The sequence below is a fragment of the Bemisia tabaci genome, chromosome 4, assembly GCF_918797505.1.
Source record: "Bemisia tabaci chromosome 4, PGI_BMITA_v3".
NCBI classification, from domain to species: Eukaryota; Metazoa; Arthropoda; class Insecta; order Hemiptera; family Aleyrodidae; genus Bemisia; species Bemisia tabaci.
The window spans coordinates 32,199,362-32,305,703 of record NC_092796.1 but is presented as its reverse complement, the minus strand read 5'-3'; the positions used below and the strand labels follow the sequence as shown (position 1 = coordinate 32,305,703).

At 36.5% G+C, this 106,342-nt stretch overlaps 5 protein-coding genes and 1 long non-coding RNA gene across 7 annotated transcripts; 2 read left to right on the top strand and 4 right to left on the bottom strand.

Moving 5' to 3' along the window:
* Nucleotides 1-602: 602 nt before the first annotated feature.
* Nucleotides 603-16,938, bottom strand: LOC109036336 (uncharacterized). Its single transcript, XM_019050507.2, has 4 exons — nt 16,433-16,938; nt 14,817-15,330; nt 6,400-6,788; nt 603-5,366 (listed from the first exon to the last, which is right to left on the bottom strand). The coding sequence occupies exons 2-4, from the start codon at nt 15,280-15,282 to the stop codon at nt 2,931-2,933; spliced, it is 3,291 nt and encodes a 1,096-aa protein (XP_018906052.2). The 5' UTR covers nt 15,283-15,330; nt 16,433-16,938; the 3' UTR covers nt 603-2,930.
* Nucleotides 16,939-19,507: 2,569 nt separating this feature from the next.
* On the bottom strand, nt 19,508-46,426 carry l(2)k05819 (transmembrane protein 94-like protein l(2)k05819). The gene is made up of 27 exons (XM_072299088.1): nt 46,257-46,426; nt 44,644-44,757; nt 43,615-43,752; nt 43,171-43,304; nt 42,033-42,226; nt 40,795-41,079; nt 39,596-39,796; nt 38,545-38,614; nt 37,945-38,027; nt 36,690-36,781; nt 35,567-35,931; nt 34,311-34,614; nt 33,961-34,057; nt 33,441-33,664; nt 32,388-32,596; nt 31,857-31,987; nt 31,199-31,353; nt 29,801-29,920; nt 29,023-29,187; nt 28,553-28,682; nt 27,574-27,757; nt 26,279-26,472; nt 25,265-25,510; nt 24,325-24,559; nt 23,636-23,729; nt 22,587-22,748; nt 19,508-21,824 (listed from the first exon to the last, which is right to left on the bottom strand). Exons 2-27 carry the CDS (start codon nt 44,751-44,753, stop codon nt 21,752-21,754), a joined length of 4,395 nt encoding a protein of 1,464 aa, XP_072155189.1. The 5' UTR covers nt 44,754-44,757; nt 46,257-46,426; the 3' UTR covers nt 19,508-21,751.
* Nucleotides 46,427-48,188: 1,762 nt separating this feature from the next.
* On the bottom strand, nt 48,189-64,570 carry LOC109035534 (uncharacterized). Of its 2 annotated transcripts, XM_072299702.1 has the most exons (12): nt 64,411-64,570; nt 60,673-60,713; nt 59,847-59,905; nt 57,858-59,390; nt 56,943-57,117; nt 55,395-55,491; nt 55,017-55,115; nt 53,473-53,576; nt 52,755-52,904; nt 52,057-52,096; nt 51,947-52,026; nt 48,189-50,356 (listed from the first exon to the last, which is right to left on the bottom strand). In XM_072299702.1, the coding sequence occupies exons 1-12, from the start codon at nt 64,411-64,413 to the stop codon at nt 50,170-50,172; spliced, it is 2,568 nt and encodes an 855-aa protein (XP_072155803.1). In that variant the 5' UTR covers nt 64,414-64,570; the 3' UTR covers nt 48,189-50,169. The 2 variants fall into 2 exon arrangements, with proteins under 2 accessions (XP_072155803.1, XP_072155802.1); XM_072299701.1 differs by having other exon boundaries at nt 51,947-52,096; nt 64,411-64,569.
* Nucleotides 61,583-64,396, top strand: LOC140224492 (uncharacterized). Its single transcript, XR_011899759.1, has 3 exons — nt 61,583-61,824; nt 63,000-63,177; nt 64,056-64,396. It is a non-coding gene; the product is annotated as an uncharacterized lncRNA (long non-coding RNA).
* A 1,117-nt stretch (nt 64,571-65,687) lies between the features above and the next one.
* LOC109036860 (mitochondrial import inner membrane translocase subunit TIM14) lies at nt 65,688-69,344 on the bottom strand. The gene is made up of 4 exons (XM_019051269.2): nt 69,186-69,344; nt 68,352-68,486; nt 67,356-67,463; nt 65,688-65,950 (listed from the first exon to the last, which is right to left on the bottom strand). Exons 1-4 carry the CDS (start codon nt 69,186-69,188, stop codon nt 65,843-65,845), a joined length of 354 nt encoding a protein of 117 aa, XP_018906814.1. The 5' UTR covers nt 69,189-69,344; the 3' UTR covers nt 65,688-65,842.
* Nucleotides 69,345-69,407: 63 nt separating this feature from the next.
* DNAlig4 (DNA ligase 4) lies at nt 69,408-86,926 on the top strand. Its single transcript, XM_019051258.2, has 17 exons — nt 69,408-69,537; nt 70,646-70,869; nt 71,977-72,134; nt 73,055-73,209; nt 74,085-74,260; nt 75,117-75,328; nt 76,005-76,162; nt 76,342-76,537; nt 77,549-77,675; nt 78,539-78,665; nt 79,729-79,922; nt 81,552-81,689; nt 82,538-82,787; nt 83,424-83,698; nt 84,295-84,417; nt 85,271-85,386; nt 86,539-86,926. The coding sequence occupies exons 2-17, from the start codon at nt 70,693-70,695 to the stop codon at nt 86,657-86,659; spliced, it is 2,703 nt and encodes a 900-aa protein (XP_018906803.2). The 5' UTR covers nt 69,408-69,537; nt 70,646-70,692; the 3' UTR covers nt 86,660-86,926.
* Nucleotides 86,927-106,342: the final 19,416 nt, after the last annotated feature.

Below are 106,342 nucleotides of genomic sequence, written 5' to 3'. Positions count from 1 at the left end.
ACAATAAAAAATTATTTAAAACAAATTTTAATAAAAACATAGTCAACCCGAATCATGTAATTGAGAAGCAAAACATAGCACAAACCTCAAAATTGAATAAAACAATGCCAATTGAAGTAAATAATATGAAATGAAGTAGCTACTTTTGACAAAAGCCGGATAGATACGCACACATCATTTCTTTCTACCAGTCAAAATAACTGTGTTACTCACAGAATGTAAAAAATTCAGCAATTGCAAACACAATGCATAAGGGAGTAATTTTTTCATACTAAATGTCTCTGATTAATAGCGGTAACTCCTTCAAAACACCAAAAAAAAAAAATAAATAAATAAATAAAAAAAATTCAACTTAAAACCTTCAACTCACCGATTCATTTCAATTTCTTGACACAACAAAACGTTATGACCCATAATTGGGCAAAATTACCGACCAAAAGAAGCAGTCGATAGATAAAAATAAATGATTTACAACAAAAAGAAAACAATAATGCAATCTACATAAACTTTAAACGTACATAAAAGTCAAAATAGGGGAGGCTGCAATATTGCAGAGAACTTAAATAAAACTTTAGCGACATCAAAAACTACCCATTTATTGAAATTGGGTCGAAAAATCAGATATTGAGATTTTAACTGAAAACTCTTTCTAGAGCCCGAAAGAGTAAGTTGCAAGAGGTCTAGTTAATTTTTGCACCCCTGGCAGGCATATGTTGCATCATGATCCGGTGATTTAGTAACCTGAACGGGGCAGATTAGCGTTTAATACAGCTTTTCCGTGACTTTATTTATTTCTACTGCTACCTTCAAATCGCCTTAACTCTAGATGAGTTTGATAGGGGTCAAAAGCAGTAAAATATTTGTATAAAACTCCTCTGTGCTCTTGTGTTGATAACTTATTCTTCTTTTTTCAAAGTGACAATGACTTGATTCAGAGTTTCTGTGAACTAATGTCTCTTTCCTGTGTACTGTTACGAATCGACAAAATGACTAATATATACTAACATAGAAAAAAACCTACATACAAATTATGCTGAGAAGACATTGCTGAGAAAATTATTACTGAGAATATGTTGTAGTGGATATTTCATGAGGTTTTGAGTCTATAATGATTACACAGAACATTCACATGAGAGGTGAAATAATAAATGCATCACTTGGTTAAGATTACTATCATTACAACACTGGCTAAAACATGTTCTGTGTAAAAACAAGATAGTAATTGAGTCGACGTACACAAAAACGTCCGTTGTCTAATACAGGGTTTCATAATTGCAGTGAGTTTCTTTTGTCACACGACACTGATGAAGAGGATTGATCTCTTTTGTAACCGTTTAATTACACTTAGGGGATTTTTTATAATATTGTTCTTCATTCCTAAAGTCTTAAACCATCTTGTGTCATTAAGTTACAACGAAATTATCCCTTCAAATTCTAAAACACTGTCTTGGACATCGGACGTTTTCGCATACGTTGATTCAATTGCAACGCATTTGGAAAATAAAACAAATTACACAATTGTCATTTTACATGCCAGAGCTCTGCAAAAGAGTGCTGTGATGGCAATGGTTTTATTTCAAACGCAGAATGACAAAGAAACGATATTTTTACCACTCGATTCTTCATGAACCTTTTAAAATACACTTGGAGGGGCATTGTTTCTCGGGCAACCATGTTCTGAGGACAGAACTTCAGATTAACAAGAAGTTAAGCATGGTACATACAATAAATTATAACACAAACATAACATACATTTGATTACTATACAATGCAGTTATCACAGAAGTTATCAGTCAAATATGTGATTTTTCTAACAGTAGTATTTATACTAATGGCAACCCTAAAGAATAAAAAAAAATGAGTGCTAGTAGGTCAAGATTTATGAAATAAGATAAATTTTAACTTTCTTCGTTTCAGACTGAAATAATGACTTTTAAACAAACCTTCAGAGAGCAGCAATTTTTCGTATTTCATGTGAACCAAATTATGCTACATAGAACCACAATTTAACTGTGCTACGGAAAACCGCCATACAAACTTACAGGTGTTCCCAAATTTTCTATTATAAAATACAAATTTATTTGGAGGAACGTAAACATTTTTCTTCCAATTTTTCAGTCCACCTTGTTCGCAATTTTAAATCTAAAAAAAATATGCATGACTCTCTTCTCAAATAAAGTTTTATCAAGGGAAATTTGGTATCTTTCGAAAGTTCATACAGCGTTTTTCCTCAGCACGGTAGAATTCCTACCTCATTTTAGAAACAACATTGGTGCCATTGGTTCCCTATAAACTTTTGTGCTGTTACAAAAAAGTAAAAAATGGTGGCTTCCTGTTGTAAAATGATGATCTTGTAAGTGGGTAAGAGTAGTTTTTAAATGGCTATTGAACTTTATTCTTGCATTTTTTTCGGAAAAAGGATTTTTTGTGTGTTCTGATTCAGGAATAAACAAAGATCTTTTGAAACGTTTCCACTGTGAGATATACTTGAAGAAGTTCATTCTGTGCACGTTGCAAGAGAGAAATAATCTCCTATGGTTGCTCATACTTAATACCCTTTTGAGTGACGAGGTAAAATATTGAGGTGAATTAACTAAGGCATAGCATGTATTAGCCGGATAAAACAAGTAAAGAAAAAATTCATCTACAGCTAGAAAAATAAAATGGTCCATATCTCGGGAAAAATAGGAGAAAAGAAAAAAAGAATAGTTCGAAAGGTGGTTGTTACATGTATTCAATGATCATCATGAGTGAATCACCTGAGGGCCAGTCTGAGAAAGGTTGAACTAAAGCAAAACTCGAAGGGGGGAAAAATTAGTTACATCTTCATAAAAAATTGTTCTTTCATAAAATTAGAGATTTCTTCACAAGTATCATTTCCATACACATTTCTTAAAAGGATGAACTACTTCAGATTTTAATGAACTTGTTTACGTGATCAGTAGCTTTTTATTAATCTTCCTCTTCCTCTTCTTCTCTTCCTCAAGTATGCTTCCCACTTTCACAATTCTGAACTCTGGTGGATAATTATGGACCTTGGCCAAATGTTCTCTGAAAGTGCTTTCCACTGTGAACTGAGAATCACACGCACAACAGAAAAGTCCACTGTCACTTATTTCATGCCTCCTCAGGTGTCGTTGCAACTTGTGATTGGAAACAACAGCTAAACGACAAAAGAAGCACTTAAAAGGTTTCCCACTGTGGAGCATGGTATGGGTTAGAAGACTCGATTTCTGCGAGAACGTCTTATTACAAAAAGAGCAAGCGAACGGCCTTTCACCGCTGTGTAGCCTTTCATGCTGTTTCAAGATGGCTTTGGTAGTGAATTTTTTATGACAGGTATCACATTCGAAAGGTCTTTCATCAAAGTGTGAGCGATGATGGCGAATTAGATGACTTTTCCGCGAAAACTCTTTGAGGCAATGACTACACATGTAATATTTTTCCGATGGGGCGACACAGCTTCTATTCGCAGAACAACATGAATTTTGATGACTTAAATGGCACGTATCACTGATGGCACGTACTCCAATTGGTCCTTCAGGATTCGAGTTCATGCACTGTTTTCTCATTTCACAAGTTTTAGTATCTGAGACAGATGCAATGGAGCTATTCCGTTCTATTCCTTTACTCTTGAGACAAGTGCAACGAGAGTTATCTGTTTCCTCGTCAGAGACTGGGTCAGTTTCTTCAGTTGTGATCATCGAGGAAGGAACTAAATCAGTGCAACTTGATTCAATAAGACTTTTTCCTTTGAAGGCAATTTTGGAGCGGGGCTCATTTGATTTGCAATGAGAATCTCCATTTCTGAAAGGAACGCTGGATGTTTGGTTGCTGATTTCGGAACGATCACTCAACTGCTCGTCTAGTTTGTTGTTATCCATTCTGGTAGACTCCATTTCGATACAGGAGTTTCCATCATTTCTGAAAGCAGGATTTTTCATTTTCATCTTCTGCTCTAGAGCCACTGGTTTCAAAGGCGGTTTATTTTTTCTCGGGGTTTTGCTTTTCCGTTTCATGGAACCAGCCTTGTGAGTTGTGATATTTTCTTGAGCCGAACTGTCGGTTTTCCCGTTGTCCGGAATTTTGATAGGTTTCAAAACTTTAAGAGGATAAGTACCAGTGTCAATTTCCACAATCCCCCACACGACACCATTTGAATCAACAAACTGAGGAGAACGTGATGTCGTTGAAGGTTTTCCAATACTGAGTTCGCGATTAGTTTTCAAAGCTGCACCTTCAGCAACATCAAATTTTTCAGCACATTTTTCACTCGTTTTGAGCAGACTGATTCCAGTCGTGGAGCTTTGAGAATCGGAACATGGTTTATTTTCATCAGGCGCTTTTATTTCATCATGGTTGTTGGAAGGGATCTCTGCTGCTTCATGAGCCTCATCGCCTGGTGATATCTCATTAATTTTGTTGGTTGAAGATGGCGGATCAGTTTTTAAGTTTCGCAGCAGCTCATGTTTACTATTTAAACGCACGTACTTATTGACAACTCGGAGTGCGTTGTCCTTTTGTGGGGTTTTGGAGACACTGTCCGATAAAGACCCATTACTTATTGCTTTGGTAAGATTGATTGGATCTCCGCCCTGAGGACTTTTAACTAAAGTTTGATTCTTATGAATTTTTTCAATTGGACTGGGCATTTCACTGGCATATTCAACTGACTGAATGCCATCACAACAACTTGCCATTTTTGAACTTTCTTCTCTCTGCGTGGAGAGATTCTTTCCAATCCTTATCACTTCTACTTCAGTGGAGACCTGAGACAGTAGTCTGTTGTCCTCAATATCATCAGCTGCACCTGGCAGCTGTGGATCTGAACCACTCCTGGACTTCGATCCCTTTCCTGAGCTGTCTGAAAGACAATGCTCAAAATCATCCCCCGATCTGCTGTTACAATAAATATGATCCGACTGCAGAGAGTTAATCCAAGCACCCTCTGATGTCTGAAGGTCACGGTGTGAAGCATGAGGCTGGCTGCAAAGATTCAAGGTGCCACACTGTTCACGAACAGAGTTGTGATTACTTGCTTCAACTAAGCTGCTAGAAATTCCACTGGATGATTCCGACACACTAGTTGCAACGGAATTAGGAGTTGAATCACATCTTGGAGACACTTTGAAAGTCATTTTGGTTTTGACTGGAATTGACTTTGGTTTCTTTTTTATTCTTTCAAAAACCCTTGAGTATAACTTACTTACGGAGGTTGAGAGTCTTGATCCACCTTCATCTGAAAACTTTCTCTTCGAGCTCGGCACAGTGGTTCCCTCAGGGCTCCTAGCTTTTGCCTCAGCCCATGCGGAGGTTTTCAAGAGATTGGACAGGTTTAGTTCTGTAGCAACTTCTGGCAATGCATCCTAGGTAATAATTGGAAACGATTAAATTTAAAAAAAAAAAAAAAATGAGAAACAGTCAGTTGTAAAAGTCAATTTTAAAATATTAAAAAAAAGTAAGACCAGACCAATCAAAACATCTGATGATAAACTGGGTATGTCGTATGTCCATGATGAAATGGTTAATCCTGAAACAATTCACCTGGCTCATTGACACGTCATTCCACTTATAAACCAACACTCGATTCCACTGTTGGATTGACAGTTAATTTCACTGGCCCATTGGCTGACAATACATAAAGCTGGATAATTGACAGACGATTTGACTAGTTAATCGATAGAAAAATCGACCCGTCGATCGACAGGCAACTCGACCGGTTGATCGACAGGCAACTTAACCGGTTGATCGACAGACAATTTGATAGAAAATTGGACTGGTTAATCGACAATAATTTGACTGGTCACTTGACCAGCGTAAATTTCTGCTGATGGACAAGTTGAAGCTACTATCGATCAAACAATCATAAAGTATTTGATGAAATATTTTTAGATTCAGAATTCTGCTTAATTTCTTCAATAAATTATTACTGGAAATTCTTCGAGTAAGTGAAAATTCTGTGTAAGCCTAGAAATATTGATGCGTAAACAAATTTTTCTTGGAGAAGGAGCATTCGCCTTCAACCTTCATTTCAACTCCATTGTTCCTAGGGAAACCGGTGTACTTGTAAGGAAATGAGGGTTAATTTTTTACCTTTCAAACAGAAAATATGTCTTGTAGTGTACTGATTGTTTTCTGATGGTCAATTCTCTTCAATTAAGAAGAAAGAGCAGAGATTTTGAAAAGCTGCAAAAGAGATACAATACTGCCCTTGAAATGAAAAAAGTAACATTTTCTAATGGTTTCAAAGGAATTCTAAAGTTTATCCTTTCAGAACCAATATTGAGAGAAAGAGGCTTGAACTGAAGAAAGGGGGTAAAAGAAAAGATCCGGTGGGGGGGAGGGGGGGGGGAGAAAAAAACTTGGGGCAAAGAATTAAAAAGAGGAAAAAATACTTGCCTTTGCTGAAATAGGCCCAGAGCTTATAAGTTTTTCTATGAGTGGTGACAACATGGGCTCGAAAATACAATCATCTTTCGTTACAGGTTCTTCTGCAGAAAACTTGTCAGGTACGATAAAATTGGTTGATAGCTTAGAATCATATGTATCTTTCTTTGTAGAATCGCCATCTTTTCGTCCAGGATCGGCAGGCTGATGGGTGGAACTGTTAGGCTCATCGGACACTTTGAGTCGTCCCAATCCCAAATTGCTACAAAACGAAATTTGTTCCTCATTGGCAGATTTTGGCTCACACGAATTTGTGGCAGAAATTTCTGAGCCATTTTCTTTTGGAATACTGCTGAGTTCTTTCAGACTTGTAGAACTTTGAGCTGAATTTTTCTTACTGCCTGATAACAAAAAAATAATAGAAAAAACTTATGATTGGAACATAAACAAGTAGCAAAAGCTACCTGCTGAGGGGGCGCCGCCCCCCAGGACCCCCCTTTCAAATTATATATGTGAGACTTTGAGTATCATAGAAGTCGTGCGGCGACATGCCGAATGAAATGCCACAATTAAAATTATTGGATCAGATGATGAGCTGATAAAAGCCTTACCTAGTAATTTGGGAACATTTCTGACACAGTTTGGTTGCTTTAACTATCACTTTGATTTGCGAAATTCAAATCGTTTTCACTTCGTATGTAGTTAAATTTGATTTTGACTGACTTAGTTTCTGATGGATTCAAACTCATAATATACATTTAGGTTCCAGGGAAAGAAAAATGCAGATGAGCTACACTTCACATGAATATAGATTGATTAAAAATAAATAATCCGAAGAAGTGATGGAATAAATGATAATTGTTTACTAAAGTAAATACTATACCTAGGATTCATAGGAATTTTAAATAAAATCCCACCCATCACTAAAATAACCCATATGTATATACTCGTGGTGCCTGCTCTCGGCTCGATTTCGCCGAATGGAATTCTTTATCATCGCGGTTGTCCTTGTTGCGTGCAGGAGGAAATGAAGGCGCGCTCGCAGTAGCAAGAAGCAGACGCGCCAGGTTGCTTGCGACGCGTGAATGTAGCTTACCTCCACAGATTAACAAACCGTCGAGCAGCCACGCGAAAAGTCCTATACCTACATAGAGAAAAAAAGGAGGTATTTGCATCTTGAGGTTTGTTTACCCTGTGACGTAGGTCTGTACAACCTGGCCAGCGAAATCCGAAATTCGAACTATGAAAAATTGACCATAATTTCCGATTTTCCGAGGTGTAACATACACAACTCAGCAGGAGAAAGAAAGAAAAATCGATTCGATATTTCTGGAGATAAATGTATGGATACGGACGATATATCAACGTTGAAATATCGATACAATATTTTGGTCTAAAATATCGATAGTCTGGTGGCGCGGAGCGTCTTTGGGAGGGGAGGGGGGGGGGGGGGGGGGTTGGGCGCGTAGACGATAGAATATCGCACCCGAACTGAGCCTTAAGGCTCGAAACGCTGATCAATGTTCCCACAAAAATGACGCGGCGCAACGGCTGCAGCCACGCCGGAGCGTGACTGTAAGAGGAGGAAGGGGGGAGGGAGGGCCCCCTTCGGCCCTGAGCAGACCGACGAAAGTAATAAAAAGCGAGAGTAATAAAAACAAAAAACTCAAGTTTACACGTGCAGAGCTCGAGGCATTGGAGCCAAATTGGTCTGTTTGTTATTTAGGGATAGTGTCCTAGCCTAAGTTTATTTAAAAAAACAATTAAATAAGAGGAAGGATTTCAACCCTGAAAAATGTCTCCGGGACCACGACAGACTGTGACCCCTCAACGGCTGTCGTCGTCGTCGTGTCGTGAGATCGTCAGTTTGGTGAGCACGGTTACAGAGATGGACCATTTTTTTTAGGGAGCAAACAAATCAAAATTTTGAGCCTTAAGTTGGTCGCAACCATATCGGAAGTCGTTACAGTGACATTTTTGTGCAACATGCTTCTGTGGAAAGTGCAATACTTAATGAATACTTTTGACAAATCGTGTTTTTTCCGGTTTGCGCTTCAAACGTGATTTATTTGTGGAGTGTAATACGTTCCTTTTTGAATTGAAAAACTCGTCAGATGCATTAGATAATCGAGTACAGCATCTCTCTCTCATTTCTTAACGCAGGGGGCGGCAAATTTTGCATTTTTTTAAAATGTAGGTTTAAAAAAAATCGGATTCAGAAAAAAAAAATTACAAACGAGAAAGCGTCTTTCGGTGACACAAGAGACAGCACCTTTAATTAGTCGAGTTAAGAGAGAAACTAAACACGCAATTTGGCATGGAGCGGTGCAGCAGTGATGATGAGGACTTGAGATAGAAGAGAGAAGCCCTCAGCGCGGCGCACGGTGAATCGAGTCAATGAGAGAGGTCGGAAAAAATTTGGGAACTAAAAACGCTCATAACTCCGTTTATACAAGAATCTAATGTTCTGCAAGCTGTTCACTGGTTTTCTCGTGATATTTTCTTCCGTATCACCCCTTGAACTTTAAAATGTAACGAAATAAACATCACATTTGCAGTTCTTGTCAAAATTTCATGTCCGACCCCTCTAATTGACTCAAATCCACTGTGCGGCGGTCGGCGTTAAACGCATAGCGCTACAAGACTGTAGGAATACTTCACGCATTGCGCCAAACACAGTGCGGTCAGCGCGGCGCGGCGGCGGAAGTTAAAATTATTAAACCACATTTATGTTTGTTCTTGCATAATTTTTACCTTCATTTCTTACAAATGGAAGGCCTTGTTCACACATATGTAGATAGGTTTACGGAACTTAACTTTCACGCAAAGTTCCGTGCGAACTTTTGCTAGTAGTGAGGGGCATAGTGTCCTTTCTTTTTATTTTTCTTGTTTTGCCGGTTGAAAATGCGGGTGTGATCCCTGCGAAACGTCCCGGGTGGTTCTTATTATATTTTATGTGTTTCTTTTATTATTTGCGTCCTTAGTCCCGTTTTAAGTTGTTTCTCTGTTACTGTTTGGGCCGATTAAGTTGTTTTTTATTGATGTTTCGAAACGAATGAGAAGGGGGCGGCAAAATACAGGTGGCCCATAGGCAGCAAGTAGGTAAATCCCGTAAATCCGGCCCATGGGCGGCAAGTAGGTGAATCCGGCCCTGTTTTTTTAAATGAATTTTGAGTCAAATTTACGTGAGAAATTGATTTACCAAGATTATTTTTCTTAATTAAAATTAACTTTCTTTTTAATACAGTTTTTACGTAAATACATTTGTTCGTAATTTCCAATACTTTTTACGAAATTTTTATGTTAATTTAATTGTTATGTAAATTTGACTTCCTTTTCCGACTTTTTTCTTTTTTCGCGTTTTTCTGTGACTTTTAACAATTTTAGACTTTCTTTCCTTACTCTAGTAAGGATCTAGTCGTCAGAATCTATCCTGAACGACAACTTACATTCATGGAAAATAAAGCTTTAAATGTTTCTGACCATTTTTTACCATCCAAACTCACTAGAACACATTGTACAGGTATATGAAAAATTTGAAGAGCATCGCTGTCAAAAGCTAAGTTCTCCTTCAATTTAGCTCTTTTTGTATGGTCTACAGGTAAGGACAAAACTAACTGTTTTTGCTAAATGCGTACTGTTTTTATTCATAAAATTTGAAAGTCTCAATGAAAGCAAAGCTATGTCCAATCACAGCTAGGTATTTTTATTTTGAGACTGCACATCCCAACTTCTCCCACTTTTTCAGCCGAACTATTTTTTTTTTTGGGCTAGATTTTGGTTGGTGCAGTAATGCTGATGGTTATTTTTACGAGGGCTGTCCCAAAAGAAACCGGACTTTTGTCATAGAAGGCGAACCGAGCGTCGTAATGAAGTTTTCTTGGGCTTGTTTGAAAGCTGATAAGCTACTGAAGATGCTTGTTTTTACAGAATGCAAACATTGGTCTTGGTAAGGAAACTACACGCTTTGGAATAAAGGAAAGTCAAACTCGAGTTGCGATTTTTGTCTTTATTTCAAGAAAAAATTAGATACAACTTTAAAAAAAACCCAGGTTTTAAGTTAAAAACTTCGTTGCAATCTTATTCAAATGCTTAAAAATAAGGAAATCAACATTTTAAGCAGCTTACCAAGTCATCACCTATCCCCTTCAAAATACTCGCCAGCTTTGTCGATGCATTTTTGCCACCGTTTCTTCAATTGGGAGAAACACTGTTGGAAATCCTCAGGTTTGAATGATCGCAATTCCTTCAAGGTGTTCTCTTGAATTTCCGGAATGGTTTGAAAACGTCGACCTTTCAAGGTAGATTTAAGTCGTGAAGAAAAAATCACACGGAGCCAGGTCAGGTGAATAGAGGGGATGAGGGAGGACACTCATGGCATTCTTTGCACAAAATTCGCGAATTTGGAGGGATGCTTGGGCAGGTGCGTTATCGTGATGCAGAAACCAGGAATTCTCTCTCCAAAGCTCGGGCCTTTTTCTGCGGACATATTCGCGTAATCGTCTCAGAACACCATTGTAATATTCTCGGTTGACGGTTTCACCTTGAAGGAATTGCGATCATTCAAACCTGCGGATTTTCAACAGTGTTTCTCCCGATTGAAGAAACGGTGGCAAAAATGCATCGACAAAGCTGGCGAATATTTTGAAGGGGATAGGTGATGACTTGGTAAGCTGCTTAAAATGTTGATTTCCTTATTTTTAAGCACTTGAATAAGAGAGCAACGAAGTTTTTAACTTAAAACCTGGTTTTTTTTTTTTAAGTTGTATCTAAATTTTCTTGAAATAAAGACAAAAATCCAAACTCGCGTTTGACTTTCCTTTATTCCAAAGCGTGTAGTTTCCTTACCAAGACCAATGTTTGCATTCTGTAAAAACAAGCATCTTCAGTAGCTTATCAGCTGTCAAACAAGCCCAAGAAAACTTCATTACGACGCTCTGTTCGCCTTCTATGACAAAAGTCCGGTTTTTTTGGGACAGCCCTCGTAGAAGACTATGATGGTGAAACCTAAATTTTCCAATGATATTTATCAGCATAGTAAACTCAACCACGACTTCAATCATAAATAATTCCATTTAGCGAAAATCAAGCTGAAAGGCACAAGTAAGGGTTCATGAAAGTTGAAGTCATAGCTCAACATTATAGGGTAGGTTCAAGTAACTTTTAACGTGTTTTAGACTTTTTTTCTTACCGTAGACCCTGAAAAACCACTTAAATTCAAGGAAAATAAAGCCTTAAATGTTCATACCCATTTTTAAATGTCAGAACTCACTAGACCACATTATATTCATGATAAATTTGAAGAATATCGCTGTGAAAAGTTGAGTTTTCCGTAGATTTAGCACTTTCCGTATGGTCTGTAAGGTATGACAAAAGGCTAATTAAATTGAAGGAGAACTCAACTTTTGACAGCGATATTCTTTAAATTCATCATGAATATAATGTGGTCAAGTGAGTTCCGACAGTTAAAAGATGGTTTAAAAATTGAAAACTTTCAGTTCGATGAATTGAAGTTGTCCCTTAGGGTCCATTAGCGCTAAGGAAAAAAATTTTTTTGAACCAACCCTATAATATTCTCCCACAGGATTCACTTTCAGACAGTAATAATTAATCAACATAAACATCAACCATTACTGATAAATCATCAAAGATCCTATTGGGCGAAATTCAGCAAAAAAGCACCAGTTTGGAGTCTTGACATTTTGGCCACCATTGGTTGCTTATTTACGCTATTAAACTGTGACTCGATGATAAAGAATGCCATAGGGCGACATTCAGCCGAAAGGCACCTGTGTGGGTTCTTTACATTATGGTCACAGTTGATTGCTAAAGCTACCAAACCATGGCTAAATGATCAGAAATTCCATTTGGCGACACATGTTAACACTCTTTGAACATCTGAGGTATGAGTTCTGGAAATTTTGGCTATACTTGGTTGCTAAACGCTACTTAACAGTAAATGTTCAACAGTGACTTGATGATAAAGAATGCCATAGGGCGACATTCCGCCGAAAGGCACCTGTGTGGGTTCTTTACATTATGGTCACAGTTGATTGCTAAAAGCTACCAAACCATGGCTAAATGATCAGAAATTCCATTTGGCGACACATGTTAACACTCTTTGAACATCTGAGGTATGAGTTCTGGAAATTTTGGCTATACTTGGTTGCTAAACGCTACTTAACAGTAAATGTTCAACAGTGACTTGATGATAAAGAATGCCATAGGGCGACATTCCGCCGAAAGGCACCTGTGTGGGTTCTTTACATTATAGTCACAGTTGATTGCTAAAAGCTACCAAACCATGGCTAAATGATCAGAAATTCCATTTGGCGACACATGTTAACACTCTTTGAACATCTGAGGTATGAGTTCTGGAAATTTTGGCTATACTTGGTTGCTAAACGCTACTTAACAGTAAATGTTCAACAGTGACTTGATGATAAAGAATGCCATAGGGCGACATTCCGCCGAAAGGCACCTGTGTGGGTTCTTTACATTATGTCACAGTTGATTGCTAAACGCTACCAAACCATGGCTAAATGATCAGAAATTCCATTTGGCGACACATGTTAACACTCTTTGAACATCTGAGGTATGAGTTCTGGAAATTTTGGCTATACTTGGTTGCTGAACGCCATTGAACAGCGAATGTTCAACGGTGACTTGATGATAAGAATGCCATAGGGCGACATTCCGCCGAAAGGCACCTGTGTGGGTTCTTTACATTATGGTCACAGTTGATTGCTAAACGCTACCAAACCATAGCTAAATGATCAGAAATTCCATTTGGCGACACAAGTTAACACTCTTTGAACATCTGAGGTATGAGTTCTGAAAATTTTGGCTATACTTGGTTGCTGAACGCCATTGAACAGCGAATGTTCAACGGTGACTTGATGATAAAGAATGCCATAGGGCGACATTCCGCCGAAAGGCACCTGTGTGGGTTCTTTACATTATGGTCACAGTTGATTGCTAAACGCTACCAAACCATGGCTAAATGATCAGAAATTCTATTTGGCATAATGGAGATGTTGCATGTGTGAGGAATTTGCGATTTGACTGTTGAATCTTGTGTAAAAAGTCACGAGAAACACGATGGTGCCACTGGTTTTCTCTGAAATCATCTCCCAAGCTCAAAAAAAAGCACTCAAGTTGAGGCCAAAATGGAGGGAATATCCCACCCTACCCTGAGAGTCAAAGCTAGATCAAGACCTATTCTCCATGCAAATATAGGGAGCTAATACTTTGACAGGGCTACCAATTTATCTGGGGACTCCAAAACTGAATACACGGCAACCCTGCTAATGTATTTGCTCCCTATCTTTGCATGGAGAGTTTGTCTTCATGTAGACGTGGACTCTCAGGGTAGGGTGGGATATCCCCTCCATTTTGGCCTCAACTTGAGAGGTTTTTTTGAGCATGGAAGATGATTTCAGAGAAAACCAGTGGCACCATTGTGTTCCTCCGCGAACTTTTATACAAGAATCAACAGTCAAATTGCAAATTCCTCGCACATGTAACATCTCCATTGGGCCAAAATGCACCGATATCACAATACCTCATATGTTACTGGGTTCCTCGAAAATTCTCCTCTTGGACTTAGCCTAAAAGTGTGGACACTTTTTAGCCTCCGGCGAAACTAGAGTCTATACGGCTTCGCCGCACGACTAAAAAAGCAAGAAAACAACCTATTCATAAGAGAAACAACAGAATTGCTGTTGTGAATCAAAACTTATATCAAAAAGTCAAAAATTGGTGTTAAAGAGGTCCAAATTTTCAGGTATAGGGAGGCAGGGTCATAATTGAAATATAGTCCTCGATCATTTTGTTATTGACTATTGCATATGGAAACTCAAGTTCTGCCCACCAATGAGGATGAATAGGAGTTTTTTAAGCTGGGAACTAAAATTATACAGCTCAAGTTAAGAGAGACACATTAAGTTAAGAATATGGTGGAATCTGGATTTGCAGTGAGGAGGGGGCTTGTGGAGTTTTTGATATAATGCCCCCTCTTCCTGCACATAATCTTGTTCTCGCTTGTGACACCAAAATAATGGATGAATTACATGTGAGAGATTAAAAAAAAAAAGTGATTCCCAGTCAAACATATAGACTTCCAGTTTATAATGCTAAATATGATTCTCCTTAGAACATAGAGTTGAAATAACATTTGCAGAACTATTTATGATGTGACGAGCATTTGATCTGAATTGTTATTGAAGCTGACACAGAACTTATCTGTGTTTTCCTCAAAGTCAGGATTGATTTTAAAATGCCCTAAAAGGGTCTATTAACAGTGTTGATGGGAGTTCTTTCCGCATAATGCTGTCAAACGATGTGAAGTGAACACCTCTAATTTGAGGTATATTTATCTTATTATTTTCTTTTCCGCCTTAGGTTAAAAGAAAAAAAAACTTAATTACCTTCAAGCTCAATGCGATTTTCAGTCAGCAAATTCAACTGACTTGAGGAATGGTGAACCTTGCATGAACTAGATGAAGTCAGGTTTAAGTTTGAGCTGATACTTTCTGAGTCATTCTTTCCATCTGAAGATGACAATTCAGTGGGCTGTGTTTGACTATCGATAATGATTTTATCATCAACTTCAGGAGTGTTGTTACAGACAAAAGTACCTCCGTCACTTTCTAAGGAGCCACTAGAAGTGGTTGAGATGCTTGCTTTTGGGGCCAATAATTTTGATAGTTCCAAGATACATAGCGACAGATCAGCCTTGGTATGATGTCTGGAGAGATGGTTGTAATAACTGGCAACATAAGTGAGATCCTTTTGGCAGATATGACAGGTAAGCTTTCGATTCCTTGATATTACTTCATAATTGTTCAACCGTGGGGTTGTGAACGGTCTTATCATCTTGGTATCTACTTCCATGTTGATAATGTCTTGCTTGAGGGCTGAATTTTCAGGAGTAAATCATATCTGAAATGAAATGAAAAAAAAAACAAAAATATATAAAAAATAAAAAGCAGTAGAAAAGAGAAAAATTACCACATAGTTTCAAAAACTTGAAGACAATTATTAGACTGGTGAATGAAAATGGAGGCCATGAACACTTGAATCAGTGAGTTCGAAAACACACCAACTCGGAAAAAAAATTGTTCAAGAAACACCTAAAACTGCGCAGCAGGCAAAGAAGTTACTTTAAGAAAAACCTTTTTGGTGCCAAAGGACAAGTACTTAGAGACTTTGTAAAGCACCAAGTTGAAATCGATACACCATGTTTGATGACAGAGAATTAAGTAAGCGTTCAAAAATTTCTGAGTTGGTGTGTTTTCGTACTCACCGGCTTTCAGATACTGATTTTTCATGGTCTGCCCTGAAAAATTTATATTTTTCGACCTGAATAACGCTTGCAACGTCGCAAACTTCTTGTCATGCTTGATGTTTTAAACGGAAAACTACTCAACGGCAATTCTTTAAAACTGCCATGATTTTTCTTCTCTGCGCAAAGAAATTTCTGCCTAAATTTCAAGGAATGATGTTAATTTAGTCTCCTAGAAAACAAATAACATAGAGGCGGAGATTTTCAGACACCGCAGATGAGTTACGTGATTGGCGACTTACACTGTTGACATGCTCTGGCACTGTGATAAGACTATAAAGGATCAGAGCAATAGAGACAGACTCTGTTACCATTAACACTTCATGCCAGCCTATGGCTTTGGTTGACACATGTCTTCGTTTGCTTAACAAAAGTGTGTTAGCCATTTTATTTCCCTTTCCCAAAACTAAATGCAAACAGAAACATATTGGATCTTCTATCTTACTCTGGAAGCTATATTCTTATGAATAACAATTGTCTTCGCTCAAGTGAAGAAGTTCCGTTTGCATTCTTGTAGATTAAGTACACTAATCCTTAGTAAGAATATTTCATGAGACTAATTACGATGGTACAACTGCAGAGTGATACAATCCAAAGCATGTTGGATAAAATACTTAGCAAGGGTCTCATGATTGAAGCTTTGAGAACATGTGGGGATCAGCACAGCCACAAAATGGAACAAAATGATTGTGTACTGACCTGTAGGGATTTCATGAGGTGTGTATAACAAACGTAACGTCTTTAACTACAGCTTGGTGAGCTTGGTCTGCATTAGAATAGTCAAATGGGACCAACGAGGCGTGAGTCCATCGGAGAACTGATTCATGGGTGACCGCTGGCACATTGATCATGCATATAGATGACGCTACGATACTTGGGAATTTGAATGAAATTCAATTACATATCGAAAAAAGTTCTCCAAGTTGAAATGAAAACTGAGAGCACTAAAGCTGTAAACAGGAGTCAACTACAGATTACCATAACAAACACAACTTGTTAGGTTAGGATCTTTCAACCGAGGGCTCAAGGAGAGCTGCAGGAGGCTTTGATAGGAATTCTTGCTGAATGCTTACACTTTTTCGTACTAAAATTACTTAAAAATGTCATTGTTTTTAGGTAGAAATAAAAGATCTGATGATACTAACTTCAGTTCATAGTTGACAGTGTCACTGCACTCACTATCTATCATGATAAACATGAATGTAGTGTTGCCAAATTTTATAGAAAAATTATTTTCTTTAAAATTATTCTTTCTTAAAATTAATTCTTGTTTAAAATTATTTAATTTCAAGAGCAAAAACTGTGCCGCGAAGAAACATGCTGAATTAAAAAAGAGGTTACATTTTTCAACTAAAATATACGCATGACGGCATAAAACAAATTTTAAACCTTCAATTTTCTTCTGATGTGACAACAATGTTGTGGTCCAAACAGTCAAATGGCGCTGCGCTGAACGGAGGTCAAAATGGTCAAATCACACTTCCTGCGTTCAGGGCCGGATTTAGGGGGTGACAAATGTTGTAATTTTTTTCAAATGTAGGTATCAAGAAAAAAATCTGATTCAGAAAAAAACTACTAATGAGAAGAGGCGAAAAATCTCTCATTTCCGGAGAGTTTCAGTATAGTAATTTCTAATTTGTTCGTCTTTTGGTGATACAAGAGACGGCGCCTTTCATTAGTCTCGTTGAGATAGAAACCTAACACGCAATTTGGCCTGGAGCGGCGCCAGCGCGGCGCAGAGGAGCAATGATGACGAGGACTTGACATGGAAAGGAGAAGCCCTCGGCGCGCCGCGCCGGTCAGCATGAAACACATATTAGCGCCTACAAGACTCCATGAATACTTCACGCATTGCGTCAAACGTAGTGCGGTCAGCAGCGGTATGGCGTGAAACGCAAGGCGCCTACAAGACTGTAGGGATACTTCCCACATTGCGCCGAACACAGTGCGGTTGGCGCGGTGGCGGAAATTAAAATCATTAAACCACATTCATGTTTATTCTTAATGTTTTCGTTCTTTTCCTATAAATGAAAGGCCTCTGCCACACAGGGATAGGTTTACGGAACCTACCTTTTTTTACTTAACGGATTTATACATGATTGGAATAGGGGCCTGTGGCCGCTTAGCGGCCGCCAACCACTGAAAAAAACTACACATAAAAAATCGTAGAACAATCCATGTTCGAATTATTTCCATGGATAAATTGACTCAAAAGCCGATGGGTGCAAGGGGAAGAAAGCGTATTTATCTTTGATTGCGACATTATGCACCACTTCTAACGTCTAACTTTTGAACACCGTTTTTAAAAAGCTACACATTCAGTTTTTCTGAAGAGTTTCCAAGTTTTTTTTTTTTTTTTTTTTTTTTTTTAAAAAAAAAAAGAAAGGCCCACATACAGTTTTTTTTAGAGGTATCGAAATTTCCGGTATGATTTAAAGTAGAATCACAACAAATTTCGACGCGATATTTTCGCTTGGTCTGTTTTCTTTTTATTAAACCAAAATTAATTTTATGCGATTTAAATTTCAGAATAGCCGCATCGGTTGAACATCGTCCGAGTTTCTGAATCAGGGAAATTAAGATACATAATATTATCTGGAAGAAAAGACGGGTATAACTACGCACTGCATATACATCACGCCATTAAAAAACCTCAACTTCAAATGATATCCTGTAGAGACTATTGAAATATGCTGGTCAAAAAAGGCCCTATACTATTTTAAATATTAGGTTACATGAAAACATAGCAAAATCCTGTTTCAGTTGAAAGAGCTGCACAACTTTTTGTAGGATATATGCTGCAGAGAGTCATTTACCTTACAGGATAGACTATGGCACCATGCATTGCGCTTTCATTTTTGCAGATGCAACACCGACATCCATTGAACACGAATATTGTATCTCTGCACCGTTGTCAACCAGCGTTGAGGTTGAGGAGTCTTTTAATTTTGAAATTTGCTATATTTTGAATATGCTATGATGTGTCCGAATCTATAGTCATTTTGAAGAGGAGGAAGAAAATAAAACATCTTTAGTGATCTCTTAGGTGCCCTTAAAGGCGGACTTCTGAAAATCGGTATTTTGACTAGAGTTGTGTTGTGTCAGGGAATTTTTTTTTTTTATGGCTACCCCTAAAAATTCCAAACCAAATCAAATTGACCCGACTAACTCATATGGAGGTGTTACATAGGGCGGATGAGGAGGGGGGGGGGGTGAGAGAGCAGAAGTATGTTACCAAAAAGGTGAAAATTTCGAAAAGGTATTTCGTATCTTCAATAAAGTAGATACTACTTCAAAAACTAACAAAATCACTTATTTAAATGCGGATCGATTTGATCCAAGACTTCGAAAAGTTTTAGGTATCTAAGGGTATGAAAAAATAAAAAAGGAACAGAGATTTTTTAATGTCGCCAAGGGATATCGACGGTGAAACTACCAAACCACGTATCTCGGTTTGCGACGTCGCAGACTTCCTGTCATACTTTATTTTTTAAATGAAAAACTACTTAACGTCCAGTCTTAAAAATTTCTGTGATTTTTCCTCTTCGTGCGGAGAAAATTCTGTGAAAATTTCAAGGAATGATATTGATTTTGTCTACTTCAAAAAAATAAAATGCGAGCGTAGATTTTTAAACACCGCAAACGAGATACGTGGTTTGGTAGTTTCACCGTCGATATACGGTTTAGGAGTTCCACCGTGGAATGTGGATACACCTCCCACAAAAACATGGTCTTGGAAAGGTGAACATAGGACATGAAAATACAGGCTGCATGTAAAGTCAAATATTTTTATTTTTAATTCAACAAGGAAGTCCTGACAGCAACAAATAAAAAGTAACACATACTTACACAACGATAAAGCTTGCCATCCTTTCCAGAATTTTACATCTTTGCTAATAAATTCTTGGATAAGCAGAAGAGGAAAGAGGATTTGTAATGAAATTTGATAATTAATCTATTATCAATTTCACAGGGAAGTAATCATTACTGAAGGAATTTTTGATGAGTTCAGTAACTAAGATTTTCGCTTAAAAATAGAAATTGCGGATTTCCGATTGAAATTTCACTGACTAGCAATTTCAATTTTTTTTTCCTTCCAAATTTTTATCCTGCTCACTAGGCTTGTTTTAATTTTACAAAATACTTCATTCTGAAAAATGAATGGAGTCAGAGCAATGTTGGAACAAATATAATTTTCAAATTAATACATAAAAAAATGCAGCTAATAAACTTGTTCAAAAAAAGGGGACAGGAGAGTAAAAAATTTCATAGAGAATATTTAAGGAGAGATTCTTTATACCAAATTAAAATCCATTAACATTCTTGTGCAAAAGCAAAGACATGCAGAAATGCAACATTTTTGGAGAGAAAGAACCCCAGTTTGAGTGACAAAAAGAGACTAAAACTTAGCAAGAGGTAATAGTAAATACTCAAGATTGGTAAATTGACAAATGCGTGCTTTCCCATTTAAAAAGTGTGAAAACCACTTATTTATCCAGGTACAAGTAACATTAAATTGGTAAGACTAAATTAAGGACAACAGAAACATGATGAATGGATGAGGTATCAGCCGGAAGATTATGAGTACTCCCATGTTTCTAGATATGTGATACAAATGCCGAACCTACTTGTTCAATTTGACTCATCTACACAATCTATCGAACATAAAATTCATCAATGGAACTGAAATGCTGAAATGTGTACGATGCACCGAGAAATATATTTTTGTTCTATACCTAAGTATCATCAAGTTACAATTTTCATTTTTGTGGTGAAATTTGTTCAAAAAATATCAGAGTGCACAAACATTTTTACTCCCTAGAATTGGGTTCATAGGATTTTAGCAGAGGTAATCAAGGGAAAGGTAATTATGTATTCCCTAATGTGCCCTCAATATCCCCTTAATATACTCCCTCTTGACCGATGCTTTTTCTCCAAATTTGACTCGAGTTACTATTAACACTAGGTACTTACAAACTAAACATTCAAAATTTCTATCCTGTTGTGATTCGTGATCCTCACTCTTGCATTTTAAACTGCTCTAGTGAAAGCACAGGAGGACCTCAATAATATTAAAGTTTACTGATCAGCGGGCTGAGAATTGAAATCAGTAGACAAAGGTATAGACAAAAAAGACAAAGGAAAAATGGAGCAATCCTATTGGTTTAAAAGGGTGGTTACTATAGACTAGGAGGGAAAACGATAGACGCTGATGAATTATAAGGTCTCTTATGGGTTGCCGTTAATCAGTCTTTTATTTGGCTCCTTTGTCCATTGCAACCACCCGGTTCTATCAATAAGATCCCTACTTGTTTTATTTGTCTTTTATGTCCTTCCCTTTGTCCATCAATATCAATGATTAGCCCAGAGTAAATTGAGAAAATAACTATTAGTCTTAAATTGATTGTGTATTTGTATCTCAGTCGGACCCCAAGGGGTCTAATCGCAAAGAAAATTCTCACATAAAGAGATAATTACATAATTATTTTAAATATGAAGTAAGTAAAAACAGTCTATGTTAGGCAGAATTACACAAATAAACAGCGAATATACCAAACAAATACCTACTTTGTAAAATTTCACTAATTATTGACTAAAATACTTAATGAGATTCACTAACAAAAGAATAAACACATGAGTTTATTCACACATAAAAGAAAAAATTCAAACAAGAATACCAAATACTTAATTTTTTCATTCAGAAATATTTGAGAAAGTCTTTGTTTGAGTGGATTGCTTTCCACGTCCACACTGCTGTTTCGGAGGACATTTGTTCATTAACACCATATGATAATTTAACATTGCGCGTAGCTCAATCCTCGCTGAAAAGCCTTCTCAATAAGGTTAAATTTAGCTAAGGTTCCCACTTTGAAATCAAAATTGAAGCCGTTGATTAGGGCATCAGTCTATCAGGAGGTTTGCTTTCAATTAACTGTTTGATCGGATGAAAATTATTTTTATGACCCACGGATTGGTTAACAACTATGCTACAAACTGTTACAAGTGAACAAATTCCGATTAGAAAGGCGAGTTCATTCCCAGCTTTGTGTTGAATTCCAATTTGATTTTCCGTCTGATTCTTGTGTTCTCGCTTCAGAAAGAGAAAATGAAAATTAGCATCACAAAAAGTATTGAATATTAAAGCAAGAGCTTTTAAATAATAATATAGGCAGATTAAATTACACAGGAAGCAGGTTTTAACTTTGGGGTGGGAAAGTTTAACAGTGCAGGTGATGGCCTCCTTTAGCCCCTGCACAACCACCCATAGCGCAACTTTTTTTGCCCCTAAACCCTCCAAGTCTAATTTAAACATATGTAACTGGAATCAATCTAACAGTATTTCACATAACCTAATTTTCTCTCAGCTTCATTCTCTTAACAGAAAAGTAAACTAATTATCAACTCAAACTTTTTGAGAATTTACTGTATATTATGAAGAATATACTCAGAAAATTTCAAATTTCAAAGTAGCAAAGTTTTCTGTTAGGAACATGAAAAAATCAGAGAAAACTAGGCAATAACTGATGTAGATTGGCTAATCCGTTCATACATAATGGGAAAAATATATGAATTTCCTTTGTGTTGGCATTTTTTACATCCATAACTGATGCCAACAACAGGGTTTGTTTTTCCTCCTTAAATAGAATAAAATTGTTGTTATAACTGCAAGGCATTTGAACGAGTTCTAAATATTATTTCTGACTGAAACTTTTCTTGATAAAACGTTTAATGAAAAAAAACCAATTTGAGAGAAATAGGAGAGTCTGCAATGATCTGATTTGATATGGAATCTACCTATGATATTATTTTTAAGATAAAAAATAAGAGAGAAATTTAAGAAATCAATACTTACTTAATTTCAATATATTTACTGATCAGTTCATTGAACAACAAGCTGACTAGAGGTGACAGATAAGCAAGATAAAGGATGTTCATCGGTAAATCCAAAAAGGTTATGTACTGAGCATCTACTAAAAGATCTAGGAGAACAGTGAAAGTAACTTGCACCAAAATTCTGAAAAAAGCCAATCACAATCTTTTAGCTATCTCATTCATCATGCTTTAAGTCCCAAAACAAAAGGTACCAAGATTATAGTAAGTCAAGCATGCACGCACAAGAACACACAAGAATTGCAAACAGGTTCGATACTTGCAGCCAGGGTTGAGTTCATGTTTGCCAATAATGACAGAGATTAAATTACTGGTACTCAATTGTCATCATGAAATTTTTTTCATTTTTACAACAATTTCAATTATTTGATCGTCGGCTTTTTTCCTTAAGGATTTGGTTGAGAACCACGGGCATCCATAGTGAAAAGAGGAAGGCCTTGTCACAATAATAAGGTTTTTCAGATGTTAAAGGTGTTCGGAAATACAGTTGTATCTTGTCATAAAGCTTCTCAAAATAACGTTTCTCAGGAGTAGTATTCATTTTCTCAAGTTCCAGCCTTTTTTATCTCATTATGGCCTTTTCAGAAAAAACATTATCCCGAGCCAATAATCTGCTTTTAGTTCCTGTTCAAATACATTATAACAAGATACGCCAACTAGGGGTTTTAATTGTTGAGGAATTTAAAACAGCAGATATTTGGGATGGAGGTAAAAATGCTTCATGCTCTTGACCTTTTGAGGCGACAAAGAGACTCAGAATGGTAGGAATGTAGATGATTATAATGGTAGGGGCAGGGTTTTGAAGTACTATGTAAGGATGGAGTGGGAAGTTGGATTAATTTTTTAATTTGATTAATTATTTTATACTTCATTATTTGAAGTGAGATGGGGCGTTACAAATTGACATCATGTTGCCTTAAAAATATTGCAATTTACATCAAAATTTGATTACAGAGACCTTACAAAGCACTGGGATGAACTAAATAGTAAATATAAACAAACGCTACTTACATAAAAAATGCAACTAAAAACCAGGTGATATTTATTTGCGGTAACTTTTGCCATATCAAATACTCTCGGTCAATAAAACTCACAGATGTGATAACTGGAAAAAATAAAATAAATACAAAGTCTGAGCATTAAATTCAATGATTAATGACTCAATTACTTACATTGATGAGAAAGAATCCTGTGATAATTTTTTAGCATACTATTTTCCAAGAGGAAATAAATAATAATAATAAAAAAAAAAAAAACGATATAATCTATTATTGGTAAGTTTAGAACTACTGAAACAGCTATCTGCTTGATAGACAACTTTACCAAGCTTGCAATTTTTCATTTGTGTGACAACTGATATAATATTTTGTATTTTAACACTAACAGCATTCTAGTCATTAATCTTGTGATTTTATGTTTGTTTACGTTGTTACCAACGGTGATTCTTTCAAGCCGGCAAAACTGGATTTTTCTGTTGAAGTCTGTATCGAACAATCGATATTTATCAAGGTAGACTGCCTCACTGCAAATCGATCATTTATAACAGTTTGAATAAAGGAAAAACCAAGCTGCCAACTCGATAAAATTGCCACTGTCTGTTTCTTCATTTTACTATTACATACAGCCAGTTCCTCAGTATGATAAACTCCAAATATTAACATAAGTGTTTAAAAAACCACCTAAGAGGCAGGAATCCTTACCAAAATGAATGACTAGTAACAAGAAAGTAGCGCGTTGAAGGCTACAGAATGATTCACCTAACTCACTCCACCTTGGTTTGGTGTCAGAGGAACATTGTACCGTTGTGCTATTGCTTAAGCATTGCTGAATAATGAGTGACTGCATTGAATCCAAACACAGAGCGTAGATCAAGGGTATGACTATGATGAGCGGGACCAGTTTTGTCCCATAACATTTCAATATGTATAGACCTCCCTGGAAAAAGAGTTTGGAACAAAGCATTATAGCAATTGAAGAGCCCATCTTGATGAGACATCACAAAACCCTTTTAAAGAATGAAATTTAGAATTGAAAAACATTTGGATCTCAAGACGTAAACTTGGAAGTAACTAGATGAGTCAATTTTGAATATGAGCTCAATAAGACATTCTTAGAAGGAAAGTAGTACTATACCATTTTAAAAGAGGAGATAAACAGTGTAGAATGCCTGCTAATGCTCCTCCAAAAAATGAGAGCCCTTCAATTCCTTTGTGTCGAAAATTTTCTAGATACGGATAAACAAGCCTTTACGGGGTCCACCTAAGATGTACATTCAAAGTAGATGGCTGATTTGCTTAAATACACTATTTTTTTCTCTCTTCTATGCATTCTGTTCTTTGGTGAGTATTAACATTCTGTCCTTATGGATATCGTAAGCATCATGATCTTCGTATTTTAGATTTACATTTCCATAAAATATAAGAGTATACTTCAGCAGATACAGTGTCAACTTATTTAGTCTTGCTTCTTAAGATCCCACAATTCATGATGATGCAAAAACATGCTGAAATATTAGAGTCTTAATATGTTTTATTTCATTCTCGTTCTCGCCTATTCTTATGCATTTATTTGTATTTTGTTCTGAATTACCAGAGCATCTCATCTTTGCAGTTGCTAAATATGAGGTGGAACACTACATACCTCAAAATTATAGAAGAATTTATTTTTTCCTATGGATCGTTGCATGACTTCTGGGTTTGCTGCACCAATTATTAAAGAAACAGAGAGAAAAGGCAGAAGGATGCATGAAAGATATAGCATCTGTCCGATACCGAACGGATTAGGTAAGTTGAAAACGGCAGTGATGATTTGAATTAGACTTGATGCTACACTACAAACCATCCAAAACTGGAAGACACCTAGACAGCGAGACATGAAATTTCTTGCCTGGAACCACGATAAAACAAATAAATACTTAGAAATGAAAAAAAAATACTTATAAAACTTCAGATTCATTGGTGAAAATTTGGAATATCTTACTTCAGGTTTCCACTAAAAATTTGGGTTAGAACTCACTTTGCAAAAGGGATGACTAAATTTACTGATGGGCTAATCAGTGCAAACAGAATGGGTCTGTTGCACAAAACAAGCACAGACAATAACCGCAGTATCATTAATGAAATCGACAGACGAAGTGATAGACGTATAAGGGAGCGATCTCATGGGTGGAAGCGAGTGGATGAAATGAAGAAAGGAGCTGAGAATAGACTAACTAACAGAAACTTACAAGAGACCCTAAATTTAGTCTACCATTTTCTCCTTCAGCCTATATCAACCAACCATTTCAACCAATAGAATAGCTTTATTTTTCCTTTGTCTATTTCTTTGTTTATCGATTTCAATAATTAGCCTGCTGAGTAGAATAAGCAGAGGTAAAATAGCTCAAAAAACATATAAAACATTTCTACAGTTTACTCCAAATGCAAAGTTTGCATTCTCTATTTAGAAAAATTTCTTGGTCGCACTTTTATCTTAACCACAAGCTATCAAGTTTGTCTACAGAAAGAAGTTGGAAAATCTAATTTAAATAGACAATAAATCCTTCATTATTGTATATTTAGCATTCTGAAATACTAAATCTGCAAAATGCCCTTACTGCACCCAACACAACAATAACATTGATACGTATGTTTGTTCTTTATCAGATCGTCTTACCTCCATTATAAAACTGTACATGAGAGCAATATCCTCTGTTCTTAAGTAGAGAGCACAAGGAAGGGAATTCATCAAAGACGATAAGGCACAAGGGGAGTATCCATCTGGCAGATCCATCATTAGCGGGATTTTCTGGCACAGCTGCGGATACATGGGTTCCACTGCAACACTCACATTTGCTTGAACAAAGACACCTGCGAACAAATAACTTGAGTAAAATATTCGCTGTCATTGAAAAACAAATTTATGGAACTAATAAAACCTCTGATATTGGAATTGCATCTCTGTGAATTTTTAAATGAAGATTCCAAAAATGATCTCCGTATCTCTGAAGCAGTTGTTTCCTCAATAATCAAAATTTTCCCCTGAAATTGAGCTTTCCCTGGCAAATTTCAATTTTCCATTAGTTTTCGCAAGATGAGAAAAGAATAAAAGTGTTTCTGGATTCAGTGGCAAATCAATTAATATGTACGTTCCGATGGCATGCCTGGAAGATTGTTTTGTTCTTTTTAACATTGAACTGCCTGCAGACAATGACTCAATTCGACTCTATAATCTTACATACAGGGTGAGCCAAAAATCCCGCACCACCTCTATAACCCCTTTTTCAGAGTGATCTCATTGAAGTAAAAAAAAAAGTAATTGAAAATTGGGAGTTCCCAGAAGTCAGATCCTTCAACAGGGTGTCTAGTTTTTTTTCGTTCTACGAAATCCTGATTTTCCCTGATTTTTGACTGCTAAATCCTGATTTTGTAATTTTTCCAAATTCTGATCAAATCCTGATTTTTTGCAGGGAAAAATTTAAATGTCTTCATAAGCGTATGCAAAAACAGAACTCAAGAATTAAGTTCTGAGGACTTCTCTCAAATCCTGATTTTACGACCGATTTTTCCTCAAATCCTGATGGAATCGGGTTTAAATCCTGATAGAATCAGGAAAATCCTGATAGAATCAGGAAAATCCTGATACTGGACACCCTGTGCAACCTGAGAGCACCTACAAAATGTTAAGTCCCAATCTCAATTCATTCAAAAGTTACAGGAGTGATGCCTAGTGCTGGACTTTTGGACCACTCTTAATGACTCTTCAAGTTAAGGGTGTTTCGCATAGAAAAAGGGATAAAAATTATAATCAGACTGTTTGATGGTGATAATCCCACTTATATTTTGGTGCTGACGCCAAGGATGACTTCAATCTTCATTCCCGCACCTACCACTTTTTTTTTTTTTTGAACTGAATTTAGAAGAAAATGAGTTATCCCAGTAAATTTTCAAAACTGAATGCATTTAACTTACCAGCATTTTTTGCGTTGGCAGAGGAACCAAGAACGCAGTCGACTTCATTGTTCTCTTGTCGAATAAGTAACATTTCCCTTGTGTTCTCTGGGGTACAGTCGACAAACAAGGATATCAAAAGTGGAACATTGTCAACTCTTTCTAGATGATCTCGCACGTTTTCAATCCCCACTGGTAACTTGCTCTAAACATAAAACAGAGATGGATCGTGATAAACTAGGAAAATGGATGGATTAGCTCAAACCAAAACATTAAGAGTTTATTTTTTCTTATTTAGATTTTTGCTGCCCTATTTACGAGAAAAATCATCTTCAATGATGGTAATCAGTATTATCTTCAGGTTTTAGGGCCCTTTCGAGGAGACAGCATCAAAACAATCCATCCAGAAGTTATGCTGAGACATTCCATGCCCTTGACTATTAGCTCATACTTTTCGAGCTTAACTCGTTCCTTACCCACTTTTTTTCACAATTTTTCCTGTCAGGCCAAAAACATGCGCAAAAAATGACAAATTTAATTGCTTCAAACCATAGTTTCCACTGATCAGGGCAGAGCTAACGCCTCTCATTTGTTACCTGCGTAACTGGTGCTCTACAATTAGTTCTGTGAAAGACTGCTAGACGCGAAGCGCGATGAAAAATTGCTGTTCAACCCGCCGATCACTTCGATCTTTTAGGGCAGGCGTAGCCAACAAAAAAACGGTCACTGCCATCAGGTTGGCAGTGAACATATTAAAAATTAAACCAATTACTGACGGTTTTATTCATTCCTTCAATGTCATAATAGTCGCACAATTTTCTTTTTCTTTCGTTGAAAATGATGATTAAGTTTCCTATAAAAATACAAGAGTATTAAGTTAATCATTTCCAGCCTCAATCTAAGATTGCAATGTTTGGAAACATCAAGTTTTTAATGTGTTAGGTAATTTATTAGGTCTGCATCTTTGTAGAGGAAGCATTTAAGATTATCAAAATCTTACAATGTTTGGAAGGGCATAATCTGGTGGTGCCGGCTCGCCACTATCATCACTTGCACAGCTCAGGCTTCGATTGCTTGTTAGGCACTTTTCAACATCAGAAAATAACAATGCTTCCGAGGTGTCAACAGTCCTAAAAAAGGCAAGAATTAATGAAAAAAATTGCAATGGCACATAAATTTTTGAATTATTAGATTGGTACAACTCCAAAAACTATGTATGTACATATTTTACAATCTGGGTGATATTTTTCTTTCAAATATCATCAGACCTTTTGAAATAACAACAGTAGAATCGTCTATATTATTTGATTAAAAATTTATGAGATTTTCATGATTGTTGCTAATGGCAAAAAAAATTAAGAATTTTAAAATTTCTGAAGGCTACTGAGAAAAATTGGTTCATCAGTTTCATCATTTTAAAAACTTTGTGTATTAAAAAATGGAAGGAAATCAGAAGAGAGGCTTACTTACTCGCATGACACAGGGTTCAACTGAAAATTCAGTTTGGTGTCGTCAGAGGTATGAGATCCAAAAGGAGAGACATCGTATGAATTTTTTCTTGAGTCAGGGGTTTGAATTTTTGAGAAACACGATTCAGGAAAAGTAGCAGATGCTGACAGAGACCGACTTAGTTTCCTGCATTAAATAGAAATAATATGAAATGTCATCGAATTTTGAAAAAAAGAACACATTACTAGGCTTTGTTTGTTCATAATATCTGGCGGAATGACTAATGCCACAACGGAGAAGAAGGATAGGCAGATTATTATCAAGAAATTAGAATGATCTGCAAAACTTATTTGAATGAGAGATTAGAAATTGGATGAGGAGAAAACGAACAGAGGGTAACCAGGGCTAGAAGCTCATAAGTTCAAAGGGACAGTGGGTATGTATCCTGGCAATCCCTTATTATTTTTAGTCACATGCTTTCAGCTATTTTTCCATGTTAGTCCGAACTATGATGAGTATTCAAATATTACTGACGAAAATTTAATGAATGCTGTTGACTCCTAATTTTCCAAATATACTTCGTAAATGAAGGGTCAAGATTCAATGAAATTCTGCATAACATAATAGACCCAACTTAGTTGAACCCTATGAACTAATTTATTCCTTTCCAATTGGTAAGTTTATTCAGAACATTTCTGACACAACTTTACACAGCAATCAATGTAAAATTGCAAAAACAACAAGAGGTAATTGTCTTAAAAGAAATTCAACGAGAAAATAACAAAAGAATAAAACCAACCGAATATGCCGCAGAGATTTGGAGGTGCGAAAGCAGGATGAGAGTCTGCAACGATCTTCAGATGCTTCAGTTTTATATCCATCCCTTCCACATTTCTTCAAAATGTCTGTTGTTTTGTTACTTCAATGTTAATTCACAACAGTTAGTAATCAAACATTGATAATTAACACATCAAAATCATTTAGTAGCACATAAAAATCACACAAACAGAGAAATGAGCTTGATGAAAGAGAACTTTAAACGAGTGGATGCACTTACACTAGGTGCAAAAAATACCATGATGAAATCATAAAAACACATTTTTCAATTGCGGTACATTTCAAAATGCCCTATCTGAGTTCGTAATTTATTTAAAAAATAAAATACGGCAAAAAACTTACTATATTGTCAAACATGATACATGGTTCTACGATTTCATCGATGATAAACATTTTACGATATTTACCATGTTTATGGCACTTTACAATAAAAGAAAAAAAATTCTTAGTTTTGTTCATTAAAAAGAAAGTCATGTTCTTCCATGGTCAGTTTTTGTTCTCATTTTTTAACCTAATTTCAAACCTCAAAAACAAACTTATTTCATGATTGATGGCACGCCACTCTTCCTTCAGTTTGACATGACTTTGAGGTCTCATTTCATTTCAAGAAAAAAGAAAAATATAAAGAATAATACAAAGAGCAATACGTTTGAACATGCATGATATACTGATGTGGAAAATACAAGATCTTGATAAATTGGAGTAATGATAGTATAAATCCCTCTACAGAGAGGAAATCGTAATGCTTTCGAATCATGAGAATGGCTCAAAAATGGAAATGCATGGAATTTTACTGTACTAAAGGAAACTTCCAATATAAAATACAAGAAGCAAATATTTTCCAGCAACTGAGGGCTGCTATTCAAAAGAGTCTGACCTTAGTTAGCTAAAAACTAGCCCAGCAAACTCGAAAAAGTCTATTCCACAAAGTAATTTTTGCTGAGTAAAAAGTGGTTTGGTAAAATTAAAAAGAGGTTATCTTTCGACTGTTATACAATTGTAGAAACCGTTGTAGAAACTCTTGCAGTTCACCAAACAACTCAATGAAAATTTCCATGTGTGAGCGAGGTGCTAGTTTTTTTATTTTACTTTAGTATAAAGCAAAAACAATGTTAAGGAATGCATTAGTAATGATTAAAAAAATAAAAACCTATTTTGTACCTGGGCATTTTCATGAAAAGAGTACACACATCTAAGAATTAGGACAGGGAGAATAATTCTTAGAATTTCTTGCTCTTAAATTCTTCATCGGTGTGCCAAATTAGACACTCTGGTATAATAAAATAAAAGCAAATTCCTTAATGTCTTAAGTCATTCGCACAAGCAATGGGATGGAGAAAATAATTATTAAAGTCATTACCTATCTTTCTTCTCATTTTCCAGTGAAATATGACAGTTCCAGCCCGCTGCTTCCTTTCCTAATTTTTCGTGAAACGGACCAGCTCTTTGGGCATTTTCCACACTAAAAAAAATAAACCGGATGCAGGCTCTTTCAATGCCTTCGATCAATTGCACCTTGAAACAAAACAAGCAAACAGTATGACTCAACTCTTCAAAACAAACTACAATCACTCTATGATGCTGTAGAAAAAAGTTGAACGAGAGTTAAGTGTTACGAATATTTAAGAAATGCTACCAAAAAAGTACAGTTGGTTTTTGTAAACACAAGCCAAGAGCCTAGAATTATTTAAAAAACACAAGATTTTTCTTATAAAAAAGATGACTATTTCAAGACTAGATTTATCATAATTATGCTGTTTAAAATTACTGTAAGAGATAGATCTGCAGACGCTAGTTGTCTATTTACATTGGATCCATGAAAACTTTGGGCTCCTGGAATGAATCTAAGATAGGCTCTAACTAGACTAGACTAGGATGCTGGGGCATAGAATCTAAATTGAAAATTCCTTATAGGCAGTTAACATGTAAGCTTAAAAGTATGTTGCTTTCATACTTGAAAGGCAGGTTGACAATTTGAAGTTTGGCAAAGATTATTCATGACTTCAATCATTACTTACAACATCAATCAGAGCTTGATACTGCATTGACACCATCCCAAGAAAAATCTGATTACAGTTTTGCTGAAAACATCTTTTTGCGTCACTTGGATGAACTGCTTTCAGTCTTTTTGTTCCTTCATTTATGTTATCTGAAATGAAAAAGATGCAAACAACTAGAAACCTTTAATTAAGGCTGTGACAGATTTTCATTTGCAAGATGAAAAAAGATCAAGAAAAACTACTGCCATAATTTGAGCGATATTGTTTTCATAAGGTTCAAAAGGTTTGGATTATGACTGTTTTGAGCAAGGCTGATAAAATGTTTAATTTATTTCCCATTTATTTGGGAATCAAAATTAACAATTAATTTAAAATAGTTCTTAGGCTATTACAAGGCATTTTTTGTATGTATAAGAGTTTTAAGCCACCTATGTAATTGAGAGAGGAAATTCATTACTTTCGAAGAATTTTCCTTGAATCAAATGATGAAATACGTCCAAACAACTCCGGTGCTAAACATTGCAAAAGGAAACATGAATGGTGTCTTACCGGAGGAACAATAATGTTCGATGAGGCTGCAGTTGTTGAAGGAGGACACATAGTGATATGGCTGTTCATAGAGGTTCTGGGCGATGCATGGGATCTCCAGGTAAACTTGAGTGAATTCTTTTGGGATCGGTGCCGATAAAGCACGGAAAGAAAACACAGTGCAATACCCAGTTGCAACAGCATGTTTGTAAAAAGATTCCAATGATTTTCTGAGAGAAAGTAAATTATTAATCAGAGACCAAAGAGAGAGAGAAAGAGAATATTTTTACCGAAACTATTCTGCCAACGTGAGCTTTTTCTTTTTGGGTATTCTAGTTCTTCAAAAAGAAGTTCACTATTTGCAATAAATAATCATTTGTCGGTCATTATGAAAAATTCTTCAAATTTAAGTTAAAAACTCGAATTAATTAAAACGTACATTTCACAGAAAAAATGTAACCGGTGCATCAATAGGACACCATGTTGATATTATCCTCATCAGATTTCTTTTAGAGACTACTAAAATTCTCATTGTCCCGATGAGATTTTACTCATTATGAAAAAAAAATTCATGGGAGCAACGGTAGGCTGATTATTGAAATGGATGGACAAAAGGATTGACAAAGAAGCCAATGGGAAAACTGAGCGATCCAATTGGTTGAAATGAGCGGCTGTTACGGACCAAGTGGAACATGGAGGACTAAATGCAGGGTCTCTCGTGAGTTGCCGTTAGATAGTCTATTACTGACCTCCTTCATCCACTACAATCATCCACTTCCACCAATAGAACCTCTTCATTTTCCCTTTGTTCTCTTTGTTAATTTCAATAATCAACCTGTAGGAATATCAGTTGTTTCAAAAATAAATCCATGGTGCGAAATATAAATAGGACGATGCTCTGAGGAATTCCTCCTTGTGTTCTTTTGATTACAGCTTCATCGTATTGCTTGCTGCAATACATGTAAAGAACTACACTTGAAAATTACTTTGCGTTGTCATACAATTAACAACTAACAACCTGACTTTCATCAATTCAAAATTTTTTTAACAAAAATGTATAAACTTCAAAATTACCGTTCAACTTTGGTGAGCGGATGGACAGTCTTGCCATCGAAATATTCAATGCAGGCATCCATAACAACATCAAAAGTACCTTGAGTCAACATGTGAACTTCATCCGTTCCAAATTTTTCATAGACAGTGCTTACAAGATGAGGAAACGGTACTACTCGCATCTCACCGCTCAGCTTTGATTTCACTTTCGTAGACTTATAGGTGCGGAATAAAAACCGTTCCCGCTGTAAGCAGATGAAAACACCAAGAATAAACATAGATAGAGAAAAAAATCATGGACAATCCTAACTTTGATAGTGATATTTGCAGTCATCTACAGGAAAAGGGACTGGTCCACCTAAACTTAAAATCGAGTTACGAATAGTTGAGTGTAAAAGAGTGTTCAAAGAAAGTTTTGGGACAAAAAACACCAAAAAATGTCAAATTAAACCAAAGCTTCATAACTCATTGATAGGTGTTGATGCTTTTGAGGAAAAGTATTTACTGTGAAATTTGGCAATTTAAATTAAAGCAGACTTACCACATGCTTGTAGATAAAAACTTGAGACTTAATTTTGAACTGGGCTAAAACTTTATCCTCAACAAAACCAATCTGCTTTGCAATCTCACAGAGACACCTGCAAATGGAAGATCCAAAACAATAATGAACTTACAAGAAATGATAATTAAGGAAAGGGTAAAGCTCTTGAAAAAGAGCGGAAATATGATTTACATTCCTTCTTTAGAACAAGAATGGATAAAAAAGCAAGGATATACGCAGACAGTTAAAATGGCAGGGTCTAAGTTGAACCAGAATGTGTATTAACTAGAGTAACACACTTTTTTTGGAAGAAGTAGATCTTGAAATGTGGCAACCAAGAAATGTCTCACCTTCGATCATAAAAAGTGAGTTTATTTTGATTGTAATGATGAGCTTGACAGGATACATGGGAGGAAAATTTGGCATAGTTTTCGATTGTCCCAGGATTACAAGTATTGAGTAGAATAGCCAATCCAATCGGCTTGAGTGAATTCATGTAACGAGACCATGTGGCATCATCAAACTGTAGACTGAAGTCGTTGGTCTTGTCATGACTGATATCCAAAATCTCTCGTACGAACTTAGGAGACTTTTCACCTCCGTCTGTTTTCGCTCTTTCGTTGCCCGCCAGTTCCGATGAGGTCTCAGCATCATCTGACAAAATACGGAAGAAATTCGTGAATGATTTCTATCAAAATTGGATGAAAAGGAAAACATAAATTTCAGGCATTGAAAGTTTCCACAAAAATAGCAGAAAGTATTTGCTTCACTTATTCACTAAACCTAAAATATCCGCTGGTGACAAATAAATACCAAAATAGATAAAAGGCAGTCCTCTTGTTCTTAACATGAGGTTTTTTTTTAAAGTACTATCCTCCTTCATATGGGATTGATATTTTGCATGGATTCTTAAAAAGTTGACAAGTTAAACTAATTTATATTTTTCAACATATTAGTTGATTTTGAAGAAAAAAAGTTGGAAATATGTACCACTTATTAGAATATTTTTGTATGTGTAAGCTTAGAAATTGGACTCATATCAATGAGATGGTGCAAGGAAAAAAAAATAAAAAAAAATTTGAATATTTCACTACTTCCTGAGACAGGGTATAAAGCTGTTTTTCTTCACCTTCGTAACTCGCAGAAATAAAACATCACATAGAGAACAAAATCGAAGTCCACAATTTCTCATCAAATTTTCTCAACTCTTCTTGACACGTTTTCAAGTTTGCTAGAATTTAAAGAAGGAGAAACATGATGTCAAACCAAACACTAATTTTTTGCCAAGCAAAGGAAATTGCTTTCGAAGATCAATTTGACAAAAATCGATTTTTATTTAATCGAGAAACGAAAGTTTGCATTAACTGAGTCTGATGTGAAATACAAACGTTAATATCTCACTTCAAAATTAATTTTGGAAATTTTCAATACGATAAACATGTTCTGTGTGAAATTTTGGGTAGGCAACAGATACCGTGGAGGTTTGGTTTTCACCCTATCTCAAGAAATTTAATTTAAAACGTTAATAGAAGAGAGCTTACCACCACATAAAAGCGCATTGTCTAAACTTTGAGCCGCTGCTCCGATTCCGGTGAAGGTGAGCTCTATGGATTCATTTGCAGCCCCAAATCATTCCCAAACACTACGCCTTCAAAAGATGCATTATTCAAGGACGCCTTGTCTATTTGGTTTAATTGGTTTCCTAATGTCAAACCATTGGACAGCTCGTCTTTTTTGGATGACTCAACATTTATCTTTTCCGTATACATGTGGACGCTATTTACACTATTGGATCCAAAAGAGATATTGTCCATATAGGGAATTTCTGACGAAAGCTCTTTCCTCAAAAAAGGTGTACTTTCTGTTGTTTCGGGTTCAATTACTTTGTTTTCATTTAGATCATCCTCATTCGTTTTGTCCGCATCCATGGCATTGTTCCTTTGATCCAGGTCGTTTTCTTTGGATTCATCGCTGAAATTTTTTAAAAAAAAAACTCTTAGGGTTAATCAGCTCTCTTTTTGAGAATCTTTGTGAATGTTTTTTTAGGAAATTTGTTTGTACTGAGCAACAGGCAACTATATTAAACTACAGAAACAAAGGGAAAGTGTAGATCATGAAAAAATTGGAATAATAGTATGAATGTTTGAAGGGGATAATGCAGAGAATTTTAAACTAAAGAACATCAAAAACTGTTGAAATTGACAGTGGTTTCAGAGAGAAAAAATATCATGGAGTGGTTTTAAGGAGAAAAAAATATTTGAACAAACTGTGCGTGACTAGGTCTGTGTCAACATTGCGGCGCACGCTGTTATCATTCGGAGGAATTTTATTATTTTTGTCTGTCTTATCTTCTTGACCTGCAAGGAAACTAAAGATCTCGATCGCTAATAAGATGTTGCAATATTTCTACCAAATATCACACGCAAAATACCGACAAATTCAGTTTTCAGCTCTGTCTTCCTAAGAATTGGCACACAGAAGGTTCAATTTTAAAACGTTAGTGAGCTCAGGACCACATAAGGAACATCATATAAAATAATATCGAAATTTAGCTGGTGTCGAATTTTTTGGTATTGTGTTCATGGTAATTCAGGTGGGACATTCACTCGATTTCCAATTTGCCAAAGTGGACAGCCCTTGCATGCAAAGCACTCGAAGCACTCGAGCACTCAAGTGTACTTTGAAAAGTTAAAGGCAAAGAATAACAGTAATGAATAAAATGAACTCACCCATACTTATCTGGTTTTTTTAAGAAACAAATTGCATCAGCGCTTGGATTAGGCCATGACAACACGCCTTCTTTATCAACGAAACATAAGCCCTGAAAAGCAAATTAGTTTTTCAAAATTCAAGAGCGTAGTGAGTGAATTATGAGAAATTGAGAGAGAAAGAAAAACCATTTAGGTGATTCTTAAAATCTGAGAAATGGGATTTATGTTGGGCATTTTAAGTACATCAATTGCTGAATTCACAGACCAAGTGGTTTTTTTTTTTTTTTTTTTTTTATATATATATATATTTTTATTATTATTAACACTTAAATTTTATACAATTTTTGTCACAACTACTGGATTTGACCTTTCGTATCTATTGACTCTGTTTAAGGTTGTTTACATGATACACAGACCAAGCATGTACATATTTCCATTTGCAACAATGCAGACTTCCCATCAGAATTTCTTTTGTAATAGGAGAAGTACTTCACGAAATTCCTTGACAATAACTATAATTTTGTTCTTCTCTATTTTACAAATATTCTATCATTCAATAAGATTGGCTGGATTCCTATAAGAAAAAATAGAATTGGAGCAGAAATTTGGAAACACCAGAAGAATGCGTACGGTTTCCTGGCAAAGAAACTTTTCTTTTTACTTAATTAATCCTTAAAGGTAAGAGGACACATTTACTTTTCTTATTTAGAGTATAAAATCCGTGGAGACATTTTTTTAAAAATAAAAAACAATATAACTAATGTGTAAGAATATCGTAAACTGAAATATGAGCCGTGGTTTGATTTAAATTCCCAAAACTTAAATCGAAAGGCCTTCAATCGCCATAGTAAAAATAATAGTTATTGGCCTCAAATAGCTTTATTTTTGAATTCCACTTTCAACTATTTGAAGGAGTTCACGGAAAACCTGGAGTGCGAATTTTCGAGTACTAATACTACTTTTTTGTAGTGTATGACTTTTGTAAAATGTTAATTGTAAAAATTGGCTTTAATACAGAAAAATATCTATTATTTATTGAAAAGCTAATGACAGATGCAAGACTTGATTGACCTTGATGTATTCAGTTTCTTTCTTCTCCATTCCTCCACTATTCTTCAGCAAAGTTTGGTTTGATGAGATTCCGATAAATATATGATATTGCAAAGAGTAAATTATACTTGAACTACAAATGCAGAAAAAATTCTGCTTCATCCGATATATTATTTAGCACGCTATATTAACAGAAATAGTGTATACATGCTTTTGTTTTTACCGTTAAGGATCCTAAAACATGCAGCAAATTAGACGAACGGACCAAATGATGACTTTGCCCAGTTACATTTTTGAGGGTGTCTCCTAGAATCAAAAGGTGAAGAGGAAGTTAGATCATGGTAAAAAACGAGAAATGAAATGTAAATTTTTGCTCCTCTGCTGTAAGAGCGTATCTTGATTTCCGCATGTGCCTCAGAAAGCATGGCTTTGTATGTTAGATGGGGTTAAGATAAAAATTGAGTTAGACCCTTTCGTCAAAGGGGTAACGAAATATCATGAAGACCTTCTACAGTAATGATAGCTATGTTCTAATGAAAACAGAGATCAAAATCAAGAGCGTAAAAATAAAAGAGAGGGAGCATAAAATCAAAAAATTCATACATGATTATACACTTTCAAATGTGTCTAAGAATCACAAACTGATCTTAAAATTTTTAAACAATATGATACTAGAGTGATAAATGGCTGCTTTTTTTTTTTTTTTAATAGAATATTTACTTTTTCTAGTAGGATGGGATGTAAAAAAAAGAAAGATCTGTCTTTCTATTAGATAAACCTTTAAAAAACATTAAAACTGAAAATCTTAACTGAGATAACTTACTTCCAACTGATGCCCAATTTAATAAAAACTTCTCCTCAGAGCCGGCAGAGAATTTCGATTTTTTTTTCACCTATGGAAACCAGGAAGGCAAGGGTTTTATTAAGAGTCTGCTGCGTGAGTTTGTCAATGGTGAAACTGCAAAAGTGCATATCTTGACTGTGGTAACTCAAAATCTTCACTCCTATTTTATCCTTTGAAAGGAGACCAAAGCAACATCATGGCTTGAAATTTTCACACGACATTCTTCACATGGAGAAGAAAAATCACCGAAGTTTTAAAAAAATGACATTCGGTGGTTTTCCATGTAAATAAAAAATTAAGTATGACAGGAAGTCTGCAAAACCGGAAACTGATATGTGCATTTGTGCAGTTTCAGCATCGTTATGCACTTATTGCAATGAATATCAACAATGTTTTTCATTGCTAACTTTTATTGACAAAATTATTAAAAAATAGGAGGTAGGACAGAAAATTATATTCAAGTGCTAGCACTGAAAAACCTATTTTCATATCAGTGGGTAAATTTTACTTCACAACAGTTTTAGATATATTTTAAATAGATGTAAAACTAACATCCACTGGCACACAAATTGTTACGGTTAAAATTAAGTTAAAATTACACCTACTCCTTCCGTAAAACTTTGTAAAAAGGAAGAGTTCATTTTCATAAAATAATTCAACTCTAACAATTTTACTGTTTCTTCACATGACATTGTGAAAATAAATTCTCATTTTTCACAAGGTTTGAAGATACTGGGTGTAGTTTACTTCTTTTTCCTAAAACCTTAGGGCAAGCAGTGCTTGTCTTGCTCCTTCCTTGGGCATGTCACTGGGAATAAGAGACATATTTGGATCATTCTCTCTATTTTAATTCGATTTGACTTTGTTCCTTTCTGCTAAGACCAGTCAAATTAAGTCTTGTTTATTCAGGGATAATTTTTGCGAACGGGCACTGGTGGCAGCAATAATTTGAGTACAGCAAAAGGACTATAACTATCTAACTATACTAGAAAACAATCAAAGATACTTCTGAAACATTAGCATTGCGTACCTCTGTTTTTGGTGTGGAGAGGAGCAAAGAATTTCCGAGACAATTTAAAAAGAGCCAACAGATTGGATGAGCGAGTGGCAGGAGAGGTAGAACAGTTATCACAGGCTGTATCAAAAGTAACATTCTCCAGTCTGTGTCTGAGAACTCATCCACAAAATCTGATTTGAACCACCTTGCCAAGTTGATGATAAATATAACTATCTGCTCAATTGGGGGAAAAAATACAATTATTCATGACAAATGTTCTATATGATTTCATTTCTAGAATGGAACGGCAGGAAACAATACTGCCGTGTTAAGGAAAAACGCCATATGAACCTTCAGGCGTTGCCAAATTTCCTTTGATAAAACGCGAATTTCTTGGTAATCTTATAAATATTTTCCTCCCAATTTTTCAGATAATTTCGTCCTCAATCTCACTTAAAGGTTCTGAAAATTTGAAGGAAAAATATTCATAACTCTCCTCAAAAATAAACACTTTATTGAAGGAAATATGGCAACTCTCGAATGTTCATACGGCGTTCTTCCTTAGCACGGCAGAATAGACAAGTAAAAAATTTAAACGATGCATGGTATAAACCCTCGGCAAAAGTCACACATGAACTTGTTACACACATCAAACAATTACCTTAAATTAACTGATAAATAAACAATTTTTCTTTATATTTTACATTAGAATCAGAGAAGCCAAACTTCCTAGACACAAATGAACTACATTTTGTAATTAGGGACACATTTTTGGCTCAGCATCAGAAAGAGCATTCAGTAATTTGGATACTAATATAACTTGAGAATGGAGGATGGTGATTTTAAAGCAGCAAATTGCAACTGAAGTGATAATTTCATTGTCAGTCCAAAGATTTTAATTATGCGCCACTTTAACCACATCGATTTTAATTTGTCTACCTGTGTTTCATAAATAAATCAATGATTAAGTATGAATTGCACTTGCTGATGGATGTTCAAAGGTTTAAGCAGGGATATAAAGAAACACTTCTTTCTTGCAAATGCAAACAATTTTATAATGGTTAAATAAAGTTAGGTTAGCAGTAATAGTTGTCACTAGAGGTCCAAACGATTTATACTGCAGTAAACTGCCACAGACGATGCAGAAAATAGGTAAGTTAGTATACAAATATATAATCTGAAAAGAAAGTGTGAAAAAAAACCTCTGAGAGGTAATACAGTTGAGAACTTACAAGAATTGATGGAAGGATTAGTAGTTGAACAAAGATGGTGAGAAACTGGTAGCGCTTGCGTTCGAAAACTGTGATTGGTCTGTTTGGATGATCACTAAGGCACGTTCTTAAGTTACGCAGGTACGGAGTTTCAGTGAGGGTATAGGCTATATTGTTGACAGGTTTACATGCATTTGGTTTACGACAGATCAACTGGCCGATTGTGGATGAGGTTGGTATTGGAGCATACGTTTCTCCAAATTTGAGCTCTGATGGTTCTTGGTCCTCCGTATCTGCTTTATCATTCTTTCAAAAAACAGTTCAAACACTCATTCTTTAAATTCAAACAAAAGATGAAACTGATCATACTTGTACATCACTAAGTATGGCAGATTTATAAATGTGGAAGAAAAGTTTTAAAAACAAAAATAGCTTAGAGCTTAATGTAGTATTTCGTAGGATAGAAAATTCTCATAGTCATGTAATGATTAATGGCATCTGAGAGGGTAATTAAATAAAGCACCTTTTCCGGGATCAACTTATCATGATGGAAATTTTTTGAGTACGAAATGAGCACTTTTTTTTAATACATTACAGCGTCATTGCAGCGCTCTCTTGCAGCATTAGAAAATACTAAAAACATCAGCTTTCATATTTTACACTGTAAAATGAGACCAAGTTGCTAACTCATTTTCGCCAAAATTGTCTGTTGGGCAGTATTGTTCTTTAGCCTTCGTTATTCTCATACAAAAGTTGGAGTGGTACTAAATAGAAGTTAAAATGCAGAAAAGTACAACTTGGTTTGCAGAATTGCAAACTTCCTGTCTTACTTCATTTTCTATGCAAAAAACTACTAGATGTCATTTTTGACACTTGGGTGATTTTTATTCTCTGAGTGAACAAGATTCTGTAAAAATGTTAAGCCATGATCTCTTCGATCTCATGATTCGATCTCTTTTTAAAAAATTAACTGGGAGTAGAGATTCTGAAACATTACAACCGAAAAATGCATTTTTAAAATTTCGTCGTGAAAATGCTCTAATCCCAAGATTTTTAAAGGAAAACACAGCTTGAGACTGATTCAGCGTGTGAGCAAGCAGGCATTGAGGTCATCTAACAACTTATTCTTCTCCAAGGAAAAATCAAAATCTCTTTTTACTCAACTCGATGAAAATTTCTCCGCTGAAACTTTGACCTTTATCAACTGGGGCCCCCTGGCTCTCAATAGTCACAAATAATTATCGAACATTGTCACTTACCAAATATTTGATGCAGTTCCCTGGTACGACTTGACCTGGACGGATCAAAACTGTGTCTCCGGCGACTAGGAGAGCCCATGGTAATGTGACGAGGCGACCGTCTCTATAGACCCATTGAAGAGTGATGCAGGGAGAAACAGGAGTATACAGTGGTGGATAATTTTCAGCTTTCCATTCTGTTTTATCATGGGTTTCTATTTGCAAAAAAAGGAGTAAAAGAGAAAGCAAGGCTTCATTAAAGCTGACTAAAGTCGTTAACCCATTACACCTATATATAATGTTATAGGTCGTATCTCTACATGATTGAATCTGTCGTTCACATATAGGTTCAATTGGCAGAGATTAAAATGCAAGGACAACAGTACAATCTGTTTAAATTGACTGATTTTCAACCTCAGAGCTTAAAAAGTTGACGTCTAAGGAGAAAAACATTTAAATAGGATTTTAATGTTATCAATAATTGTCCTGAAATTTCAACCAAAAAAGAAGAAAAATAATTGGGACTTGAGCCCTTTTAAGACTGAACAGACAATTTTCAACATTTTCCCCCATTCGATCATCAATTTTTGACCTTTCGGCAATTGAGCTTTCTTGGGAATGATCAATTCAATTGGTCGACATGCGATACTGCATGTGATTAAAGATCTCTTGTCAAAATTTTGAATGCATCATATGCTTGCTCAAAATTTCCTATAATTTTATTTTATTTTGAAAAAGTACAGAGCCTTCTTTATACTGGTTGATGAATACAAAATTTTAAATTTGAAGTGGCAATAAGCCTTATTGAATGAAATACATGGGGTGTCCCAAAAGTACCCGGACTGGTTCTGTAACTTCGAAACTAAGATAGATACAGACATGATCTTGGTCTCATTTTAAAGATCAACTCAATACCTATTGATTAAGACCAAGATCAGCTCAATAGGATAAAAGTTGACCGAGTTTGACCGAGAAAAGGGCTATAAGGACATTTAAAAGGCTTCTACAGTTTTTTGCAATTTTCTCAAAATTAGAGGAAATGGACATTAGCGGTTTTCCCACGAAATGATTCAATTCAAGTTTAGTGGGTGTTCAGATACATTCTTAAAGAATAAAATTTGTGCAAGTGATATTAATTGATGGGGTCAAGAGATATTACCTTTGATTTCGGAGAGAATGAATTCAGTACGTTTGTAAATTTCATCAGACTTAAGTTTGATATCCCACATATTATACAATAAATTTACAGCGGCTAAAGTAATTATCAGAGAGGCATCAGCGATAACAAAAAACCTGGAAAAATAAAAAAAAGCACTAAGTTCATGAGCAATTTCATCACAAAAATGATTTGCTAAAGATAAAATTGGAAAGTTGTTTACATGCTGTTTTACTTATATGATATTAGGTAAGACAGTTGAAAAAAAGAGAAAAAACTACACTTCTATTTCAGTACTACCAACAATTTTCTTTCGAAGTACGTTTGTCTTATGACCTGAACTATGAAAACACTTCCCTATTGTTTTGTTGAAGCTTACTTAAACTTTTTTCATTCAAGTCTGACGGAGCAATGTATCAATAAATATATGTACTATGATATTCATACCTGGGTGTAGGGTTGGTGACCCAAGTTGAAAGAATTAGAGAAATAAAACAGTAACAAATTATTAACAAGGAAGTCCATGGCACAGAACAGGAGACACTTCTGGGATTAGCAGCTTCCCAAAGTAGAGAATAGAAGCTTCTGAAATAATGAAAACAAAACAAATTCGATGATGGGATAAGGCAATAAATATAGTTATGCAACAGGGAGCTGAACAGTTTTATTGCAAAATAATACCTATGTTAGAGGAGCTAGTAGATCAGTCTCACTTGACCTCTATGCAAAAAATCTCGGGAAGCAATTTGCAGGTGTACCTCAATACAACATTTTCAAACGAGAATTGAAAGTAGAACATTGTCTTTTGGAAAAAATTATTTTAGGAAAGACTGTAATGAGGTACAACTGGCCACATATGCAACACAGTGGACACATGACAAATTTCCTATCTTAACTTATTAATAAGTGAGAGATAAATGTTTTCCAATAAGTCCATTCAAACTTTACACTTCCTGGGGAAAACTTGCTTATTGGAATCAAACTGGAGGCTTTGACTCATTTTGCTAACTTTTGTAACAAAATAAGTTTTTTCTAGGTGCTAGATACCATTTGGCAAGTTTACATCTACGGTGTATCATAGAAGAACAGACAATTTTGTGAGGCAAAAATTTGATTATTTGTTGAAGGATAAGTTCAGTGTCAATGATTAATTAGGCTAACATAATTTACTTTTCCCTGCGAGTTTGAATTCCCTTATTCTAATATACACAATAAATCTAAAAGTCTCTTTTACATGTTGATCATAAATATTTTTAGTATTTTAACATGTTTTACATAAGATTTCATGAGGAAACATGCTATGTGATGCTCAAATTTGCACCCTATTTAGTTTTCATTAAGTTATCATGATCAATAAAGTATCACCATTCTTCCAATAAACAACACTTACTCTTTCACTTGATTCAAGACAAGACATATGTTCGATGGTAATTTATTTAAGAAAAAATATAAAAAATTATGATACTCATACTTAACCTTTTCTTTCTTTCTTTAGTTTTTAAGATGAGGAAATCCGCTATATCGTCATGAAGACGTTTAAGGCTCTCTTTAGTCGGTAAACCTTGAATTACTGGAAAGTCTCCCATCTTTCTGAAAATATAAAAATTAAGCTCATCAATATTAAATTCATGCAATTGGGTTTTAGTGCACTTGCAATTCGTGCATACTATCCCATATGGATAAATTGAAAACTTCATTAACTAGCAAGAGAACGTTTCTTTTGCATGAGGGTTTTTCAGAGCTCATAGAGCTCCATTTGGTTTACCTCTTGATAAGGCCGCTGTTGGTTGTAAAAATGGAGTTTGCTAGGCTGTTCGTGTGATTATAAACTTGACAAAAGTAGGATTCCCGTTTGTTTCATCATATGTTGAACTATCCTTTGAGCCACAAGAAAAATTGAATTCAATCTATGAATTGGCATATAATGTGAAAAGTGCCAAAAAGATTAATCACTTCAGATCTTCATACTCCATTCCATTCTTAAGGAAAATACACACTGATAAATTTTTTTAAAAATGATGGTGTTCGCCAACTAAAATTCCTAAATTCTTCCTAATGATGCCATTATTAATAACCTGTGACACGAAAAATGTGATGGGGTGAATCTTCAGCACCTCCGCAATTCGATAAGTTGATCAATCAATAATTGATAATTTATGGATTTTAGGAAATTTCCCCAGAATTTCCATGCACCAAATAACGATGCAGGACATCAGATATAAGTACACAAAATTTGACCAAGAAATAATTAGAAATAACCTCAAAAGTATATCGTGAATGAATATAGCAAATCATTTTACGTCTTTCAATCAGCAATATTCACTCAAGACAAAAATTCAAAGCTATTTCAAAGTGTTTCATGGTCAAATTTTGTGTAAAAATATCTGACATCCTTCAGCATGATGTGGTGCTAGAAAATTCTCAAAAAATGTTTCAAAATCCCAGTAATATTAATTGATTGAAGAACGATCAAATCATTCTCGAAAAAGCTGCGGAACCACCTTGAATTAACTGCCTGTAACAGCTTTCAATTCCTTAGACCACTTAAACAAGCAATAAAGGCAGGTGACAATGGAAAATAATAAAGAAATTATCCTTTGTAATGACTATTACATATTTGAAAGACAGTACTTACTCTGTACATCGGATTTCATTTGGCAAGAACTGAGAGTTGAAAAATGTGGCTGCCAAGCAGTCAATGTGACACATTCCCATCTTTCAACATCTACTCATCAATGATTTAAGATGGGGGCACTGAATTTGAAATTCAATGTACAGCACATTTAAGTCTCCACAGACAAATAATGTTTTATAATGACCGTCAGTTATCAGTTCGTTGGACTGTTACAAGCACAGTTGAATCCGATTTTGAATCATCGATCATTTACCAATTATCCTCTGGATGATTTCAGGGAATGAAAGAAAGTGGCTTGGTCCCTCTAACTTCGAGGGAAAGAGAACATTTTTTAATGTGATCCAGCCGAAATGCAGAAAATTAGTGAGCTCATGGGCTCAATAAAGTTTATCCAGTCCCTGCTGTTATCAGTCCCAACATTGTACATGCGTGGAAAAATGTGAATTTTACTTACATTGACTATCCGAGGCAATATCTAGAGCATCATGATTTACAAATTTGTGATGAAATGTGTTCTGGAAAAAATTTGAGTCCCGCAAAATGAGAGCATCGCAAGTTTTCACAACTATACGTTTCACTGTTACTGATACGGGAAATTAGGTTATGTATTTTTTCTATAGTTCTTTCTGTTTGTTTTGAATTTGATTTTTGTCTAGTGTTGTCAAGTTGAACATACTTCTCCACTTTATGTTTTCACGTTGCCGCTTTGTAGAAGTTAATAGCGGGAAAATCAATTTAGGGGGGGGGGGATAAAATGCGGGGTTTTTTTGCGTTCTGGCATTTTGTATGTGAAAACTAATATGGATCTCAAGCAGACTTCCCTGAAAAATGAAGCATTTACATCTGCATAAAGTCAAGGGCTTTTCAGCGTCAGAGCCCTTCCCCTAACTCTCAATTTTTTTTTTTTTTTTTTTTGTTTTTTTTTTTTTTTTTGTGGGAGAGCAGAGAAAGTTTTGATTAGGTACACAGACTTTCCCTTTAATATTTTTGTCTCTCATTTTATTTAATGGGAATAGAGACTGCTGTAAAGCAGGTACTATATCATTGATGATGCAGTCGTACATGGCAAATGGATTATTCTTACGAATATTTTCCTTCAAAATCTGCAATCCTGCTTTTTTGCTTGGACTTATCAACAATCGCCTTTCTGAAAAGTTTGTTTCCATACATCATGATCCTCTGAGGTCACTTTTATTGCCAAAATCAATTGGGAAACTCCCTCAGAGCATAGATTGTTAAATTTGAACTTAGAAAAAACGTACCTAAACAAATTGTTATAATGTACTAGCGAGGTGATCCTTGGAGTTCTAGTGCAGTAAAGTTTAATATGTCATCAAATTTTGTTAAATTTTAAAAATCACTCATAGTGATACTCAACGCAAAGTAAGCTACCTTTGCAACTTATGAACTAAGCTTTAAAGAAAAATTTTTGTTGAAATTTACTAAAATAAAGCGATGAAAGACTTCTTAAAGGGAAAGGTGGCATTTTCAAGTGATGAAGAACAAAAAGAGTTCCTAACTCGGATATATTACTTTGCAGTTGTGTTTAAATGTTTTCTCTTTGAAACTGTCAGGATTTTTCACTGCTTTCAGCGGCGAATTCTAATAGAGAAGAATTAGTTCCAGTTCAGTTCATTTCCATGGCATTAGGTGTAGAGTTGTCATTAGATCTAACAATTCTGAGCATCAAAGATGACAGGATTAAAGGTTTCGAAGGCATTCTCTTATGATTACATTTTCGGTCTTCCGAACTTCACAGTATCATAACCGAATCACTATATGTTAGAGCCTTCATAAGAATGTCTAAAAGGGCTCTAAATATTCTTCAATAAGGAACTACTATATTGATGGCCGAAGTGCAAAACCACACATCTCTGTCTGCCAAGTTGCAGGCTCCCCATCATGATTTATTTTTCTTTGGAAAATAATCAACCTGCTTCCTAAAAACTTCCCTAATATTTTTCTCTGTTAGTAAAATAGTCTCTTAGTTTTTTGAGCCAATTGGTTGGCTCGGTTCTCTCTGAAAAATAAAGTGGGAGCAGAAATTTTGAACACCGCAACAGAGATACGTTGTTTAGCACTTTGGCCATCCCCATATACCTCAACAATGTATGTGCCAATAGTTTCCTTATGCAGATAAGTGCTTTAAATGGAAAAGCCAGAGATAGTGGTTTCTTGTTTCAAAATTTAAGACACTCTTCCATCGAGTCTCCTCAATTTGGCGTTTACCATCTCTTTCCCTACAGACAGTTACTAATTAATAAGAAAGATGGTTAAAGTTTTCCATTGAGATGGTCATTTCATCCGGCGAACTTTTGAATACCATTGGCACAATTAAGAGAAAAGGGAAACGCTGAAAAGAAAAAAAAGAGAGAAACACTAAAAATAACGGAGTTAAAATCGGATTTTATTAAAAAAGTAATTTGTTTTGTTCCTCATTCACACGAAGATAAGTTCCTTCACTAAACTCAGAAACCTTGTTTTTTCTTCTTCAAAATCGGAGGGCCGATGTATACATCATTTTTTCAATTATAAATTGCTATTTACTTTTGAGCCAAGGATAATCAGTGAAAATTCTCGGCAATACGGTACGATCAATTTCTTTCATAGAAACATAAAATAGACAAAGAAATGTTTGAAGACAGTAATTAAAACAGGGTTTCCAATTTTAGCCAACAAAAACTAGTTTAAGAAGAACAAATTTTCTAAAATAAAATACTATTGATTACATAACATTGATGGTTTCAAATCCCTCTGATTTTCCTGCACAAGGAAAAAAACCCACTTTCAAGTAAAATAAAAAAGATTAAATGCATGAAACAAACAATAAAGTTGAGAAAAAGACAAAACATAAGACCAATGTTTGGAGGAAAGTATCACAAAAGCGGATTTTGACGACCACAAACCATCACCTTCCGGCCAAAGTATCACGAGCGTCACTTTGCCAACTTTTCAGGAGACACAAAGGCGACCGCCTCAGACGGAGTTTCGGCTTGAAACTTGAAATACCACTCCAGCAAAACTTCCTGGCTTGAATTTTAATAAAGGTTCTTTTGAAAAACATTTCTTTCTTTGAAAATTGGCACTTGTGGTGCCCTGTTCTTGGGGCATTCTGAGAAATCATGGCGCTTGTGATACAGGTGCCCATAAAATTTAACAGAGATTTTTTCCATATTTATTCATTTTTAGTTTGAAAAAAAAAATTATTATATTCATAAGTAAATACATCTTATTAATTCAAAACCATCCATAACTAAATTTCGATACAAATAGCGCTTGTGATACTCCGGCCAGAAACTCGAAAAGTGACGAATTGCTCCAGGTCATTACAGGTGTAACTTATACTGAAACTTCAAAAACAATTCTAAAGATGAGTAATTACCCAACTTGGTGCGCCATGTGAGAATATGGCGCTTGTGATACAAAAGTTCATCAGCTTCTACGGAGTATTTTCCATATTTATTTATTTTTATTGTAAAAACGAATCTTAGGTTCGAAAAAACGAGATGCATTTACATACGAAAATAATTTAGATACAAGTCATTCCAAGGGTCGCTGTAACAAAAATTGCAAACAATCAGAAAGGTGGGCGGTTGCCGAACCTGGCGCTTGTGATACTTATCTCCCAAATAGCGCTTGTAAAACGAAAGTACGTTAACCTTGATCGATTTTTACTCGTATTTCTACATTTTTGTTTTAAAAAAAGTATTATTTTCAAATGTAAATGCATCTTGTAAAATCGAAACTATTCATAACTCAATTTCGGTAAAAATGCCGCTTGTGATACTTTGGCCAGAAGGTGACAAAACAACGATGGTATCAATTTTTACTGCAAAAATTATTCTTTTTTTGAATTTTAAAGCATGAAAATTCATGCGAGTATTTTGCACCTGCGTGCGAACGAACAAATTTAGTACTTCATATAAAAGAAAAATTTTAGCAGGAATGAATAACTGCCTGAAAGGACACAAAATCTATGACCGAGAGACGTTAAACAAGCTATTAGGTGAGGTTTCTGGTGCTCGGAAGTAACAATTTACCTTCGCAGCAAATACTACTGCAAAAATAATACTTTTTTTAAGCATTGAACCATTATGATTAAATCTTAAAATGATGATGATGACATCAAATGCACTCAACTAAAAAAGATAAAATAACATAAAAAAATTAGAGGTCAGTTCAACATAAATTATCACTATGTACAGGAATCTTTTCAAATGTTTAAGTAACTCTGATTAGCAAAAAAGACGATGACTGGCGATATCAAAATAAAATCATCAACTGAGGAGTTGTAAAACGTACAAGTCCCTAGGTATTTAATAATTTTACATAGACACTTCCTGCCGCACCACTACCAAACAGGGAGCTCAACTTGATCCAACTTTGTTGATAAGTTCATCACAGATTTTCATGAGCTCTTGGTTCTCTTTGGTTTTTTGTTCTAAGGTTATTTCTAACGACGATACTCTTAATTCCGCTTTCTTCAGGAGGGCACGCAATTTTGCTGACTCCGCTTCTTGGGATTTCGTTCGCACATCCAACTCTTGGTTAGCTCTGAAATAATGTAATAATAACATAATTAAATAAATGTTGAAAACAAGGAATAAGTTATTACAGGGTGTCTAAGAAAATTTTCTTTCCCTCCTCCCCAGACTTGTCAAATTTTCTGTCACCAGTAGATTTCACCCTTGGATCCTTTGGAACACGTAAGTTTCAGGGTCATAATGTTCTTTGTACTAGTGTAAGAAAAAAAGGGCTAGAAAGTAAATTTTTTGGCTTTTTCAGGCACAGTTTTGTAGGTAAAACTATTGCAGCATCAGTGACTACAAGGACCAGAGTAGTACTGGTGCTCTGTCATTAAAATTCCTTACATTTTCAGTACCTTTTCCTTGCTTTTTCCTTACTTTTCCAAAAATTCCTTTTCCCAAAATTCTTAATATTCCTTGCTTTTTCCTTGCCTTTTCTTTACAAACTCCTTATGTCCCACGCATTTTTGGTGAGGTTTTAGTAAGGCACCGTTTGAACAAAAAAGAGGAATTAGGCCGGTTTCCGAAAAACCATAACCATTGCATTACAGGGCTCTGGCATAATTCAGCAATCTTCTTGAGGTGAATTTTCCCCCGCAATTGTTAGAACATAAAGGAATAGATGGGTACACAGTTCATGATTTCCTGATTTGGACCGCATTAAGCAGAGAGGAACCAGGCCACAATAGTTATTGCCAAGTTTAACTGGACTATTTAATTTTGAAGAAGAGAACATTTGTGCGGATTCTTTCGAGCGGTTTAAGGAATTTATTTCGTACCATGCAGAAAATTCACTGGAATTTGCGCAAAGTTTTCGTGTAAAAAATTAAATTGCCCAGTTAAACTTGGCAATAACTGATGTGGGCTAGTTCCTTTCTGCTTAATGTGCTCCATTTACTTAGGGTGGCAAATCCCTTAATGATACCTGGGGATTAAAGCCACTTTCTTCTGGATTGCTTTGCAGGAGCTGAATTGAGATTTTCAGCTCTATGCTGATTTTTAACGCATGTTGGCTACAAAATTCCAACTTACTGTCTATGCAACTCGGGCGTCTACCGCAATCAGTTTGTGAAAACTAAATTTTCTCTGGAATTTAAATTAAACCCTTGATTATTTTTTGCGTTTATCAGTTCAGTTTTAGGCTTTGCTTGGGTGCAAAATGCCGCACTCAAAAACAAACTTTAGCTGTGCATGGAAAAAGGGACTAACTTCCAAAAACCAACAAATCTTGTTCGTTTTAATTCCGAGGTCATTAGTTAATTTTTCCTGCTTTAGTGGCCCTGTTCTTTCGTTAGTAGTCAAAATTTTAAAAGCTTCAGGGACGACTACTTGAAGTCCTTGAAGCTACATCGGAGGATAAGACGAGACAAAGCTCTTTATCTACAAAGCAATGTATAAATGGTTGATGTTTTGTTGATTAAACATAAAACTCAATAATCAGACTGTTTTAACCTACTCAGAGCACTCCATATGCTCCTCAAAATTCACCTGACATTAGATTCTAAGTTCTGGGATCAGATGCAATTGCATCATCCTCATGCCAAATTTATACTCAAATAATTTTACAGGCCAGGTTATTTGATCAAATTGAAAATGTAAATATAATAAATTTCCTTACTTTTCTAATTGGCTTTTGGCGTGCTGTTTCAACATTTCATACTTATTTTCTTGTTTCTTGATGGCAGCATCATACTCCTGAACACTGGCTTTGAGAACGTCTTCATTCTGTTTCAAACTTTCTATAACAGCTTTGCATCGCTCATATTTTCTGCAATAAGAACAGGGGAAATCATAAAAATTCTGAGACTTCAGCAGATTTTTAAACGATGTACATCCTTCCTAGTGCATGCCAAGAGAAGTGGCGAGTGAGCGTAAAACTGTCAAGCTCAGGAAACACGCAATATGATCCTTCACACCTTTTAGAATTTGCAAAATGGAATAGGAAAATTTGGTTGCCACTTGTACAGAACCGAAATTAAGATGCAAACTTAAACACATTTTAATGACACTTCCTTTTTTCAATCTTAATAGTTTACATATATGTTCATTATACATCATGCCATTAAATCGGTGAGAACACAAATACACCAACTCAGAAAAGTGATAATGTCCAATGAACAAAACAAGTTGCGCAGAGACTGAAAAAGTTGGTGCAGGAAAAATCGTTTTGGCCTCAAAGGACAAGTACTTAATGAAGTACTCAATAAGTGCTTAAACTTAATGTTTATTGCAACTGCGTTACGTTGTGTAAAAAATTGTTTCCTTACACTCCGTGACAATCAAACGAAATAGGGATATTCAGCACTGTCTTGAGACAGGTAAGACTCTATGCTAAATCAAATACAGCTCCTGTTGTCATGTTCTCCTAAGGATAATACCTTTTAACATACTGTAATCATACGCTAAAGAGTTTAGAATTAACTTACTGATGCACATCGTTGAACGCTATTTCTAAATTATTCAAATGCTGTGCAGCGGTGTCCCTCTCATTTTCCACTGCTTTCAATCTGCTGTCAAACCCTTCTTTATGACTGACCATTTGTGTGATTGTTTTCTCATATTCAACCACGATTGCACTGAAAAAAAAAGAAACACAAACTCGAACATGATTATCTTTTCCTGGAATTTTCAAACTCAAGACTTGAAGTACAAGGCATTACCAGCTTAACTTGCTGTGTAATTTGATGCACTTTTACAAAGGATCAACTTTGACATCTGCGATGAAGCATATAGGGAAGATTTCTGCAAAATTAGGCTCAAGGAAAATTCAAAAATTGATTCTATGGCAGCAATTCAGTGTAGAAGGATGAGAAAGGGGGGATTTGAGATATATGTTGATGAAGTTTGCTATCGTTGCTGCCACTCTATGAAAAAATTCAGTTCAGATAGTAAATTCAGAAAATTTTGATCTTTGAGACTTGGCTGAAAAAGAATGGGTTTGATGAAAGTACTTTTGAGATAAAGAATGGTAAAATAATAAGAATGAAAAAAATAAGATCATGACAAAGACTATTGTGCACATTCATTTACTGAGTGAGAAGATGTCAAGTCTCACCAACAGTATTCAATTTAACTTTGATCTCAAGGAAAATCACTTTCGTTACAGTTTGAAAGGACAGAAATTTACGATTTAAGACAACTTACTTCATCTGTTCTTTACTCCTTGTCATTCCTTGCATTTCTTTATTTTTTTCGCTAATTTCTTTCTCGAGTTTTGCTTCATTTTTTTCCAATTTCTTTATTTTTTCCTGAAAAAAAAAAAAAAAGAAATAAACATGGAATGTTGAAACCAAATCTAGAAACTTCTGACAAAATATTATCATTTCCTTCAAAATGCTGTCCTTAATGTTCTATTACTTTTTAAGAACGGTATATGTAACAATCCACCATTGGCAGATACTTTTCCTTAATTAAACCTATGTAAAATGTCCATATTTTATTTCACAGCCTGGCAAACTGGGACGATCCACAAGAAAAGAGAGCTTTTGATCTACCAAACTCTGAAATGAATTATTAATACCAGAGAGTAGAGAGTATGCATCAAACATTTTGAGACTAGATAAGTTATGTCAATCCACAGTAACAGCAATTTGAAGTTAGCAGTTCAAAAAACATCATTTCCAGAAAAAGCCACTTGAAATTCTCATCGAAAATTTAAAAATTATTCACTTGAACAGAGGTATTTTATTATTATTACATTATTACACGCAAGTGAGTAATCTTTAAATCATGTAATTTCTTGTGCGACCTCCACATGATAATTAACTTTCATTGTTATTCGTATTTAAAATTCTAGTCTATCATGGTGAAGGTGCCATATTGCCAGATTAGAGTGCAATTCTACCAGGATTTTCGAAGTTCCTTCATTTTCTGATTCTCTGACTTTCCTTGACATTCAAGCAACACTCCCACTTATATTTATTTGTGTTTTTCCTGAAGGCAAATACACTTTTGTTCCTATTTTAAGTACACTGACTTTTACTAGACTATGAACAAAATCTCCACTTTTACAGGTTAAAGTTAAGATGAAAGACACTTAAAGATTGTTGGCTCTTTCTAGAATGGCACCGGCTGAGATTGCCATGCTGACACTTCTCATGAAATTCTCTAACTTTCCAGGTTTTCTGGGCCCATGAAAAAAAGAGGGAAGTTCTTAAACTCCTCCGATATTGATTTGCAGTCGCCCGCCCCTGAGATTATCAACAATTGGACGATCAGACCGCTCCAAACTTGCAGAGAGAAGTCACAATTTCACTAGGGCTAATGCACACATTCTAATGGGATATCTTGCGAAATATTTTATATCTTACAAAAATACTCAAAATTTCGAACATTGGTTTATATAGTACATACGAGAACTTCAGTTTAAGGTGTAAGTTTGAATCTAAAATCTGAAAAATATTAAACATCTAATATTCAAGATTTTCAAATATTTACCCTGACTTGTCCCAAACCAATTGTACTGTTGGCATGGCAAATCTGATTAGATCTGAGAGAAAACGCAAGTCGGCTGAATTTCTAACTAGTTGGCAATATATCTCATCAAGAAACCTCTGAATTGTAAAAATATCATAATTGAAAACTATCCATTAGAAATATTTTTAAAATGTTAATAGATTTTAGCAAGCACTTATTGGATAAATTAAAGTTCCAAAGTTTCTGTTCAATTTTTTTTAAAACAAGCTTACTTTGTATTCCTTTTCTTGTTGAACTAAAAGTTCACGCAGTTTAGCCAAATCCGCTTCTAACGCTGAGGAATCAACTCCGGGTACACTTGGCGAGGCTTCCTGCAAATAGAAAAGTAAAAGAGTTCATTAGATACTTCCCAATAAGGCAGCAAGAAACAGGAATTGCACAGCAAAATGGGTGAATCATTCCATACAAAGATTGTAATGTAGTGTTTGAATCCAAGACAAACCAGTATTTTAGCTGAGTTTGCTACTGTGCCAATATTTATTTACCTTCAAGGAGAAATAGTAGTGGTTTAAATGATTTAATATAAGAAGAAAAATAATTATATTGAAAAAATCCTCAGCTTTGAAATTAGATGTGATAATACAACTTACTATCAGTTTCCCAACAGCCTCTAGAGCTGGATTTTTCAGGGGCGTCCTGACTGGACTCAGACTTTTCTTCGATTGGGATTTTTGAATTTCTTCACCACTGAAATGAGACATAAAATGATTAGAAGCTACAATGCAGAAACAAGCCTTTGAAATTAGATAAAGATCAACATTATTTGGACACTTCTACGGCAGTAAGTGTTGGTATTAGGCTCGATAGGGTGCACAAATATAAAAGTGAGTGCGATCATGAAATACCCACCACAAACTACAATCAGATGGGTTTTTTCTGTTTATCCTCCCCCGATGTAGACAGTCCAACAACAATAGACGCGATGCCTCAAACTCTGGTACTCATTGGCAAAAAGAGAGGCAAGGGAAGTTTCTTGTCTCCTCTGATTCGGATCTCCAATCGCCCACCCCTGTGATTATTTATGGTTGGGCAATTAGACTGCTCTCAACCCGCTAAATACATCACTATCTCACTATCACATACGCATGCATTCTAACGAAATATCTCACAAGACATTCAAATTACCTACATTAGGTCAAATAGGTTCAAAAATTCTAGGTTTCATGGCTCGAGTTAGAATCCAGAGACCAGAAAAAATATCCTAACTCAAATATTTGCCCAGCCCTAAATAATTCAAAGGAGGGGTATCAATTGAGGACGTTTTTGAGCTACCCTAAATTTCCTTATGAATACAATTCTTTGCTCATTGAAGGCCTATATTTAACAGAATGCATAGTGATTTGGTCATTTTTAGTCTCTTTTTGGGCCAAATGATGGTCTAAATATGGGTGTTAGGGCAAATTTTGACGAAAAATGTAGGTTGTACAGCTTTGCCGCCGAATGCCGAAAAACCAGCATTTTTCGTTATAATCGGCCCTCTGACTCAATTTCAGGCCAGTGTGAGACTCAAAAAGAGACCAAAAATTACCAGATCATGATACATTCTCTAAAAAACAGATCTTCAATAAGCAAATAATCATATAGTTCAGGAAATGCAAGGTGGGCCTTAAGACGGCTCTCATCGATAACCCTCCTTTTGTTTAAAATGTTTTAAAACAAATTATTGACGAACTTGCGATGTATCATTCCTTTAGCGGCAGATGCGTTTTGAGCCAAGTGCGGAGCTCGAAACGCATCTGCCGCCAGACAAGAAATATGTCGCAAGTGAGTCAATAATTGTTTTAAAGCATTTTAAGTACAAGACTTGTGCGGAAAAAGCTTCCTCCTTTTGCTGTTTAAGCTTAAACAGTCAATTCTTTAAAAATTAATTCATGAATTCAAAAAGAGACTTGATTTCGAAAATGTGGTCGTTTCAACTCCCTTCGATCACAAGGCCGATTAGGGCATGCAGTTGGTGAGTATTAAAATATTGAAGAGTAGAGCCAGAGAGTCTGTTAACTTTCACAGCAAAATTTTTTGACTTCTCAAGATTTGCCTGAGGGGGGGGGGGAGAAAAATGTAATATAATTCCCTGACTGATATATTTTGTGAAAGTTTCACTGCGTACCCTCATGATAGATTCGTGTATTCAAACTTACCAATTATTATCGGCCATTTTTAAAGATGCGGTTAAATGTCTCTCTATTTGAGTTGGAGATTGAGCGTTGACTAATGGATCAAATCGTACAAACAAGGACTTCTTGTACAAATTAGAACTGATGTTATTGTTACCCCTCTGTACAAGAAAATCAAATGATGCAGGATCACAGAAAACTGGAAAAAGAAAATGGACCATGAAACAAGGGCAATCGAATCAGATAAATTTTAAAGGTTTTAGAAATCTTCATTGGACTTTCCAAAAATTAGCATTAAGGTACGAACAAAAACACAGCAATCAAAGTTCTCGGGAGTCATGAGTATCAAATTACATCTTCGCCAAAATATACTATTTTATAACCAGGGGTGCACATTTTACTATGCTTCCACAATTTCACGCGATAATTTATCGCGTGATCAAGTATATTGTGCACCCCTGTATTTTACTTACAAAAGTGCAAATATCTTCAACAGCTTGTGAGGAAAGAAGCAGATTTTGGACTTTGTCAATGCACTAATTGTGATTTTAGAGCCATTTTCCATATAATAAAACCCTTGTTTTTCCTCTAGCCAAGGCCTGCTGTAGATTCGATTTTACAATAGAAATTGCAGGTTTTGATGGTTAAACGAAAATTGTATACTTCATTGATCATGGTGTCCATTGAAATTTAATAGGTTACTCTTTCAGCTTTGATGAAATTTTTGCTTCAGACTACCTAAATATGATGCCAATAAAGCAGCTTTCAGCAAAAAAGAACAGACTTCCAAGAACAACAGAGGAACTGTTCGTGGAAAGGGACTCACCAGTAGTGCTTGTGAGGAAAAGTTTGAATAACAAATATTAATTTAAATGAATCATGAACTTTTTTTTCTAATTTAGATCAAAATAATAGAATTTTGTTGCGTTGTGAACTTACTTTCTTCTGCTGCTGTGGCTGGACCAGCTTCACTGTTCCAGCTTGCACTGAATTCGTCTGGTTCCGCTAACGTATCTAAGAATGTCTCCTGTTTCTCCGAATCCAAAGAAAGTCGATCACTTTCAGCTGACTTTTTTTTGGACGCTTTGAACAATTCTAGGGATCGAACCGTCTCAGGGTCTAAATCAAGGGATTGTTCGAACAGTCCGGCTTTTGCGCTTCCTGAGTTTTCAGTAGGCTGAACTGTTTCAGTTTTCGGTTGACTGATACTTGTTTGCTGCGCCCCTGACTGAGCTAAATCTTTCTGTGCATCATTGATTTTTTCTGATTTTGAAGGACTAGTTTGCTTAACTGGGCATGAGCACAATTCTTGCAGTTTATTGATTACTTCTGCGTGAGAGGAATCTTCTACCTTTTCACGGCCAAGTTTTTTGTCATCACTAGTAAGTTCTGTGCTGTTTCGCTCAGAGGATTGCTTCAGTTGGTCGATATGTACTTCAAACTGGGTACCTTTTTCAGGTGGAGAAACTCGGCATGATTCTGGTGGGCTTGTGTACTTTTCAGGTTTCTTATCTCTATCTTCACCTTCCTTTTCAGCAACCTGTTCTGAATTATTCAGAGGGCACTTTTCGGCCTGTTCAAGGGCAGTAATTCTTTGTTTAGGAGGGCTATTACCATTTCCTAGTTCTGAGAATTTCTCATCTCTTACTTTGGGTGATTCTTTGGGAGCAATAGTCTCCTCAGGCTGTTGCGTTACTTGCTCGGACTCTCTTACTTGTTTTGAATCACCAGTTGAGTCTCTGGCTGAAGTGTTATGCTCTTCTGATGAGCGACTACGATTTTCTGGATTTATGTATTGAGCTGGTTTGACAGAATGCGTAGCTGCTTGCTCTGATTCCACTGAAAGCCCTGATGAACTGACACAATTTTCTGACTGAGTATTTTCGACGTGGAGTTTTGGAGACGGTTCAAATTGGCTTGTTGGTTCCTCTTGCAACAAGGACGGTGAAACAATTTCTTCTCCAGGGGAATTTTCCGGCACGTTAAGCTTAGAAATATCCTTGCTGCGGTTTAGGTCACATGTATCTAATTCTTTCTGAACTTTGTAACTTCCTTCAGAGAGATCTGAGCTTATAGCATCATCTACTTGATTTTCTGTATCGGTAGATGACTTGGCAGAGAGGTATTTGTTACCAGATGTTGACTCTTCCTTTTCCACAGAGGGTACTTCAGAATTGGTGTAGAAAGTGTCTTCTCCCTCCGAACATGGAGTTTTCAAGCCGTTGCTAATCTCTATGCCTGACACACTCAGACTACTCTCAGACTCATCAAAGTTTTGAGCAGACTTGTACGAGGAGTTACCACTTTCAGATCCGGTGAAAAATGTATTGGCAGAGCTGAATGGATTTTTTTTCGGAGGACACGGAGTGCCTAAGTGCAAATTGTTCAGCTGATCCGCGAGACACGTAAGATTCAAGTTCCTATTTGGATTGGAGAAACTAGAATCCTCTTCCTCATACTCATACGTGGTATCTGAAAAAAAAAGAGAAAAAACTAATATGAGAAAACAAACTTTTACAAAAACATGGAATTTCCTTGGATCTGAAACACTGATTTTCAGATGCTGCTCTGATAGTTGTACACATTTCTGCCGATGACAACAGAAAAGCCATAAATCTTTTCAAGGTTCCCTGATTATTCCTTTATTACAAAAACAAGATAAGCCGACGTCATTCATCGTTTAAATGATCAGAATGACTAACATTCATTCATATGAATTTATACCACTCATTGACGAATTTTCTGAAGAGTGGAATTGCTTTTTGACGAGAGGATGATTATAAAAGAATTCTGAATGCACTCATTTGAATAAATTTGATATTGCGTCTTGAGGTGGTTTCAGAAAAAGTGAGGTAAAATTTTGAACAGTTCAAGTTTTTGAAATAAAAAAAGAGAAAGGAGCAAGAATGAAGAGTTAAAGGAACTTACTAAGACTATGATTCAGTACGGTAGGTCCTCCTGGCCTCAAGTTCTCTCCAATAGAAACTCTGAAAATGCAATATGCAAAAAAAATTAGGGATAAAAATTGCAAGCAAATGTAGAAAAAAAGTTTAAAGATTAGCTGGTGCATCGATCAGTTTAGAAAAGTTGAGGAAAAGTACGCTATAGATCATGTACTGAAATCATTACTTTTCTCTATAGTTCATTTCATAACAGAGTTCATAGCATTTTCAATAGCAGAAAATGCAAGAGCCTTTGCTTATGCACAACTAGAGGAAGTTCATGAGTTTAAGACAAATATATATATTTTCCCCCTTTTCAAAAACTAAAAATGGAAAAGTATAGAAAAATGAACAGATTTTTTGAATTTTGTGACTCTAAGATTTAAATTTGAAATATTTTTAGTCGATTTAGAACAACTGTTCGTGTAAATAATGGTAAATACAAAATATAAAAATTTTGGAAGTCAATGGCCAAAGCGGGAATTGGGAAACATTACTTGAGAACATTAAAATTCTTTTAAAGATCATCTGTGAATTTTCTTCATTTACTGAGAAATATTACTTGATAGTAAATGGGACAATTTATTTGTTATTCTTTGAAAAAACTTGAGCCTGATAGGAGATTTTATTTAAACAATGCAGTGAGGATGCATATTTTATTTACTTCAGCCATCCATGTAGCTTATCAAAAATAACATGACAGATAGATTCCTTGATCTAAACTGGGCCTTCCTACCTGACGGTGGAAAGATATTACTGCTAAAAATAATGAAAAGTTTGTCTGAAAATGGAGAACTTGATAATGTACTTACCCTGAAATTAAATGATCTGCACTAATGCCGGACGTTGAACCCTGGAACAAAAAGTCAACAGTTATTAGGATGTATGATGATTAGTTCCTAAAAATTAAAGACATACAAAATTATTTATTTGACGAAAACGCTACTGAACTATTACTCTCCGTACTCCACGAATAAGTTTTCTGAAAAACTGAACAATAACTAAAGGATTGCATCCAGTCCTTCTTTGGCTATTTTCAACAACATTCTGAGACAGAAGTTTAAGTGGGGATACAAGCAAAAACATTTCATTTGTAACACCTCAACAACAGAAGTGTTCTCTGGACATGGCTGCTTTTAAAAAAATTCCAAGGAATTCAGTCATTAATTTCATTTCCAGCCAGCCATAATTCAGCTGAACAGCCTATGGTAGCCAGATATTCTGAATACTTTATCAAGCTTACAATATAACAATGGGAAAGGATTTCAAAGATAGATTTATGAGGTGCGCAATAAACAATGGGATATACATGTGCTACTAAGTCACACATAGGCGATTTCAATCACCAATGAAATAATTGTAGTTTGAAATGATAAACACTCTTGGATTCTTCAATTGTACTCAAAACAACAAGATCCCATGGCAGTTGTAAATCAACAAAATCACTTTAACAATCATTATCAAGTAAAATGATGAATGATTTATATCAAAGGAAATGCAAAAGACAGGATTTTATAAAAAAAAAAGCTTGTAAGTACTTACTGAATGAACCGTGCTTTGCAAAAGATCATCTTAAAAGAAGATCTGAGCCAAGATATCTACTTAAAACAATGACTCAATGATCTCTAAGACTAAGACTGATAGAGCTGAATAACATTATTCACTAAATTTAGGACATGATATTGACATGAATGTTAGGACTTAGGAGTAAACTTGTTTACCTTTGGCTGTCTCTAATAGGGAAACCATAAATGAACAGCTTAGTAATCACCGAGGACCATATGTCCAAATAGGAATGATAACAATCACCGATAACATCAGTTGATGCAAAATTTGGCAGAGGGACAAAACGTCGAAGAAATGCACGGTTAACAACCATCAGATGATGCGTAATACTGCAAATTTTCACCATAGACAGAAGAATTTTGAAAGGATTTGGAATCCAAGGTGGCAGAATTTGCAAGGTGGGTGTTATTTTCTTCATTTCCCCTCTCATCCCCGTCACCTTCTTGCATCGATGAATCACCCCACCGTGCCCCACCCGTTTTATCGGTCCATACCCGTTTGTTCCTATGTTGCATTGGAGGAACACTCACGAGGAACGAACCAGCGTTCCTGGCGTTGGAAAAGGCGGTAAATTCAAAATGCAAAAGGTTTCCGCCAGAAATGATTTCTGATATTTTTTCCCCTTTTTTCATAAGAGGCGTTTGACTTCTTATTAGTATGCTGATGGCTAGGGCTTATCGGATTTTGTTGGGCAAAAGGAATCGAGTCACTTTATGGGAAAAACTTTGTCCCAGGCATGATTCATTGGAAAATTTTTCCTGCCAGAAATTCAAAGTAGATAAGAAACATTCTAAATATGGAAAAGGTTTCATGTTTAACACTGACACTGAGTCTAAAGGAGGAATAAAACCTCAGACATTATTCCCTCAGTGTTGGAATAAACAAAAGTCCAGTAGAAACTTGAATGAACCGTTTATTCACCATTCTTACTATAAACGGGAAACTGGTGAGGAGAGTGAGGAGGAGAAAGGTCCTAGTCCTAGACCAGAGCTTACAAACAGATAAGGGTAGGGAGATTACATTCTGAAGCTGAGCATATCTTATCTTGTGGAAAGGTAAGGATGAACAAACACTCAGTTCCACCCTAATACTGCTTGCTTTCTTTTTGCTGAACTTCCTCTGACTAACTATAAGGAAGGGCTGAAATGGTTACGAATGACAAGGAGGTACTGGTGCCTTTGCATCAAAGATCATAACGATCGCAACTTGATGTGGTTTAGTTTCCTTCTCCTACACTCAACTACATTATGGTACGGAAAGAAGAAAAAGAGGGGAGAGGTACTGTTAAAAACTTTGATAAAACAGTGCGGGTGCAACTGTGAACACAGTCAGGTTTAAGGGGGATTATTGGGAGCTAGACCTCCAGGAGGCAAGTTATGGAGACTAGATAGAGGATTTCAAGAAAGACAATATCTCCCTCCCTGTAAAAGTTTACTTTTGTCAATGAACAAAACTGAAGAAAAAAAAGACAGAGAAAAAAATCATTTTTAAGAAATTTGGGGGCAGTAAATTCTTAACATCCCTGTGTTGCAAAGTCAAAAATCTACCCCTAATTACCTACACTTCATTGCAGATGAGAGTGAAATACAAGATTCGGTGGCTCAATTTTAGTTTCTCATAAAAAATTAAACCTGCGTATCTCCTGATGGCACTCAACGAGTCACCTATCAATGAAATTCCAACCTATAGTTACACTGCAGCGACAGTACAAACAGACAACAAGAAGTTCTGTAGAGCCTTTCCTTGATGAGGTAAGCGCATTCTTACAGGTTTGTCCATGGTTGCTCTAATCGGGATCTGTGCCTGATTGTTGAAATTCTGTGTTGTCCCGTTAACAAGACAAGTTAAGGTGAAACGGAGCTAGATGATTGGTCATCTACATGGTTGGGGTGAACAAAGAGGGTGGCTCATGGGGTCGAGTGATAGACTGGCTAAAGACATCTCCTTGCTGGCCAATAACCGGTGAATTACTCACCACATTGGCGACCGATCACGGAAATCCGTTTTACTGTCTTGTTTACCAGACAAACACACAATTTCAGGCTGCTTATAGATTCAGCCCAGGAAATGAAGCACAGATAAAATGAGAAAACCAAATGACAGAAGTTGCCTGAAGAATCAACTTAAGAACTTGCTTCTCAAATTCACATCATGCAACATTATATGAAGTACAATTTGTGCAAAGTACGATGTGTTCAATCCAAAAACATTGCCCAATTTGAGCCAGCCATGCTCCTGAAAGAAGCACTGGATGCATGTTGCCTATGCTAGATGAGATAAGATAACAACTTTCTTGTCAATAGGTAATTTAGATTACTTACTGACAGTAAAAGTGGGGAACACCTTCATTGATCCTTAAATAATACGAAGGTAAGCAAGCATCCATACGGAGAAATTACAGAAGAAAACTTATGAAAAACAATCAAACATTGCGAAGTTGCTGAGCCTACAAACAAACGCCAAAAGTACAGTACAACCTACGTTGTTAGGCCAGATAAATGACTAGAGCCTTGAAAACCAGTTAACATTATGGTCAATCTTGATGGAAGGATTTGAACACCACCATCAGTAAATAGAAAAAATAAAAGGGTAACAAATCTTCCACATTGCAAGAGTTTTCTTTCGGAAGTTTCAGATCAACCTACGTGCCTATCTCATCTCATGGGGGGACAAAGAGTATTGAGCAGAACATTCAGAGGTAACTTAATTTAATTTGGAGCGATGATCCAATTAGTACGAGGAGAAACTGGGACAAATATTCTTGAACCTGATACAATTCAACAACTGATTTTCAGGAGGGCGTGGAGAGCAAATACATAATCAAAATTAAAAGGCACAACAATTCAGAAAACCTTCTGCACCTGAAATAAGTGACCAAGAGCACATGAATGGTTGAAACCTGCACCAAAGATTTCTAGATAAAATGGGTATAGAACTTCAGAAGCTCATGGCTAGAGATATTTAGTCATGGCGAAAGGACTTACCATTGTTTTTATTTCCACAGATATTTAGGAACAAGTAAATTAAAAGTAAAACAACGACATTGAAGTATTATTAAACCGTTACGAAACAAAACTCACAGCGCAGCTGCAGCACATTGCCGAAAAACTTTTGAAATTGTAGTTCGCGGAGACGACGTGCACGTGAGACAGCGCTGTATGCGTTGATTCTATCGAATGTTGCCACATTTACCCCATTGTGCCGCGAAATTTAAATTTGCGCACTTGTTCAGAAGTACCGATCGAAAATGGTATATAAAATTTTCGTAAAAACTAAAAATTCAACATTCGCCTTTTCAGGCTTTTCTCTACTGGTAAAAGTTTCGAAATACCTGACTTTCCCTAACCTTCAAACAAAACTTCCACTGAGAATTTTCCCCTATATTTTCACGGACTTCTGCTAAACCCAGCTTGTGGAATTCCTTGACTTTTCAAATGATTTTCCTGACTTTCCAGTTTTCTCAGATCGCCGAAAACCAAGAGACTATGCGCTAGTGTTGGTGGCACTTAGATTTTTAAAGAGCATATTTTCTTTGATGCTTGAAGCGAAATGCCTTGTCTAACTCACTTCTCAATTTTTTTGGGCCCTTATTAGTTTAGCCTGTTACGGATGATGAGACTTCACCCCTAACTTGAATTTTTTTCAAACTTTCAAAGAAAACAAATGAAGCATTGGTTTTAAAAATAATAGAGTGGATAAATTTGGCATGACTGAACGGCTGACTATCTTCTCCACACAAAGTACATTTGTGGTAATTTTTCCGATTATCGTTTCCGCACAAATAATTTTTTGCAGTATGTGGCAACGTTGAGGAAAATATGAGGCACATTTAAGAAAAATGAGTGAACACAGTATTTCACATTCTTATGAACTAGCATATTTTTATCCCGGTTGCTTTCAATTATCTTGAAATACTTCGGGCATGATATCGATTTAAGACACGCATTAAAAATGCATACCAAATATTACGATTAAAATATAAATCTTGAAACATGCGCGATTAAATAAATTTACTGCAGTTGATGTAGATGTAATGTTGAGTAGATGTTGCCAGATGTTTGAGATCTGATTGGTGCGGGATCAACAATCGAAAAAATTACCACAAATGTACTACTTGTAGTGCGGAAAAGATATTCTGCCAACAGAACAAATGGTTTGATCTGGTCATGATTAAAAATTAATGAAAGCTTCGTGATGAGTGAGATATTGGGTCAAATGTTCGAAAATAGGCAACAATTCACAACAGAAATGAAGAAGGAAATACATTTTTAAATAAAATATTATTCTATATTTCAATTCTATTTACAAGATATTTACAAAAAAATACTAACGGGTACCATCAGGTTGTTATTTCTTCTTGTCATTTTGGACTTGATGAAAGATTTTCTTCTGCAATTTTAGATAATTATCACATATCTACTTGTTAGAATCTAAATAATCTTTTGCTTCATTTATTTTTGCAGCAATATAGGGGGAGCCACCTCTGTCTGGATGATTTAGGGACATAATCCGTTTATGAGCTTCCTGAAATCAAATGTAAATTAATTTTATTAATAACAAAAAATTCTAAGCCACTTTCTAATCGTTTATAAAATGACAATTATTAGACCACATTCAACAGTTAGGATTAATATTGACCTATCTTTGGGTTTAACTGAGGTCAAACTAGCACTTAATGTATGGCATTCATAGAGAGAGATTGTTGTTTTTGAGTGAAAAGAAACATTGGCATAATAAAATTACCTGTTCAAAGACAGGTTTTGTCTACAAAAAAGAGAGTTGGACTCGAAAGTGAAATTATTGCTATGCATTACAATCCTTTAAATGATTTTGAGTTGGTTGTTCTGAATTTCGTCACTTTATAATGTAAAAATTTCTGAGACTCATAAGCCCACAAGAAATTATTTTAAGGAATTTAAATTGTTTTATCTACCTACCTGCTATTTTCACATCTCCTTCTTGTGGCGCATGAAGGGATAATTATTTACGAAAATTTTCAGCTGTTTTTAACTGTAGAGTGTCCCATTCATAGTATTGTCCCTTATGACATCATCGATTACTTGCTCATACAGGAATATTTTCTGATATTATTTGTTATTTCGTGAATCGATATCCAACATCATCAACTTGTAATGAGTGAATGAACGAACCAAAGCGATGTAAAATTAGAACTTATTTTATTGCTGAAGACTTTTCGACTCGGAAGTCATCATCAGAGTATAATTAAATGTGTCATATTATAAAAATAAGTTGCATACCAAATTTTTCAGCACTGAATAATCCTTATACACTGTAACTATTATCAAGAAGACCACTTCCATGGTACTTACTGTGAATTATGATTATTCAGTGTTAAAAAATGTGTTATTAATTTCGTTTTTATAATATGACGTTTGTAATTAGATTGCACTTTGCAAAAAGACACCAAGAGCATTCAAATGATGCTCATATTCTGCAACTTTTTTTACCTTGCAAATATAAACTGATCATCTAAACAAGTTTTATCCTTATTCCTAATTAACTATGAATTCAAGACGAAAATTACCTTCGTAAATTTCATTTTTTTTTTTTTTGCCTGATTTCAGTAATTTTTTTGCAAAGAATGTAAGTTGCACAATCCTAGCAACATTGGAATCCTCCTGGAACTTTTTTGGAAAATGCAATGCAATTATGCTTTGATGATGACTATCAAGTCAAAAAATCTTTAGCAATAAAATAGGTTATTTTACATCGCTTTGGTTTATTCAATTACTCACTTGTTATTTCCAGTTATTCCTTCCTATTATTGACTGTTTTTGACTATTTCCTTCATTTCTTTGCCAACCTTCATGAATGTTAGGTCTTTGACAGTCAAACAGATACTTTTAAAGTGATCAGTTTTCAAAAATGGCTGAGGAAAAAAAGTCAGGAGAAAAAGTTGGCACCGTACCTTGACTTTAGATTTGCTTGAGGTAGGCGATACACCCAAGATCAGACTGGCTTCTCTTTTACTCATTTTTGGCTCGAAGCCTCCTTTGTAGTATCGGTTGGAATATGTCTGAAAGCATAAACAATTTGGAACATTTGATCAGACTTCAATCAATAAAATGTACCATTCAGTTACTTACCTACCTTCAGTAAGTTCTGCATCATGGAAGTGGAAATTCAAGAGGACCTTATCTTTACAGAGGACAAAAAAATTTTTAGGTAGAGGGGTTTTAATTAAGGGAAAAGATGTACCAAACTGCTCTCTTTGACAAAGAATAGAGTACCTACTTTTTTTATTCTTCAATATTCTTGAAATGAATTTTGATAGGGAAGCTCTGAGATGTAAGTCAAAACTTTTCCATGACTGGGAACAATTGGAAAAACACCGTCATTGGGTGATGGAGCTCTTGCAGGCTAATAGGATTTCCGATTGCAATACAATAACCTTGGCAAATTTTTGCGAGAAACAAGATACAGACTACATGATGAGTCCTTTAACTTGAGACCTCTATGACAATATTTTCCAGTTAGGGACCACAATGCCTGGCTTATTTCCAAAAGAAAATATGGACTACATTTTGCAATTAGGAATGACAATTTCTGGCTCAGTATAGAAACAACGTATGTACCATAAATTTTCCTATGTACATAAGTTTTTTTACGGATGAGCCAGAAATAGTAGTTCCTAATTGCAAAATGAAGTCCAAACATGATATTTCCACAGCGCACACTCATAATTTGAAGAGTAAGTGACCATGGACATTCCTCCGGTACCCGCTCCAGGGATGTAACTTCCTCGGGAAACTTTCATTGCTGGAGGGATATGTGTCCTCTGCAAATTGGCAAAAAATGATGTTTTCGGAAATTCAAATGTGAGGTGTTTAACACTGCCGTTTAAAAATCCCTCATTAATATTGCACTCAATGAAAAGTAAAACAGAAAATAGACAGCAGCTTACTTTTGGATCGATGTTTGGTATGGCCTTCATGGCTTCATTTAACTTGGAGGACATTGCTGGCATGTTCCGTGTTATATATCTACCTGCAAAACCTACAGCAGCAAGCCCCATGCCTGCCAGGATAAGTGAACTCGCCTGAAATCAAGCATAAAACATCCTATCAAAAATTGAAAATAACTGAAAGATTAGACACATTTAGGTGTCAAGTTTGCACACCAAATTCGTCCTCCGTTCTTTTACGTTGACTTCACGTAAAATCTTTTAGAACTGTAGATTCTTGCAATTCATTTCAAGTTCATATTTTTAACAACTGTTTTGTAAAGTTTGGCCGCAGGTGCTAGTCCCGATGCACTTGCCATTCTGCGTCTCCCCCATAAGGTGATTAAGAGACTAATGATCAGAATGGCATAGGAAGCATTAGGTACATCCTTGTGCCAATCTTCTGGACTACATCAGAGTATAGCTGCTTCTATGCCTATCAGTATGCTGCAGCGATAATTAGAAAGGTCCAGAACTGACCCAAAATATAAGGCTCTTGTTAGAAGTTGAATCTTGCACGGGAGAGTCTAACTTTCGTCACTGAGAAGGACTAATTTGATGTTCCTCAAACATAGATGATGATGCAATAATTAGGAGTTTAATAGAAAAGTATAATGCTAAAACTTAATTTTGGATGGGTTGATTGCTGCTTTTCGTTTACTTTAGACACTCAAAGGGTGTCTGCAATCTCCATTACATCATTCAGTGCAAAGTTAGGTGGTTCAAATGACTGATGAAAGGAGTCTTTTATTGACATAATGTAAAAATTTTAAAATAGAAAAGATAGTAACTCACCATAGTATTCGAAGAAGTGACGGAGGGCTCAAACTCAAAACTGAAACTGGTTTAAAAATAAGTTGGAATTTTTTTTGGAAACGCAAAAAGAACAGAGATGAACAACACGAATAGACGTGAGGATTTGAAGGTTAATTTTTGACAACATTGTTTTTATTCTCAGTTACGATTTTGTCCGCTAGAGTGCATTACGATACTATAGACCTTGTTTACCTGTTTACCTTCTTATCATGCCGGGCTGTCGTATCGTAAGTGTAAGTTTGTTTAAATGAATCCATGTACCAGTTAAATTAAATTCCTAGAAAGGATGATTCAATGGCAATAATCGCGTTATAACCGTAGTTGATCACATGTAAGTATGGCATATTTCAACTTTCTCGTCAGCTTTAATATTCTGCAACTGTAACCTGCAGGGTAACAGAAGTTCGCCTGCGCTCTTGAGTACTCTCGAGAGCCCCCTTTTGCTTGGTTTTTCCTTGGTTTATTTCTGCCGTTATCAAGATCTAGCCATATAGGTCAGTCATTGCACAGATTTCCTTGCTTGGAGTCGCCCCTATCCATTGGATCGTGCCGTCGGTAATACTGCCTCAAAAACCAGAAATGTCGGAAACAATGTTTTTATTATGGAAGCATTACCAATTTTTACTGATGAATCATTTAAATTTCTTACTTTTAGATCCTTTGAAACTTTCTGAGTGTCGAGAGGAATGTTTAGACATTAGCATTCAGGGTTTCGATTTTGCTGAATTTGTGTTCTTTCATTTTTACAGTTTCCTCTGCATCAGTCATTTTTACACGCAAATCAATAAGGTGAAACCACCAGTTACAGACACCCGCAAAAATGTGACCAGTTATAGACACCCTTCGTCTAAATATGGTATTACTAAGAAAGAAGTGACTCGGTTCTTTGTGTGTTGTTTTTAATTCAACCCACATTCTCAAGTGAGTTGAATTAAAAACAACACACAAAGAACCGAGTCACTTCTTTCTTATTAATACCATATTTAGACGAAGGGTGTCTATAACTGGTCACATTTTTGCGGGTGTCTGTAACTGGTGGTTTCACCTTACGACTAAATGGCTTGTTACATTGCTGACTTCAAAAATCTTTTAAAAATATAAAAATGCAAATTCAGCTAAATCAAAATCCTGGATGCTAATGTCTAAATGTTTTTTTTACTCCAAAAAGTTTCAAACGGTTTTAAAGTAAGAAATTTCAAATGATTCATCAACAAAAATTAGTCTTCTCCCTATAAGAGAAGCATTGATTTCCAGCTTTCTGGCTTTCGCAGCAGTAATTCTGATGTCATACGCAGAAGATTCTCATTTTGGATCTGGGAATGACTGACCAATATGGATAGATCTAGGCAATTATGCTCAAGTAATCAAGTACATATAGGTTTCTACATTGTCTTTTATGGCTGCATGTTTATCGTGTGAATTTTTTTTATCCATTTCAGTGTTCAGTAGAAACTGCACCCATACTGGATCGCGGAATCAACCAAACATGGTAGACTACAGCACAGCTGCTTGTATGAGTGATATCATCCCATTTAGTGATCTTTGTCGATTCTGTGATAAACTGAGTTCCAGTGAGTGGAAGAAACGAGGAGATATTTTGCTTCGATACATTCAATACTATCGTGAGTTCTCAGCTAAGGTGAAAAAAATCAATCCAGGAATCGTAAGTATACCACTGCCTATCATTTTTAACCTCAACAGTGAATGACTTTTACAGCACTGAGCTGTGATCGTCATACAAACTGCTCATAAAAAATACCTCAAAATAATAATTGACAATCTGCACAGGTGTGTGATCAGAAATCTTTCGGTTCAGGCTTGAGGTTGCATCAGATAAGTTGGCAGTTATTTACCTTCTGTTTGCATGTGTCTGCTCTGCTGCCATCCTATAGCAATCAAAAATTGACTGAGTGCAACAGCGTGACTGTGCTGGTGTTAGATGCAGATAGATACCGAAAACCAACATCAAACTGAACTTAAACATCTGCAAACTTATCTGCTGAGTTCTTTTAAGATCTGAGTTTAAAAAATGATCTCTTCAAGGAGAGTTTGTCAATTTAATATGTATCCATTAGCCTCCTGTGGTGTAGCAGTTGTAGCTCCGATCCTATGATCTTGACATTGGGAGGTTCCAAGGTTGATTTCCTGTCAGGCAACCTTAGTTTGACTGTCTCAAATGTAGGTCCTCTGAAGGCAAGTTCACATGGAATACCAACCAGACAACCTATTCCTCAGGCTGCCTCGCTTGCAGCTTGTTCCGCCACTGCTCACATGTTGTGTTGGCTGTTGTTTCTTGTTGCATGCTGCACATTTGCAACTTGGAGAGGGTGCATGGAACTGCACGTCGGACGGCCTGATGAGCAAGTAAATGTGTCCGTATAGTATTTCTCTTTATGTATCCCTACCGTAGCTGGAACCATCACATACACTAATAAGGGCTAATATTGGCACATAGCTGTAAATGCCTGCTAAGTACCTATAAAGTTAAAGCACCTTCATACTTCAACAAAACATATTCTCCCAAAACTTCTCCTATTTGCCATTTGACTTGTGTCGAGGTAACAAGCCTCTTTTGGCACCTAAGAAAACTGTTTTGATGAAAAATTTTCTGCTGTTTTTGCCCAGTTGTACTTATCTTTTTAACAGATTGAGGATTTGATTGCGTTAAAAGTTCTTTTTTCAATGTCCAGTTTTTAAATATTTATTTTTCTTGATGACATTGTTACCTTATTTCTGTATCATAGTATTTTTGTCTATCTGTTTGTTGCAGAATGACAGTTTTTACCCTGTGATGCGGCTTCTAGTTCCCAGTTTAGATAGAGAAAGAGGTCCCTACGGCATAAAGGAAGTGAAACTAGCTCAGATATATGTTAGAATTCTCTGCCTTGCTAAAGACAGTAGGGATGCTTCCAAACTTCAACACTTCAGGTTTGTTGTTTCTGAACCTAAGAATTGTGAGGCTCTCCTCTCTAGTACATTAGAGATTAAATTATCTTTCAAAAGAAAATTTTGAGGACAGAATTTGCTCTAAAAAAAAAAAAATAAAAAAAAAAAAATTAGATGCATTGATGCAAACGATCTGGGGCTGCACAATTTTTTTGCCATTTTCTTTGACTTCAATTCGAAGCTAATGCTAGACGCTTTGGCAATGAATTTCTGGATGCTTGTGGCTGAATTGCACCTTGAGGGTGCAGAAAAAGTCCAATAACGCATGCAGTGAGGCGTGTAAAAATTTAGGAAAACCCTAAATTTGTGGAAATCCTCAACTTTTAATATGCAGGGTTGCCAGCGGTCTGGAAAACAGGAAAAGTCAGGGAATTCACGGTAAAAATCTAGGAATTCTTCGAGGTGCGTTTAGCAGAAGTAAGTGTAATTCTAAGAGAAACACCTCAAAGTGGAAGTTTTACAAGAATGTCAGAAAAAAATTTTGGAGTCAGCGAAATGCAAAAATAGTTAGAGAATTTGATGGTGAAGAAATTATGGCAACCCTCAATATGAGGTAGAGACAGAAAATCCACTATATTAATTCTTGTATTCATTCACAATACTGAAAATGAAAATGGAAGATTGTCATTCGTGTTAAAAAAATCGGTCAACTTATTTGGAATGCTTTTCTACACAAAATAGGTGCATGAAAGGCTCAAAAATCGAAGGTAGAATAACATAAAAGATTCTATTTATATCTAATTCTGAACTCTCACTATGGCTTTTAGTCATCAATTTATCTGGAGTGCATGAATAGACCTTCAAAATCCTACAGAATCTTTGAAAGTACTCATTATATTCTCATGTAAATATGATGAATTTTTCCCAAAAGATAATCTATTTGTTTTACTCCCATCACACAGGAATCCGTCAAAAGCTGGGAAAGCTGCTGGTGATTTTGCTGATGTCATTTATGATGTTTTAAAGAGTCGAATTTCATCTAATGAAAACCTCAAAATTTCAGATGTGAATCAACATTTGGATAACATTGCAAACAAGAATGCATCAAACGACCCCAGTAAGTTTTTCCTCTCATCTTGAATAGCTTGCATAAAATAATAAGCTGAAACTGAAATTGTCATCATTACTGGAGGGCAAAGACCTGATTTTAAGAACATGCCTTTTTTCTTTTTTAGTAATAATGTAAATGGAGCTCTTGCATGTGTCAGGAATTTGTGATTAAGGTACTAATTCCTATCTAAAATTTTGCAAGAAACATGATGGCGCCACTGGTTTTCTCTGAAACAAACTCCAAAACTTAAGAAAAAAAGCTTTCAAAGTTGAGGCTGTATTGGAGGAGATATCCTGCGCTACCCTGGGAGTCCACCTCTATATCAAGACAAATTCTCTATGGAAAGATAGGGAGCAAACACATTGACAGGGTTGCCACTTTGTCGGGGGACTCCGAAATTTGATTCACCGCAACCCTGCTTACATATTTGCTCCTTATCTTTGCGTAGAGAGCTTGTCTTAATGAAGAGGTGGACTCGCAGGGCAGTGTGGAATATCTCCTCTATTACAGCCTCAAATTTGAGAGCTTTGTTTGAGCTTTAGAGTTGATTTCATAGAAAACCAGTGGCACCATCGTTTTACTGGTGAAATTTTACATCGGAATCAGAGCTTAAATCACAAATTCCTGACACATGCAAGAGCTCCATTGTCTTTAAAGTCAGAGGATCCATTGCATCCATAGTGTAGAATCGAGAAATTTAGGAGTCAACCAAAGCTAGAAGTACACTGTGTTGGAAGCCAAAATTCAAACTCTCTTTTTTGATAAAAAGTTTCCTGGTGCGGATTCAAGACACTCGATATTGTAGATAATACCCAAAGGCTCATAAACATATTTCCTTTTTAATGGGTTGATTCCTTTATTCATTTATTTTTTACTTGTAGGAGGCATCGATGATGAGCTGACCATACTAATGAGGAAAATGTCAGCAAGCGAACAAAAATGGTTGGTGCGAATGCTGTTGAAAGATATGAAACTAGGCATTGGAAACAACAAAATCCTATCAACTTTCCACAGGGATGCTGTTGATCTATATGATGTCTCTAACTGTTTAAAAAAGGTGAGTCCAAGGAAAAGATTTTCAATAAATTCAATTCAGTACCCCAGAGCCAAAAGATACCTACCTAACTCACATTTTTGAAAAAATCAAGTTTGTGTTGTTTTGGAAATCTCAAATAACAGTTCCGTGTGTGTGGAAAATTTGATTGTCCTATCTTATGTCAGTTATGAGATACAGAATTTCAAAAATTGCGATTTACATTGGAATCAGTGGGGTTAACGCACGGATTTTCTCTGATATCTCGGAATGACCAAAACGGAGTTAGGTACCTTTTGACTCTAGGGTACTGAATTTATATTACAGAGTGGGACCAGACCAGGAACCTCAGTTCAAATTGGATTTTAGCCTCTTAAGTACTTTAATGCTGTGCTCATGCAATAGTTTTGGACAAGAAGTCTTTGAAGGCACAGTTTTTGAGTGAATAATTTTGTCAAGTTAAATTGAAAAATGGGCCAGTCTCAAAAAATAAGTGACAAACCTAAGTTGAATTCTGTCATACCTAGCAAGAACCAAAGCACTCCTCTCCAAACTGCTCTGAAGTCCGCAAGTTTTTTTCACACAAAATTTCTACAGGTTGAAAACCAAACCATTATTATTGTTGGCGCTCTTAGGATATGTACATCATAATCTGGAAAATTTATTCTGAAAATTCAAATTAAACAGGTAAAAGGGTTCCGTTTGAGCTAATTTGACTTTGGACGGTTATGCCCATCTTCAATTAACCTGTTTAATTAATTTTTTAAAAACGAATTAATTAGGGTGACAATTCAGAGGGGAGGGGGAACTTATGTATATTTGACAGGTGAGTGAGATTATCTTGTGGAATATTAAAGTCCATCTCATTTCTGTTTGCTAGGTTTGCAGCACTCTGAAAGATCGCAATACTCACCTCCACGAAATAGAGGTTTGTTTATGGGATAAGTTTCGACCGATGCTCGCTCAAAGATGTGATGTTCAAAATGTAGATAAAGACCTTCCCAGGCAAGAATACTATCTCGTAGAACCCAAGTGGGACGGTGAACGATTTCAGTTGCATTATGGTGATGGGAAATTTAAGTACTATACCAGGTAAGATTTTCTAAAATGTCTCTGACAGCTATCTGGTGTCTGCTTTTAAAGAACTTTTCTAATCAATGACTTTTTACATACACTTAAAGTATTTTCAATGTTTCATCAGCTGTTCATCATGAGTCCTATCTGCAATCGAGATGCTTGGAAGTCAAGGCATGTATGTGCAGTTTTTGAAGAATTGAGTTATTCCTGAACTCAACTAAAACCAGTTGGAAAGTATGTTCTGTGAAAAATTCATAACTAAAATCTAACTTCAAAGCATCAAAAAGAGAGTTTAAACTTCCTTTCCGCCATAAGGCTCCATGTAATTTTGAAACTTTAAACGCATATTTTTTAAAATAGCTAAAACTGCTTTTATGTGCCTTGTTCTCCAAGCCCCTCCATCCTTGGCTTGGGTTTTTATATCAGTGCATGATTTTGATGATGAAACGGCAAAACCACATTTTCTAGGTTGATACGTTGCAGATTCCCTTTGCTCATACTTTTTTGAAGGATGATCAATCGTTCTCATCGCACATATTCTTATCTGATTTTTCACTGTCCTCGCAAGAAAATTTGTTTAAAATTTTTCATATAACTAGCCCGTAAAATTCTGCCAAAAAATGTAAGTTGGAGTTCAAGTTTGAAAACTCTTAACCAATTTAGTTTCCTGTGAGGTTTCTCTGTGTTGCAGGAAAGGTTTTGACTACACAAATACCTATGGAGAAAACGCCTCTCAAGGAAACCTCTCACCTTACTTATCCAAACAGTTCTTGCCATCTGTGAAAAATTGTATTTTAGATGGGGAAATGATGTGTTGGAACTCAAAAATGAAAAACTTCACAACTAAAGGTAAGCCGTAACTTTATTTTTCCCAACTTTTCAAGAATATTACCTGCTAGTTTTCAAAATTGAGTATGCTTCCAAACAACCAATTTCTGCGTATGAATGTGTCAATTATTAGCTTCAAAATTAGATCCCTCCTTAATTCTTTAGTGTGTGTCTTAATAATTATTGCACCTTTGTTCCAGGAGCTGAAATAGATGTAAAGATGCTTAAGGTTGGAAACGTTCATAATCCCTGTTTCTGTGCTTTTGATATTTTATTGCTCAACGACCAGGTTTTGACCAACATGCCACTGCATGATAGAGTTGGCATACTGAATAGAGTTTTCACGCCTGTGGAAGGAATATTCATGAACACTGTCCGCAGCAAAGTTACCAACAAGTAATACTGCTTTCATATGATTTTATTTTTTGAAACCTATTTGTTTTGTTAAAAGTTTTCTTGTTGAAAGCTGCACTAATATCATCTATTTAAGACTTCAATAATCTGCATTTGATTGCGAAGAAACACGGGAACCGCTCAGAAATCTACCTTATACAGCAGGTTCATGACCAAGAAAATCAATTGCAGCCAATGCGATGGTGAAACTATGTAACAGAACTATCCTTCTTGGTTTGAGACGCTGCATATTTTTGTCAGATCTTACATTTTTGAAAGATGTTTGATCATCACTACTGTTTGGAAACCGCAGATATTTCCCTATTCTCCCTAGAATAATCTTAGAAAATTGTGTGTCAAGTATTAGTATTACTCTCTTTGAAAAATGAAGCACATAGTGGCAAAAACTTTTACTTTTTGTAATCGAAGTCCATGTTTTTGTCAAGCCATGTTTCATCATCGAAGTATCGCTAATTCTAGGGTTTTTAATGACCAAAAAAATTGGAAAAATCAGAGAAAATTGGGAAGTTTGATTTCACGAGGAGAAGGTTGAAAAATACAGAGACTTTGAAAAAAGTACTACTAAATATAAAGAAATATAGGCAGGATATTTTGGCACTTTACAGCGATGGAAGTAAAAAAGTTAACGTTCCAACCTCTCAAATGGTTTTCATGCCTAATTTTTTTTTTTTTTTTTTGCGGCATGAACCCAGGAAAAACTAAGAAGAAATTGAGGAATTTTCAGTTTTGAAAATAATATGAACTTGGCATCTGTAGATCTCTTTGATGTGCGATTTTTAAAGTCGCCAAAATTCCAACGGTCTGCAGTTTTCTCAGAATATACAGCTTTCTGCACTGAATTATGTATCGATAAAAGATTGAAATTTCATCTTCTGAATGTATCCCTACAGTTTTTAATACTTAAATGAGTGGCTCGATACTAAAATATCTGATTGTTAATATAAACTCTTGTTTTTCATGATCAATCTGATTTCTATCTTTGTACTGTCACAGAGGAGAAATCTTAAGTGCATTGAATCGAGCCATAGATAATTTTGAAGAAGGAATCATGATAAAAAACCCATTCTCCGTGTACAAACCAAACTCAAGGAAAGATGGCTGGTACAAAATCAAACCTGAGGTATGTAAAAGACTCACTATTTATCACTATTTGTGGAAGGTAAATTATTCCTCCCAGATTCAGTTTCAACTCTTAATTCTTCATTACTTTCTGTTGTTAGTGAAGTTCAATCCACAGATGAGTATTCCTGCGGCTCATAAATTTGTTGATGAAGAACCTCTGCTAGATTCAGTCAAATTAGGCTTTGCATTTATTTTACTAAGTACCTTGTGATACTCACACCACCAACAGCATTAGTAAAAAGTAGTTGCAAGTTTATTATTGAAGTCAATTGAAAAAGTTAAAGACAAAAGAGACAAAGAGATAATGGAGCAATTCTACCGATGGGAGCAGGTGGTAACAAGTGAAAAAAGAGGTAGGCAATACACTTACCAATGGAAACCCACGAGAGACCCTATAGTTCGTTCATCATTTTCCTCCTTCGTCTACAGCAACCGCTCGTCTCAACCAATTGCATAGCTTCATTCTCTCTTTGTTTTCTTTGTCTATAGCTTTGTCCATCAATTTCAATACTAACCTGCAGCCCTCAATGTGCAACGATTTTCGAAAGTCCTCTGTGCCATTATTGCACAATTTTTTTTCTTCCGGTTGTTTTAAAATGAAAGTTACTAGTTTTCGCAATACCCCTATCCAGTTTCCATATCACTCGTTTTTCAGTTTCGGATTTAGCACAACTCAGATTCAAAGGAATTTTTTTGTGACCTCCATATACCAAAGAACTTAAAACAATAAAACCAACATCAGAATTTTCTGGCTATTTTTCCAAATAAGTGGTCATTGGTAAGACTTGGCATGTTGCAATAGGTATCAGTGCAATACATTTGATGCTTACCAATCAATGTTTCTCGATTTTTTAATGGCAGTACACTGAAGGCAGCATGATTGAGTTGGATGTTCTCATCATTGGAGGTTACTATGGAGGAGAGGGAAGATGGAGAACGGCTGTCACTCATTTCTTATATGCACTCGCTGCGCCATCATCCATTCCCGGTAATTGTTAACTTGATTTTTCTGATGAATGAGTTTTTTTATTTTTGAAAACTGTGAAACAAGTTATCCACCGCTTTTGTTTGGAAAATTTGAAAGGATAGCAACCTGCAAATAGTAAAATCTATTGTTGAAAGATCGATCTTTCTCACCTTCCATTGGTTTTGATTGATTCTGTTTGTAATTCACAAAATTGATTATTCAGAGGGTGACAGGATTTTCGTCGATTTCTAGTGTGTGAAACAAGTACAGCTTTACACTTTTCTAATAACTACTAAAAACTGAACAATTTCATTTCTTCACAGTTTTACATTTAACCCTAAAGAGTCCTCAAACCAAGTTCCCACCAGCAAATTTTTAGCCTTAGACAACATTCTAAAATTTGATCCATAAAAAAAGAGTCTAGAAAAGGTCTAGGACAACTGAAATTTTAAGTATCTACTCATGTTTTCTTTGAAAATAGATTTGTATGTAATCTCTAAATATTTTGATGAATCTTGATGGCATAATTTTGCATGATTCTCTCAATTTTTTTGCATTTTTGTGACCTAGAAAATAAAAAAAAATTCTGCTCTAGTTTTACAATGAGCATGAAATGACTTACAGAAGAATCTTAGTTTTGAAGTTCTGAGTATGATAAAATGGGTAAAGCTGTCATCTCTTTTTTTGGAACGAATGCTTTCCAGCACAGATTAAAAGTTAGGAAGTACATATGCAAGTTTGTAATATAGTGATTTAAAAAATCGCAAATCGCCCTATTTTATATTATTAAATGATCAAATGATAAGCGTTCTATGACCATGATGAACATCTACTAGGCTGCTGATTTTTTGTTCAGAGACATGAAGTGTTATGTCTACAAATGCAGAGATTAACTTGACTACATTCTACTATCTTTGGCTCAGTTTAAAAACAACGTGTGCGTCATAAGTCTCCTTATGTAGTTAAGTGTTTTTATAGATGAGCTAGAAATAGGACATAGTTCCTTACTGCAAAATGAGTGCAGTTTTTCTTTCTGAATATAAATTTTTGTACAAGTAATTCTTTTTGCATTTGAATATTTTAGGTGAAAACCCTACAGAATTCCATTCTTTTGGGCGGGTTGGATCTGGGTGCACGCAGGAAGAGTTATCGGAGCTTGGAGCTAAACTTGCGCCCCACTGGAGGAGAGTTAAAACTGGAATCATGCCACCAAATATAATTTGGACCAAAGAAATACCAGATCTATGGATTGAGCCAAAAAATTCCATCATATTACAGGTATTGGCTGGTCATAGGAGTATGCAAAAAAATAAATTAAAAAAATCAGCCATCCTTGGAAAAAAGAACCCTTGTCTACAAGAACTAGAAATTTCTCAATTGATACAAGAGCAAAGGAGAGTGTACTTTGAATATTTTGCAACCAAAACAAGCTCAAAATGATTGAACCAAACCAGGTCTATGATGCAGTGAAGTTTGTAATTAAAAAGTAGAGTAGTTTCAAGAAAAGCCACTCAAAATTCCAATCCTCCAAGTTCGCCGGGCTGATTATTGAAATTAATAGACAAAATTATAGGCAACGAAAACAGGAGAGAATAGAGTGATCCGCCTATTGGTTGAAACGGGCATGTAGTGTCACAGACTAAGGGGAAAATGATGGACTGTCCAAAGGGTCTCATGTGGGTTACCGTTAGTTAGGCGATTACTTACCTCCTTCATCTATTGCAACCATCCCTTTTCACCAGTAGAATTGCTCCATTTTACCTTTGTCATCTGTATCTATTGCTTCGCCTATCGATTTCAATAATCAACCTGTAGGGCACAAAATTGTTCGTTTAAAATGCTGGTTTTTACCATCTCCAAGCTTAAAAATGAACCCAAATGATCTCCGTTTAATCTTTAGGATGTAAAAGAGAGTTTTCTCTCAAAATCTGATTTTTATCTGATTATTCTTTCCGATTATAAATCACACCACTGACAGTTTTGCCTCTGTGAACTAAAATTTCTTCTCCTGTGGACTGTCACAAATGGATAGACAAAACTGCTAATTATTTTCCATATTTTCTTTTGATGCCCAGTGCTGAACTAGAAGAAAAAAATTTTGAAGATAGCCTTTAAGATTCAATTTTGGATTTTTATCATATTCGAAAGAGATTTATGTCGAGTTCCACTGCTGTTTTTACATTTGATTGGCAAATTCCTACCGTAGAAAACTTAAGTGAGTTGCTGTTGGAAAATCACACCTTTTATTTTTCAAGAACCTCGGTGCAACCATTGTCAATTAGCAAGTGGGCAACTTAATTGGTGATTGGGCAATATAAAATGGGCCGATATTTATTAGTTGCATCAATAAGCTTTTGATGTTGGGACTTGAAACGGTGAAAAATATTTTTTTCATGCGTTATTCACCTGCCTTTTCCCCTTAATCAAAAGAATGTCAATGGTGAAACTACCGGACAACGTAACTCGTTTGCAGTGTCTAAAAATCTTCGCTCCAATTTTATTATTTTGAAGGAGAACAAATCCATATCATTCCTTGAAATTTTCACGGACTTCTTCTGGCACAGAGAAGAATAAATACGGAAATTTTCAAGAATCGATGTTGAGTAGTTTTCAATATCAAAAATAAAGTATAACAGAAAGTCTGAAACGTCCCAAACGGACATACATAGTCTGGTAGTTTCACTGTTGATATGGTGATTGGTTGAACAGATATTTTCAGTGAACATTCCATATCTATAATGTTGTGAGGTGCTCAAAAGTAATCACAGAAAATTGGACAGTCCTTCGTAATATTTTTTTAAATCTTGCAATCTCTTTATTGTATCCTCACAAATTATTTCATATTTGCAATTTTCAAGCTTTTGAGTAATCAAGTAACGGCTTCTGTAATTATTGTCCTTCTAATAGGTAAAAGCCACTGAGGCTGTACCGAGTGATTCATTTCATGTTGGCCACACTTTGCGGTTTCCAAGGATTCAAAAAGTAAGAGACGATAAACCCTGGACAGATTGTTTGACAGTTCCTGAGTTCTTTAAAATCTTGGAGGTAAATTGACATTCTTTTTAAAGTATCTGCCTCATTTTTTTGTTTTTAGTGTTTGTGACTATGCATTTTTTTAATCATAAACTCAAAGATCCAGCTGCCAGTTAATCAGCTCATCACAATTTAAAGCTCCTGTAGATATTTCTTTAAGAATTTCCTCAAAGTCTTATTTCCTTTTAATAGTTTCCCAATAGGAAAAAAATATCCCAAAGTAGAAGCCTTTTATTTCTTATCATTTTTGTTTCATTGTGCTTTCCAAGTGATCACGCATTCAATGACCAATTTCAGGGTACCAATGGCCTAAGTGCAAAACCTTGCATTTTCATTGAGGTGTTTCAAAATTTCTGATCCCATTATATTTAATTGAAGAGGAACAAGTGGATCTCATTTAGCAAAAAGGAACCAGGGCAATTACAGTGTTTTCAAAATTGTGCAACTTCTTCTTTTCTTTTAAAAATACTCCATATATGTACAGTATTCAAGTTTACACAATTATATTCCTTTAAAATAGACAATTTTCTGGTGGCAAGCAAAAAAATTGCTGTTCTAGGAAAATTTTTTAGATAATTATAATGAAGCAACATTTTTACAACAATGTAATAACGCTGGTTCCTTTTTGCTGAATGTGATCAAAGTCAATTTTATAGCTTGTAATGTATTCTATTAACAAAGAAGAGAAATCAAGGTAATTATTTCAAAAATTATGTTGACTAGCTTTTTGAAGAAAAATTAAAGGATAACAGTAAGTCTGCAATGTTGCAAATAGAGGTATGTGGATTTGCACTTTGTCCATAGTTATATTTATCTATCAGGATGTACTCTTCCAACTATCTCCAGTTTTTATGTTTCAGTCATCAAAAGGCAAACTTGTCTCCGGTCACATATTGGCTACAATGTCTCCTCTCAAGAAAAGGGCCAAAAAAACGATCCAACAAAAACCAAGTTTAGGAAGTGAATTCCGCTCCGCTGATGTAAACAATATTGAAAAACTCTCTTCCATCTTCAAAGGCAAAGAATTTTGCATTTTTATTGACAAGGAACAGAAGCAAGAAGTTGAGACAAAAATAGTACAGCATGGTGGCAACATTGCACAAAACCCAGGTATTTTATCTGTTTTTTTTTTGTTTTTTTTTTTTGCAGCTGTTAATAAATTATTTTAGTTGCAAACTTTTTCCAATTGAATTAGTCATTCTAAAAAAGAACCTAACCCTTAAAGGCATGAATTAATTTTGAATCTCAGATTCTAGGGGACACTAATCTATTTTGTAGCTTGCACAAAAAAAATTGAGTACAAAATTTTTTTTAAAAAAAAATTGTAAGATTAAAGGAATCAATTTTTTGAAAACAGAAAAAACTTATGAAATTTTGCAAAATCATGGCACAGGGGGAAGATTTAATTTTTAAAAACCCCAAAAATATGTTGTTATGAATTCGTAATGCTATGCCATAGACGGTTAAGTGCCAGAAATGAAAATACAAGAAAAACGAAACAAAAAAAGTTTAAATTGACCTGTTCCAAATCTCAAAGGTCCCACCAGCAGATACTCTCACTCCTCAAAGTATGCTTTTTCATCAAATCTTCATGCTAAACACACTTGACATGTTTAAAATGTCCAAATAATTTTCAAGTGAGAAATTATTGTTTATGATTTACATTGGAATCAGTAAATTCAAGCTGAGGTCAAAGGAAACCTTTTAGTAATTGAGTAATTTTCACTCTGTTTTTTGTTTATGCAGGCTCTGATACTTTCTGTATTGTCACAAGCAATCCCAAGCAGTTGCGGATCAAGAATCTCATAAAAGTTGGCGACTACACCATTGCCAAGCTTGATTGGTTGGAAAGATGTTTCGCTGAAGTCAAGCTCATCCAGTGGACTCCAAATGATTTAATATTCATGGGCAAGCAAGCCAAAGAAGATCTCAAGTATAAATATGATCAGTTCTCTGACAGTTACGTTGAGTTTGCCACCGAAAGTAGCCTGAAAGAAACAATTCTTGCAATGCGACTTCATGTAAGACTTTACGCTTTGATTTTAAATTTTCTCTCATGTTGTTACTTGGAGAAATCTCCCTTCTGCATTTCCATTTTTGATCGGATTCCAAAATGTTGAAAAGTTTAAGCTGTCTAAATTTTTCTCAAACACTCTTCAAGAAATTTCCTCGAAGCTCATCGAAAGCAGCCAGCAGGCTGATTATTGAAATTGATAGACAAAAGGGAAGTGAAAGGATTGTATCGGTTGAAACGAGTGATTGTGACAGACTAAGGGGAAAATGATGAATTAACTGTAGGATCTTTCATGAGTTGCCGTTTGTTACCTCCTTTGTCCATTGCAACCACTAATAGAATTGCTCCATTTTGCCTTTGTCTTCTTTGTCTGTAGCTTTATTCTCTTTTTTACCCATGTTCTATCATTTTCTTTATTTTTTTACATTTCCTTCATATTTTGCTTCAATTTTTTTCTTTTTATTTCATAGTCTTTAGTCAAAGTGAGATGGCTTGCAAAGCTATTGCCTTGGGGTCTAGGAGGCGGAAATCTTTTGGCTGACTGAGCTTGAAGCGGCTAGTAAACTAATACACCTATTAATTTTTTTTGCTTTTCAATTGCAGGATGACAAGGTCGTTTTTGGAATGCCCAAGCAGATGCTCCAATTTGAAAAGAAGTTGCTCAATAAAACCTGTCCTTACTCATTTTTCAGACAGTGTAGAGCATTTTTTGGCATACCGGCAGATGTAAGTAATACTTTATTTAGCTGGCCAGCGTTAACATTTGTCTTTATGGGCAAGATTCAATATGGGAATTATCAGGATGGACGATCAGTATGTGGTCGGTCACTGAAGGAAATCACTTTCACAACTGCTGGGTTGGGTTGTGTCTATGGTTAAAATTTCTCTGAATCAAGAATTCAAAAAATAAATTAATCAAAGTTGTTAAGAGGAAACTTTTCCTTGGATGAAAGTGCCAAAAAATTGGAAAATTTGAAAGTTTGTTTTTGTCCGTTTTTTTTCTTGTTTAACTTTCTCAAGAAAGTGCTATGAAAATTGAAGTTTCAAGATACTATAGCTATGCTACCTGCCTATTTCCACGGAAACATTTTGTTTTTTTAGTAAAAAACATTTTGTACCTGAAAAAAGCATAAAGTATACATTTTTAGAGAAAATGTGGAGTTTCTAAAAATTCTTATCGCTAAAGCACAAGATTGAACAATAGGTTGACTTTTAAAACTATCTTTGTTTTACATATTTGTTTTGTTTCTTTTTGTGTTTGTCATTTGTTTGTTTTGTTATCATTCTCATTTGGTTACATTCATTGAGTACAAAGTTCTGAATTTTTATATTTTAATAACAAAAATTTAAAATTAGTTTGGGTGAAGACACAAAATTCTGAAAAACGTTTAGTATTTTACAAACCTTTCAGGCCATCATTTTGGTATAATTGACATAGCTATAATATTCTACTAGGTTTAAGATGATGAGATAATGTGTAATGATGAAACTTTAGAAAAATAAGGATGAATTTATAGAAACCTAGCCATTATCAAATGTATTTTTATGAACTTGGTTTTTCATGGTTTTCTCTTTTCAGGGACTCAGTTCTTTAAATCCTGAATTCGAGACCGCCAGACTCGACTTCGCATTCTATGGTGGAATCTTGGAAAAAGAAATAAGTGACTCCACGACCCACACTATTTATCCTTCTAAGTATGTTATCATTATCTTACATACTTTTACTTGAAGGAATATATTTCTATGAATTAGACAGGAAAAAAAGTTTTTATTTTATGAGACGGCAAGATTATGTTGCATGGAAGTTTTGCAATCAATCTTAAAGCCCCCCCCCCCCCCCCCAAAAAAAAAAATACAGAAAAAGCATGTACACTCCATGTTGACGTCTGCTGTCGGAAGCAAAAGTGCTGAAACACCATCAATTACAAAATCAAACTCAACTTTTGCAGGCTGATTATTGAAATCGATGGACAAAGTGACGGACAATGGAGAAAAAAGAAAATGGAGGGATCCTATTGGTTGAAACAGGTGATTTTCATGGAGTGAGGTAGAACATAGTGGACTAACTTACGAGTTCTCTCATGAGCTGCTTTCAGTTACTCTATTACTTACCCCCATTGTCCATTGCAACCACCTACTTTCACCAATAGGATCGCTCCATGTTTTCTTTTCCTCCTTTGTGTTTCGTTTTGTCCACCAATTTCGTTTTCAACAATCAGTCAGCTGGCCCCCACTTTGTTTTCTTTTGAGAAGGATGCTTGATAGAAGGGGTTAGTGCTTGAAATTCTCAACAATCATCCTCCTTAAGGAGGAAAATAATCATAGAGTGTTTAAATAGTGTTGATCAGTTATTGTCAAAAAATAGACAAGGAACGGAAGTGGGCAGTTTTAAAAATGCTGGTATTGTTCTCAGACATGGGTCATCGACTTGCATATCAGGTAAGAATGAGTGCAGCCATTCAATTTGTGAGTTCTCCATCAGAAGGCTGATTATCTAAATGGATAGACATTTCGATAGATACATAAGACAAAAGGGGAGTGGAACGATCTCATTGGTTGAGACTGCCGGTTCCTATAGACTAAGAGGGAAAATGATGTACTAACTGTGGGGTCTCTCCTCGGTTGCTGTTAGTTAGTCTCTTCCATACCACCTTTTTCCAGTGCAACCACCCGCCTCCACAAATAGGACCTCCGATCCCTTCAATTTCACTTTGTCTTCTCTGCCCATAGCTTTGTCTATCAATTTCAATAATCAGCCTGCAGTTAGGTAGTTTTGTGCTTTCTAAAATTTTCTTCAATTTCGTCCGTTACTTTTGAAGTTAATAACTTTCTGTTTATTTTTTTCAGGCATCCAGAAAACATTCGTGTTCTAAATTCTCTTAAACAAGCAAGGAAGTTCAATTATCAGATAGTCAGCGAAAAGTGGGTTGAAAGCTGTATTGAAGAAAAAAGGATGATTGATGCGTAAAATTGACATGTTTGAATTTTTTCTTGGCTGTGATATTTTTAATTTTTAGAATTTTTTTTTATTTCCACCAAATTATCCCCAGTTTAAGGTCGGTCGGAAGTCATTTCAAAGTTTTGTGGAGCTGTTTTGCTGTCCAATTTACGTATATTTTAATTGTGTCAAGAAGTTTCCTCCTATAACTTTTTTGAAAGCTCTGTACCAGTGATTTCAAGTCTTTCATATTATTTGTGTTTCCAATTTGTCGGAAATAAAATTGTTCCTACTTTACCTTTTTCGCCTGTCACTAAATTGTTTCATACCATCATACCATCCCAATTTTTTTTAATCGTTCTGGAATTCCATGATTATTTATTTATTTATTTATTATATAATTTGTACAATTGAGCCTCTGGCTGAGGCTATGGCACACGTCATATTTGGTACAGTTACAGCGAATATACATAAGGTACAAGTATTAAATTTTACTAGCCTACAAGTTCATGAAGATTGTAGAAGGCTTTTTCTAATAAGAAAGCACGCAGCCCCTTAAAGAAAGACGTTAGATCAGCATTTCGAAAGTGTAGCTTCACACTCCAAGGCAGTGCGTTGAAAATCTGTATTGCCGAAAATTTGACATCCTGCTCAGTCCGTCTCAATCGAATCATTTTATTAGGGATGTTCTTATGCCTACTGTTGTAATGATGATTGGGCAGGAGGTCAGAAGGCAAAATAAGAGCACTGGAGATGGCAAATTTCAGGCAATCCCAGATGTACAGGGAGGTTAGGGTAAACAATTTATATTTAACAAAGATCGGGCGGCAGTGTGAGTTATAAGGAAGATTGAAAATGTTTCTGATAATTTTTTTCTGCATGACAAACACTTGATCAACACTAGAGCCTCGCCCCCACAGAAGAAGCCCATATCGCATATGAGACACTATGTGAGCGTGATAGAAAGCGAGACAGCAGCTCAAGGTGGAAATTCTGGAAAGGTTGCGAATGGCCCAAGAGGCCCTTGATAGTTTTGACACAACCATGTCGGTCTGTCGTTGCCACGTTAGACCTGCATCAATATGAATGCCAAGAAATTCTATGGAACTTTCCAATTTTACGCTTAAATTATCATCTAACATACAAATGGGTTCTGGCAATGAAGAGGTAGTTCTAGGGGATACAGAATAAAGAATTGCTTGAGTTTTCTTTTGATTGACAAGGAGGCCATTTGCCTCAAACCACATACAGGCCTGTTCATAGACTTCACGAGCTTTTAGCTTAACATCGCCATCTGTAATTACAGCGGAAGTATCATCGGCATATAATAAAATGGGATGAGTAACGTTGGAAGGGAGGTCATTCATGTATATAATAAACAATAGTGGACCGAGTATTGAGCCCTGCGGTACGCCAGTAATTATGGGTAGGAAATCAGATAAGATGGTTCCTGCAGCAGAGATGATTTTCACTCTTTGCTTACGACCAGTAAGATATGAGGCAATGAGGGCTAGTGAATTTGAGGACAGCCCATAAAGTTGAAGCTTGTCGAGTAACAAGGAATGGTTTAAGAGGTCAAAGGCTTTAGTTAGGTCAAAGTGTAGACTCATAATCGGAATTTGCAATTCGAAAGCATTAATCACATTATCAATTAGATTATAGAGAGCTTGTGTGGTAGATAGACCTTTCCTGAAACCGTACTGTCTATGATATAGTAGGTCATTTGATTCGAAATGACAAAGGAGTTGCTTGAATAAAATTCTCTCTAGGATTTTGCTTACTGTGGACAGGATGGAAATGGGACGATAATTTGAAATATCAATTTTAGAACCCTTTTTGTAAACAGGAATTACCGTGGCTTGTTTTAGAGAGTCAGGAAAAATTCCTTGAGAGATTAAGTTTTTTGCCTCCTTCCTCCTGAGAAATCTACTTAGTAGCCTCTAGAAAATCCAAGGGATTTTTGTGAAATAAGTGAGTGATATTTTGGTCACTCTCCAAATCCTCTTTTATTATATTTTTCGGTAATAACAGCTCAGAATTGCTCTCAAGATGTCTCGATTATCAAGATGATCCTGCCGCCCCCTCCCATCCTCCTCTTTTAAGAGCTGAGGAAACCCACACAAGAAATTTCGATTGTGTCTCTATGAGAAAAATAAAATTACCAGTCCCATGGTAGCACTGAAATTGTTTTTATACTTTTAAAAAATTTGTAATATTTGTTAAAATGTACAAGATAGAAAATCTTTTTTGTCCTTTTGTAAATGAAATGTATGTGGAATTCCAGCTAAAAAAAGTTTGGGAGAAAAAAATTGGCATCAAAATCTTGTTAGTTTCTAAAACTCACTCACATTGATGCTGAACGTAAAGTAAAGTGCAAAAAATGTACCGCAGAGATAGAGAAATTTTGAAACACCGCAATGAAGATACGTGGTTTCGCACTTCAGTCGGTGCGATACGGACAGCCATCAAGTTTAAAGAGTTGCATCAAGTCCCCGTCAACGCCGACCAACGCGTTTGTCGATCGAATCAACTACAGGTAGCATGAGCAGGGAGTCAAAACGCCTTCAATTTTTTGAACGCAATACGGACATCCGTCGAGGTTGTATAGTTGTATCAAGCGCCGTAGCAAACGCGGCCCATTGTTTATCGTTACAGACGAATATAAGTTGAGAGAGGCCAGTCATAATGCCTTCAATTTTATACATACATGTTTTCGGGCAAAATGCGAGACGGCGTTTCTCCATTTGCGACGTTGCAGACTTCCTTAGAAATTTTATTTTTCTTTCGAAAAGCTGGTCAACATAAAACTTAAATTCTCCATGATTTTTCGTATTCGATAGCAGAAGATTTGGTTCAAAATTTAAAGTCGTACTTTTGGATTGTTTCTCATGGAAGAGATGAATTAAGAATATAAAAAATTGCGTACTAATTTTTCTTTCGACATCTATTCGTACCATAAAGCAGAGCACTGCGAGTTCACACCTCACCACTCACGCTATCACGCCTTAAATTTTTCATGTGCAATATGGACATCCTTCTAGCACGAATAGCGCATAGCTATCGGATGCCTCTTATTTTTGAAATTTGAGAGAATAAGTTACCTAAGGTTAAAGTTGCTCAAAATATACCAGGGTATGTCAAAATCAATAGTCATATTGAAAAATGTCTACCCGAAGAAACCCCCCAAAACTTAAATTTACTAGCATTGTAGTGGACTCCGGCGCCTCTCGGTGCCGGTTTACAGTTCCTGGACCTCCGTTAACCACTATCATGCGTGTGCGAGCACCTTTTCTTAACTCTTTACTCCCTTTTCTCCCGTTTATTCATGAATTTTTCGCATATTTTCTCAATCATATACTTTTTTTCTATCATTAATTTGCAATCTGTCAGAGGGGCGCGTCTTTGGCGGGCCGAGGGGCGTATCTGCCAATGGCAGATTGGCAGATATGGCCAGGCCGAGCCTGCGTAGAGACTAAAATATTCGGTAAAACGTAGGTAAGTATGTTAAAATTTGGAAGAAACTGGGGAAAAACGTGTAAATAAGCAAGATGGCATGTAAAAAGAAAATTTAAAAGGAAAAGAATAAAATATCCTATTCAGAATATTTCAACAGTTTTTAGAGAATTTTTTCGTTGAAATTTGCGATTTTTCAACAGATTTTTTACCAGGGAAGTTGTGGGAGAGGGGCGAGAGGTTGTCCCAGATCCTCCGTATTTTCAAAGTGACACACATGTTCCTAAAAACGCCTCCGAAGTGATGAGATAACGACTTATAATATGCTTCAGGGGAATAGTTACCCTTAAACGAGATTAGTGCCTTCTTCAGTGCTCAGCGAAGGGCGATTCCACGTATGTCGCTTTAGACAAAAACGCCGTTTGAACTTTCGAACGTTACAAAATCTCTCTCTATATGAGAGATTTATTGACGAAAAGTTACGGGCATTTTTTCTCGGACATTTTCAGGAGCGGAGTAAATTGAATTATGATAGGATAGAAACCCTCTGAAAAGTTTTTAGAAAATATTCACAACATTACCAGATTACTCGTGGGTATTTTATCGAGTGGAATTTGTCAACGTCTAACGGCTAACCTAACTTCTCTTCCACAAGTTACGCAAGTTTGGAAAGGGATTTGTAAGTCATCCATTCGGAGGGTCGGCGTGTTATCGAAATCAGGGTAGCAGCCCCACCCGGAAGAGAAAGAAGGGATAGGGACACCAGCCCCGATCCCGATAGGGCTGGAGCCTCAAAACCATCGCGGCTATGATTCCGTCGCTGTCGCGTTAAGAAGAGCTTCGTATCAAAATTCCCTCGTTGCCATGATGTCGCGACAAAACTTAAATTTTTTGGAATCCCTCCTTGCATTTGTTCCTATGGCTTTTTTACAGGACTTTATCGCACTCGTTGGCTGATATTTATAGTCGTTCCTTGCAAAAGCGGAAAATGTCCGGAATTCGATGTCATCAGGAAAACCGGCCCACAAAAGTGCGTATGTCGGTTGCGGTGTTCCGAAATCTCGGCTCCTCTTTTATTTTTTAAAAGAGACCAGAAGCGAATCCGGCAATTTGGCAACACCGAATTTCCTCCGTTTAAACCTATGCTAAAAATGATCGATTCTTGTCGGAGCACTGGCCCCTCTATGAATCGATACTTTTCCATAGGTTTAAATGGAGGAAATCCTGAGTTGCCAAATCGCCAATGCCGAACCAAAATTCCAGCTTTTAAAGGTTTCATAGAATATTATTTGCAAATTAAGAGAAGAAGAATCATTGAAATTTCCAATAAATGACGTTCAGTAATTTTCAATGCAATAAAGAAAGTATGACAGGAAGTCTGCAACGCCGCAAGCCAAGATACCCATTCCTGCCTGCAGTTTCACCATCGATATACCTACTCTCATGAAAATTTCAGGGACTGATCTTGATGACAAAATTAATATTACTCAGGTTTAACTTTCACGCGATTCTATTTCATACATATATTTTAAAATTGGGCAAGGTTCAGAAATTGGGCAACGTTATAGTGCTCAAGCATAGCACTTGTGATACTTTTGCCGGAAGATGACATTTCAATTATTAACAGAACTTTTAGTTTTAGGTGACTAATTCAAACTTCCAACTCGTCCTCTGGGCGTGAAATCAAATCAGTTTTTAATAAAATGAGGGTGCAAATTGGCATAGAGTACATAGAGTCGTAATGTAAATGGGAGAGCTGGCGCCATGTTCTGCCCGACGAATTCCGAGCCCGATGTGCGCCTAGTTCGGGTCGCTTTTTCGATACATTTTCGATCCAAAATGGCGGTGTGGAATACGTGGTAATTCCTATCTCCGTTGTTGTTGTTGTCATCGGATGGTCGGGTACCGGTGTATCGCAAACAATCGATTATGTATCGAAAAAGTGACCCGGCGTCACACAGGAGTCTCGGAATTCGGGACATGGAAAATGCTTAAAAGTGGCGCCAGCTCTCCCAATTACATTACGACTCTATGTACTCTATGCTAATTGGATACAAGCACAGTGAAGTATAGCCTCGCCTAACCGGCTGAGTTCATTTAAACGCGACCCAACAAGGAAGGCGGCGAATGTGTAAATCCGTCTGAGAGGGAAGCCAAGCACAACAAGAATTTGGATCGTGTAATGAGTGAAAAGTTCAATGTAGTCTTGTGGTATGGGTTCGGTATTGCGTATATTGAAAGGGAGAGTTTGTAGAGCTGCCCCGGCACAATTTATGTCCAATGATAGGCCATCCTCGGCGTAGACCTCCGTCATGTTGTAGGTTGTGGTCCAGCATTCGGTTGAGTTTTGTGCGGTGGACTCCATAATTGCACCAATCGTGTGAATGACAAAAAGAAAGTGGGGAAGCTCCATAGCAAGAAAATAATTATACTCAAAATTGTAACACCAGGGGCTGAAGAGTCAGCGGTAAATAAGTACCGAAAATCTGAGCGCAGCACGACATGGAAATGCTGCTAAGTCGTTTTAAACCTTTTGTGGCTGGTAAATAGGATGCATGCAAAATCAACCGAACTTATTTCTGGTGATGGAAAATTAACGCACCACAACACGAAGAGGAACAATTCACTGTAACTGGCCGCTCTAGTCGGTACTCGGTCTACTGAAACTTGCGTCTTATCTTCCAATAACAGTTCGACCCATTTTTTGAAAACCTTGGCTTGGATTGGAGACAAAGAGAAGGAAAGAACAATGAAAATTAAGAGGAAATTATATCAGTATACCACTTTCCACAGAGCCAATAGATACCTAACTCACATTTTTGAAAAAATCGAGTTAGTGCGTTTTTGAATGGAGATGTTGCACGTGTGAGGTATTTGCGATTTGACTGTTAATTCTATTGTAAAAGTTCGCGAGAAACATAATGGTGCTACTGGTTTTCTCTGAAATCAACTCCCAAGCTCAAAAAAAGCTGTCAAGTTCAGGTCAAAATGGAGGGGATATCCCACCCTACCCTGAGAGTCCACCTCTACATCAAGACAAACTCTCAATGCAAAGATAGGGAGCAAATACATTAGCAGGGTTGCCGTGTTTTCAGTTGCGGAGTCTCCAATTAAAGTGGCAGCCCTGTTAATGTATTTCCTCCCTATCTTTGCATGGAGAGTTTGTCTTGATGTAGAGGTGGACTCTCAGGGTAGGGTGGGATATCGGCTCCATTTTGGCCTCAACTTGAGAGCTTTTTTTGAGCTTGGGAGTTGATCTCAGAGAAAACCAGTAGCACCATTGTGTTTCTTGCGAACTTTTACAATAGAATTAACAATCAAATCGCAAATTTCTCACACATGCAACATCTTTATTCCCCAATAGAAGTTAGCCCTGTCTTACGCCAATCATGAGATACGGAATTTAAAAAAATGCTATTTACATTGGAATCAATGGGGCCGACGCACGGTTTTTTCCTAATATCTAACAAAGTGGTCTTGAAGCAAAAAAAAAAATGCGACAAGAATATACTCAAAAACGGTTTGCAGAGGGTGAGTGTTTGGTACCTACATAAAGACTTAAACTCGAGAAAAATCAGAATCTTCTCTGATCCTAATTTCGAGATATCGCAATTTGAAATGTTCATAGTAAATGCAAGTTTTCTCTACTGATTTTGATCCATTTCTTTACTTATTTGTCCATTGTATCGGCGTTGATCGATTCACGTTTTTATTTTTCGTTCGATTCATGTCGATTGAATACATACCCTCTCGTTAGAGGCAGGCTACCTATCATACTCTTATTTTTCACTGAACGATTCGCCTTCTGCTGCGTCCGCAGCATTTGTTGTTACGAATATCGATTGTGAAAGTCTAGAAGTGCGAAGGTAATTTATAATTTTTGACAGTTTTGAGTTGGCTGCATAGACGTGTTGTTGAAGATGTCGTCTATCTGCCAGCAAGAGACTATAATCGGAAAAATCGGGAAGTCACCTAAAACCGTATAGATTAACCGTAGATTAAGGAACCGTTATTTATAGGTGTTCGCTACGAACACCCTGTTAATCGATCCTTTTCCATAGGTTTAAATGGCGGATCAATCTATATATCACAAAGCACGCCACGCCACTGGAATAAGTGTAGGGTCCCTTGTGGGTTGCTGATTAACGTTTATTACTTACCTCCCTTGTCCATTGAAATCGACTGCTCCCACCAATAAGATCGATCCATTTCCTCTTCGTATTCCTTGTCTACAGCTTTGTTTATCAATTTTAAATTCAATTATTCCGCTGAAGCAATAAATCAATGCTCGGGTTCAATTCCCGCATTCGCCAGATAACGTTAGTTTTCAACTCATATTTCACTGAGACAAATTCCAAGAAGTCAGAAGCTTAGCACTGACTTCTTTTAAGGTTCGAGAATTGAAGAAACAACCTGATGCGTTAAAATGGTGGATTGTTACATTCATTGCCTCATTTGTATTTTGCGAAAAATTGCAATGAAAGAGGTGCTATGCCCAGCATGTCCATACTTGGTACTGCGCAAACATGAAGCGCCTTCAACTAGACGCAATACAACTTTTAATATATGTTGGTACTTAAAGTGGTATTCAGCTTTTTTGAAGGATTTTTATACCTCCATCAACAATCGCGTCGTTCGGAGATAAAAATTCTTATCGGCTAATTCAACATTCCATGGAAGATTGCCCATCCCATGGGCAATGGGTATGAACCACCAGACCAGTTGTCACGGCCAGGGTATACCGGGAAAACCTGGAAATGTCAGGGGAAATGACCAAAGTGTCAGGAAACAAGTTTTAGGTCACCTTTATTTGCTTTCTATAATGAGTTTGACGTTCAAACGACAAATTTTGCGTTAAAGCTACTTCAAGTTATATCTTTTCAAACATTCGGCACACCCTCAATTTTCAGGGAATTTCAACAAAATGCGCAAGGAAAACCAGGGAAATTTCAGGGAATTTGACCGAAATGTGTCGGGAAAATCGGGGAACTTTATGTTCCAAATTCTGTGGCCACCCCGACAAAGCACGGATTTAAACATTTCGGCATGCTGCTTCTTCAAAGTTGCACGTAAAACACAATTAGCGCAACGAAAGGTATCGAAATCAACCATTAACTAAGGTATGCATGTTTTTTTTTTTTTTTTTTTTGAGCACCAGTAAGGAAAAATTTGAATTTTCCCGCTCGTGAGGAAAGTCAAGGTCTACAGGTCTACAAGGTATACAATCAAATCGCTCACTACAATGGTCTTTAGCAGGCTTTTTAATTGAACAGTATTCGAACAGAGATCCTGGTCAGTCTATTCCCTTAATTATTCTACAAATTACAACCAACCGTACCCATAGGTGGTTCTAGACCTTCATGATTGTGGGTGCCGCGCGAGTTTAGAGCCGCATGTAGGGCGCGTGAATGGAAAATCTTGGTGGGACAGTGAGACACCCCCCCCCCCCCCTTCCTACTTGCTTTCAGATGAACTGGATCAAATTAAGAGTATAGCGTTCTGAACATTCCCACGAAAAATTGTCACGTTTTCTTCCTTAAAGGGTGTCAACTAGTCTTGAAAGTCCAGAAATAGTACTGCTTTTTAGAGGATGGTCCGGAGGCACTGAAAAAGTGCGGAAATTCCACAGGGAGGTCCGGAATTTTTTCTTCGTACCATGCGTGGTTATTTTAAAAAAAAACCTAGGAAGTGTACGATCCCCTACGCCTTGATTCTTAGAGTATTGTTTGCTTGCAAGATCGCGAATAGACAGTTTTTGAGGCTACGACATTTTTGTCACGATTTGAGCGAGAATTTCAAATTTTCGAATTTCGTCAAATGGAGGGACTGAAAAAGTACTACAATTTTTGGTTGAGGAGAAACAGAATCTCTTGGGAATGTACTGAAAAAGCACTGTGAAAGTACTGATTTTTGGCCGGCCCGTTCTGGTAGACACAAAGACATAAAGACGGAGTGCTCGTATCTAAAAGCACGAGGAAGAAGTGAAGCCATTCTGGCGATGTGATTCCATGCGCGGGAAACGGGAAACGAAACTTGATTTGAATTTGTCCTCTTGATTTTCCACATTTCTTCTTCTAATATCGTTTTATTCGCCTAAAACGAACGAATAAATAAAGTTGGGATTTTGAATTTTTATAATAAACCTATTTTGGCCTGGTGACAAGGAGGAATCTTACAGGAATGTCAGATAAAGTTAGTTTTTCTGCTGCTCTAACCAAAAGGAGAGGTGGCTTCATTTTCTCCTTCTAGCGCTCCGTCTTTGTCTATGGGTGGTAACACCCTTGGGTGTTCTTTTTTATCTTTTACAGGAAATCCGCATTTCGTGAAATCTGGCAAGGTGCGGAGAATGATGCGGTTAGAGTACCTGTATAGCGAGAGTATGGACAGATCGCTTCATGGAGGGCTTAGGGCCCAAAAGTGCAGCCACCCTTCTAACCAACTTCTAACGCACAAAATTTCACTGCCAGTCTGCAGGTTCCAATTCTAACCAAGATGGCCAAGAATGTACATAAATGAGCGTTCTTCCGCAAAATTGAGTAAATTTATGCAAAAACTGAGTCAAACACGTGCTTAATAAACGACGGTTCGTAACAATAGTATTAGTAAATCGTTCTGGATAATTGAAATTCATAGGTTGGCTGCATTTCTGGGCCCTAACTTTATTCGCAGAAGCATCGGTGAAGGCCTGATGGACTTTCGGAGTTTCACATCTGTCCATACTCTCGCTATACAGGTACTCTAGATGCGGTGTTTCGCCGTACAAGTAGAAAGATATGTGTGAAGTGGCGAATAACGGGGCTAAGGGTGGAAGAACGGATTCCGCCCGAGCGCCACTCTGTCTGCTCAATGCTCATCCCCTGATGCATCCACACCGCTGCTCATTAGCGGGAATTCCTCTCGGAGACAGCTCGGCGCTCCGCGGCATTTTTGCCAGATTTTGCTAAATAACATCAGTGCTTTCCCCTCTTTAAACCCATGTAAATACACATTTTAGCAGGTAACTTGACAGCCTAGCTGCGTGGACAGACCGGTGAATTTTGACTCATTACAAAGGAGGAAAACCCGCTGTCTCCGCTCTCCTCGCCGCCGTGGCTGGGTCAATGTTCAAGCATACAGAAACTAATATGCGTTGTTTCTAAACTGAGCCAGCAATGGCGCGGCGTGCTTTGCGATATATCGATTGGTCTGTCATATAAACCTATGGAAAAGGATCGATGAACAGGGTGCACTGAAAAAAAAATATTTGTGTATTTACTAAGAAAAGGGTAAAATTACCAAGAATTCAGTGTTCTATTTGATCCCAGTTTTTTCTTGGTAAAATTACCATTTATGGAATTGGTAATTTTACCAAGAAATCTCGGTAAAATTATCGAACTTTCTCGGTAATTTTACTGGACCTTGGTAAAAACGCCAATATTTTTTATCGACTGTGGTAAAATTTCCGAGATAAAATGGCAAAGTTACCGGGAATCGATTACCAATAAAAGTGGTATTCTTACCTGAAAAAAAACCCAGTAAAAATACCGGTTTTTTGGTAAGTTTACCAGTCTGTCTTGGTAAAATTACCAATAATTGGTAAAAAAAGTGTGATGGTAAAGGTACCAGCGGACCTTGGTAAAAACGCCGAGAATTTTTTTTCAGTGTGTTCGCAGCGAACACCTTAATAATCGATTCTTTACCATAGGTTCAAGTGGCATAACAATCGATACATCGCAATTCACGCCACGCCACTGTGAGCCAGAAATTGTGGTTCCTAATTGCAAAATGACGGGTGGCCAGACACTTTACCCAATTTTGTTCGGTCCAATGTTTTTATGGTCCATTTCTGAAGTTTGTCCAATAGTTTTTTTTTCTTTTGCAATGTTTATTGAACTAATAGTTTACTTACAAGTCCGGTTACAAGCAATAATATAGGTGCTAAGATTCCGCCAAATAATGAAATATAACCCTCAGATGCCAAAGCCGAGGCAAACTGACCCGAGAATCGCTGAAAAAACGTGCCCCGCGGGTTTTATGAAGCCGGTGCATTCGAACTTTAGACGTAGGTCACGAATACATCTTAAAACAAGCAGTGAACTCCAACACAATGTGTTGATAAGGCGCGTCATTAACTCGCACATATCAACCCCTTTAGTTTTCATTTACAGAGATTTCAAAAAAGGCAAGCAGCACAACAAGAGAATTCACGATCCAACACTGCAAGGTCAACGACGCACCTTGACGAGACCGTGTATTGTGAATCTAGAAAGCTATTCGAACAAATTTAAGTTTTTTGATCCGCCTCAAGCAAAATCTTATCAGATTCTTGAAGAAAAGTGGTACGGAAAAATTTAAGCGAAGAAAGGAAAAATTCTGTCGAATTCCTAGAAGATAAAGTCGATTTAAAGGTATTTTGGGGCTAAAATACCCAAATCACCGGTATTATAAATCCCGTTATATTATTGAAAAGAAATTGACTCGATATAAATGCAATTGTATTAAATATGTCTTGATTTTGTTATTTTAAACGTCTTTTCATGCAAAGAAGCTCAACCATGTCCATGCTTTATTCATTCATGAATTGAAAGTAAGCAATCCAACATCCCGAAAATCTACCGATTTGCCGTAAAAAATCGCAGAAACTTGATATACCAGGTCGATGTACCCACTCTTTGAATTTACCAATCAATTTAGTGAGTGCACGTAGGTATGTGAAAGTCAAAATGCTATAGTCATTTTGGGTGCATTCATTTTTCATGAAACAATTGTAAGTAATTTCAATCCCGAAAAACCATAAATTTCCCGTATAAAATCGAAAAAATCAAAATATGTCGACTCCCTGACGTGAAAATTGAATTCTACGTGTGAAAATACTTATGTATCGATATGCTGAACAGAATGCCCGCCTCTCCTCGTTATTTACAAACCGTTCCTATTCTCATCTTAAAATTGTTCTCAGAGCTTTGTGTTATTATCAGCTTCCATTTAAACCTCGGTTTGATGGCCGAATCGGCTGCCCAAAAAGCAAGCCATTTTTGAAGGGCTCTATGAGAAATTCGTGATATTATCAGCTCTCAGGAAATCACCTCATGGGTAAAATTGCTGATATAAATCGAGTGCTTAAAATAATCGTATTCAAGAAACTAAGGCATTAAACTATGGAGTCAATTTCGTTTTAATAATATAACGGGATTTACTTGTCTTCAGGTCAAAACTCATACAAGGAAGCCCCTTGCAAGAGGCTAATTTTTTGTAATTTCACTCAATTTTTTCTCCTTTTTATAATTGAATTGCTTGTCACATTCTGAGGTCAATCATATTAAATTGTAATTTATACATTCCCCCCCTCCCCTTCATTTTATTTTTTGTTTGGAGAAGTTTTGTTGATTTCTTCGGATTTCGAATACTGTAACTTCTCTTCTATTTGGCCGATTTTTATGAATGAGACCTCTTTTAATTCGTGTTTTAACGGAGAGTAAGGAAAAAATTGCTAAAAACTCGCGAAACAATTTTTTTTGAAAATTGGACGAATCCTAGCGTGACGGTGAAATGGTTAATGAAGCGTAAGTAATTGGGCGAGGGGCTGAGGATCCCGGCATCGCTTGGCAACCGTCATTAGCTATTGTTCGTCGAGACGCCGACGCAGTGAGCAGGAGCGTGGGAAAGAGAGGGGTAAGTGGATTCCTGTATGAGCCACGTTTAGCTAATGGTCTAATGAGTCTCGAGGCTCATCACAGATTGCACTTACACAGATTGCACTGTGAAAATATACATTTTATCAGCTGACACTGACAATGTTGTCAGATGAACAGCACTATCAGAGCACGGGTACCAACTTTTGAAAAGTATAATCGAGGTTATAGATCTGTCAAAGCAACGTTTTGAACAAAACGGAGGAGTTAAATTCTCATTTCGAGAGTGCCGACCTGCTCAGCCATCCTCGAATCAATTCGCTTGATTCTGCTTATATATGCATATTTTAAATCAGCGCGCCCCATTCTTAGGCTTTTTTTGAAAAAACCAAGTAACGTAGACTCTTGGTATTCACTGCACATAAACTAATGAGCCCCAGAATGAGAAACAACTTTAAATCATAATTATTGATGGATAAATAAACTTTTTACACGCTTTGGAAAATCTCAAAAGAATAAGACATATAAATTGAAAAAAAGAAGAAAAAAATCAATTATCACGACAGCCGGAAATAGGAAAGACGCTATTGAGTCTATTTTTAAAACTTCTCTCCCCAATCAAAGCGACAATTCATCGGCAGCATAGAACAGAGCATCGCAAGCTCACACCTCGTTCCATCGCGCCTTCAATTTTGCTGATACAACACGGACATCCATCAAGCACGAATAGTTGTATCCCTGCGCCGTAAACAAAGTAAATGTGCACAGATGAATGATGGACTGGAATTTTTTGTTGCAGTTGTGTGTATCCGCCAGGACTGTGGAATATGGGCTCGTCGAATTTTCTGGCGACTCGAGTTCATCTTCACTCGGTGCACTCCAAGATGTTGGCACTGTTGGCAGGAGTGTGGCTCACCATCCTCGTGGGCGCCGCAGCGGTGGCTGTCTACATGATCAAGCGACGCACAATAGATCGAGCCAGTGGGAGAGGTCGAACAAAATTTGGAAACTTCATTTAACTTGGTTAAATCAAAACCTTAAGGTTTTAAAAATTGTTCCATTGGGCGAAAAAAAGCGACCTTTTACGTCACTTAAAGACAATTTTTCAAGGATTTCGCCTTGTAGTGACTGAAAAATATTGATAAATTACAACATTACGGGGAAAAACAATGACTCAAAAGAAATCGCCGCGGGGGTCCTTTCAGGACCTCCGCGGCAAATTGTTAAGAGGCGATCGCCTCCTCGTCCCCATGCCGGTCCCTGGAAGCAACAGACATAAAAGACACATGGAAAATGGAGCGATCCTATTGGTGGAAGCAGGTGATTCCAATGGACAAAAGGCGGGAGACCAACAGCAGCCCACGAGGGACCCTTGTCAGTTCAACATTTCCCCCTTAGTCTATATAACAACCGCCCGTTTCAACCAATAGAGTCTCTCTGTTTTCCCTACCTCTTCTTTGTCTATCGCTTTGTCTATTGATTCCAATTATCAACCATCAGGACCAACTCCAAGCGGAGAACCCAATAAGCGACGTGGCAACATTTACGTGGACGCATTGTGTGGCACACACTCGTCACTCCCATGACATCAGAGCGTAATTCTATTTTGGGATGGGTCCTGTTATCCATATAGCTCCCTGCTCTCCAGGGCTCACGTGAAAATCGAGATAAACCCTCGGGTCAAAGGAGCGACAACATGAGGAACCCAGGAAAATTACAAAGCTCCGCCGAGATTTCATGAGAGTGAAGGTTCGGATTACCGGTACCACGCCATCACGTATAGCGCCCTGTTTTTGTGCTCCAACTTGTGTCGATCGTATTGCCCTAATTACGCACCCACGATAGACGCTATTAGTGTTACGTCACGGAAAAGCGATTCATATCGATTTATTCTCATTGGTAGCCGGAGATGAAAGGGGGCCTCTATTGGTATCTCGGCAATGGTAGGAGCTTCCATATTCGGGACTTCCACATCCGACTCCTGACCCATCTCTACCTACTACGTGAACACTGTAACCTAGGCGGATCCAAAAGGTCCGCTTAGGGGGAAGTATACTTCTGCCCCCCCCCCCTTCGCCCGAAAAAAAGGAGGCAGGAAAAGGGAAGAAAGAAAGAAAAGAAAAAGGAAGCACGCTTACACGGAAAAAACAACTTAGCGCTGAGCCCTGAGTCCCTAACATATAGTACTAATAGCGCCGAAAATACGCAGTGCGGCTGAACAGTTTCATCGCATATATTTGCAACAAAATCGGATTTATCAAAAAAACGGCGATTTATCGAGGAATTATCGAACGTGATGAATTGAGGTAAAATTTCGATTTTTTCGCACGCGATTTTACAAACGCGAGTCAAACTTGCGACAAGATTCAGAATAATTGCTCATAAGTTCTAGCGCGACTTTATCGCCAAAAACTTCTGAAAAATCGCTCTTCAATCTCAAAATATCGCAATTTTTCCGTTGAAAAATATGCTACTCGGATGCCTGTAGTTGGCGCTATACTTTACCTAGAATGTTACTGCTCAGCGCTAAGTTGTTTTCTCCGTGAGCAATCGCTAATTTCGTGAAAGCGGCAACGCTACACCTGGCGAGAAAACCGATCTGTTGCATAATATGAGCGGGGGGTGGGGATCGGTGTGGGGTAGGGGGAGGGGGAGGGGAGAGTAGGGTGGGGGGCTAATGTGCCGTTTGTAAATGAAGAAGAAGATTACCGGCTTCGACGGCCGAGCTTTGATCCTGCTCCGAAAGCATAACGATGCGCTCGTGCTCCAAAGCTCACATCGTGTTATGTGATCGTATTCACGGGAGGGGGGGGGGGGCGATGGCGACCCTCCCCCCTCCCCCTCCCCCCCTCGCGAGACCTCACGCCTACCTAGATCCGTAATTAATTTGAGCTCTTCCTCAGCATCGTCCGTCATCATAAAGGGTCATCACGTTCGGGATTATCTGGAAGTGTATTTTGTTCTCCTTTTAAAGTTGATGCGTTAAAATTGGAAGTACGTATCGAGTAAATTTTAAATATTGCATTTTTGAACAGTAAAGAGTGCAAATAGTTAACGGAAATATGCCTAGAATTTTTTGGACAGTACTTTCCATTCTACATTTATTTTTATTTTTCCATTTGTAATCATGTTTTTAATTTTAATTCATTTAATTTTTCTTCACGTGCATGAATCTAATAATCCTTTAGAGCTAGGTCATGCCTCTCACCGAAATGTTTCCAGAATGGTTCTGCAACGAATATATGGGGCTGATACCTCACTGAAATGTGTTGGAATGGTATGGGAAACATCTATCGGACGTTTCTGTGAAAGAAAATTTAGGGGTGACATAGAGTTGTTTTAGAGACCTTTTCAAAACCGCTTGGACACATGATATGTTTTCAAGATGTTTCATTGAAATGTTTCAAAGATATGTTTTCAGATCAATGACACATTTTAAAAACATTTTCAATCCCACGTGTGCTAGCAGTGTAGTTGGGTCTTATGATAAAATCTTTTTTAATCCTTATTACGTAGTTAAAGACCTTTTTGGTTTATTTTTTTATGGAGCCTAAAACTGATAAACCAATCTGAGAGCGGAGCAGAGATGGCAATATTCCCCTATACATAGGTACTCCAGTTTCGCACTTTGGCATGGGCGGAACTAGGAATTTTCTGGAGGGAGGGGGGGGCACAGGACCTTACAGAACTTGGGCTAAGGGGGGCTCGGGGGCCTCCCCCGGAAATTTTTGGGAATTTGAACGCCTCGAGAGCAATTTTAAGTCATTCTCAATGACAAATTAAATTGAATTGAATATTACAGATGAAAAAAAGTTGCTGACTTGTTTTTCAAAATATCATATCATACTGTGGGTTTTAATTTAATTAATCTTAATTTAACTTTCATGAAAACAAGTAGTGCGCTAAGATGCGCGAAAACCGCAACCGGATATAGTCAAACTACATTCCTCGTTCCGTAATCGGAGGAAGCTGCTCAATGGCGTGGCGTGCTTTGCAATACATCGATTGTTATGCCATTTAAACCTATGGAAAAGGATCGATAAACAGGGTGTTCGCTGCAGCGAACACCTTCATGATCGATTCTTTATCATAGATTTAAATGGCATAACAATCGATATATCGCAATTCACGCCACGCCGCTGAAGCTGCTCTCTTTGTTCTGACATCTTTCATCTTTCATAATGAAAATTTTCATCGTCTGACATCTTTGATCGATCATATCAGAATTAAGCTCATATTTATTACCTTCCCCATGCCTTTTACCTCAAAACTAAATAGTAGCTTGGGTCCTTGAAATTTTTTAGAGGGGGCCGACCCCCCCCCCCCCCCCATATTTCCGCCCATGCACCGTGGCCATGGATATATGAGAATATACTTAAATTCGTAGCGTGTTCAGTGGTCCATAGCTCGGATAATGAGTTCGGGGAAGTAGAATGTTTCGTTCCTGAGAACGATGGCAGGGACATGTGATCCTGGTGACGGCCGCACAGTGGATCGAGTCAATTAGAGAGGTCGGACATGAAATTTTTGACTAAAATTGCAAAAATTTTATTTCGTCACGTTTAAATAGAGAATTTGCAGGTGTTTTTAATTTATTGAATTTCGTCTTCAAAATGATACTACTTGGCAAATTGAGTACGAGGATATCCTTGGTTTCTAAATTAGACAATTATTGGAGAAAATATGTCAAAATAACCTAATCTGCTAAAATACACATGTTTAAATGGGAAATGCCGTCAGATAACGTCATAAGGCGGCACATTTTCTCACTTTTCAAAACAATTTTTCTCTAATTTCCCATGTCAGAAAAAAATTATGAAAAATATTGCGAACTCAGCTCATGAAGCATTCTTAGATGAAGCAATAAAATGTTTGTGTGCAAATTCTCCATTGCAAGGGGTGCTGACAGGAGAAATTTTCACGAGGAAACCAATGGAACCACTTTCAGAGCCTCAAAGTTTGTTTTAAACGGAGTTATGAGCTTTTAAAGTTTCCGAATTTTGTCCTGACAGGAGAAAATTTCACGAGGAAACCAATGGAACCACTTTCAGAGCCTCAAAGTTTGTTTTAAAACGGAGTTATGAGCTTTTAAAGTTTCCGAATTTTGTCCTGACAGGAGAAAATTTCACGAGGAAACCGATGGAACCACTTTCAGAGCCTCAAAGTTTTGTTTAAACGGAGTTATGAGCTTTTAAAGTTTCCGAATTTTGTCCGACCCCTCCAATCGACTGGATCCACTGCGGGGCGGGGCGGCGCGGTCGGGAATCAACAGTTCGTATCGATTCGCGGAGTCAAGATTGCCGCGGGACAGCGCCGCGGCTCGCGAGCCGGAAGAATTGAATTTGTATGCCCGGCAGATGCCGAGAAAAAGACATTTCCTTTTCCAATTTCCATTGTCGGTTGTCGCTGTCGGAGCACCCAATTTGGGTCGCCGCGCCGTCTAGGACCCGACGCACGAGCCCGCATTTCTCATTAGACTCAGCCGAGCAAAAAACCTCGTTTCGGTAATGTATGCTCGCAGCCCGACGACTCCCCCGTCGAGACTCCATCGAGAGATCGATCTTCGATTTCGATCTTCTGCCCGGGTCCTTACGGCGGAGATCGATTTGCGATTCTCGATGCTTTTCCGCGGGTTTCAGTGGCGTGGCGTGCTTTGCGATATATCGATCGATCCGCCATTTAAACCTATGGAAAATTATCGAAAAACAGGGTGTTCGCAACGAACGCCTTAATAATCGATTCTTTGCCGTAGCTTCAAATGGGGAAATATCGATAATCGATCATTCACGCCGCGCCCCCGAGGGGTTTTGATATCCGGGGTTCGGCCTCGTTGTATCTGATCTGCTTTTATGTGAAATGTTATCGCATTAGTCACAGATATAAGCTCTCTTCCGCCCTGCAAACCTCATTTTGCATTGGCATGCGTCCCTCCCCACGGCTGAGTCTCGACTTAGTTTCGACTTAGACTTGACTCTCTTAATTCACCATATACTTCCATCCGAGGAGATAGACCTTGGCATCGAAAAGTTGGTGCAAGGTCATTTTTCCTAAATTTTTTTCTTGTACACTGAAAAAAAAGATTGGTAGAATTTACCATTCCTTCCCGCTGTATTTTACATTGCGTGAACTCAAAGTCGATTCTGCCAGAGGTTACCTGTACCGTGTACAGTGACGTTTACCTTATTTCTGGCAGAATTGACTCTGAATTGACCCTGTGTGAAATTCGGCGTGAAGGAATGGTAAATTCTACCAATCTTTTTTTTTCAGTGTACATCAGGTTTTCCCACACGGAGAAAAAAAAACTTCGTGCGAGGGACCCGAAGTTGCGAGGTCATATGGATCTCTGAAGTTTTCGGATCACGTATCTAAAAACTGAGGTCCAGCTGTCGAAGTTCGGGTCACACATCTGAAGTACTCCGGTACGTACTGAAGTGCCTCGATGTCTGACCCGAACTTCGGCAGCTTGACCTCAAGTTTTCAGATGCGTGATCAGAAAACTTCAGAGATCCATATGACCTCAACTTCGGGTCCCATGCACGAAGTTTTTTTCTTCGTACAATACTTTTTTATTCCTACTCGTTTTTTATCCCATTACAGTAAGTCCTACGAGTGAGATGTCCCACTGGCTTTTTTCCTGAGGGTGTTTGTC

Bases quoted from the DNA above. Each gene is read 5' to 3' on its own strand.
- LOC109036336 (XM_019050507.2), bottom strand. From the start codon at position 15,282: ATGGAAGTAGATACCAAGATGATAAGACCGTTCACAACCCCACGGTTG. The intron at 6,789-14,816 runs GTAATTAAGTTT...TTTTGTTATCAG, and splicing joins AAATCGCATTGAGCTTGAAG to GCAGTAAGAAAAATTCAGCT. The intron at 5,367-6,399 runs GCAAGTATTTTT...ATTATTACCTAG, and splicing joins CTGGGCCTATTTCAGCAAAG to GATGCATTGCCAGAAGTTGC.
- LOC109035534 (XM_072299701.1), bottom strand. The intron at 59,906-60,672 runs GTAAGTACATTA...TTGCATTTTCAG, and splicing joins GCAGATCATTTAATTTCAGG to AGTTTCTATTGGAGAGAACT. The intron at 59,391-59,846 runs GTAAGTTCCTTT...TTTTTTTTTCAG, and splicing joins CGTACTGAATCATAGTCTTA to ATACCACGTATGAGTATGAG.
- LOC109036860 (XM_019051269.2), bottom strand. The intron at 67,464-68,351 runs GTAAGCTGCTGT...TTATGCTTTCAG, and splicing joins TACCAAACATCGATCCAAAA to ACATATTCCAACCGATACTA. The intron at 65,951-67,355 runs GTACGGTGCCAA...ATTTGATTTCAG, and splicing joins CAAGCAAATCTAAAGTCAAG to GAAGCTCATAAACGGATTAT.
- DNAlig4 (XM_019051258.2), top strand. From the start codon at position 70,693: ATGGTAGACTACAGCACAGCTGCTTGTATGAGTGATATCATCCCATTT. The intron at 77,676-78,538 runs GTATGTAAAAGA...TTTTAATGGCAG, and splicing joins GGTACAAAATCAAACCTGAG to TACACTGAAGGCAGCATGAT. The intron at 81,690-82,537 runs GTAAATTGACAT...TTTATGTTTCAG, and splicing joins AGTTCTTTAAAATCTTGGAG to TCATCAAAAGGCAAACTTGT.